The 122,391-nt window shown below is 30.7% G+C and overlaps 3 protein-coding genes and 1 long non-coding RNA gene across 5 annotated transcripts; 2 read left to right on the top strand and 2 right to left on the bottom strand.

Annotated features, from left to right (window-relative positions):
* Nucleotides 1-8,642: 8,642 nt before the first annotated feature.
* On the top strand, nt 8,643-44,905 carry LOC136973289 (ubiquitin-conjugating enzyme E2 J2). 2 transcript variants are annotated; one of them, XM_067268019.1, is made up of 8 exons: nt 8,643-8,724; nt 8,868-8,953; nt 17,904-18,024; nt 37,786-37,826; nt 43,559-43,752; nt 43,837-43,884; nt 44,006-44,086; nt 44,166-44,905. In XM_067268019.1, the coding sequence occupies exons 3-8, from the start codon at nt 17,909-17,911 to the stop codon at nt 44,370-44,372; spliced, it is 687 nt and encodes a 228-aa protein (XP_067124120.1). In that variant the 5' UTR covers nt 8,643-8,724; nt 8,868-8,953; nt 17,904-17,908; the 3' UTR covers nt 44,373-44,905. The 2 variants fall into 2 exon arrangements, with proteins under 2 accessions (XP_067124120.1, XP_067124127.1); XM_067268026.1 differs by having other exon boundaries at nt 8,655-8,765.
* A 7,313-nt stretch (nt 44,906-52,218) lies between these two features.
* LOC136972918 (uncharacterized) lies at nt 52,219-52,761 on the top strand. The gene is made up of 3 exons (XR_010880415.1): nt 52,219-52,304; nt 52,379-52,468; nt 52,633-52,761. It is a non-coding gene; the product is annotated as an uncharacterized lncRNA (long non-coding RNA).
* A 2,182-nt stretch (nt 52,762-54,943) lies between these two features.
* LOC136973088 (choline O-acetyltransferase-like) lies at nt 54,944-71,475 on the bottom strand. Its single transcript, XM_067267783.1, has 18 exons — nt 71,458-71,475; nt 71,204-71,395; nt 71,017-71,135; nt 70,899-70,952; nt 70,663-70,828; nt 70,409-70,583; nt 70,147-70,349; nt 68,810-68,910; nt 68,620-68,736; nt 68,430-68,552; nt 68,224-68,362; nt 67,849-67,908; nt 67,633-67,770; nt 67,347-67,561; nt 57,029-57,149; nt 56,394-56,462; nt 55,086-55,175; nt 54,944-55,018 (listed from the first exon to the last, which is right to left on the bottom strand). Exons 1-18 carry the CDS (start codon nt 71,473-71,475, stop codon nt 54,944-54,946), a joined length of 2,175 nt encoding a protein of 724 aa, XP_067123884.1.
* A 7,823-nt stretch (nt 71,476-79,298) lies between these two features.
* LOC136973283 (14-3-3 protein epsilon) lies at nt 79,299-110,298 on the bottom strand. The gene is made up of 5 exons (XM_067268005.1): nt 110,045-110,298; nt 88,803-89,002; nt 85,344-85,450; nt 82,122-82,465; nt 79,299-81,097 (listed from the first exon to the last, which is right to left on the bottom strand). The coding sequence occupies exons 1-5, from the start codon at nt 110,106-110,108 to the stop codon at nt 81,042-81,044; spliced, it is 771 nt and encodes a 256-aa protein (XP_067124106.1). The 5' UTR covers nt 110,109-110,298; the 3' UTR covers nt 79,299-81,041.
* Nucleotides 110,299-122,391: the final 12,093 nt, after the last annotated feature.

The raw sequence follows: 122,391 nt of genomic DNA, 5'->3' as shown, positions 1-122,391 counted from the left end.
ATCTATGATAGACTATTTAAAATTTGTTTTGTATACTAGTACATTCTATATATTAACAGGACTTATTATACTGGAAAACCATAAACATTATTTTAATAATCTATAGCCAAATTTTTGGAAAATTGGAGAGCGCAGAGAATGGGGAATACAGTTGAAGAAATAACAAATTTAAAAACAGAAATATGGTATTTACAGAAATGTAAAATAGAAGCCATAAAATTACCAACGTTGAGTTTGCCAGTAAGTATCAGCAAAAACTTACAACGACATGATATAGAAAAAATAAACAAATTGATAATAAAATCTAATATAAATTACAAAAAATACAAATTAAAGAAATTACGAAGAAAAAACAAAAGAAATAACGAAGAAACAAGAAGTGAAAATTCTGGCAACAGAACAAACACACAGAAACAAGAAGAGAAGGACTCTTGCGGTAAGTTTTTCTCAAATAAATATAACAAATTAGTTAAAAAAAATAGGTTATCCAACCGTAAAAGAAAAGAAGAATATGAAATAAAATTAATATTAAATATGACAGACGTAAAGATACCAGAACCTGTCAGAAGAACATTGAATCAAGGATTAGACTATAATGGACCGGAAACATTGAAAACTGAAGATATCGCAGTCTTTACAGAACATTTATTATAGAAGTTTTTAGAAGAGGAGAGAGAGCAAATAAGAACAGGTATACAAAATATAGTTAAAAATAAGAAATTAAATAAAAAAAACGAAAAATAAGATTAAAAATTTTAAGAGAAATTTAAATAATGTTAAATTGTTTTTAACACAAAATAATTTAGAAATACTTCAAGGAGATAAAACCAAACAAATAAATGGAAAAAGAAAAGAAAAATAAAGTCATTAAGGAATTAATCCAAGAAGGAAGTTATAAACAGCTCAACAAAGATCCAGTAAATGGTCTAATAAAATTGTTAGAAAAGGAATTAAAAAATTTAAAAATACAACAGCATGTAACAGAAGAAGATATCAACTATATAAAAAGAGAGGATAACAGAACACCGAAATTTAACATAAGGGTAAAAACACATAAAAATCCTATTAAATATAGACCTTTAATAGACGTTAAAAATTATGTATATTATAATTTAGAAAAATATTTAAAGGATAAATTAAATCTATTAGAAGTTTCTCAGTATAGTATAAAAAATGTGGATGACCTATTAAATAGATTAAAAAATATAACAATTAATGAAAATATGAAGTTGATATCACTCGATGTTGTAAACATGTATCCTAGCATAACAATAGAAGATATAGAAAATTCTTTAAGAAAAATAAATACACCAGAATGGATAATTAAATTGTGTTTAATTGTAATAAAAAATAACTATTTTCAGTTCGATAAGAAATTCTACACCCAAACAGAAGGAATACCTATGGGTACATGTATAGGTCCAAAATTGGCCGAAATAACAATGACAGAAATAGATGAAAAGATCAAAAATATAGAAGGTATCGAATTTTACAGCAGGTATGTGGATGATTGCCTAATAATTTTTGACAAAACGAAAACAAATGAAAATATAATTATAAATAAAACCAATAAGATGAAAGAGAATATTAAATTTGAACTAGAAAAAGAAAAACAGAATAGTATAAATTATTTATATATAACCATAGAAAGGAAAAATAATAGACTAATTTACAAGAAATATGTTAAACCAATACAAATACCCAAAATAATTAACTATAAATCTGTGATTCCGGTCAGTATGAAATATAATATATTTAAAATGTATATGACTAAAATAAGGCAAAGAACAAGCGAAATAGAAACACAAAAACAACAAGAAGAAGAAATAATTAAAATGTTTATTCTAAACGATTACCCAAAATGTATAATAAAAAAATGGATTGAGAAACTAGATAAGGACAAACAATCAAAATAAATAGATAAAGAGAAAAAATTTATTAAATTAAGATAGGTTCCAAAATTATTTGAAAGAATTAAAAATGTAATTAAAAATAGAATCAACTTAATACCGGAAAAAATAAATTCAACTAAAAAACAATTATGTTACAGAAAAGAAGAAAAATATGATATAACAGAGGAGAAAGGAATAGTATATTCATTTGATTGTACTGTAATTGCAATTCAAAGAAAACATATATAGGAGAAACTAAAAGAAAATTAAAAATAAGATTAAGTGAACATATCAGAACAATCAAAGGAAAATATGCAAATTCGGCAGTATCGGAACATTGTAATACAGAAGGTTGTGCAATAGATCTAAATACGGTAAAAATTAGAAAAAAGGAAAAAAATAATTTTAAAAGACAACTGTACAAGCATTTAAATATAATTAAGCAAACTAACAAAATGAATAACAACAATGGTAGAGAGATCCACCAATCATGGTTAAGCATTATAAAAAGGGGGGAGGAAGAAGTGTAAACGATGAGATGGGAATGTATTTGAAACAAAATTGCGTGGAACAAACAAACCAAAAGAAGAAGTGAATAAAAATAATAATTTAGATAATAACTCAATTTATTGTTTTAAACTGTTTTTAATGTAAAAGAATTAGGAATGCTTAGAATTGTATGATTGCTCTGGTCGTAAGTTTAAGTGGAAATGTAAAGAAGACCGGAAATACAGAAATTGTAAGAATTTTAAATATTTATTGTCGGGAAATGTTTGTATTCTTAATTAATTTTAGTAATAGTTGTATCGAAACAGGTTTTTTATTGTTGATTATTGTTAATTATAGAAAGTGTCGTTTAAAGGCCTGCTGAGGAGGAACGAACAGGTCCGAAACACATGTTTAAAGTATATGTGTTCAGGTGAACTAAATAAAGAACATTATTTTTGATCTGTATGACTAAATATCATTATACTGGATAACCATGGATGCAAAGTCCTGTTAATATATAGAATGTACTAGTATACAAAACAAATTTTAAATAGTGTTAGAAAGGACAAAAAGGCATAATAATTAATCTATGATGGAATTTTGGGATAGTTTTAATATAAAAAATTTTCTTTAATCGTCGGGGATCGGGTGATTTACCTCATTGGGACTGCGCAGTATATTATCCTCATTACTTTGGGTAGTAACAGTATTATTTTATTAAAAGTAACACAGTACAACTCGATTTAGAAGTTTCCATATTAGAAGTTTACCCTTTAAGATATTTTATTTTAAAAGTCCCAATTTTTTCTCGTAAGAGATATGTAAATTTTTCCCATATAAATGGCCCACCAGTGACCAAGCTGTTCCGTTTCCTGAACACTAACAGCCGATTGCAGAGACAAGAGCGAGATTGAGGCCGAAGTTTTAAACGCGAAAACGTGTACGTCGGACGTTCGGCTCCGCTTTCCTCTAAGCCTAGAAGTTTGACAATGGCGTTTGGAAAGTCAGTGTAATCATGCTCGACATTCCAAACGCCATTGTAAAACTTCTAGGCTTACAGGAAAGCGGCACTGAACGTCCGTCGTACACGTTTTCGCGTTTAAAACTTCGGCCTCAACCTCGCTGACATTTAGAGGCCGACGACGGTTTACAGATCGGGTAGACCGCGGTTCAGAAAAATTTCATTTCAGAGACGGCATTTCTCGCTTGCCACAATGTAGACAGCGATTAGAAACCTTTTCCTCTGAAAATGTTCCCTGTGTGATATATTCTCAACAGCAACATTGTGCTAAGAAAATAAAAAGTATACAGTAGAGCAGCGCTGTCCAACTTATCATAGCCCGCGGGCCATATTTTCTTCACCAAACATTTCGGGGACCAAGAAGGTTGATAAATGAAAAGTCAGTTTATGTTAATTAAAAAAATATTTTTATTTATACTAAAAAAAAACTTTAAAATATTCGTAATATATTAACGAGAACATTGTGGCCGTAATTTTCACATAGTAAAATAATTTTAATATTAATAATAATAATTTAGTAACATAAATTTATACATAGTAAAATGTACTCGCGGGCCGTAAAAATAATTTGGCGGGCCGTATGCGGCCCGCGGGCCGCCAGTTGGACAGCCCTGCAGTAGAGCATCGATTATCCGACTCAGTTGGGGACTGCGATTGGTCCGATAACTGAAAAAACGGATAACCGAAAAGTATGAAAAAATACATTATTAGTATAGTACAGGGATGGCGAACCTACGGCACGCGTGCCCAAAGTGGCACGTAAGAGAAATTATCTGGCACTTAATGTATCATATGATTTCTGTCTTTTTCAATCATCCTTTCTGTTTATCACTTGATAATCTTTTTTTTTCTATCAGATTTTCTACATTTATTTAAATTAAAGCGTATTCGTTTAATTTCCTTAAATATCATTATTCGAAGTCTAAGACATTGGCACGCATTAACATCTTTAAAGCTAAGTATGCTTACAATATGGCACGCGTACTCAAAAAGGTTCGCCATCCCTGGTATAGTATATTAGTATATCCATTGTAATTTGTATATTAGTACTGTATATCGCTACTTCGCATTGAATTTTCATCGATGTTAAGCCTAACAAAATTTTTTTAAAATAATAATCGTCGCTATTGTATCGTTAAAACTTAAGTACATTTGTCTCCAAGGAAAGAAAGGAAAAAGGGTGGATAGAGTAATTTATGCACTAATGAGATTCACCAGGGATAAACTATTTGACAGACTGCATAAGACAAGGGTAAATCGTTAAAAACAGATTGAAAATAATCATATTAAAAGTAAAAATATAGGCCTAAATAAAGATAGTATAGTTCAAGTCAACTGTGCATTGTGGCATGTTCCATCACAAAATACAATGTTTGCAAAGAAACAGATGACAACTGTCCAGCAGAAAACTGCCATTTCGGGTGTGAAAAGTATAATATGTACCTATAGTTACAGTTTGCAGTTACCCTAATTATCATATTAACTATACGATTTGCAAATATATTCATGTTGTATCAACTTATTCTAATATATCAGAAGTATCTTTGCAAGATCAGGTGCCTGATGATCCTGTTAGCCAGCAAGAGAGTGAATTATGTACATTTACTGCTGCTACATCCACCACAGCAAATCAGATACAAAAGAGAGGCTGCTTGGAAAATGGGATTTAGTAAAATATTGTTTGACAAGTGTAAATTTAGATGAAAATATTGCTATAAAAGTTGAGAGAGGTATAGATAGTATACTAAGTTTAATTAACAGCAGTGATGGTGGCAAAGACTTTGTACAGATACCTGAAACAAAAATATTACTCAACAGGTGCAGTTTAAGCCAACCAAACGTAAAAGAAAAACAGTTTCAAATTTAACTAAGCCAACTGAGTTAGAAAAGTCTTATATCAAGGCTCAACTTGATACTATTGATGGGCTATAAAAAAATCTGTTTAAATGATCATTTGCCATGTATATGCTTTGTATATTTGAATTTTTATTCATAAAGATCTTTGTGTGAAAAATGCTTGTTTCCTTTTACTCTTAAAATTTCTAACACACTACCCCTCTTGTTCTTCAATCTAATAACAACGATTTTTAAAAAAATGTTTGATATTGTTTTGGCGCCAATGTTGCAAAATAACAGTTAAGTAAATAAACTCCAGCACGAAAAGTTGGGAAAAAACACATCTGTTAATTAATAATTTAGTATGTATATTTTTATGCAGTCGTCAACCTCCTTTTTATTATTGCGGTGAAATAGGAAGAATGAGCAATTGTCATTGTATATGTTTTATATACTGTACTTAAATATTTTTAAATTCTAAGTTCCACCACCAGATGTCGCACAACGCAGCCCCCACGCTCAAGGTGTGTATGAGAAGGTCAGGACACGCTCCCGTGATTCTATGCCGCAGCGGCCGTGTTGGGGCATATCGATAGAGAACATCACACGTGGTTCCTGCGTGAGTCGACTATTATTACGTATATACATACTCAAAACGTTAAACAATGGGTTATTCTGTGGCACCTAATTGTAAAAGTAAGTCTACCGACCTTCGATTGTTTAGATTTCCTGCAGATAAGCAGAGGAAAGCGAAATGGGTGCAGAACTGCAGACGGGATAAGTGGCAGCCAACTGAACGTTCTAAACTATGTGAGGATAGTGTATATTATGTATTTTTCTATAGGTACTGTCTTTGAGATGTATACGTGAGCTCACATTAAATTATTTGTTGTTCAGTTTCATTTCGAAGAATCTCAGTTTGAACTGTTAATCTCAACTTTTCTGTCAGTGAGATTACATATTTTTGCCAAAGATATGAACAGTACTTTGAATGTAAAAAAACTGTATGAAAGCAAAAGCTCATTTATGCGTACTTCTGCTGACTTCAGAAAATGGTGTTTTATTATATTTGTATATTGTGTGTTTACAGAGAAAGAAGCTATATCTCAGATAAGCTCTGTTAAAAATATCGTCAAATTGTGTTTAATATTATCCTTTTTGATTAGATTTTATGTAATTAGGAAAATATGACGTTTAAGCCTTTGTAAAGTAAAAAATGTTCATTAATTAAACGTTAGCCCAGTATTTATTTTTTAATGCATTAATATTGTAATGGTAAATGCTTTAAATTAAAATTTTGGATAACTTATGTTATTGCATTACTTTACGAAGTGCTTATATATGTAATTGCATCAGTTTTAGCACCTATTTAATTAGTTTCATTCACGGCAGCAAATGATGTGGATGATTGTTTCTTTTAAACTATTTGATTGAAAAGTTGCATAAAATTGGGGTTGCATAATCATCCGAAATTATTATAATTTTGACCGGAAATCACTGGATTTATGCAATTTTAGTTTAATTAATGTCGTATAAAACTGACTGCTCGTACAAGTTTGCTTAAAACATGCGACCCAAAATACCACAAAATGGCGGCTTAAGAAGTAGGTCACGCGTGTCCTGATCTTCTTGTACAGACTTTGCTCACGCTGGTCGCGTTTCTTTATGCAGCTAGAGCAGGCCTGCCAACCCAAATTGCTTCGCGGGCCACTTTGATCACGCGTAACAACGCGTGATCAAAGTGGCCCGCGAAGCAATTTGGGTTGGCCACAATTTAGGCAAACATGCTTTTAAAAAAGTAAAACAAATACAAAATGAGTAAGATTTTATTGTTATACCAAGAGTTCGTACTCGCACTTGCGCATTATAACAATGACACAGGCAAATTTTCATTTATTTAATTGTTTTGGTATACATATAACGGCAAACAAAAGTTTTAATAAATATATAATATCGCTTAGCGGGCCACACAATTTAACGTGACGAGCCACATGCGGCCCGTGGGCCGCGGGTTGGCCAGGCCTGAGCTAGTGTAGCGAAATGACGTCACGAGCAATGTTGGCCAATTAGAAACCAGTTTCAGTGTGTTTGCTGTAAAGCGCTTCTCGAGCGCTGCATAAAGAAACGCGGAGGCTGTAACGCTCGTATCGCTTTGGTTCGATACTACTGTTATATCAATCCAGCCGTTAATCTGATAAACAACATGCTTTTTTTTAAATATTGGAATCCATTTTCGACATTCTCAATGATGCAGATGGCCAGACGGCAGCCTACTGCTCTGGGGAACCTGGAATCGAATCTGGACGGGTCAGAAAACTCCGGGAATTTTTCGGGAAATAATCCATCTGAATGTCGAAGCATGTCTTTCACCACTCGGCTATCCAATTGTAGATATGGCCGAATCCATAATGGGCTTACTAAAAACGACCCACTTAATGCCTACAGGACGGAAAGAGTTAAAAAAAAGTGTCACGACGATAAGCTGAAAGACTTACGAAACCGAAAAATGTCAATGAAAATCACCGTACGAATTTCCCGCTGTGGTTATCCACAATGAGTACTGTATCTTTTTATATGGCGTAAGGTGGGAACCAGTGCCGTAACTAGGGCGGTGCCCAGGCACAGGGCGTAAATCCTGAAGGGGCGTAGAAATGACCTGGACCAAGTTTTATATCATAGTTTTGGGGCGTAGTTACAGAAGCTCGCACCGGGCGCATAAAAGCCTAGTTACGACGCTGGTGGAAACCGGCCGAATTTTAGTACGATATTTGTAGATCTACAGTTTTGTTCGAGGGAATCATAAAACATATTTTGTTTCTATATAACAAATCAGATGATGCAGGCTACATTAATCAAATATCTAACAGATATCGTATAAGCCTAATTCGAGACGGCCGGATGGCCGAGCGGTTACGGTGGCAGCAGGGAACCAGGCCACCCGGCCGCCCCATTGTGGACCTAGCCGAACCCATAATGGGATTGCTAAAAAAAAAGCCCTCTTAGTGCCCACAGGGCAGAAAGAGTTTTTTTAAAAAAGCCAAATTCATTCTAATGTAGCGGAACTGCGTTATATAAATATTGATTATTGAAAGAAAAGTTATATCATTTTCATTTCTGTTCAAGAAGTTTTTTAAATTGGCCCGTTAAAAAACTTCTTAACCGAGCTCTATCATGCTTTAGAATCGTCATACTTCATTATGTCGGGGTTTCGGGATCGATTTAAGTTAGGGGTCGGTAGTAACGCCATTTTCCACTGCTTTCACCTCGAAAAAGGTAATGAACGGTGAGAAAGTCATTATTATTATCATCATCATTAAAACTATATAATTAGTCCATAAATTATTTTCGAATAAAAATAAATTATTAAAATTATTTCTAAAAAATAAATAATAAAAGTAAGAATTTTTTTCCCCTATAGAGGGTGTTGTACGCGACGAAATTGTAACTTTTCAGAACGAAGGATGAAAAGTTTAAAAAGCAAAACACGTAAGAAAATTCATTTTGAAGTTTCGTTGTGCTTATAAAAAGTAATTTGTAAATATCATTATTATATCGATAATTAGTTTTGAAGCTTTCAGTATCATAATTTGAAAGTTAAATTTGTTTACAATCATTTTACTTTCTTGCAGTCTAAGAAAATTCAAATAGAAAGTAGAAAATTAGAGCTGGCAGTTCTTTAATTATCTATTGTGGGAGTCACTTTAATTGAAAACAGGTAAGTGTGATAAAAATGCATTTTAATTCAGGAACAATGCAAATCAATTTATTTATATATACAAATCAGAATCATGCAAAGATTTTGATTTGTATATAAATAATCATATAATAATCATGTATAAACTCCAGGCATGCCTGGTGGGAAGTTAATTTGTTTTTGTACGAGGTGCAAACCACCTCGTGCAAAGGGTACAATTACACCTGTGAAAGAGATGGTTGGGATCTTACTAGAGCCATAGACCATACCCATAGGAGCAAAAAAGCCAAAGAAACCGTTCCTCTATGTGTGATCCTTTGCCAGGTACTTTTCTGTTAACAGAACGGCGGTCGTAATTGTAATTCGATGTGCAATGTCGTCGTCTTATTGATGTAACAGAAAAGTAAGGGAGTAAGAAAAGTCAAGTAGGTTTAATAAAACACAAAATAATTAAAACTTAAAAAAAAAATCAATGCTTTTGACAATGTTAAATGAAATTTGCAGCTTCATGCCGCTTGTGTAGTGTAGAGAATTCTATTTGTAAGTATTTCATTTGTTAATTTTTGTACTTTCTGTGTTTCTTGAAATGTACTTTACACATAATAAAATAGCCATTTCTTTACATGGTGCTGTATGAACAACTGGTGTCCTGTTAACAGAAAAGTAAAATGAAAACAACACCTTTCTTTCAAAAATTCCAGCAACAAACTTTAATCATATAAAAACGTTTTCAACTGATTTCATCTTCTTCAGTTAACCGAACAAAAAATAAAAAGAACAAACTAATAATTCAAATTTACAAAATCATGAGAGCGGAAAGAATTTTTGCAATTGCACAGACTATGCAAAAAACGATATACCGAAAAACGGTAATAAAAATGCAGATTCTTGACAAACTATATATAATATCCCATTCTTACGCTATCCAATGAACGATTTCCAGGCAGACGACAGCCCATCTGCATCTCTGTGCTTGATGCAATGGGACGTTAATTGTGCCCTATATATTTCTAATTTCTCCATGTGTCTAACGGCCTGTTTAGACCTAGTGGCTTTTATGATGGAAGCACTATCCCAGTGTACTGTGATCTCCTGTTGCTTAGCAAATGCTGCTAGGACTGTGCTATCAAGGGTCCTATTAACAGATTGTTTATGTTCTTTTAATCTCTGTTGTAAACTACGCAAGGTGACCCCAATGTACAAAAGCTCGATTACCGCATGGGATGATATCACACCACCGCAGTGTCTAATAAGAGCATTAGAATATGGTCCTATGTATGCTCCCAACCCAAAAATAAGTCTGGACACCATCATACATAATATTGAGCTACTTATCTCTGGTTTGAGTCACACTAACCAGGATTACATACGTTGGCAAACAAGGTTTTTGGCCGAAAGAGAGAAACAAGCTAGCACGGGCTCCGGACAATTTCAGAATTACATCAAGAAATCGAGAGAATGGCTCCAGAGGAATGAAGTGGTTCTTATGAAGGCCGATAAGACTAAGGATATTGTACTCATTAAACGGGATATGTATGTTCAGAAATTGCAGGAGTATATTACTAGCACGGAATGCGTTATTGCTTTGGACAAGTTGTTAGAGAAGTTGCACAATAGAGTTAAGAAGTTTGCCATGTCTCCGTTAGCACGCCTTTTGCATTTGGACAATATCATTATGAAGGCACCAAGACCACCAAAGATCTTTGTGTTTGGCAAGACACACAAACCAGGCTTTCAGATAAGACCTGTCGTGGAAAAGTGTAGTGCACCCACGTTCGCACTAGAAAAGCAGCTTGTCAAATTTATTCGGGATAAGACAGGATTACCCTTATTGCATCAAAGACTCCTTGCAACTTGTACAAAGGCTGGATGAAGTTATGCTTAAGGACAGGGAACACATGACGGTTATGGACTTTAAAGCCTTGTATCCCTTGATAAAACTTTCTCCGTGCTTCTGCGCCTTAAGGGACTTCTTATTTAACAACATCGTGAATTCATTCAAATACAACAGGCACATTTTGGAATTAGCTGATCTCATCTGTCATTCTTCCTAATTTGAATTTCAAGAGAAAACATACATGCAGGGAATGGGAGTCCCAATGGGAAGTCCCATATCAGCGATGCTCTGTGAATTGGTCCTACGAAACCTAGAATGCAATATATTACCTTCATTCCAAGAAGACATAGTTTTCTATACCAGATATGTTGATGACATATTCATCATATGGAATAATGATCGCAATACCCGTTGCTTTCTTAATACAATCAACAACAACTGTACGGACTCACCTTGGAGTTGGACCAGGAGAGTGACTTTAGGGTTAACTTCTTGGACTTGACGATCACCTGTAGAGACAGGGTGATACAGACGAATATCTTCAGGAAACTGGTATACCAACCTAGCATCATACCCAGAAACTCCGTAGATCCTGATCAATTTAAGTTAGCGGCTTTGCGAGCATGGGTAAAACGAGCTTACACACATTGCTCAAATATTTGCGACACATACAAGGAGTTGGAGTACGTAAGAAGCATAGCAACACAGTTTGGTTATCGGAGAAAGGTCGTAAACCAGCTAATTACGAGTATGCAGAGACATAAACAACAACCACACAGAAGTGAGCAGCGAAAAACAGTGGTCATGGACTATATTCTGTTTATTAACAAGATTATTAGGAAGGTGACCAAGGAAAGGAACCTACGCATAGTGTATAGACGCAACCCGACGGTATACTGTCTATTAAGGAATGATAAGAGGAAAGAGAAACCAAATGAACTAACAGGAGTGTACTCGATTCCAATCAGGGACCAGCGTTTTAAGTCCAATCTGGTGTACATTGGGGTCACCTTGCGTAGTTTACAACAGAGATTAAAAGAACATAAACAATCTGTTAATAGGACCCTTGATAGCACAGTCCTAGCAGCATTTGCTAAGCAACAGGAGATCACAGTACACTGGGATAGTGCTTCCATCATAAAAGCCACTAGGTCTAAACAGGCCGTTAGACACATGGAGAAATTAGAAATATATAGGGCACAATTAACGTCCCATTGCATCAACCACAGAGACGCAGATGGGCTGTCATCTGCCTGGAAATCGTTCATTGGATAGCGTAAGAATGGGATATTATATATAGTTTGTCAAGAATCTGCATTTTTATTACCGTTTTTCGGTATATCGTTTTTTGCATAGTCTGCGCAATTGCGAAAATTCTTTCTGTTCTCATGATTGTGTAAATTTGAATTATTTGTTTGTTCTTTTTCTTTTTTGTTTGGTTAACTGAAGACGACTGATGAAATCAGTTGAAAACGTTTTTATATGATTAAAGTTTGTTGCTGGAATTTTTGAAAGAAAGGTGTTGTTTTCATTTTATTATACCAGTTCCAGTAAGTTCGTTATTTTTATTTAACAGAAAAGTATCTTCAGAGTTCACATCTTACTGTCGTAGAGTATTATTTCTAAGTATTTCATTCTGTTTTCCTGTATCTAGCAACAATAAACAAGTAGTAAACATTACATACCAAATGAAAAATTGCATTATAAATGAAACTGCTTCGTATGCATCAATAGAGTATTTTCATTTAGTGATTTGAGCATTTTTGGGGTGTATCACACTCCCAATACTCAACATAAAAATTTTTTTTAAATTTTGGAATTAAATTCAAGTAGTAAGTAAAAATGACAATAAAGAGGTGTATTTGTGTTGATAACAATGAAGATATAACAAATGAAATGCTTTGACAGATCAATGATGACGATCCTCTCTCATCAATAGATGAGGAAAATAATCATTGGAAGAGTTTATAAAACAAAATCTGTATGTATGAATGCAAGTATAATACTTATAATGAACACACCATTATTATATGCAGAGCTTGCTGTAAAGATTGAAAAATTTATGACAATATATAAAAGTAAAAAATTTTTCTTATTTTTTAGAAATAAATAAATTTTCACTCTTTTGTTATCTGGTTTTTCTGTTTTATAAATAAATAAATCTTGATTAAAACAAGTTGTAATTAACTATTATAAAAATGAGAAAAAATTTTTAGATAAAAAATAAAGCATATATTCATGTAGAGTGAATGACATATACATCATGCAAAGTGTTTTTTCATATTTCATTTATTGTTTTGCTGAAAATTTTCATTTTTCATGAGATTTTTTTAGCTTAACAGATAGCCTAGGCCACATGTGCAAGAAATATTTCTATACATTACAGCTGTTTTGGGATAGTTACACACTCCACATCAGTGTACTTTTTTCACAAAGGGAAATTTGATGTCACTATCAAAAATGGTTTTTCTTCTTTTTTGTCAAATTTTCTGCATGCAGTATAGACATAACATAAGTAATATTTAAGGTATTGTTTTGTTCAACTTACCTTACAATAAAAAACAAACAAAACCTTTGTAATGTTAATATTTACATAAGATTTGTTTGTTTACATTAAAGATAAAAAAATAAACTATTATTTCTTATTGTTTCTGTTTTGTATTTTATTTGAAATGCCCTATTATGACATATAAAGCAAAACTAAACAGATAATTCTTTTGGGGCAATAAACTGTATAATCATGTGAGGGTGGTGCATATCCTTTTTACTTTAAATTTAATTCATAGGTGCATGTGACAGAGACATGATATACTTGTCACTTCACAAAAACAAATAGTGACTATGACATGTGACTTGCCAAATTTAAAATGCACAGATTCAGGGAAATATGACAAGTTTGTAAAACAAATTTGGAGATTGTTAGAATTTCTTCTATCACAAATGTCAGTGGTAATAAACAGGTAGACAAATCATTGTCTTTTTTGGATCAACATGTATTTATCATATTCATATGACAACCATAAACTCTGTTCAACTCTGTTCTTTTCCTTATCTTGGAGGCATTGATTGTGCTATGGCACACCTCGCATCATCTTTTAGCACACTGGTTGTAGAGCTCTGATATATGTGACCAAATGCAAAGGTAAAGCAAAAAAGAAACATTGAAAACACTTGAGCATAACATAAGAGATGCTTTCACAGAGAGAGTGAAAGGTGTCTTGGACCATAACAGATGGCTTTATGCAATGAGTGCATTTTTCACTGTGTGCACAGTTCAAACTTAGAATGCATTAAGTTAACTTCACATATTTATAATCTAACAAATTCCAAATTTTCGATCGGAATTAGAAGATAATGCATACATTGAATTCATTTTTTGTTTAAAATGCCCGATGATGGTATGAATGAAAGTGAATTATGGAAGTTATTGAAATTTGCACCTAAATCTTAATTTATTAGATCTATCTTTTGTGTACTGATAGGTAATATCAGGGTTATTTGGTTGATATTTATGTTGGCTTGGCTGATGAAATTATGACATAATAAAATAAAAACTTTTTGAAGAACTATATCTTATTTGTTATAATTGATAGAATTGAAACTAAGCAAATACTATTATTATTTTTAGTATTATTAAATTATTTTTTAACATTTTGGAAAATATGAATGAATGAATGAAGATCTTTGAGATATATTATTTTTACCTTAATTTTAAGTTTGTTCTGTAGTTAGGATTTCAAAACAATTAATTTAAGTCAGGTGAACTAATCTATCATTAAAGTTATGAATGTTATTTATTTTATTAAAAAAATTGTGTGTGTGTGTGTGTGTGTGTGTGTGTGTGTGTGTGTGTGTGTGTGTGTGTGTATATAATGACTCTGTTTTAATTAAAGTATTAAAAAATAAACATGAATTTTATTTTTGGATCAGCTTTAGTGATGAATTAAGCATTGCTATTTTTTAAATTTTTAACATATTTTAAGTTTTAGAATATTTTTATTGCATTATCTAATGAGTTTATTTGGTTTGATGATACAAGTTTTAATGAATGTTACTTTAAGATGTTTATCATAACTGATTTATATAAATAGGTCAAATTGTAGATGATTAAGTCTACAAAATCAGTCAGTTCTTAAAACAGGAAAAAGATTGTATAAATATAACAAGTATATACACAAATATTGTGATACTGTAGCAGGATCAAATCATACAAGGAGCCAAGTCACTTACCTTTTAATTGGTCAAACCAAAAGATGATGGTACTTTTTAAACAGTGAGTGACTTGGCTCCTTGTGTGATCTGATTTCGCTAGAGTATCGCAATATTTGTATATGTACTTGTTATATTTATATAGTATAAATAGGATCTTAATATTTATTGATGAGGAAAAAGATTATTTTTCTCCACAAATGCATTACTTGAAAATCCAAACAAACATTACACAATCCAATATACATAATAATTAGATACTGAATTGTAGAAATTTTAACAATGTTTTATGGTTTTTATTAAAAAAATATGTTATTCAGTATCAAAATGTAGAAAATTATATAAAAGATATAAGAAATCTAATAGTTGTAAAAAATAATACTGTATTTAAGAAGAATTTGAATTGCTTGTATCATAGTTGCATCATTTTTTTTTTCTTGTAGTTGTTGATGTTATGGACAATTTCCTCGTGTGCCCATGTTTGTTACACTTCAAATGTAATAATACCACAATATCTGAAAATAAAATAAAATAAATAAATAAATAATGACTGTTTTTGCTGAACAAAGTCATTATATTTAACTTTTGGAAATGGTGTAATGATTATTAATCTCTTGTTTTATAAGCTTTAAACATGAGGAATAATAATAATGCTATTGATACTGTAAAATAAAATAATTGTTACACATAAAAAAAACTAAAATTGTAAAGGTTTGAACTTACATTTTATAATTCTAGCTCCTAGCATCATATCCACTTGGCTATCACCATTCCAAAGAGAAATGAAACTTTCAAAGACATAAACTAAACACTCAATTTTCAGAGACTAGTTTTTTGGAAATGCTTGAAAAGTGGGTCCTATTATTTGGACCCACTCTATTAGCTGTTTGTGCTTAGGGCTACATTCTTACCAAGTTACATTCAAATCAGAAATCTGAACATCTGATCCTCTCCTTGTTAGTGAAACATATCAGGAGACTTCTTGGAACTGAGAACAATTAAGTTACATTAACATTATTATTATTAGAAACATTACATAAAAATTTTGATCTTTTGAATAAAAAAAATGTATGTATGTAATAGAAACTGTGTTTTATCATATTTTCATTAATTATTTTTAAATGAACCAAATTTTTTAGTTATTTGTGTGTTGTACAGAATACTAAACTTATATTATTGTCTTAGTTAAATATAATCAACAATAATTGCAATCTTTTCCTTATTTTTGTTGAATCTAATTAGAATATAAGTTACATTTAATTTTATATTATGAATAAGAGAAAGTGTACATTTCTAAAATCCTACTGTTTTAGTTAAAACAATTTTGTGGCTAACCAAAATAATTGAACAAAAAAAAGAAATACTTTATTCCTTTATCCATATTGCATGATGAAGTGCTTTTTTAGATAGACACTAGACTTTACGTCCATCTTTATTTTGATTTTTAGGTGCCGATATGCGTTTTGGACTCTTGCCCCCCTTGTGTTGGCTACAGAATTAGTTTTACAATATTATAAAATTGCAATAAAATTTGTTTTTAAAAAATGTATTTTTTTTGTTGTTTTTTTTTATCCAACTCATTGTATAAAACAAACATATATGGCAATTCTTGCTTCTTTACAAATACATTGAACATCTAAAAAACAGAGTTGACACTGGTATATACCGTATATTTCCGCAGATAAGACAATAGTTGAATCATAAAAAAAGGCCCCAAAATCCGGGGTCGTCTTATAGGACAGATACAAAAAAATAGATTGAAATTTATATAAATTAAAACCATTATAAAAAAAATGGACAAACCTTAATTATTTACTAGTAGAGAGTAGGGCATGTTCACAAAATGGAATAGCCCATACGACGTTTTTGTGAATAGTCAAGGTCATTACCCGAATGCCCAAATCAGTGCGAACGTTTGCAACAATAGCAAGGCAGAAAATAAAATTTGTTCATTTGAAAAATTATGAATAGGACATAATTCCGTATACGCTACACAGTATTATTATCCAGATGATGATTGCTGATCTAAACTAAATTCATAGGCCATTGATAGTTTGGGGGTCGTCTTATAGGACAGATATATGCTAAAACTATAAAACTTTGACGAAAATTTATACCTCATCTTATCTGAAGATTGTCTTATCTGCGGAAATATACGGTATGTACAATATTTTTGATTCTCAGTGTCAAAACGACACTACACTGGTATGAGCCACAACTCCACCTTTCATTTCCGTAAGTCTTTGGTTCAATGTATTTGTAAAGAAGCGAGAATGCCATATGTTTGTTTTATACAATGTGTTGGATAAATAAACAACAAAAAGGTACATTTGTTAAAAACAAATTTTATTGCAATTTTATAATATTGTGAAACTAATTCTGTAGCTGACAAAAGCCCAAAATGCATATCGGCACCTAAAAATCAAAGTAAAGCCTAGTGTCTATCGAAAAAAGCAATTCATTGTGCAATATGGAAAAAACATAATAGAAAACATGGTTTCAAATTAGAATCGAATACTTTATTCCTATTAATTGAGATAACTTTTAATGCTACTCCTATCAATACGTTATTTAAAATAATTTTTGTTTTGATTCTTTGTTGATAAAATTTGACTTATCTGCTTTTAATATTTATGTGGCTTTTTAAAATAAATTGGAACTGTCATCATCAATTTTAATTAATTTTTATAATAAATTTATATTCTTTAGCTATGAAATTTTTGATTATAATGCTTCATTATTTATAAATATATAACTTAATACTCTTGTTTTATAACAGTAAATGTAATTTAAAATGAATTTTTAAATTTTTACTAGGACAGTTTTTGATAACAATGCAATAATTATTTCTTTAAAATAATTAAAAAATATGAATACTATTTGGAGATATAATTTTTTTTTCTTTTTTCATTTTTAATCTTAAAGAAAAGATGAGTCGTAAAGGAAATATGGCTACCCGGCGTCTTCGGCAGGATTATTTAAGGATAATGCGTGATCCAGTGCCATATGTCACAGCTCATCCTCTGCCATCAAACATTCTTGATTGGTAAAATTATGAATATGCATTTTTAATTTAATTTTATTATGCATTTATGTGGAGCGTATCCTGTTGGTTATTACCAATGACCAGTGCTATGCTAGATCAAGACATAGCTACAAAAAAACTGTTACTATGATTATGTGCTGTTTATGTATGTTCTCTGTAACTGTATAAGTATTTAAGAATTTCATATGTGGTATGTGTTTAGTATGAGTGATTCTGTAGTGTCATATTTGTGCTGTTGTGAAGACCTAATGTTTCTAGACTTTTGTGTAGTCTGTTTGGTATCATAAAAGGATTACAACAGTTATGGCAAACCATGACTATGTAATGAATTCAAGGTATCCACATTGAAAGTTTAGAAAGTATTAGTTTTGTAAATTGTAAAAAGTATTTGATAGATTTCAAAACTTTGCATATGTAATATGAAAGAGTCCTAAACCTGTCATGAAAATTCTTACAGACCACTAATTTTGAATCTCAGAAAAATTATCATTAAATAAACAGCAGTAGATTTCCCATTAAACAAAATATTTGTTTCTGTTAAAATCACATTATTTTCTTTTCGCTTGTATAGAGTTTATTGTGTTAAATAAAGTAAAATTTGAAGCACTTTTTTTATTTTTTTATTATTCAATTTTTATCCACTTTCGGGAGAAAGGTTTGCCATTGCTGGATTACAATAGGATAAGTACCTTATTCATTCTTCATAGACACTTTATTTCATTAGCAAATATTCAGAACTTGCCTATGTTTTCAGTGTATGTATTTAGTATTTGATATAGCTAATATAATGTATGTGATTTTGTTTTGTTTGTTAATGAATGCGTTATCTGGTTGTTGTGATGGATTGTTTTGTTCATGATTAGAGCTCAGTCATCGTATGTTGTGTGTGTTGTTTTTACGACTGTTTATAGTGTGTATTTGTAGTATGGTTGCTGATTGTGTAATTGTTTGTTTGCATACTTTTGATATATTATGTTTCTATTTGATTATGTCACTGTAATTCAGTCTGTTTATGCTATGTTCATACTGCACCCTGATGTGATGTGTTATATAGTTTCATACTTGATTTGTTATTTTCTACAAATGATAACTGTGACTGTTGTCTTTTAAAATGTGCTTTCTATAATTTTTTTATTCATGATCTGGTCTTGTATGGTGATCATAAACCCTTCCATCTCCAAGGATGGATACATGAGCCAGCCCACAGTTTGACACAATTCTGTCAATGTAATTCTGGCTGAGTTTATTAGGATGCTTATTATGGAGTTTCTGAGCTGAAGACTGCCTGATAGTGAATATACATTTTGTATACTTTATTAGATTTATGTCAGCATTGTGTAGGATTAATAGTGCATTGTTTGAGACAATTATTGCTTGGTACAATTGTGTTGTTTCTTGTTTTTTCATAGAAAAGCTCTTGGAGTGTCTGTATTTGTTTGCAGTGAAGACTTAATATATCTGTGAGGTCTTATCCACCCTTTTTGTGAAGAAGAATAATCCTTTGTATGGATGACTTAGAGTGGTGGTTTTTTGTTTTGTTAATATTGTTTTCTTTAAATTTTATTTTTATTTTGTGTTTCCAATGCATAATTGCAAATGAATAAGTGAGTACTGGAATGGCATTGTGGTTGATTGTTTTAAATAAGTGTTTTGATTTGAGTTGTGTCCTTAGTGCGAAATTTAATCTGCTGTTAAATTTTTAGAAAGTCTTATTGAGTAAAAACTATTTCTAAAGATCAAGTAAGAATTCTGGTTTACAACAGGGATGGACAACCTTTCTCTATGTAAGGGCCACATTTAAAACTTTTGAGCTGACACGGGCCCTTACAGGAGAAAAAAAGAAAAAATGCAGGTTAATCACAATTATTTATTTATGGATTATAAATTAAGTGTACTTAATTTGACTTCTGGAACTGATGTGAATGTAATATATCCAAAATATTTGGTTGATTTGTCACTGCTAGTTTTAAATTAGTTTTAAACTGAGTCTGTTAGCCGATTTTTTTTGTTTTAACTTTATACTAAATTCATTTCAGAAAAAATCTGTTCCCAGACATAAGTTGTAGAAAATAATGATGGAGTTTTTGTGGAATACTTCCTTAAGGTGGAAAATTTATATATTTTTTAAATGTCACGCGAGCTGCACAAAATATGAATGCCCTGGGGTCTCGGAGTTGACCACCCCTGGTTGACAGGATTAATACTGATCAATGAATTAGAATACATTTTATATTTTTGCATTTCAGTTAAACATTTATAATAAATGAATGAAAAATACCATTTTTATTTAAAATAACTTTTATTTTCTTATTTTTTCTGTTTATATAAGCATCAATGTGATTATTTTGTGGTTAAGATCAGACAGAACCAGAGTAGACTTAATGAATCTCCCTGGAAAATTCCTCGTTTAATGTATACAGGTATCTCTCATACAGCATGCTTTGAAAATTGGGGATATACCACATACAACATGACCTTCCAGTTTTGACCTAACACGTTTTGGAAATCCTCTGTACAAAATTTCACAACTTTTAAGTGTAAACTTTATTATTTGATATATTTTTTTATTCAAGTAAGAATGTGTGTTGTCTCAAATTTGCCCATGGATTTTGGAATATTGAATTTTTCAAATTATTTTGTGCTTTTTGTCAGGTTTACTTTAATGAAAACTGGTTGGACAAGGAAGAAAAAAATTGCACTAACTTTCCTATCAACCAGGTGTCATCTTTGTTGCTTTTAGACTTTAGCCTTTAAAACTGTCACTGTGTTTTCTTTTTATAGATTAATCTTCATATTTAGTAAAGTTTATTTAAACATTTTTAGGTGTTATTAAACATTTTTTAACTGTAGATAAGCAGTCATTCTTAAAATGAACAAAATACGGCAGTATCTTGGTACTTGAACAATTCAGTATTCAAACACAAATTCTGGAAAAAGGTTGTCACTCGATACTCGACTGAACAAATGCAACCCACTAGAACAAATATTCGATTAACAACAAATTTTTATGGTAAAAATAAAAAAAAATTAAGGTGTTGCTGATATTTCTGATCAAGATCAACAAAAAAGCTGAGATGATGACAATACTTCATAAATAGAAAATGCCCTGGTGTAACTAAAATTAATATTAATGCTTAATACAGTACTTTTAATTGTGATTGTTAATTAATTTTTGATTGGAAATGAATTATCAATAGCTTTAATAAACATATTTCTCTTAGTAATGAAAAAGAATAGTATACTTTTGCTAACTTCTGAAGTGTAACTCCATGTTTTGCATTTGTCCTTTGTTTTGTATAGCATGGATTCACAAAACACAGCACTTTTGGAATGTAACTGCTGTGTTATACGAGGGACACCTGTATTTGTTTGTTTTGATGTAAGTATTGTGAAGTTGGATGTGTAAATTAGTACTATTCTCCAATTTCATTGTGTTTTCTAGCAATGTATTGAGTGTTATGAGTAAATCTACTTTGTATAGATATAATGTATGCAATAGCTATGAGTGGGATGAAATAGAATGTTTTCCTGTAATCTATGTACAGTACAGTACACTATCTGTAGATTTTAGTATTGTTCATGTACTTTTTATAGAATGACTGACTCTATGAGTAACTGTATCTTGTGGTTTCTACAATAGTCTTTGTTGTTCTATGAAAATGTTGTATTGATTCTATATGATGGTCTGTTTTGTTTGGGATGCATAAAGTATGTATTTTATAGAGTTTAGGAAAGCATGTAATCTGTATTGTGTAGAGTTCTGTTGTGTTTTTTATTTTATGCATGTGATGGTCTAAGAAATATTGGCATCTTATGGAGTGTTGATTGATTGTGTGAAATATTTAGTTGTTATTATTGTTATTATTATTATTATTATTTAAATTAAATTAAATTAATTTAATAAGTAAGATAAAAAAAATTATAAGATAATACAAAATAATTTTATTTCTAAAATTAAAATGTAATTTTATTAGCATGTTTTAAATACAATCTGTTGCAAAAAGTATTTAAACATTATATATGAAAATAAAGTAATTTAGTTTGAGCTCATTTCCCAAGAAAATAAAAATGTAATGGTCAAAAAAAAATGTACACCTTATTCATTGGGTTATTAAGTGTTAATCACTTTAATTTCAAATTAATAAACCAAACCATTTCTCCAAAAATGAATTTTTATGTAAAGCATTATTGGTAAAGTTTTTGAACATAGAAGAAGTTGGAAAAAAGTATTTGAACACTGTTCTAAATTTACAGATTTGAGCATTTTAACTTGAATGGAAGAAATCATTAGCTTTAAGAGGTGTGTTTTCATCATTTTCTAAGTAAACAGTGATATTTTATCTGTCCATGCTTAAACAATGACCCCAATCAAAAGAATTTAGTAATGATGTGAGAAAACAAAATATAAAGTTACTACAAGATGGAAAAAAACCAAATAAAAGTTGCAATGTTTGTTGATGTGTTAGGAATTGTAAATTACACTTGGAAAAACTTTAAAGGCACAAGACACACAAAAAATTGTATCAGAAGTGGTTTTCCTAAAAACCAGCAAGGATCAAAATCACCTATTGAAAAAAAATGTCTGAAACAATTAAATGCAGAATGGAAGAAAAATAAAACAAATTTTTGTGACAGAACAGTAAGAAATAGACTGAATGAAATGGGGTTTTCATTTGCAAAGCAAAACAGAATCTTTTCTGACCAAGAAATGAAAAAACAATTATTTAAAATAGTCAAGACAGTACAAAGATTAGACCATAAAGACTGGAAAAAGGTTATTTTTTTCAGATGAGAGTCATATGCATTCGGTGTGATTGTGATGTAGGAAAATTTATTTGGAGATGTCAGATGAGAAATTTAACAAAGACTGCCCGAATAGGAACACTAAGTTTCCAACAAGTTTAATGATTTGGGGATGCATGTCAGTTATTTGATCTGGAAATATATGTATTCGTGATGAGACTAATAGCAAAAGTGTATGAGGAAATTTAGAATCATTTCTGATTCCAACAATTGAAGATCATTTTGGTAATATTGACATTGTTTTTCAGGATGATAATGCTATCTATCATCAAACCAAATGAAATAACGAATTTTTAAACTCTTGCAATTAGCCTTAATTGAAAATTATGGAAAAAGTTAAAAATGCTGGTTGATGAAAAGGTACCAACTATTATATTAAAAGCCATTAAAATGTTCTAGAGTGAAATAAATTCAATGAATTAATTTTTACAGTGCCAAGGTGCATAAAAGATGTAATAAGATCAAGAGGAGGACCAACAAAATATTAACTTCTGTTATATTGCATGTGATTCTTTTATTATTATTATTGTTCAAGTTCTTTTTTGGGAAAATGGTTTGGTTTATTCATTTGAAATTAAAGTGGTTAACACTTAATAACCCAATGAATAAAATGTATCAATACATTTTTGTTTTGACCATTACATTTTTATTTTCTTGCAAAATGAGCTCAAAGTAAATGATTTTATTTTGTTATATAATGTTCAAATACTTTTTGCCAGGTGTTGTAGTTGTTTTTCCTCTATATTGTTGCTTTGGACTGTTAATAAATACAGTAGTCCCTAGTTATATCGCATTTGTCAGAGACAAAGAAAAAGCGTGATATTACTGAGTACGAAAAATTCTGGGCTTATACTAAACAGATTATAAATGCAATGAAATCTCTGTACTGCATTCTTTCATCAGCAAGTGTTTCTGATATAAAATAAGATTAAGTTTTACAATACTGAATTTTATTGGTGGTTATATTAAATGACGTTTACGTAAACATTGATACCACGAATGCTCATTTAGCATTATTGTTTATTTAACAGTGACATTTAAAGACAAATACTGTCTATATAAAAACAAAATATCAGTTGCTATTTTATTATACAGTACTATATTTCATAATAAATTGCTTATTAACAGTTTGTGTAATTTATATTTTTCAATAAAAATTATAAATATTAAATTTAGCAAGAGGTGGTGCCTAACGCCTAGCTCTAGTACCAAATTATCTTAAATTATTAATATTACTATAGCCATTTTCTAGCCCGATAATTCGGCAGTGGTTGGTCGATAATTGTAGGAATAAAATACCGTATTTCATTGCAAAAAGAAATTCAATGGCAATTGATATATTAAAATTTATTGATTCAAGTTCTTTTAAAATTTGGGGACCCAAAAAAATCTGTCCAAATCTGCGATATAATGAGGCATTACATAATGAGCAGCTAATTATATAAAATAATGATTTTTTTTCATACTATTAAAGTATCTTATGATAACTTACCAATATTTAAACTAGTAATATTCAACTGTTATATTTAGGAAGGAGTGATGTGACTAATCTCTTCATCTCTTGATATATTTTTAAAATAATGAATGAAAAGTGATTTAGAAATTATCTGAGTATATAAGTTTATTTATCAATGCAGCAATGAAAAATGGGTCTATCAGATATAAATCTGTTGGATGACCTAATTTGCTTTTTCTACCTGAGAGATGCATTTTGCTATGTGAATTAAATTACTCTGGTTTTCTAAGTTTTTTAAAATTTATTAAAAGCAGTTATAAAGCATAAAAATGGTTATAATGAAATTATAACTATTTTTTTAATGAAAATTTGAATAAAAAGAAACAAAATTGGAATATTTTAAGTGTAAAATTTCTATAATAAAATTATCTATATATTTTTGATGATTTTGTGATTTTATTTAATTTAAAATTAATGACATTTTAATTAATTGTTTGCAAAATACAGTGGGTGATCGGTTAACGAACAAATCAGATAATGAACACTTTCGTGGAAGACTTTTGTGATTGGACAACGAACACCTCACAAAACAAACATAAGAAGAAGCGACGTAAAATAATGAATACCAATTGATCTTCCCTCATCTTCGGGCAAAAATTCGAAACTTTTCGGAGTGTAGTAGACGTCGACATTGACACTCAACCCAGTATATACTGATCGGATAATATTCCTCTGAACTTTGAAACTCTCCCTTGTAATTCCAGCCTTTTATTTTTCTGACAGAAACAATTCTTTTATAGTATTCACGAGACTGTCGGATGTGCACTTGTTAAGTTTTGCATTGGTTTTTATTTTTGAAAGGTGAGAGTATAATAGCAAAGGTAGAGAGTGGGCAGAAGATGTTTGATGTTGCTGGGCAGTATGACTCGAACAGGTCTACAGTAGGCTGCAGTTCAATTTTATTTAAGAAAGATACAGTGTAATCAAGAAGACTCAATCAGCTAAACGAGTAACAAAAATCACATCTAAGAAATAAAGAACATTGAAGAGTTCATAATGGACCTGAAACAGATCTGACGACAGAAGAACGCCAAGAACTCTTGAATGAAAAACACCAAAAAACTCGGCGAGATATGTTTTCTTCTGAAAAAAAGGACTAATGCCAATATCTGCTCTTAAACATCTTTTGAAGAAGTGGGAGGATGTCAGAACGACGGCCTTAGAATGGCATCCAAACCAGGTTGAGGTTAATAGGCTGAGGGATGTCTACAATTACAATGCTATTAATTACGTCTGAAAAATCCTGAAGAAGAGAGAAAAGCAATCGACATTAGACAGATTCTTTAATCCCCACAAACGGAAAAAAACATGATTAACAAAAATGCAAGACTCTATATATATGTGTTTTTAAATTTTACATATAAATAAACGTAGTAAGAAAGTATATATTTTTTTATTTCTTGAGGTCTCCAGAACAAATTAATCAAATTCTCATAAAAACCTATGGTAAATTGATAATCAGTTAACGAACAATTCGGATAGCAAACAAAGTCTTGGAACAGATTATGTTTGTTAACCGATCACCCACTGTATAAGGAATTAGATGATTGTTTGATCAAATACATTTATAATCTAACTTTAAAGACAGTAAAATAATTTTAACTGATAATTATCAATACATAACTTTCCTAAATATATAGAAATAGTTCTCAGTTAATGTGTTTTCATCATTGTGCAGTTTATTAATTTGAGATATTTTCTGTATTACGAGCCTCCTCTTTGATACAATGCATGGAAGGTCACTAGCAGGTGTTGCTTGGAAAGTTTCCTAATCCATCCTTGTGCTGCAGTTTCTCAGTCTACCTTAGACTGGTCTTGAATCGGTGTCATAGCATTTATTTGATCTTTTGAAATAATTATTATTAACTGATTTTCTCTTCATTATAACACAAGTAGTATAGTTATAATCTTGGGCCCTATAAGTCTTAATATAGATTCTCAAACTTTGTCCATTTATTTTTTTCTAAAAACTTTCAATTGTTAAATATCTTTTATCATATTCTTTTTATACACTAAATAACTGTTTTTGTCTTTAAATTATGAATGGAAAACACAAAACAAAGACTTTTGACACAAGCAAACAAAAAAAAATGAAATATTTCTTTGATAATTAACTTTTTTAATTCCTGTTTTTTCTACCTGAGAGATGCATTTTGCTATGTGAATTAAATTACTCTGGTTTTCTAAGTTTTTTTTTAAATTTATTAAAAGCTGTTATAAAGCATAAAAATGGTTATAATATATACTTTATATGTTACCAGGAAGAATGATTGGTTTTATAGAATAATCTTTGACAGAGTACTTGGAAATTAAAGTGTTAAATGTTTTCTATTTCTTTTTCTTCTTGATCATCATTTTTCTCTTCTTTTATTTTACTTTCATTATCATGTTTGCCAATTATTTCCAAATATTTATTGTTTGTTCTTCATTTTCTGTTGTTTGGTCTATTACTTATACTGATCATACATATTGTTTTCTGCCATCTTGGCCATTTTAGTAAAATTTTCACTTTTGTGCTATTTATTGAAAATCATATTCTAGCTCTCTAGTTTATATATTAAAGAAATTTGTATATTATATTTTGAACTCGTGATTTGTTAGAAAATGTTCATTCTGCACTGATTATAAATTTAAATGAATACTATGACAAAAAATACAGAATAGTTTCAACAAATTTAAGAAACAGACTACATTAACAGAAGAAGGTGATATTTCCTTATTCAATCAATGGATGTTAATAAAGACAATTTAACCAAACACATGGAGGAATGGAATGAAAAAAACATCAATTTAGCTGAAAAATTGGTTAAATATTTAATGAGATGCACAGAAAGAATTTTCAGTTTCGAGAATAATTTGAAAGAATAATTCGTCTTTTTTTTTTTCCAGAAACTATGGCTTCTGTAGAAATATTTTTGGGCTGCAATTTGAAAAAATTGTAAACCTATAGATTCCCACTGTTGACCATTCGTCTGTCTTTCCTTAATCTTGAGAATGGAGTTAGACAGATGAAATCCGAGACCAGATATAGAAACCTTAGGGCCGGAGGCTCCTATTAACTATATACACAGTGTGGCAATTAAATTCCGGGACTGAAGCTATATCTCAGCAACCAGTAGCAACATCTGTTTAAATTTTATGTCATATGAAGTTTGGACATATATGAACATAACCTAAAACTTTTATTTAAATCGGTTGATATTTATCATTGTTTTTGATATTTTGTTTATCAGTTTATTTTGTTACATGTCGGAAAACAATAATGGAACAACGTGCTGTTATTAAATTTCACGCTAAACTTGGCACAAGTGCCACAGAAACGTTCAAAATGATGCAAAAAGTGTGTAGAAGTGAGTGTTTATCACGGTCAAAGACTTTTGAGTGGCACAAGCAATTTTTGGAAGGCAGACAATCACTGGAGGACGACAAACGTGTGGGAAGGCCAATAACAATTCGAACAGCAGATTCGATTCAAAAAGTGCAAGAATTTGTATCCAACGATCGCAATGCAACACTGAGAATGATGGAACAGGCATTAAACATTAACAAAGAGACAATACGACAAATTCTTAAAGAAGATCTGGGCAAAACAAAGGTTTGTGCTAAATTTGTTCTGCACACACTAACCAAAGAGCAAAAATTGATGAGACTAGAACATTCCAGAGAGATTGTACGAGCAGCGAATAACAGCTCAACCTTCCTCAAATCAATTGTTACTGATGACGAGACCTGGTGTTTTCAATATGACCCACAAACAAAACGACAAAGTGCCGAATGGAAGTCAAAATCATCACTTCAAGCCAAGAAAACACGAAAAGTTCCATCAAAAATCAAGACGATGTTCATTGTTTTCTTCGATAGCAAAGGCATCATCCACCGTGAGTTCGTCCCACAGGGTCAAACAGTTACTGTTGCTTTCTACTTGGGAGTTTTACAACGATTAATGAGAAGAATTCGTCGAATTCGACCAGAATATCGCAATTCTGATGACTGGTGTTTGTTACACGATAGTGCACCGAGTCACACATCATTGATTGTTCGTCAATTTTTGGCACGAAATCAAGTCTGTGTGTTGAATCATTCGCCGTATTCCCCCGATTTAGCACCATGTGACTTCTCTTTATTTCCAAAAATGAAGTTGAAAGGATGCATTTTTAATGATATTGAAACCATCCAAAGAGAGTCTACGCGCATATTAGAGGCAATACCGAAAATTGAGCTTGAGCAGGCATTTGTATCACTATTGAATCGCTGTAAAAAGTGTATTGAAGCAGGAGGAGAGTATTTTGAATAATTTAATAAAAGGATTTGAATAAAATTGTTTTGTTTCATTTTTATAGATCCAGTCCCGGAATATAATTGCCGCACTGTGTATGAATGCCTGATGCAAACCAGAAGTTACGTTATTTCAATTCAAAACTTCTCCTGAAAGCAGTTAATAGATGACCAGCACAACTCTATTGTTCAAGGAAAAATATGATGTACTGTACAGGGGCAAGACACTACTAATGATTTGAGATGGAAAGCATTTTAAATTAAATAAACTAAAAATTGCAGCCTAGCATTGTGATGATGTCACAATAAATAATTTCTTGTTACTTATAAATTCTCTGTAGTAATAAAGAGAAGCTGAGATTATATATTGAAACTATTATAAAAGCAATGCTAATTATATAGCAAAATTGTGACTTTTTCATTTTTGATTCTCACCCTGTGGACACTAAGAGAGTTTTTCCATACTCATTGTGGGTGACCAAATGGATGAGCAATTAAATTGTCGGACTATCTGTCATTCTAGAGCAGTGATTTTCAACTGGTGTGCCCCGAGAGGATCATAGGTGTTCCACGAAAATTTTCGAAGGTTATTAAATAAATTATTTTCGAAAGAAACCCAAAGAACAATAAGTGTACATGTCAAAATTAAAACTTCTTTAAATTGATTATACAAGTTTTTCATTGTTATAATAAATAAGCATATACAGAATGTAGTAAAAAATATATATTCACAATCAAAGTTATATATGAATAACACCGGGTTATTTTATTTAAAATGAAATTTTTTTAAAATTAAAAATGTATCTATAATTGTCCACATTTAGTTCAAATTATTTTAACTTAGAAATAGCATGACATTGGGCAGGTTTCTAAAGGCAATTATCATGCCACTTTTAAATGCAAATCAAGACTTAATTTGGTAACCTTGGGATTCCAATATTTTAGGCATTTTTTAAAAATTTTTTAAATTATAATTTATTTTAATTAGTATTTTTGTACCTTATTACTTGCCTCTAAATACTGTAAGCAGTTTAAACCAAAGGAAGTCATACTGACTGATCCCCGGTGTTTAAAAAATTTCCAAAAAGCCCATTATAAAATGGATTGCAATGAGATCTTTTATGAAAATGTTATGTTAATATACAATATGTAGGTAATGTGCCGGTTAATGACTACATTATAATTATTTTTTTAACTGACAGGAAATTTTTGAATTTGTATTGTTTTACACTTCTGTATTCTAAAGCTTATTTAACAATTACATATTGTGCACTGTGTTTCTTGGAGCACCCTAAAAGTTGGGGGTCCTGGGCCCAAGTCCTATTAGCCTGCCACTATCTGAGGGACTTGAGAATGAATCCAGATGGATGAAAAACTTTGGGAATTTTTTGGGGAGTGGTTCCTCCTGGATATATTAGGCCTCATCTCCCATCATCCAACCATTCCATTGTGGGCCAAGCCAAACCCAAAAAAGGCTTGATTTTGTACTTATCACTCGAAGCTTCCCATTCTTGTTTTGGCATTGAGAAGTTATGTGAATGATTATATCTGGCAAATATTGCTAATTTTATTTTCGTACTTGAAATATTTTTATATAAAGAAAAGATTAAATTAATTTGCTTCTTCTTCAATAAAAACAAAAATATTTTGACAGAAGGGAAAGAAAGAACCACTTATCTTAGCTATACTTTTTTGTAATAAAATAGTAACCTGGATCAGTTGGATTAATAATTGCTAATTAACCCAAGGCATTTTGATGAATAAGTAACTGACTGTGTGAAAAGAAGAGAAACCAGTGAACTAGACAGAACTTCATTGTTGTTCCTAATGGGTTACTTATAACAAAATGGTCACTTACACTGGTTCATTTACAACTCAAGATCATTCATGAAGTGTCAACATCATCGTAAGTGCAAATGCATGATAATAATAATCATTCAGTCTTAGATGATTTGAAAGTGTTTCCAGACAGTAGTACTTGTGCAATGATTGAGTTTTGACTCATCTTCCTTCGAATTGAACAAACAATGTGAATCAAAGGAATATCAAAAATGTAGATTGGATCCACAAACATGTGTAAAATGAAATGAAAATCTAAATTTCCTAGGAAGTATATGTAATTATTACTGTATTAATGCACTTTCACTTAACATACTGTTTTCAAAGAGCATATCTACTGTATTAATCTAGTACTATATATATTGTCTATATGTCACATTGCTGTATACCAATAAAACCAGACATATATTCATCAATTTTTAGAAATATTCAGAAAAATGCATGTATTTTTTTAGTTAATAATTTAATATATTTTTTTTAATAGTTCACAAATGACATTTTGAAATATATGAATTTATAATATTACTTTAATTGTCCTGAAAACATTTGTTATGTTTAAATTATAGAAATAAAAAGGGAAAGATAGCAGTTCCTAGCCCAAAGAAAAACGAAAATTCAAGTGCTATGGTGAGACCTATAATTATAAAAAGATCTGAAATTGCAAAAATTGCATGTTTTACAGCAGACTGTCATCAGAATAAAGAACATGAGCAGGATATTTCAATTATATCAACAAAATGTACGGAATTATGAAAGAATTTGAAACACTTCTGATTGGGATGATAGTAAAATTAAAATATTGATAATTTGGAATAAAAAACAATTAGATTATTGAAAGCAATGTTTGGAAGAACATGGAATTTTTGTGTATTTAAGACAATAGAACAGAAATATTTTGATATAATTGTTGAAGAGCTTATTGACATTTAAAAAAAAAAGAAAAAGCTATTATGAAGGAAAATTAATTGGAATAATTGGAGGCAGATGATCATAAAGAAAAGACAAAATAATTGGACAAATGTAATTGGTTTTTTTCTATATAAATGTTTATTATAATTTTGCATTATTATTGGATTTGATTTGATAAAAATATAAATTGATTTAAAATATTATATTTGGCAATATTGATGATAAATTTCATTTTTCAAATTCTTCAGATTTGCATTGTGAATGAATCTACAATAGAATTTCTGAATGAATGAATGAATTTAATACGTCAAAAGGTCTAAAGAGTTTGATTCAGAATGTTTAAAAGAAGTACCGAAATATCCAACCAAAATTAATCTTTAATCTAGTATTTCTCCGTTTGATGTACAACACTTATTCATATATTTGATTGAACTGTTTAAATAAATTAGCGTATAAAGTTGAATAAACATGTTGCATTAAATGAAGAGTGGTTTCTAAATGATATATTTATATCTTTTAATATTTTTTTCTAATATAAAGTGACAATTCAAAAACTAATTGCATCTTTATTACAATAAGAGTTAGAAAAGATTATGAAGATTTGATTTAAAAATCTTGCATGTTTGCAATTTTATAAAGATATTTTATACAAAACATAGCCACATCAAATGCTGTAATTATGTAAATAGAAAACAATTAAGAAAATAAAAGTTATTTTAAATAAAAATGATACTTTCCATTCATTTATTATAAGTATTTCAACTGAAAAAGTATCGTAATTCATTGATCAGTATTAATCCTACAAATCATAATTTTTACTTGGACTTAAGAAATGAGAAATAATTCCGTCTATTTAGTTTTAATATAAATATTTGTAAAATTTCTTTCACCTTTACAGTTAAAAACAAATTACTAGTAATATGTTTTATTCTGTGTATTTATAAAAACCACTAATATTTTATATTATGTAGAGTATATTAAAATAATTTCAAACATGTAGATAATATTTTGATAGATATACATGAATATTAAGAAAAAACTTAAATTATTGAATTTGAATAATTTTAATTTATAACAGATATAGATTAAAAATATTTATAAATTGTTTTACATATATATACAGTGGAATCTGGTTATTATAAACATGGATAATGTTAACAATCCACTATTGTTATGTTAATCAGTTGGTCTCAAAACACTACATAAAATTAGTTAAAAATTATTTGCCTATTATAGTCAAACTTCGGCTATTGTTATCAATTGTGATAATTACCTGTAAGGACACACCATTAGAATTCTTAAGCAGCGGTCACACCTAGCGATTTCTAGTCGTGCAGGCAACCGAAACTTCAACGATTGTGAGTTGTGTGCATCTTGTCATGGTCATGTTGTTCGTTGGCATTGCAACTCAGAAACGTGGTCTTATAATAAACCAATACAATTACAGTAGCTTGTTTCTGACTACTTTTTTGAGTTTACCGACAGTTTATGTTATACTTCAGAGTATTTATGGAATTTTAGCCACTTATTAAAATGGCAAGCACTTCCTTTTCTGCAATGAAAAAAGGTGATCATTTCATTAGGGTTAGTGAGAATACGTGCTGGGTTAAAACTTGGCGAAATGAAAATCAACAGACTAAACAAACATGCTTCCACCAACTGATGAATGAATTAAGGCTTTCAGATGCTGATTGGGTTGGGTTATTGGGGATATATCTGTATGGATGTGAATACTTTCCAAAACATTTTAAGGAGGATAACCCCCATAACAGCTAAAGAAGATACACATCTTCAAAGTTCTATTTCATCCCAAAAACGTCTTTTGTTGACACTTCGTTATTTTCAATGTTGCCACTGTATGATGTGGCACAAAGACATTTACTGATTGAATGCATGTTTGCAATTGGCATGAGCAGAACAAACTTTGTTTCTAGTTGCGGTTGCCTGCACGACTAGAAATCGCTAGGTGTGACCACTGCTTAAGAATTCTAATGGTTGCAGTCGTGCCGGTTTTCGAAGGGGGTTTACTAGTTAATGAGAACAGCCTGCGCAGCTGGAAATCGCAAAGTGTGACCACGGCTTTGGTAAATTCTTACTAAATAGACCTTTTCTTCTAAACTTACTTTTAACAAAGTGTACCTTTTATCTTTTACGTACTAAGAGCATAACAAGAATTCTTAGAAAATACATGTACTTGAAGATGATTACTTGAAGTGTACCTTTGGGAATGATCATTACTGTTGAGATTTCTCTGGTTTAAGTTTATGATCTGTTGAGTTAAAAACAGTTGTTTATAGGAAATGTAGTATATATATAAATATGTAATGTAGTAAGTGTACAGTTTGACACATAAATTGTACACATTCATACAGTAATTGTAATAAGTTGCTGTTCAGTAATGAAAATTTTTTATCCTCTGTTGAATCTTGTCAGCTGGTCATTGTTATCAAAAGTTACAAGTCTCAAAGTAATCATGATAAGTAGATTCCACTGTATTTGGTTATTTAAATTTGGAAAATCTAAAAATTAAAAGGATAAAAATGACTAAAGGTCTCAGTTGGTCTCAAAACACTACATAAAATCATACAATTATATACAGATATCAATTATATACAGATGTGTATATAAATTTTTAAAAAGTACGAAGTCTGTTCTTGACAGTAAAATAGACGATTTCTTTCAAAACTTAAATCTTAAAAAAACGGCAAAAATATTTTGAAAATTTAAACAGATGTAATAATAGGTTAAAATAGATGCCAAGAGTTAATGTAAAAATGAAAGCTGAATAACAATATGAAAGATATTTACAATTCTTGCCAAATATATTGAACACTGGGAATATTTTTAAAGCTGAAAGCATTGTTACTGTTAAATCTGTTAACAAATAAATTTAATAACAACTTTAAAAATGCCTTTAAAAGAAATATATTACCTGGCTTTTTCAATAAATAATGATTAACCAACTATATATTAAAATTAAATCAAAATATGTGTTATTTAAATTTTACTTTTCTTTTTTAAGAATACCATAATTCAAACTAAAGATTTCATAAATTTAAATTATTTAATTTCAAAAGGTTATTAATTGTTAAATAATCTCTTAATGAGAAAGAATTTGTTGTTAATGGAAACGTTGTATATTTAAATTAATAAACTAAACCAAGCCATTTATTTATGTATTATGTGTTGAACTAGTTGCAAGGGGGTATATAACAATCAATGTTTTTCTTCTTTTTAACATTCAATTGGTAGTATAAAATTAAATTTTTAACTTATTTTGTGTATCATAAATTATACACAAAAATAACATTAGCAAAGAGTAATGTTTATTACTTAAGATTATTAGGGGAGACCAGGGCAACTTCGGCATATGGGGCAAGTTCGTCAATCGCATTTTTTTAGAAACAAAATAAAAGGAGACTCTCTTTAGAGGTTAGGCAGTTGAGTTTTATTGGTGGCTTGTTGAGTTGAGTGGGGTGTTTGTATTTTTCTCCAACAAGCGCAGTTGAATTAACAAGTAAATTGTCATTTTCATTCAATTTCATGTAATATTTTGCTTCCATTTATATGGAATTGGCATGTTTTGTTATAATTCCATAATAACGAAAGTTGCTTTTCCTGTTAGAAGGATAAAACATTAACTTATTTACGTGACCAGATCATGGCTTAGTACCCTATTCTTCAGGGTTCCACTTAATGTTTCTAAATCGTCACTATTGGGGCATCTTCGGCAGCGTTGCCTATCTTAAACAATTTGCTGTTAAGCATATTTCATTTCTACTGTTTATTTGAGTTCACTAATTCATTTTACTTTATATTGCTTTTAACTTGCATTATAATGTTTTCATTTATTATCTGTTTCATTATTTTCGTAATTAATTTTTTTTTACATTTTCTTTACTTAAATATGCCTTTGATCTTGTATTTCGTTGTTATAATATTAAATACATCTTTGGAAGAGTATTTCTTTGTTTTAATAGTGAATTCCAACGTATACATTGTTAATAACACAAATTTATATACCTCCCTGTCTTGATCCATTACTGTTGCCGAAGTTGCCCCTGGTATGGGGGCAACTTTGGCAATCGCTATCTCTTTTTAAAGTTGTTATCATTATAATTATTTTTATTTCCAAACTGATTTTAACCAGTTCTATGGTAAGGTTACATTCTGGTAGACAATAAACAATGCTTTTATTTCAGTTTACAGCAGTATTTATTACACAAAATTTAATTTATTCTTAACATGCCGAAGTTGCCCCGGTCTCCCCTATATCTGGAGAAAAAATTATACAATTTTAAAATGAAGGTGGAACTCCTTTGAAAATTCAATTCATATACAGTAAACTCCCGATTATCCGTGTGCGTATTATCCGGTTTGCGGATTATCCATGCATGAATTTAATTTAAAAAAAAATAATTATGTGTGTGTGTATTTTTTAAATAGTTGCTCACTTTCATGTTTACACATCCTATAAGTGTGCACATGTTTGTATTTAGATGTTTAAATCATTAAAAGATTCATGCAAACTCTTAATAATAATGAGCATTAAACATGTTAAAATAATTGTCCTCCTTAGAAATATATAATATGTTGTATTTTAGAAATAAATACTGTAATTATAGTTCGGATTATCCGTGTTTTTTGATTATTCGTGCCACCTCTCCCCACCATTAGCCCAGATAATCGGGAGTTTACTGTAGTTCCTTGTTTGAACTGCAATCTTTGAGGTAGGATAAATCATTATTCTCTCTAACTTCTAGGTCTTTACATTTGCAAAGTAAATGGGAAGCAGAAATTGGCTCATGATAAAAGCCACAATTACTGTTTATGTTTATAATCTTCATATAATTTGATTCGATCATCACATAAAATTATTTAATCATAGATGCATGTAAAATCTTTTCATTTCATTTAAATTAATAAATAGATTGTTAAATTCCAAAAATTTATTATTATTTTAACATAAAGGAATTCTCTAAAGTAGAAATGATTATATTTATTTTATCATTGGTGACTACTGTATTTTTAATATTATGCATTAGTGAAATTATATGCAGTGGGTTATCGGTTAACAAACGCAATCTGTTCCAAAACTGTTTGTTAAACGATTATCAATTTACCATAGGTTTTTATGGGGATTTGATTAATTTGTTCTGGAGACCCCAAAAAATAAAAAATATATACTTTCTTACTATGTTTATTTATATGTAATAATAAAAATATATATATATACACAGTCTTGCATTTTTATTAGTCATGTTTTTTCCATTTGTGGGGGTTAAAGAATCTGTCTAATGTTGATTGCTTTTCTCTCTTTCAGGATTTTTCAGAAGTAATTAATAGCATTGTAATTGTAGAGATTGCCTATTAACCTCACCTTGGTTTGGATGCCATTCTAAGACCGTCGTTCTGACATCCTCCCACTTCTTCAAAAGGTCTTTAATACTATTGCAGATGTCAGCATTAATTCTCTTTTTCAGAAGAAAACATATCTCGACAAGTTTCTTGGTGTTCTTCTGTCATCAGATCAGTTTGAAGTTCCATTATGAGCTCTTCAATGTTCTTTATTTTTCAGATGTGACTTTTGTTACTTCTTTAGCTGCTTGAGTCTTCTTGATTATACTGTATTTTTCTTAGATGAGATTGAACTGCGGTAAACCTGTTCAAGCCTTACTGCCCAGCAACATCAGATATCTTCTGCCCACTCTCTACTTTTGCTATTATACTCTATTCTCACCTTTCAAAAATAAAAACCCACGCAAAACTTAACGAGTACCCACACAACAGTCTCGTGAATACTATAAAAGAATTGTTTCTGTCAGAAAAATAAAAGGCTGGAATTACAAGGGAGAGTTTCAAAGTTCGAAGGAATACTATTCGATCAGTATATACCGAGTTGAGCATCGATGTCGACATCTCCCGTGCTCCGAAAAGTTTCGAATTGTTGCCTGAAGACAAGGGAAGACCAATCAGTATTCATTATTTTACGTCGCTGCTTCTTATGTTTGTTTTGTGAGGTGTTCATTATCCAAACATAAAAATCTTTCACGAAAGTGTTCGTTAACTGATCACCCACTGTATAAGTATTCAAATGATATATTATGTGGGATTTATATAAGAGTTCTACTACAGCTGTTTTCAAAATAAAATTGAAAACAGCTGTATGTATGATTTAATGAATTAATATCTTAAATTGAAAGCATAACACTACATGTAAATAAGAATTTATTAAGATTACATAAATTAAGTAAATATCAATATATACAATTAAATTCAATAAAGTAAATAATTTGCAGATAGTTATAAAATGATATTACTTGGTTTGTATGATTACTTGAGGTTATAACTTAATAATAATAATACTATCTACATGAACTATTATTATTATTATTAAATTTTAATTTTTTATATTTAAGGCATTTTGTTGTCAGAGGACCAGAAGGAACACCTTATGAGGGTAAGAAAGTTTTTAAAGTTAAAAGGATTTATTTAGTTTTTTAAAATTTTAATTAAGAAATTATAATTTATTTAAATTAACTTTTTAAACTTAATTTTTTTATTTCCTAATAATGCAAATTAATAACTTAATAGAGTAAAATAGGTGTTACCATTACTAGTTATTAAAACAATTTAAATAAATCATTGATAAAAATAACAGTTCCAGAAATTCAGTTCTGTTGTAGAGACTCCTTTTACTTTCCTGGCTTGTTATGTATATAAAATGGAAAAGTATTGGAATCATGTCAAATTTGACTTTTCAGATGTTTAAGATTCCCTGAACCCAAAAAAGCGGGAAAGTTCATGCGTTTGTGTGTGGGGCATCTATTTTGTTTAATATCTCAGGTTGGGGTGATGGTTAAGAAACAAAATTTGGCATGGTAGCTTGTGTATAAGGGGCATTGATGTTAAATTTTGGTAGTTAAAGGCCTAGGGGATGTGGAGATAGAGGAGGTAGTGTTTTATCTGAAGTGTGGTCAACTTAATAAAGGTTTTTTTTTTTTTTACTGTTTATTAGCAATTACGATTTTTTTTATAAAACTCATCCTTATCCTCAAAATTAATCATCTAGCCATTTTATAATAATTAATAATATAAAAAATTTATAAAATAAAATCTTGTAACAGATGTGGCACACACAATTTTAATTTTGTGCTAATGTGCCTTGTATTTTTTGTCAGGAAGTTATACAACTTGTTGCTGGATTTTTTTAAAATTCCATCATAATTTGTTTTTTAAGACACTTTTTGTCATATTAATTAATTAAGGTGTAAATCTGTGATTACAGTCCTTAACCAATTGATAAATTATCTTGATACATGCATTTTTTTTTCTGAGTGTAAAATATTTATGGTTTTTATTACAAATGTATAGTAAAAGTAAAAAAACATTCAATATTTTAACTTGGTTTTATTTATTAAATATAAATTAGATTACAGTAATTATAAATATTAAAGTTTTAATATCCATTCTGAGATAACAGTTTGTATTTGTAATTATACTTTATATTCTCTTTAAACAATCATGACATAACTTTTTGCTTTAGATAGTATTGAAAGAATTCATTCAAAAAGAGTACAACTTATTGTGCATTGCTTTGTCCAAATTACGAGCACTGCACAAAAAAGTAACATGTTCCTGAGTGATCAGAGTTTGGCACCTTTACAACAGAGCAACATTTTTTAATAAATGGTCTAATTATGAGGCAGGTTTATGTAAAATGTCTGGTAATCTGTCGACATAAACTGAAGTAATTTTACCAAGTCTTTGTGTTTCTCTGCTGACACTTTTAGTGGTTTTGAATACAAGCATGTTGGTGAACTTGTAGAAGATGAAAATGCATACTCTTTGTGTTTTTTGTTGACAGTTGCAGGTGTTCTGAAGTGTACATAGCAACTCTTCCAAGACAAAGAGATGTTAAAATGATTGTTGCTCCATAATTCTCAAAAAGATGTAATCAGTATGATGGATAACATTTAGTCTATTTGCATTGTGCCTATTGCATTCTGGAAATAAAATCGTCGGGAACATAAAGTGGCATCTGTAAGAAGTGCTCTATCATTGAATGTACACTAACAACTTCCATTAATTTGTGTTCCTATTCCAAATAAAGATCTTTTTCTGCACCAGGGAACTTAGCACTCTGTTTCAGTTCTAGTAGGAACAGCCATCAAAAATTAGTGTAACATGATCTACCGTACTTTGACAGGTATTCAATGTAATGAACTATACATGAGACAAAGGCATTGTACCTGGCTCATGTATGGTTCATCATTAAAAAAAAAAGGATTTATGACATTCAGTCAAGTTCTTTCCTATTCATTTCTTTAAATAATTCTTTAACAGGGTTCCTTAATAATTCCATTACAGCATTGTTATGCTGAAATGAAATAGAAACAATTCATTTTTAAAATGTTGCCACAAAGTACAGAATTGTCTAGAATGTTAGTGTAAATCATAGCACCAACATGATATGGTTTACCGAACAGTGGGGACCTTTTTTTAAAATTTGAATTATTCGAAAGCAATCCAAAATTAAGGAATACTTTTATTTCCAATTGCTTTTGCATAATCCAAATTTCAAAAAATAAATAAAAGTAGGTATGTAAATGTAAGTTTTAAAAATTTGCATGAATTCTAAAAATATCTAAAATGTATGTAATAATACCTTACCCATTTCATAAAAAGAGTTTGTTGTGCATTGTGCATGTACTGTACTTACAAAATTGTTGGTAGCATATTTGAATACAACATTAAACATTGTAAAGAAATACCATTCAAAAATTCTCATATCAACAAGGATTTTCAATGGGGATCTTTGTATCACGTTAAGCCAAACAGCTTGTAAACACAATGTGGCAATATAATTATATGGTATCTATACTTAAGTTTATAATTATGAAAACAAAAGAAATGTCTATATTGATCTTAAAATTATATTAATTAAAAAAAATTATAATAGTTATTGAGCAATGGAGCAAAATTGTACATTTATCATCTTTAAGGAAAATACATTATTTTTCTCTTCTTTCTATAATAATAATAATCTGTAATTGCTCTGGTAAGCCATATAAAATCATTATGAGCTGCAGTTTTCCCACTACCATATGTTAGTAGTGTTAGTAAGTTTCTTATTACATGCATACAGTTTATTAAAGAACTTTAAGAAAAAAAAATCCAGCAATGAGTTGCATAACTTTCCTGGTGAAGCCAGGGTAGTTTGCAAAATTCTGTAGGCTTTATCTCCCTTTGGAAAAAAATTTCTAGCACAAAATCTAAATTTACTAGATGCATATTTTTATTTAATTTTTTTTTTCATTTCAGCTAGTAATTTTTTAAAATAAAATTGTGTGGCACCATCAGTTATGTTATTTTATTAAAAATTAAATTATTATTATTATTATTATTATTATTATTGTTATAAAAAGCTTAATTTGAAATGTTACTATAAACTATTAAAAAAATTGTAAATGCTAATAACAAGTAAAATTTTCATTTGAGATAAGACACATGACCCCTTCTGTCTCTAATCACCAAAATTTAATAGGATCAATGCCTGTGTATACAAAGTTACCATGTCAAATTTCATTTCTTAATCTTTACCTCATCTTGAGATATTAAATGAAATAGACACCTACACATACATACATACATACATACATACATACATACATACATAACATACAACACACACCCACAGAATTTTTTTCGTTTTTTTTTTTTTTACTTTTTTGGTTTAGGTCTCAAAATGTCAAGATTTGCAAAAACCAAGAGGTATACTCATATATTGTATGTACTGGATAAATAGAATATGATAAAAAGAATACAATATATTCATCCTACGGCAGAGAAAACCAAACCTACAGCAATTTTTGGATGCGATCAATGATAACCTCTACGGATTGTTCCTACAATTAGACCAGGAGAGCGAAACTACCATAAATTTTTTGGACATTCCCATTGCTTGCAAACATAGAGAAATTTGGACCAAATGTATACAGAAAACCATGTTTTCATTTTAATTCCACATAAATCTGTCGATCCTCTTCACATCAAATTGGCAGCCTTTAGATCCTGGATAAGAAGAGCTTATATGCATTGTACAAGCATAAATGACATAGTAACAGAACTAAATTACATCTTAAGGATTGCAGAACAACAAGGATACCCAAGGTAAATGATAGAGAACTTAATCACAACCTTTCAAGCAACAAAACATCAGCATACCTCACAGGACCGAAAACATAAGGATGGTTTTAAATTATATCCCATTTTTAAGGGAAATACATAAGAAGGTAGCCAAGGCTAATAATCTTCAAATAGTATATCGACGGTTTTCAGAATTTTAAGGAACAATAAAAAAACAATATAACTGTAATTCGGCCATGGGAATCTACTCTATCCCATTAAATGACCAATGTTTTGAATCTAAACTAGTCTATGTGGGTGCCATGATGCGCAACTTACAACGACGACTCAAGGAACATAAATATATAATTGATAAGAAGCTCGATAACACCATGCTATCAGCTTATGCATGGCAACAGGACATTCATGGCCAATAGGAGCAAGCATCAATTATCAAACCAACAAATATACACACAATGAAATATCTTGAAAGATTGGAGATGACAAAAGAACCGGTTACATCAACCATAGAGACGCAAACACATTGGCTACCGCATGGCAGTCTTTTTATGAAGATTAATTTTTATTGAGAGATGTTTATTTTTTGTTTATTTTATTTTTGTAATTATTTATTTTATTGTCCACATCTATATTTTCAGTTATTTATTTATGCATTTATTTCAAAATTCTCACTTTTATTTTATTTTTAATTTACGTTCTATTTTATGGTAACCGAAGAAGATTGGTTAAAACAATCAAAAACATTTTTATTTTAGTAACTTTTATTTGCTGGATTGTTAAAGGTGGGTTTTTTTATTGAAACCAAGAGGGTCAAATTCATCACAATTAGTTTTCTATGTATGCATAAGGCTTCCTGAAGCATTTAAATCAATGATTGATTGCCTAAAGTTTCCAGGCCCACTACCTGCATTATTTGTAACTCTAAAGTCAATAGCTAACAAGCTATTGACTTTAGAGTTACAAATACGTAACAAGCTAGGAAAGTAAAATGTAAACTTTTTTATTTTAAACTTAAAGAATTCTTTTCTGAAGAGTTAACTCATTTAATATATCATAGAATACAAAACAAATATTTAAAGAATTTAGATATATTTGTTTTAACATATTTAAATGAATATATTTTTTGAATCTTGGAAGAAAACAATGCATTTCTGGAATTATAGGAATAATTACAGATCATTCTGACTGTATCTATTTCAAAAATTTAGTTGTGGTCTTTTAATTATATATTTTTTCTGAAGAGTAAAGTAATACTCTTCAGAAAATAGTTGTAGCATTTATTTAAATTGCAAATAATCCATTTCTGTTGTTAATTACTTATTCTTCAACTAAAAGTTAAATTAGCGAGGTTGAGGCCGAAGTTTTAAACGTGAAAATGTGTACGTCGGACGTTCGGCATCGCTTTCCTGTAAGCCTAGAAGCTTGACGGTGGTGTTTGGAAAGTCGGTGGAATCATGCTCAACATCCAAACTCCATTGTCAAACTTCTAGACTTACAGGAAAGCGGCGCCAAACGTCCGACGTACACGTTTTCGCATTTACAACTTCGGCCTCAACCTCACTATTATCCTAATATTATGTTATGAAAATTTGTTGAATTTGTTGTTTTCGGTCCAATGAGGTATGCTGATGTTTTGTTGCTTGAAGGGTTGTGATTAATTTCTCTATCATTTCCCTCGGGTATCCTTGTCGTTCTGCAATCCTTAAGATGTTATTTAGTTCTGTTACTATGTCATTTATGCTTGTACAATGCATATAAGCTCTTCTTATCCAGGATCTAAAGGCTGCCAATTTGATGTGAAGAGGATCGACATTTTGTGTAGAAGTTAAATTAAAAGAAAGTAATGTATCAATGTAGTTTAATTTTAAGTTTTGAAAAAATTAAATTTTTTTTATAAGATCCAACACGAAACAAAAGTTATGTGAATAAAATCATAAAATAACTAAATAGTTAATTGTATGTGATTTATTTGTTAAATTTGGATGAGAAATTATTTATTTGCTTTATGACAACTGGATTGTGAAAAAAAATTTTTGTATTTAGGTGGTTTTTATCATGGGAAATTAGTATTTCCCAGTGAATTTCCTTTCAAGCCACCCAGTATTTACATGATTACACCAAATGGTCGGTTCAAGTGTAATACAAGGCTATGTTTAAGCATTAGTGACTTCCATCCAGACACCTGGAATCCTGCCTGGTCTGTTTCAACAATTTTAACTGGCTTATTAAGTTTTATGGTATTTTCTATTTTGTTCTATATTTTCCTATATTTAATACAATTTTTAATAATTGACTAATTCAAACATAATTGTATTAAATAGGTTGAAAAAAATCCTACATTAGGAAGTATAGAGACATCAGATTTTGAAGTAAGATGAATTGTTTTTCTATAAAATTAATTTGTATGTTAAACATTTCACTTTTTAAAAATTCATTTTTAAGGATACTTGAAATTTATATTATTAATCATTTAACTGTTTTTTTTTTTAGAAAAGACAATTGGCTCTTCAAAGTTTAGATTTTAATTTAAAAGATCCAACTTTCTGCGAGATGTTTCCGGAAGTAGTTGAGGTATGCTTATATTATTATATTAAAACTTAACATGAAAAATGCAATAATATAGATAAAACTTTGACAATTTTTTCTCTAGGAAATAAAGACTAGTGCTGAAAGATTAATGAGGAGAAATGGTTTTGTGAATCGTTTAGAAAATGATTTGGACCAGAACAATCCAGACCAAATATATCAGGAACAGGCACCTGCAGCAATGGGCAGCACCCTTACAAACATCTTTGTGATCATGGGTTTTGCTGTTTTTGCTTACGTTGTAAAATATGTTTTGAGCATCGTCAAATGACATATAACTATCAGTGCCTTGACAAGATTTTTCTCTTCTTTTCATTTTAATTTGATATCGAACAAATTAAAACACCCTTTTTATTTTATGGAACTGTTTTTTGCCACTGGACTCTTAACTAAACCAGGTACTTAGTTTAATCATTTGAAACGCTTCGTCTTTAAAAATTAATATCCAGAAAGAAACTTTTTATAAAAATTTGAACTTCATATTTCCACAGACAAATCTATTCAGATTATGGAAATTTATTTAATTTTTTCAAATTTTAATTATTTCATAAAGATATAAAAATTGAAGTTTGAAAAGCAGAGTGACATGCTATTATTATTATTTTTTAACTATTAATATAAATTTATATATATATATGTATAGAGTGACCGTGTATTGGAAAATATCAGCCAATTATAAGTGAATTTATGTAAATGAGAGGAATGTAAAATTTTGTACAGTTTCAATAATTGTTATATAAGTTGGACATGCATTAGTTACATGTACAAATAACGAAAATAAAGCACATATACAGTGGGGAATAATCTGTTTTAATATTGTACTAATAGGTTAAATATTTTTTTAAATATCTAGTAAATACTTGGCATTTTAAATGATATTAGTTTTGTTAATTCATTATTAGTTTCATATCGTTATTACTTTATTTATTTATTTTCTTTTATATTAGTAGTACTAGATAGCAAACTTTTTCGAGTTTGCGTGCCATGTAGTTAGCATAATTATCTTTTGAAATGTATGTCAAGTTTTAGATTTTGAATAACAATATTTAAAGAAATGAAGCATATATGCTTTAATTAGAATAAATGTAAAGGAGCTGATTGAAAAAAGACACAATAAGCCGAAATTGTATGATGTGTTACGTGCCTGATGATTTCTCCCATGTGCCACAGGTTTGCCCCTCCCGTCCTAGATGATTGCCTAGACCAGGAGTGGGCAACCCTTGACATGCATGCTAACTGTGGCATGTCAGTGACTTTTTCGGCTTGCAACCCGTAATGCCTCTTAAAAAATGCATATCCGATGTCTTCACCGAGTTTTAAGGTCCACATAGTTTGGACTATTATTTTGACCAATTCTATTTTTTTTCCCCCCCAAGAAATGACTAAACCATCATCTGAAGCAGTGGTGGACAACCTATCATCCCCGCTATATGTTTAATCTGATCAGTGGACATTTTTAAAATACATTTAGTAAACAGTCTGTAAAATAATATACAATAAGTATTATTATAAGTTTTTATTATATACCAGTTCTTTCTGTGTTTTCCAATTTATTATTTTACTTATTTGTGTGTGTAAACCACCTCTTCAATCATGTTCAATCAACTGATCTCCAGCCAACTATAAATCATAAAAACCTAGAAAACTTGGTTCCTGTATATGCACTTTCACATTTTATTTCGTCCACCATCACTTAAATAGGTTATCCAGCCTTGATCTAGAGTCTAGGTGATAGCTTAGTCAGTTTTTTGGGGTTGGTCAAAATAATAATCTAAACATGGTGAACCATAATGGAGCCCCAGACCTTACATTTTAATAGAATACAATTTTATTCAGTAGAGCAATACTAAATAAAACTGCAATAAATAAACGCTATCAACTGTTTTAGTAATAAGAAAATAAACTGATCAGATTTTAATGAAGCTACTAGGGACACCCATTGCTCTGTTTCCACCACCATTCTTTTCACATTACTAAGATAAAAATACGATGGCCACAGTTTAACAAATTTCAAAAATTATACAATTTTATTTTTATTAATTGCCGACTGCCTGATTACGTTGTATGATGTGTGCCATCGACCAGAAGTATCACGATGTCAAAATTTTAAATACAACCTCATCTCTATTAACAATAACAAGTAATGAACGGTAACAGTTGCTTGTGTACATATTTGCATATGCGCTCTTTTAAAAAGAACTGGATTCTTCGAAATACGGGACATTCTTTCCGGAAATCCTAAAATAAGAGAGATTTCGCATCTAGACCAGGGATGAGCAACACGCGGCCCGTTAAACATGTTTATGCGGCCCGCCAAGCATTTCTAAAATTGAATTTATTTTATCGACTTTCTCCCATCAATATATTGTTATAAAATTAATTATAATAAAAGGGTAGTACGTACTAAACCGAAACAATTTTTTGTGACGAGTTACTCACTTGTCGGCGACTTGTTCAAACATGCAATACGAACGCGCCGCGTCTGCGCATTTTTTGTGACGAGATACACACTTGTCGGCGACTTGTTTAAACATGCAATACGAACGCGCCGCGTCTGTGCTTGTTTGTGTTTGCTTCTGTCACACAATCAGTCAGACTGGTAAGCTGTTAACTAGCAATTTTAGCAATTCTTGTGTTTCTTGAAAGGCGTGAGTGCAATATTATTGTCAAAAAGGTAATATTAGAGTTTTTTTTATTCAAAATTAAGTTTTCCTACAAATTTTTTTAACTTTCAAATTTTTAATCCATAATAGCATGTCGGAAAAGCAAACAAAAAAAACGGAAGGTTGCGGATGAGCACTGGCATTTCCAAGAAAAGTGGAAATTTGATTATTTTTTCACTTTCGTCAAAGATAAAGCTGTATGCTTAATATGCTCAGAGACTGTGTCGACATTAAAAAAATATAACATAAAAAGGCATTACGATACAAAACATGAACAACAATATAAAAACTTAACAGGACAACTCCGGATAGATAAGTTTAATCAAATGGAGAAAAACTTGGGAAACCAACAGGCTATTTTTAAAAATCAAGCTATTTTACCAAATACGGCAGTAAAGGCTAGTTTTGTTGTCAGTGAAAATTGCTAGCAAAAAAATGAAACCCTTTGCGGATGGAGAGATGATAAAAGAATGTCTGACTGCTGTTGCAGAAATAGCATTTCCTGATAAAATAAATATTATTTCAAACATTAGTTTATCAAGATTCACCATTGCAAGAAGAATTGAAGACTTGTCCGAGAACATAGTAACAACGCTTCGTGAACGCATTGCAAAATTCGAATACTGTTCTTTGGCACTTGATGAGAGTTGCGATATTAGCGATACAGCACAACTGGCTATATTTTTACGTGGTATTGACACCAAATTTAATATTACCGAAGAATTGTGTTCACTGATTCCAATGCAAGGGACTACAACCGGCAAAGACCTGTACGATGAACTAAAGTCTGTGTTGGAAAATTTTTCAATTTCATTAGAAAAGATTATTGGTATATCGACAGATGGAGCACGAGCAATGTCAAGCATGGAGGTAGGAGTATCGGGAAGGCTATTTCAAGACATTAAGAAGGTCACAGGAAGGGAAATATTCGTTAACCACTGCATAATTCACCAGGAAAATTTGTGCGCGAAAAGATTGAGTTTGCCAAATGTCACAGTACCAATAATTAAACTAATCAATTTTATAAAGTCGCGCGCGTTAAATCACCGTGAATTTAAAGAATTCCTGAAAGATTTAGAAACTGAATATGGCGACGTGGTTTTTAATACCGAAGTACGTTGGCTTAGTAGAGGTGCAATGCTAAAAAGAGTATACAACTTAAAAAGCGAAATACAATTGTTCTTGGATATGAAGGGATATGCCTTTCCTCATTTTGGTAATAAAGAATGGATGTGCGATTTTGGGTTTCTTATCGACATGACTCAGCATCTCAATGATCTTAATGTGGAACTTCAAGGCAAAGGACAGTTTATTCACAATTTGTATGATAAAATTCAGGGCTTTGAGCGCAAATTAAAATTGTGGAAACAGCATCTTTTGCAGAATAATGTGTCTCACTTTCCACATTTAGAAAAAGAAAACGTTACTACTACTCAAAAATACGCACAATATATAGACATTTTAATTAACGAATTTCAATTACGATTCCAAATGTTCAAAGCTGAGAAGACAGCGGTTTCCATGAAAATGTTTTCCTCGCCATTTAATATCGATGTGGATACGTTCTCGAAGACTTTCAAATGGAAGTGATTGACATGCAGAATAATACCGATTTAAAAAATGTATTTTTCTCAGTAAACATCGAAAATTTTTATAAATCTTATGTGAGCCCTGAGAAATTTCCGCTTTTGACGAAAAATGCAAAGCAAATGATGTCTCTGTTCGGAAGTACGTATGTTTGCGAACAATTATTTTCAACCATGAAATTAATCAAAAATGACCACCGACCAAGACTGAGTGATGCACGATTAGAAAGCTGCGTACGTGTAGGCTACCTCATCAATTCCGGCTGATATTGATCAGCTTGTATCGAAAAAACAGTGCCAAATTTCTCATTAAAAATTTCAAGTAAATTCGTTTTTCTGTTCTTTTCTTGTTTGTTTTTATTTTGCATTAAAATTTGTATATGAAATTTTTACTTTTTTTAAATTTTATATTTCTTTATTGTAATGTTTATTATAAATAAAGTTTTGTAAATTATTAATAAGTGTTACTTTATGTGCGGCCCGCCAAAAAATTTTAAAATTTAAATTGGCCCGTTGATTAAAAAGGTTGCTCACCCCTGATCTAGACAAAAACGGCGTCAGGACAATGGAATGGGATCAAAATACAAGTGTGTGTAGGTCTTGTGTCTATCTTCGTCTACGTCTCCCTTCCTCAGATCGACATGATCTTATCACCGGAAGTCGACCGCAACGTCTTTTAATATTATCGTACCATTCTCTTATTTTGGGATAAAGAGAAATTAGTAGTTGAATCTCGCTCTATGGTCAACGTTTTTATAAAATGTGTGCATATATAAGACGTATATACAGTGTACATACGCTGAAAACGTAGTTAAACAAATGAATAGACCAAGAGAGATAATAGAAATTCCACTGTATAATAAGTGTATGCGCGACTATGTTTTTCTATGACAGTTGAAAATTTGATAGCGTGACTAATTTATTAAGTTTTAACGCAATCTATAATTATCGATCTCCATTGATCGATAATTACAGATTGCGTTAAAACTTAATATCAAAATCATTAAAATTATTTAAAGCGTCGTCGTAAATTTAGCTGACTTGTTTTTTTATTTTTATTTTTTGCGCTATTCGTATAATTTAGAATGATTTTAATGTTATAAAGAAATGTAGAAGGCCGAGTGGTTAATGTGCCAGCTTATCCCTCTGAGGGACCCAAGATCATGGAATTTATCAGGGGCCGAATATATCGGGACAGATGGCCCACGATAAATTCCTTGGGTTCGGCCAGGCCATAAATGGGCGGCCGGATGGTGAGGGATGGAGTTTGACATATCTGAAACAGACCGCATATGAAAAGTTTATGGGGTCTCCGCCCAAATTTGATTTTAAGTCCCGGTGTTGTAACTCGGCAGGTCAATGGATTCGCAGACACAAGTACTAGGACGAAAGGGCCTTGAAATGGGACATAAAAAATAATCAGTATTATACTGTGTTTTCATTTTCAATTTTTAAATGGTGTTGCCGTAAAGGCCAATTCCGTAACGTTTTTGGTTAAAGTTAAAAATTAACCAAGCATTTCTATAGTATTTGTTTTTTTCGGGAAAAAATAAAATCTTACGTAATGAAAATATGATGCTCTAGAGTTCCCAGTGCAGCAGGATGACGTCTTTACCATGTCTACTCTCCAATCAGCAATTATTGTACTTATAAAATTAAACATAACTTAAACCTAATTGTCTATTCATAAAAATTTCACTATTAATTCATCAATTTATCAATGCTTCGAGGACTGAAATTACTAATAATTTTCTAGGGAATCTTAATAAGTCAGATTAAGAGTTTTACGTCGTCTCATAAGCGCTGATACAAATAGCGATTGATCGGGAATCGATTGCTCAGATTGCTTTCTTATACGTCATTGTATAATTAGCTATAAAAGAAAAGAACACGAGAAGCACTTTAAGAATTTCTGTTCATTAACGCGACAACGTTGTTATAGAAAACATGGAACTTTTACCTTGGAATTATATAGACCGAATCTTCTTTCGTTTTATATACACCGAAGACGATAATACTTGCTTAGATTGTTTATTGGCACCAGTATACGAAGTGTCAAAAATATTTGGGATTAATTGCTTCTGTCATTGCTATTCTGGAAATCAATCGAAGATATGGAAGATCTTGAAGAAAGCTTATACTTTATTTTGGTCTACGCTACACTGCGTGGCTTTTATAGGCGCTGTTTTGATACTATTTCTACCTGAAGAGTATACTTATTGTTTTTGCGGCGGGGTCGTCTCTATGTTTGGTCAGGATTCTCTCTTCATTAAAGTCTATATCGTATTATATTTTGGGTGGATAGTCTTGCTAACCTTTTTGCTTGTCAGAGATGAGAAACGCATGCAAATTTTTAGCTGTCAACAGATCACTTTCCAGGAAAAATTAACAATTGAGCGCTATCGTTTCTTGTTTACGGTAACGTACACAGAAGGCTTTATAAGTTTAGTAGGGATTTTTATCGTATTATTATTGCGCAGAGGTTACTTTTTCATTAAAGAAACTTCAGACGAAAATACCGCTATATTATGCTCAATTCTCATTACTGTACAGTACGCTTATGCCATTGGTATTATCTGTTATTTTTTGTATGTTTTCGGCATGATCACTAACGTTATTTCTATAAGAGCAAAAACATTATTAGAAGATATAAAAGTTAGAGAAACACAACGGAGCTGTAGCGAGAACTTTCTTCGCGACGTATTTGATAGACATAAATACATCTGCGGTAGTGTTTATTCATTTAACATTTTAATGGAGGACATTATATTTTTTTCTTACTTTTACATCGTATCGGATTTATGCATCATGCTTTATATTTTAGTTTTTAATAAAGCGAGTAAAGAAACCACGGCCATGCTATCGTTGTCTATGTTATGTATGATGATGGGTGTCATCTGGGTGTTGAAAGACGCAGCAGTGATGTCTTCACACGTACGTATAAATTAAATCTTTAAAGTTTTTTATTCGATCATTAGAAGTATTATTATTAATTAATTCTAAATAATGCCACGAAACATTAATTAGGATATATTATTTTCATTTTGGACACACCATTTTGGGAACTAAGAGGGTCTTTCTTTAGTTCATCGTGGGTTCGGCAACCGCCAATGGAAATTTTATGAAGTTTTTAGTTCGGATTTTCTAAGCGGTAGGCAGGCTGACGCTTTTATCGCTTCGGCCATAATTAATATATTGATGAGTTTCTTTGCGTGAAGGATTACGTCACGATAAACTAGACCTAAGTCCGATATCCCGTGCTTTATATCACTCCTTAGTACAATTAATGAGGCTGATCGAAAATATTAGTTTGGAGTGGGTATGTGCGACGTATTGTGGATCATTTCGGAAGGATGGGATGGTAATTGAAAAGTATAAAAATAGCGTTATGTATTACGGACACCCCATATACTGATTTTTAAAAACCCTAATAATTATTTAACTATAACTAAAACATAAAAAGGATTTAATAAAGTCTATGTTTTATTACAACATCGTCACAATGCTCTCAATTTTAACAGTCTTGCCCGTGTACTGTACAACATACTTTTCCTGCTAACAATGGAGTCATACCGGTCATTGTCTAACTTGGTTCGGGAGAAAATTTTTGAATTGAAATAACGTGACTTCCGGTTAAAACAGAAAGTTCGCATATAATTAATCCCTAAGCTTTCCATATCTGATCTAGACTTTCATCTGTCTAACATGCCAATGGAGCTCAGTTAACGTTAACGGCGTGATTGTGCAGTGTGCCCGCTAGTATTTACATACAGTAAATAAACACAGAATTATCTGTTTATTTTAAATGTTTTCAGAACCGTTTCTAATGTTTAGATGAACATTTTAATTATTAAACTATAAAAAAATAATTTAATCGTTTTACAGATACAGGCAATTGGTATCAGAATGAATACTTTTTGGTATTTCAAGCTAAGATTGAGAGAGAGGATGAAAGTAAGATTATCTATCTATCTATCTTAAAATAATTTAATCTCTGTTCATTTATTATTTATTTCATTTTATTGCAGCTGTTTTGCTTTCTGAAAAGGCTTAGTTTCTTACCTGTAGGAATTAAATTTTATGATATTAGTGTACTTACTAAATACATCGCTATCACGGTATGTACTTAGAATATACATTTTTAGTTATTAATTTGTTTCGATTTTTAGCTGCATTTAAAAATTAATATAAAATACGTAATACGACAATAATACGACGTAATACGTAATAATACGACAGTAATACGTAATACGACAATAATGTAATGTCTTATTTTTTGTAGCTGTCTAGGAATCTTTTATCGTTTTACTTAACACTTCTGAAGATACACGAAATTAGATACGGGAGAAAATGCCAGAATAGCATGAAACTGGAGATAGAAGGAGAAGTCATTTTCCATATTAAAAGCAATAATAGGCCTATTATAATTTAATATTTTTATTTCTATTAATTTTTCAATATACTCTATAATATAGAATTCGATAAATTACTATTTTTATTTTATTATAAATACATAGCCTAAATAATTACTATATTTTAAATTTTAGTAAAGTAAACACACAATTTTGAATTTTAATTTATGCATTGTATAATAATAATAATAATAAAATATTACTAATACCTGTTTGATTATTTACTTTTATCCTATTCAAAGTTAATTCTTATTTCGTATCAGTATAGATTTAAATCTAGTTTTGGGAAGGAGTCGCCAGGAATAATATAATTATTCTCTATTATTTACATTGTAATGAACTTGTGTAATAAAATGTAAAAAGTTTAAAAACTCAAAATTGATTAAGTATATATTAATAGAGATTATTTATAAATATTCTTTACTGCTTTTTTTATTATAAACTCTTTTTGTTCTGTGGGCACTAAGAGGGCCCTTTTAGCAAACCGTTATGGGTTTGATTTGATTTATTCATATACGGGTGTTAGTTGCGCTGGCCATTTCGCCCCGTGTATACCATGCGAAAATTACCGTACCAAGATCTATAAACACAAGATCTAGACACGATACTGTGATGCATCGCAACAGTCGCCATATTGGGTCCTTTGAGGTTGTTTGTACGGTGTTTCTAGAGTGAATTGGTTATTTTTTTCGATTTTAATTAGTTAAATTTCTCGTTATCTATTTTTTTTAAAATAGTTTGGTATCCAGCACCGAAAACGAAACAAATTCGGTTCGTTTTCCGCTGACAGATCCAAGAGAGTGATGATTTAACGGTTAATACAAGTAATGATTTATTAACGACTATATACAGATAAGCCAGATTTATTGGAATTGAATAATAATAAATTTTCATCGTAAATAATTGAAGAAATGCCTTAAAGATTTTTTGTCCCAAGGTGACATTTTATTGTTTGATGATATACTCAACTTTTATAATGTACATTAAGAATAAACATGCTCTGTTACGTTTTAGAAGCGTTTTTAACAATGTTTTTGGTACATTAAACATTACTTTTTTAGATTTAAAAAAATACTTATCATAGGAACCACATAATATTATCATAAGAAATATTCACTAATCAATTATTTTTAAAAACATTTATATTAATTAAATTATTATTAATCATTGTGAAGATTTCTGCTGAAAACCGAACAAATTAATAATTAATCCGGACCACGAATTTAAAAACCGGCCTGGTGGCAACACTAGATATGTCACATGTGATTATTGTATTGTATTTCCGCTTTCCACGGTGGCAAAAGTTAAAAATTTTCAACTTTTACCTAGTACTTTTACCAGTACCTATATAGGCCTAACAATCAAAAACATTCTATTTATTACTACATTCTTGAGAGTAATGTCATTTCATTTTTCATTTCCGCCATTTTGTTTCCACATACAAAAGAATAATGTTCTCTATTTGTTAACTTCATAACCGTTTAGTCCAGGAATGGAGAACTTATGACAGGCGTGCTCAAAGCTCCTATGGCACGTCAGAAAAAATATCTGTCACTCAATATATCACACGATTTCTTTTACTTCTTACTTTCTTACTTTAAAAAAATGATCTTAATTTAAGTTTTTATTATGGTTCACCTCAACATATCATCATCCTTTTCTCAATCAGCTATTTTAAAGTTATGTTAATTAAAGTATACGCACTTCATTTCTTTAAAAATAAATGTTTTTAGTCTAAAACTTCGCGCGAATAAATTATTTGAGAGAATTATGCCTGCTACATAACACGCGAACTCAAAAAGGTCCACCATCCCTGGTCCAGTCCAACAGTCTAGGAAATTCCGACGGAACATAACGGTACCATTTCACACTCGAAATAGGAGGACCTTCTTATCAAGTCCATTGTGGGTTCGGAAAGGCTCGCAGTAGGCCACTGGATGGTGAGGAACAGGACCCGACATATCTATGACCTACAGTCTAAGAAAAGTACCTGGTACGGGTCTCACCGAGCTGTAAGCTGATACCCTAACATAATTACTGTTATTTTTAAAACTTTACTTGTTACTAAATTGATTGATTAAAACATTTCAAATTTTAGTTCTATATTCTTCAGTGATTAATAAATATGTTGAAAATCGACTCTCAATATTTTTCATCTCCATGGTTTGACGAAGTCTTGTTCTAGCATCTTTTAACTTTTTTCTCTTTTGCTAAAGATATTACTGCAGATAAGCAAGATTCAATTGCTCCGATCATCTAAAAATAAAATATGTTTAATAATAAAAGTATCGCACTATATTCAACTATTAAAATTTTTTCTTACCTTAAACATAAAGTTTCTGTCGATATAAAAGAATTCACCAACGGATAATCCAATAGGCTTTTTCCCGAATCTTTTTATGAAATTTAGAATCTAAAAAAAAAAAAAAACTTAAATTTAACTTAAAGCAATTAAAATCATCCAATAGGACAATTTAATTAGAATAACGTATATTTTAGACTTTTTAATATTAATTAAAATATTATGTTCAACCCATCTTCCCCACCCCTGTATCGGCCTCTGGTCTACATTTTTGTATTACCACTGTAGGCGGTCGTTGTTGAACATGTTCTCTAATAAAAGAAAGCTCACTTCTTACATCAGTTTCAGCAATTGTGCCTTTATCATTTGCAGTCAGAAATTATTTGTATGTTATGCTAAATCGTCTTAAATTGATCCCTTTGGATATTTTAGCGCTTATGCATGCACTCGAATAATGAAATATTTTTTTTTGTTCCTAGAAAGATTTTTAAATGAACACCCTTTATATGATTACTTTATTGCTCACAACTACTGTGAGATATTTAATTACCTGTTCATATTTGTAGAACAAATAACTTTCTAGTTCAAATTTTACACATGCTTGAAATCTCACATGAAAATTGAAGCTAACTTTAACGAGCAATTATTTATTGTGACATAATCACAATGCCGGACTGCAATTTTTAATTATATTGCTAATTTATTCGATTTAAAATATGTTGTTCTCCATCTAAAATTAGTAGTGTCTTGCCCCTGTACATCACACTTTTCCTGATAACAGTAGTTATATCAAGTCATTTATGTAACTCCATTCAAAGGAAAACTATTGAATTGAATTCACACGACATCCAGTCGATACCAGAAATTCGTATATATATATAAAATATATATATATATATATATATAAAATCTTGCTATTATTTTTCTTTTCTTACTATAGCTTAAGGATAACAATGTTGAAACAATCATCTTTAATGTGAATTAATTGTTTTTGGCCACGAAGTGAATCAACTTTGTTTTTCTGGATTTTCCCTCGTTGCATTTTAACTTATAACATTTTGTTTTATCGTTGTACATTTATTTCATCAGATAAGCGTATCTTGTCTAATTTATAATGGCTAATAATTCTTTAAATTATTTAAAAAATCATGAAAAATCCCAAAAAACAAATCCAAAATTATTCTTCAGTAACGATGATAAATTTCTGCTTAAAGATAGAATCATACAAGAAATTTTTTGCATTTATATAAAACAACATATATATATAATATACCTTTTTATTTAGCATTTAGGTAAAATTATACTTTTTTTGTACAATTTCACACTTACTTTAAGTTGTTCTTTTACTGTCAAATTACGTAATAAATATAGTTCTATTTCGTTAAAATTTCCGTAAATCTGTTCAAAGAAATGACATAAAAATATATAAATTAACCTTAAAAACTGGAATAATGCAGTAATGGAAATGAATTTACCTGAGACGTGAAAAGACACAAAATATAACTTGTAACCGTACTTGCAGTTAAATTTAAAAAGGATTGAAATAACAATCGTATTTTGTGAAAAATATGTAAATCGTCAAACAAAACTCCACCGAGATAAAAACAAGCTGAATAAACCGAGTAAATATAAAATGCAGAAGTCAAATATCGGAAATTATTGTTGAAATTATCAATAAAATACAAAAGTTCCGAATGCTTATCAATCAACATATTAAAATTAAACTTTACATTTCTAAGATCTTTTTTTAATTCCACAAAATCCCTGGAGAGCTGATCGAATCTTTTATATATAATCCATCCAATAGTAAAAATTTGCAAAACGATAAGAATTATCGTCAAAAGACCATAACACACAATAAAAGCGAAATGATAATAACAAAAGAAAATCTCACCAATCAATTCCGTGTTTTGTTTCATAAAAAAATATAAATTTATTTCAGAAATTATTTTTAATGCTATTACTAATCCAACTATAGTAACGAATATTATGTTCATTAATATTTCTAAATTTTTAAGTCGAATGGATTCCTCGTCGTAAGAACTTATTGTGCCAGTAAAACGGAATTTTCTTCTGGAAGTTGTGCTGTAAATAAACGAAAAGAAAAATGTATTCATACTAATAGCAGATAAAGCGAATTCCGAATTTTGAGAAAAGGACTTAAAAACTTTCTTGCAAATTGCATCGCCATAAAATGTGTAGGATATAAGTAAACAGAATGTTGTCCATAAATATATTTCAATAAGAGTTAAACAAAATTTATTAAGAAAAAGCAAAATCTTTGGCTTATTTCGAGGATTTCCATCGCAATTACAATCGCGAATTACATTCAGACCAAAAGTCTTGGCAACTGAAAGAAGTGGCTTCATATGGCAAGTAGGACAAGAATTATTTAGACATTCACCCATTTTTAAATTTGAATGGCTAAAGAAAAACAAAATGTAGCCAATTAATATAAAGTTTTAATAAATGTATTAATATTCGATATTATTTAAAATTTCGAAAGTTATATATAAATAAAGGAAATTCTTCAACAAAGTATATATTTAAAATTCGCCAAGAAAAATATTTTCCAAATAAGAAATTACAGAAAGTTATCTCAAGCAGTTTTGCATATTTGAAATTCCAAAATAAAATTCATTTTCTACATTTCCGGAATGAATTCTTTTCATACAAGTAGATGATTCCAATAGGAAAAGGAAATCCTAAAAAAAAAACACAAAAATATTTTATTAAAATTAATAATTAAAATAGTCATTTATTTATTTTTGTCTTAATAAAAACCACATATATAAAACGAAAACGTGGACAATTTAAATATCAACCGACACAAGAAGTAAACGTTTCAAACTCATCAAACTGGAACGTCAAAGCGAAGTTAGAACCCTTTAACGATCTTATAATTGTTTTATTATTTCTACAATTAAATTTATAATTACACTTACAAATTATATTAAAATAAAGGCTTATTATAAAGTTAATTTTAAAAATTTGGTTAGAAAGTAAGCAATAAAAGGTTCCGAGATCGGTGTTAACCGTTTTAGTATCATCGAACCGGTTTTATATACATAACTAAATATTTTAACACTCGCTGCATAATTTTCCTAATATAATTTTAACAAAATGTTCACGGTGCCTACTTAGGATTAAGATATTCTATTTAACACCTATTGACTAGACCTAGCCTAATCCTAATTTTAACAAAAATAGACAATATGCTAAATTTTATCCTATAAATCCGAATATTAAAGGACCTGTCAGAGGCCGTGAATAAAACCGGTAAACTAGTTGGTATATAAAACCGTGAATAATTTAAATAAATGGCAATTCCCCATAAGATCCGGGAGACGTTCTGCCAAGGAGGAGGTCTTAACACATCGTCCGTGTGTTGTGTCTCCTTATCCTATCAATCCGTTCATCCGAATATTAAAGAAAAAATAATCCGTTAAATCAATAGAAATAATTTCGTCTAAAATATATTTGGCTTCGAGAAAATTCAAAGCGTAAAATAAATAAAACTTGCCAGGAGGATAATTTCGAAATAAACTGGATAAAACGAACACACAATTATTTGCTGCTACTATATATGGCAATTTATACATACCGAAATCGATCGGATTCTTTCATATATTGATGAAATTCTTCAGCATATTTGATTTACTAAAATAGTAAACAATGCAGAATAGACAAATATGAATAAAATAATAACAACTGTTTGAGGAACAAATATTTTATGGATGATCCGTGATTTAATGTCATATTTCTAAAGATATGACTTAAGTTTCCATTTATATTTTGGACTTTGGAATTAATTAAAACAGAGTCGATTGATGCACCGGGGACTCTACTACTAATAGCTCTAAGGTTACAAAAGTGGCGTAATAAATATTTTTGACATTTCGAGCGCTGTAATCGCTTTGCGGTGAAAGTTTTGCTCGAGATAATCCAGAATAAGAAATAAACATTTGAAATTCATTCAAAAAAATGAAATTTTATCATTTTTAACTCAGATATTACATTGTACTTTTTAAAGGACTCTTCTTAAATACTATTTTAATTCGATTTTGAACATGATTTATTCATAAATGTCGTGAACATTAATGAATACTAAAGTGTAAAATCATTTTAATAGAATTTAATTAGACCTTATATTTCCTTGTTTATATAATTTATATAGGGAAAGGTGGGGCAGGATGAGGACTTTAAGGTCTGAAAAGTCGTAAGATGGCAACCACTTTAATGAAAACAATAATTTATTTTATTCTCAGCAACTACAACATTTGGTAATCTATATATATAAAAACGAATGTACAGTATGTCTGTCTGTGTGTGTGTGTGTTTGTCTTTCATGCATTACCACACCATTTATCCGATTGCCATGAAACTTTGGGAAGTTGTTTAATACATTCCCGCGAAGGTTTGTGGCATATGTGAAGATCGCCATTTCCCCCCTTTCAAAAATATATTTATATATGGATTAAGGCTTTTATGTCCAACAGATGGCGCTAACTTCCGACGACCTAAGTTTGCTTTTCTGTGAGGCATTATGCTTTTCTGTGAAAATGGACCTAAGCAGATCATTTTCTACCTATCTATATAAATAAAATACAACGTTTGTTTGTTCCTGCCGATTCCTTTGAAATTTTAACACAACGTTGCATTCGAATATGCACGTGTTTTTATATAATATACATGTCGAAATTCCCCCTACGGGGGGAGATGGACGGGATTAAGGCTTACCGTGAAGAACTCCGCTTCTATTTATACTATTTTACATGCGGTTTTTTGCGTTTTTAATTGCGTTTTAATAGGTGACGTCAACAGAATATACACTAAAAAAGGGATTTTTCGATATTCCCCAGCGGGGAAAGGGACAGGATTAAGGCTTACCGTGAAGAACTCGGCTTCTATTTATACTATTTTACATGCGGTTTTTTGCGTTTTTAATTGCGTTTTAATAGGTGACGTCAACAGAATATACACTAAAAAAGGGATTTTTCGATATTCCCCAGCGGGAAAAGGGACAGGATTAAGGCTGACCGTGAAGAACTCGGCTTCTATTTATACTATTTTATGTGCGGTTTTTTGCGTTTTTAATTGCGTTTTAATAGGTGACGTCAACAGAATATACACTAAAAAGGGATTTTTTGAAATTCCCCCCATGGGGGAAGTGTTACACATTTATAATAGATACATTTTGAGCCACAACAACGCGTGGTCGGGTCAGCTAGTTATTCATAAGATATTATTGATTAGTCCTTAAATACATACTTAGTTAAATAAATTATTGTTTTTTTTTACATATTTCACCTTCCATAGATCTCGTAACAATTTGCCCCACCCTGTTAGCAACTAGCCCCGAACCGGGGTAAGTTGTTACTTTCTGACTTTAGGTATTGTATTATTAATTATAAAAAAATCTTACACAAAACAACCCCAAAAACTGTCTTTATAGCAAAGTTAGATATATTACTAAATTTTAATCTCTCTATACTTAGGCTAGAATTACGTTTTCTTAACAAATTATGACGTTGATTAAAAAAACGGAACTTGTAGCCCCGCTCTCCCCTACAAGAAGGGCAAATTAAAATGGTTAAACTGTCGTTCCCATTTATCACAATGGCTACATTTAGCCCAACTCTCTGTAGATACAGTGTATAACCCTTCACAATATAGGCATTCTGTGTCGTTTGTCTTTTGTTTCTTGTTAGGCCTACCCTTGCTGATGCTTGTAACTTTTGATTTTGCGGAATTTCTTTCGGTAAACAAAGACTGTTTTCCTGGGGGTGCCGAAACTGCTGTTTATTGTTTCTGTTGTTCCATCAGCTGCTGCTTGTACGGTGTACTCAAAGGTTTCATGAAAGCCACATCCAATGGTTGCAAGCGATGTGTGCAGTGAGGAGGGAAACATAATAATATAACGCCATGATCTCGAGCATAGTCAATGAGCTTAGTGTTTTTTGAGTGCGTAGAATGTCTATCTAAGAGCAAAAGGACAGGACTTTCTTTTAAGGCTCGTGAAAGCTTTACAAATCGTTTAAACCACGAAATGAAAATGTCACCTTGCATCCACCCACTTGGATGACACTCTGCCCAAGTCCCAGGTGCGGCACCATTCAGCAATTCTTGCTTCATGCGAAGTCGAGGGTAAACAGACATTGGCGGTAGATCCAGCAGCATTGAAGCAAACTTCAACTGTTACTGTCTGCCTCCTTTCATCAAAAGTTAAGGCACCTACTTGCCGTCTCCCCTTTACGATACAATCCTTCCTTTGGACTTGGGCACGCACGAAATTCCCGTTTCATCGCAGTTGTATATGCGTTCTGGAGTTAATTTATATTTATCAACTACAGATGATAACAGCTCAAAGAACGCTGTAATCGCCACCTTATTAAACCCAACAGCACGAGCTGCTGACGTTGCTTCCGGAATTTTCAACGATAGGTTAGAATTTCGCTTCATGAAACCCCGGAACCATTCAATTCCAGCTTTACGTCGTTCATTGTCAAACTTCCGCTGTTTTCCATTTCGCTCTGCTAGTTGATAAACGAGCTTTCTGAGATCCAAGCTGCTTAAACCAAACAATCGAGATTCCATAGACTTCAAATATGACGGCCGGATGGCCGAGCGGTAAAGGTGGCAGCCTACCGCTCTGGGGGACCCGGGATCGAATCCGAACGGGTCGAATAATCCCCAGGAATTTTTCGGGGGGTGGTCCGTTCGGATATGTCGGGCCCCGTCCCTCACCACCCGGTCGCCCCATTGTGGGCCTGGCCGAACTCATAATGGGCCTACTAAAAAAAGGCCCTCTTAGTGCCCACAGGGCGGAAAGAGTTAAAAAAAAACAAAAAAAAAAGACTTCAAATATTCCACCAGCTCTGCCTCCTCTTCAGGAGTGAAAACTGGGTTAAAACCACCCAAGATTCCCCTTAGAGGACGTGATGTTTCTCCAGACTTGCCCTTTTACCTGTGTATTTTAACTTTTCTTCCTAGTGTACTCTGAGGCACATTAAAAATAGTAGCGGCTCTCCTGTAGCCCATTTCACCCTTCAAAACACTTTCCACAGCATTTTGCATCGACAGCTTTGACCAGCTATGTCTATTAGATTTCCTCACGTAGTTGCGAATCATTTTTCTAAAACAAAAATACTGTATGGAGAAACAGTTAAAAGACGTCGAGTAGCCTACGATATATTAACTAGAAGACCCATTTATTAATGTATAAATGGAATATTAACGATAAATATATCAAAGCAAAAGTGCAATGAATATTAATCATAAAATACATGGAAGCTCCGAGAAAAAATTAATGAATTATTTTCCGAATGAACAAATATAAAAGCTTGAACTTACTCGTATTTACTTTACCAGACGATACTGTCACTTCGCGCATGCTCAGTTTCTTCGCTATTTTGTAAGCAGACGATATTTTTTTGGTGAAAAAAATTTTTATTTCGATTGTTATCTCACATTTTATTTCTTGTTAAGATAGTATTTAAATTTAAAAAATGTTTTCATAAATAAAATAAAAAGAGATTTTTAAATAATGTTTTCACACGCGGTCTCATCGATATCGAAAATTAGCGCGCCTCAAATTTTCTTGATTGTTTAAATATTTTCTGAATTGTTTCTTAAGTAACACGTGTAACAATAGGAATTTAATAAATTAAAATTTGTAATAATTGTTTATTTTAAATAAATAAATTGTGATTCAATTTTGTTTTTAAATTTTTCTATCATTTTTTTGAGATGACGCCTCAAAAATCAGATAATTTATAATTTCTTTATAATTTTTAAAAACATTTACATATATAAAATTTAATTTTTTAGACCAAAACGAAGTATATAATTTGTACAAAATTATATTCCGATTTATTTAAATGGAGAATATTCTCTAGCAAAAACAATGTATAAATCGTATGAAAAATGTGCGCCTCTATAAAAATAAAGCATAGGTATAAAGTTTCAATATTCTAAATATATATTTTAAAACGTTTATATTCTCCTCTCGAAATATAATAAAGTAATACAGTATATACTGTATAAATTTATTACAGTTAGATATGATTTAAAAGTGGAATATTTCATTTTCTATAAAAAGATCATTTTTAAAATTATTATTTTATATATTCGAAAAGGTGATATAGATCAATACAGCATCATCAACCTTTACATTTCCGGTAAAAAGACGAAAAAATAGCAGAAAAACTAACGTTTTCGAATCTCACATCGAGATCTTCTTCAGGTTCGTTACTAGAATGTAATGGAATTCGAACTATTCTGCTATTTTTTCGTCTTTTTACCGGAAATGTAAAGGTTGATGATGCTGTATTGAACATTATGTGTACCGGTACTGACAGGTGAAGGTTGTTTTCAGGTGATATAGAATTACCAATGACAACGAATTTAAAACTAGTCCACTGCACTATATTGCGGTGCCTCTAGCCAGCAGCAGAATTCGTGACCAACCTTGGGCAAGATGGCATCTTGCCCCAACGTGTACTTTTCACACTGACTGCAAACACGGGTCAGCTTTATTTCAAAACTAAACAATTTCAGTCTTAAAGGTTACTTCGAATACCATAATATCTTCATCTAAAAGGTAATGTAAAAGTTCACAATACAGTAATACTTATTTTGTAGAAACTTTGTAGCAGGAGTAAAATTAGATGAAGTATTGCTGAAACATAGAAAACTGTTTTCCTTCCAAACAAAGAGAGCGATTCGGACGTTCTCTCGTCTCGTGATCCCTTTTGAAGTTGACATTTAGTTCCCCAAATAACAGCTAGATGACAGCACGTTAACCACGAATAAACAGACGTCCTAGTCTTACCCCATGGCCCCATCTTGCACCACCTTCCCCTATATCAGTGGCGTGCCGTGACATTTGATGACAGGGAAGCTGTGTTTCTGTAAGAAGCCGACTTCCAGGGGCAATCAGTTAAATGCGCGTCAGTGATGGTCTAGGGCAGCGGTTCTTAACCTTTTTATACTCGCCGCCCACCAAATATTTCATAATTTTTTTGTGACCCCCATTTTTTAATAATAATTTATATTTGATAATTTGATAATTTATCTATAATAAATTGATTTTTTTATTATTGCTTTATTTTTTATATAATAAATGTAAATCATAACTTTATTATTTCATTATCTATTTAAATAACATGAAAACTCATTAATTTTTAACAGAAAATAAAATAAGAAACATGTCGATAAATCGATCCAATGTCGATGCTAAAACTAAACTAAAACTAAAACGCCCACTTGTGGTAAGGATTTTGCATAAATTTTGCAAAAATATTTAAATTTTCAAAGCCTACTATTTTTCCTAATTATTTTTAAAATTCCAAGCATTAATAGTTTCTTAAAATTGCTTTGGAATAAAAGAAGTAAATACTGCGGTGTAAGTAGCATATTTACATTTATTTCTTCTGTACTAACAAAGTTGTATGTAGGAAGAAATACAAAATAAATAAATAAAAACTAAATAGGAAAACTTTATCTTTCTTATTTCACTTTTCGATACGATATTCGGATTATACATCAATTTTCTTTTTATTATATTCTGAAGGAAATTTTGCATAATTTGGCGGCCCCCGGCAAACTTTTTATGGACCCCCAGGGGCCGCGGTTCCCTGTTAAGAATCACTGGTCTAGGGTCCATTCGTATTCATTTGTTCGATAAGCCAGTAAAAACTGTAGACTTCTCTAAATGTATTTTTAATATCACAATTACATTCTGAATCGCTAGCCACGATATAAGGGCTAAAATTAAAAATAAATTATAAAAACTTACTCGGTGAAATAAAATGTGCGGTGGATATACATACCTGGTACAATGTATTGTTCGATTGTATTAATATACTTTTAAAGAAAATTATAATTAAAATATAGCTTTGTAAAGAAACGTACATAAAAATAACATAAAATAGTCATTACTTTTTAAATCTTAAAACAATCCACTTAGTCAAATATCTTGATACGAGTAGCTAATGGATGGAACTAGTGCCGGTCCAGGTAGGTGTGTAGTGAGTGTGTGCGTGCCAAATCCCGAGGGTGCCGATACCGGTCAATGTCAAATGCCTCTTTTGTCGCATCACTAGTATATCTCAAAGGACGCCACAGGGCTGTTGTAAATTTTAAACGTTTCTCACCGTAGCTGTAAAAATCTAACTATGTTAAACTTAATAGTCATTCGTTTTCTAACTAATTCGTTTTAATACCAGGTGTACACGGAAATCAGTTTCCCACTGTACTGAGCGAGTGATTGGTTCTGTTAAGCTTTTGTTGAAGTAAAATTCTGGCTCTTTCAACAGGGTTTTATTTATGTCCCCATTCCCTAATCTCTTAATTATTTAGTCACTTCTTAAGTAGAAATAAGTCGAAACCAGTTACTTTGTACCTGAATATCTGTAGTCTTGGGAAAACAGTGGAAAGACAAATTTTTATGACAACGGATATATAAATCGTAAATTTAAGGAAAATAAATTCTAGAGTTTTTTTTTGTACCATTGTATGTACTGTACGTCTCATTCATTAAATTTGGTTGTAAATGATGCTGCCAAAGTAACAGTTAATTTTTAACACTGTACTAGAATTGTACACGTTTTTTCTGCATCCCCTTACAGATGAGACATACTAAATCGTAATATCACCGGTTTAACATCGAAATCCGTAAGTAATATAAGATGGGAGAGCGGAATAAACGCAGAATAAATATATCAAATATTTTAATGGAGTTTTTTTAAACTCCTGTCAACTATACAGAACTATCATAAAAACGTGCCAGTAAACTCCTATCGGTTGGGTTGTTATAAATCTAGTCTAGGGTGGGCAACCCTTTTTATAACATGGGCCAGAATAAATTTTACGTTTTTTTCCGCGCCGTAGTAGTTAATTGACGCCTTCTTGTGACTCGTAATTTTTTTAGTCTGCAAATATGAAATAAATATATAAAAAGTTAATTACTGCATTTATTTCTCTTATCGTTTTCGAAAATTACAAAGAATTGGAAAAATAACTATTAATTAGTTATTTTTCCAATTTAATAATCTATTAAAGATCTCGCGGGCCGGATAGAAACTTTTCGCCAGCCGTAGCTGGCCCGCGGGTTGCCCGCCGTTGATCTAGTCTGCTCGTGATTCACATAATCGAGCGAGGGTGGCCGAATATCTAGCAGGCGGCTAACAGCCCACAACCGCTCCGGGATATAAAGTCGCGTACTCTTTACGCGTGTGTCGCTTCTACCAGCTAAACCGTGACGTTTGTGCTATGTAAAGCGCATGCGCCAATGCCTATAATCTGGCTGCTTGGAAGTTGACAGGCAGGCGGATAACAGCCCACAACCGCTCCGGGATATAAAGCTGTACTCTTTACGAGTGTGTCGCTTCTACCAGCTAAACCGGGTGAGGTTGGTGCACTGTAAACCGCATGTGCTAATGCCTATATAATCTGGCTGATTGGAGACTGACCCGGTTTCGACATTCCTTCCGCCACCGAATTATTCGAATATACAATAGCAATCTTATCGTTTTTTTTTCACATGTAGTATAGAAATTTGTAAAAGATACATAATGCAGTTATAATAAAATATTAATTTTAATTAATTCAAAGTACGTTAAAATATGAAAATTTATATTTTATAAAATTCAAGGGAAGGTCATTGGAAGGTGGAATCGGCGCTTCCATCGCTTCCAATGACGGCACGCCACTGCCCTATATACAGTATATATATAAACATTGAAATAGGTGTCAGTAAGCTATCAATAATTCTTCATCCATATGCTACTTTTGATGATGCAGAATATCTTATAAACTATCCAAAATGTAGATTTAATGTGAACGTCATAAGAAATGTAACTTCACATGTCAAAGATACAAAACTGTATGACATTCAAAATGCTATTTCTCACAGTACCGAATTGAGTAAAATTGTATATTTTATATAGTAGTAAAATCAATAAATTATTTAAAAAAATTAAGTTTGCCTATATTTGAATTAATAAAGCTTTTTCATTTTGAAAAAAATTGTTTCATTTCGTTTTGTATTAAAATTTGTTTTATAAATTATTAAAAGTCATTTATACACGAATTCTTTTATCAATGAAATTTTGAAATCAAGCAATGTTTTCAAATTTATCGAAGAAATTTAGCCTATAAAGCACCCGTTTCTACTGCACTTCTCGTTAATTTGCTAAAAACGAAAATAAAAATAAATAATTCTTTTAGTACATTAATTTTTTACTTATGATATGATTATAAGTAAAATAAATTATATACTTTGGCAAAGCTTCATTTTTCGAATGATCACATAAAGCTTTCATTTCTAAGAGACTTAGTCTCAAACTTTTGGCGAAATTTTCTGAATTTGTCGATTTATTTTTAAAACTTGATATGCAGAAAGTGAGACAGTCTTTCTCGTGATTGTAAGTGCAACAGTAACCGTCTGCAACAACAGGTCCATATCCGCATATAATGTCGTAATTATTATGAAACTGTAAAGAAAATTCTTCAAAGTTATCGACTAAAAATATAGAATGAGAAATTAGAAGAAAGTATTTGATACTCGATGGACACGTAATCGGTAATTCATAAAATCCTTATAAAAATCTTCTCCGAACAGAGTCGGTTCGGATAATCCTTTAAGTGCTGCAATTCGTTTGAGGCACATCAGATGATTATCGGGTCCTTCTCCATTCAGCGTCTACGTAAAAAATAGTGTTTGAATTTTTCGTGCTGTTATAATTGTAAATTGTTGACGGACATGCTGCTTGAAACTCACGTGAGTGAAAATCTCCGTTTGTTTATCTACTGCTTTCCGAAACTTCTGAAATTTTGTAACCTATAAAAGAAATATGTTGGTATAGACATAATAAAAAGTTATGGTTAATGTTACCTTAGGTTCCAAGATGGCGACTCGTCTCTGATTCTAGCAAGGAAACAGTGGGGACGCATGTTTTTCTAAACCTAAATTATTCTAACCTAAACCTAATAATTATTAGCAACCAAATTATTAGAATAGGTTAGGTTTAGGAAAACGTGCGTCCAATATTTCCTTGCTGGAATCAGAGACGAGCCGCCATCTTGGAACCTAAGGTAACATTAACCAAAGCTAAACACGAATTAATTATATTCGGGTTATTGTTTGAGATCATACCCAATTTACAGAAGAATCAAGTAAATGTTTAGCAAACTCCAGAACTTCTTCACTGCACGATCGAATGTTGCCCACGCGTCCATATCTGAATTTTCTCAAACCTCCACTAGCAAAAGATGATGCCAATTTTTGATACATTCTAAAACGAATAGAGTTTTAATATTCCTTAAGTGTTAAACATTCCTGTAGAATTTAATAGATCGAACCTATAATATGCCAACTGCATACTCAATTGAATGAAAATATCAGTATTAATATTCTGCTTCTTAATGAATTCTTTACCGAATTCGGTAAATTTCATAATGTATAAATCTGTCCCCTCAAACATTCTGAAAATTATAGAAGATAAGTAAATATGTTTGATTTTCTTGGTATTAAAAGAATAAAATTTCTTACAAATCAACCACGAATGATGTTTTTCTGATACTTTCTTTTATTGACTCTTGTAATTCCCATTCAATTCTTTCAAATTTTAACTGATCCTCAGACTTTCTTTGTGGAAATTCGAGCGATCTATATTTGTTTAAAAGAATTCTTTGTTGTTATTTTATCAAAAAAAGGTAAAATATAAACAAATGCAATCTACAGAAAATGTAAAAATTCTCCACAAAATCGTAAAACAGCGATTCCTTCGGATACAGAATTTTCCATGCAAATACCGTTGATACCATTCTTGGTCACAATAAACTACAAAAAAAAAAAAAAAAAAAAAAATGTAATTGTCAACAAATGTATACTGGATATATAAAAGATGTAGCAGGAAGAGCTAATATGTTGGCAAGAATTTATTATTGAATTACTAGTAACATAAAATTCTGTGTATAATTACGTAGCAGTTCGATAACGATGTTTTATTTTGCAAAGTGTGTCTTAAGAAAAGACATTTATTTAGAATATTCATAAGAAATTATTCGCGCAACGTCTGGAATAAGGAAAACGGTGTGGTACTAGTCATTCGGAATTCTAATCTACAGTCGATTGGAATCTGGATTAAAACATAAGTATATCAAACATCGCGAAGCCCGATATGTGTATAGAAACGTAACCAAACGATAGCCTTAAATAATCGGGCTATAACTCCGCTAATTCAATAATTAATACTCACCGCGTAAGATTATATCTAAATTTAAATACATCTGGAAGCGAAGGCTTGCTCGGGTTCCGGAGTGGAGCAACTGGCAAGCGGAGGTTTAAGACCCGCTCCGGATCAGTTCTTTTCTTCCAGATGATTCTAAATTATTTATTAAATTATTAAAATTATAATTATTAATTTAGTTAAGCCATAGCGCCTAACGTTTACCTCTAGTAGCGAATTACTTAGTATTAATCATTAAATTAGAAGAGTTGTAATCCGATTATTTAAGGCGGTCATTTGATTATGTTTCTGGATTAGAACTTCAGAGTTTTTCTTGTATGATTTGGTCTAGATATGCCAAGTCATTCCTTTCACTAAGTCAATTGCATCGTGAGAGCCGTGAAAACACCTCACAGGTAGACGAAAAGAGTAGTGATCTGCGGAGAGGATTTAATTGGATTGATGATAGGAGGCAACGTAATATTTGGGCATTCCGCTAAGGAGAATGCTTCCGGAGTTTCCTATGAAAAATTAGTCCCTATTTAGGTGTTAGACATCTGAAATAAATCCGGAAATTTGCACACGGTCATCCCGCTGATGAAGCGCAAACCCTATCTAATTTATAGGATCGACACATATATCACATTGTGGAATTATAGACTTGCGCCTTGTCTATTGATATCTATTTTGCCTAAAGTATAAAGCAAAGCTAATGGATTTCAGAATTTTTATAACTACTGTAATGAAAATTACTTCAAAATATATTAATAAATGTTAAATTATATGATATATTGATTGAAGAAATTTATATTCTGTAGATAGTATTTGTCAAATTCTGTAAAATTTACCTGGATAAAATTATCAAACCATCTATTCGCACTGGAATGTCCTATTCTATTTCCATGAAGAATGTGATGAGCCATTTTTTCCAGACGAACATCCGAAAATGTTTTAGATTCCATTTCGTTCCTCGCCATCTTTACCGAATCGTCCATACAAATAACGAATAAACAAGTTTCGATAATACCGAGTGATCGCTTATTGGTTGCGTCTGAAAATATATTAATATATTAACTGTACGAATGTAATCATATAAACATTTTGACTTACTTTCCATTAAAATTTTTCTAGTTTTTGCCCACATTCTTCGATTATCTGCAGTCAAAATCCCAATCCATTTGTAGTTGAATCTAAGCTTGCTCTCTTTTTCTATGTCTTTCAGCTTTTCGGCTATGGCATTCTCACTGGGAATTGATAATAAGTCTGGAAGCGTCAGCGTAAAAAACTAAAAAGATGCATTGTCACGTAATTTAAATATAGATGCAAGATTTAAGTAAATCTTTCGAAAGACTTATTTTACTGACTTGATTATTACAAGCCACAACAATATGTCTGCTAGTTTTGTTAAAAATCTGTTCATCTATATCCTCTCCCGGTCTTCTATATACAGAAAATAAACGTTGATAGGGGACCATGGATAGACGATGCCCTTTTACTAATCCCGTTGACGTATCTCTCATTACTTCGCCACTAAAATATTTAATAATTTAGTTACTATTAATTTATTATTTTCTCTCGAGCATCTTGAAAATTTATTAACCTTTCAACCTTCTGTTTGAACATGAGAGAGAAGATTATGAACTTGGCGATATAGCTGCAAGTGAAAATAATATTGTCGAGAAAAATATAATATAATTTAGTCTATGTTTAGATATTACTTAAATCTGTCGTCTTCATTTCTAAATTCTCGTCTCGGTAGCAAAAAGAAAGGACTAGAATACACCGGTAAGGGTACAGGATTCTTTAAATATTTTTCCTCTAGCCAAATACTAGTTACCTATATAATTTAGTAGATCTGTTAATTATGTATTAACTTATATATATTATGTAAAACAAAGATTTTACATAATTATCATCATTTTCGGCATATTCTTTTAAATATAGCTGTAATCGTTCTCCTTCCCCTCCCGGTTTTTCGAATTCCTTAACAGATTTTTCGGCCCGTAGATATTGATCGTCGTTAACAACAGCCTTTATCCCTTGCAAGAATCTCTGCATGGTGATTGAAAGCTCTGGAACGGGTGGTTTTGGTAGATTCTATAAAGAAATATCTTTTAATTAGTTGAAATTTGCCGAAACTTATGTATTATATAAAATACCTTTTCATTATATTCCATTTTCTTTTTCTTTAATTCTTGTATTTAAGTATTTCTTAAAATTATAGTATTTTGAAATTTTATTGCGAATTTGTCATTGTTTAATAAAAAATATTTGTTTAGTAAGAATGGGATAATTTTTTTTTTAAATCAAAATTATTAAAACATTACAAATGAGGTAATATATTCCTGAATATAGAGAATATACGATAAAATTTTGTGACTTCTTCGCTACAGTTTCTAGCGATTGTGGGCAGTGGCTAAGAGATACGTATAAACTGATATTTTTAAAATATATGAAGCATTTTCCGCAACAAATTAGCATAATTATATATATATCCTAATACTGTATTATATAAAAATGCAGTCTACATTCATCAGTACTTATTTATTTAATATATTTTTTATAACATTTAAAAGTTTAAATTTGTACGGATAAGTCAGTGGAACGTTATAGCTTCATGGGCGCCAAACAAATTTGAATTAGGAGACTCCGTGTACAGTGTTGGCTTCATTCTTCTTCGGGGAAAATATTTTCTTATAAAAGATTGGTTTGAAGCCCCTTGTTGGTGGAGGTCCCAGGCAATTTCCCTTTTTACTCATAAGATAACGCGCCACTGGAGCTATGGCGATTTCAAGGAAAAGATCGGGATAAAGTTTTCACAGACTGCATTTCTAGTATGTTAATTATGATATTTATAATAATGCAAATTAATTAATACTTTTTAATTAATTTAAGTAGGAGTTGTAAACTAGGAGCCGTGTGGTCATGGGTGGTAAACACATCATCTTATCACTCTGAGAATCAGGGACAGGAATCCCCAGGAATGTTTTTATTGGCTTCACCCTCCAGCTACCTCAGTTGTGGGCTTTGACAACCCATAATGAGTGTTATTAAATTATTTTAATTTTAAGAGGTTTACCCTCGAAATTTTATGTAATTAATTATTATTATATCACCTTGTAGACAGTATATTAATGACACTAACAATAGTTTAGATATGTACTGTATTGTATATTGTACATATAAAAAATAACATACACCTAAATTATAATTCTAAATTTTGATTTATGTAGCATTATAGAATATTTTATTTTTGAATATTTAGAGAAATTATTTGTAGATTTATACTTATTTTAACTTTAATTGAATTAAGAGGACCCACATTTAAGATTTATTTTAGCATTTCTAAATTCTGTGACGTATATCGTTTATTCAAGCAATATTATCAGATTATTTCAAACAATTAGGCTGCACTTGGCTGCCAAAATACAAAAAACAAAAATTTAACAAAACTGTTTCATTTTGAAATCAATAGTTTTGCAACATAAAATCTGAGAAATGAAATACTTTCATGTGAATAAATGCAATGACCGGGAGGACATTAACATATAAAAATATAAAAATTAGAAGAAACAATAAACGTCTTCACATTGCATCCTTATCATACACCTCGGGAACACAGCTATTTTTTATGATTGTGCCATCATCCTGGATTTTTTTTAACGTGTTTTACATATTGAGGTGGGATGAATAGCCTTTGATAAAAGGTCGATTTCACCGAAAAGACAGTTGCATCTCTGAAGTGTGTAAAAAGAACGTAATCTGAAGACGTTTGTTGTTTTAATTTTTATATATGAAATATTTTTATTTGTAAGAATTACAATCCAAAATTGAATTCTTGTACAAAATTTATGAGAGGTGATGTCTAGTTCCTTTTTTATTTTAAGCAAAATGATTGATTAATTGTATTTTTTCACATTTCATTTTTGTCTCTTTCCTACTAAGATGGCCTTTTAAATCATATTCATCGTAAGTTTGTCCAGGCCCACCATAAGGGCGACTGGGTGATGAGGAGCAAAGTCCGATATATCTGGGCGAGGCAACCCATGAAAAATTCCCAAGTTGTTCACCTGGATTTGATCCCGGATCTCCCAAAGCGCTAACCCAGTGGTTTTCAACCGGGGTGTCGCGGTACACTAGGGTGGTTTAACATTATAGTGATGTCGTGAAATATAGCGTTATCATAACATCTCATACGCGTGTTATTAAAGTACGAAAAGCGCAATAACTCTACATTTATAAAGGAGTAGGAATGCCGCAAGAAAAAAAAAATACCAAGTCAAAACTGCCACTATTAGAAAAAGATTGAAAAACATCGCCTTAACTACTTCGGCCATACAACCATCGATTAATGTTCCTGTGAACTTTTTCGTATTTTGTAGAAATTTTTACGATTGTTTACACAAACTTTTTCAGGTTTTTGCATCTTCAGATAACGATATACCGTAATTGTATTAATTTAAAACTTTTGAGAAATTGTAATAAAATATATAAACATAAATTACATTCTCATACTATCTCCCAAGCCCTCGACCTTTAATCACCAAAATTTAATGGCATCAATCCCTCTAACACACAAATCTCCCGAGAAATTTCACAAATTTTCGACAAAAAGCACAGCAGTTATTAGGCTTAAAATGAATGAAGAAAATCTTGGTTCCCCATAGAGTCCGAGCGCAAGTTACTCGCGCGCCGCCCTGGTGGCAAATATTTACATAACATATAAGAGTTCGCTAAAGAATGCATATGCGTTATATCTGAGACATTTCGAAAACCGTACCTAGTTCAGTAAATCGCTTATTGTTTTTTAATTTGTATTTGAGTTATAATATTAAAAATGGGTAAATCAAATGTAAATTGTTGTGTTTGGACGTTCTAATACACTAGCAAACACGCAACATGTAACGCCGAAAGTTTCATTTTATTGTTTTCTGGCAGGTCTACACCTTAAACAGAAGCGCCAAATTTGGATAAATTTTGCTAAAAGACAAAAGGAAGAAATACAAAATTTATTGTTAATTTTTAAAAAATTGACACGAATAATTTTATAAAAATATCCTTGTAAATTTAGTAAAAACGGATCACAGTGGCTACCCTCTAAATCAGCACGGATATGCAGTATGCATTTTATAGATGGGGAAAAAAGTGAAGATCCAAGATGTCCAAATTATAATCCAACAATCTATCCTGAAAAAAGAAGCAATGAAGAAAATTGTCGACACGAACAGTCAATGAAGAGATATAAACACCTAATGAACAGAAGGAATATTTTATTTGAAGAAGCAGGAAGACACCTTTGATGTACCAATTGAAAACAATTTTTTAGACCCTAAACAAAAACGTGATTTTGGAACTCAAACAGAGGTTACAAACGAACGGTTTGGAGACTTAAAAATTTTTTATTTGCATGACTAGTAACAATGTTTCTGAAACTCAAGTTTCCCATATTAAAATGATTTCAAAAGAATGTGGAGAAAATCATAGGTCATGTCATTTTAGTGGTGTAGCAAATTTTCATGATGATCAATCTTTAAAAGATCTAATATCAGTAGGATTCGATGTTTTCAATTTACTTTTAGACACGCTCCCAAACAGTCCTGTAAGAATTTATGAATTGTCTTGGGAAAATAAGTTACTAATTTTTCTAATGAAGTTAAAGTTGGGTTTGTGCTATTCAGCATTAGGTGCATTGTTTGGAATTCATAGAACCACCATTAAAACATAGTTTTTACAAATTTTAGGAATTATTTTTGTTGCAACACAAGATTGGATTATTTGGCTAACAAAATTATCTATTAAGGCTACATTACCTCAATCATTTAAAGAAAATTATCCTGAAACAAGAGTAATCATCGATTGTACAGAAATTAAAACTTAGAAGCCATCATCAGTTCAACATCAAATTCAGTTTTATTCCTACTATAAATCTGCTTGTACTGTAAAATATTTAATTGGAATTGCCCCATCAGGACATAACTTTTCTTTCTAGTGGGTATGGAGGAAGAAGTACAGATTCGTTTATAATAAATGATTGTGATATTCTACAAAAACTGGAGGAGGGAGATATTGTTATAGCTGATAGAGGGTTTCCTCAAATTAAATTGGGTGTCGAAAATAAAAATTCTATTTTAATTATGCCTCCTTTTTCAAAACCAAATCAAAATCAGTTTAGTGCTAATGAAATGGACGAAACATACAAAATTGCTCGCGTAAGAATTCACGTTGAGAGAACCATTGGTAGAATTAAAATTTTTGAAATATTGAACTGTAGATTACCCATTTCACTTCTTCCATATGTAGATAAAATAATGTTTGTTTGTGCAGTATTAGTAAATCTGCAGCCACCAATTATGAGTGAAATTTTTTTTATTGTGAAAACACTGAAACTTAATACTATTTACAATTGCAGGTAAATAATAATTAAAGTAGAACATTTGCATCGTCTCTAATAGTGAATAAATGAACGTCTCATTTTTTTCCACTAAGTATTACATTTTGTACAGTACATCATTATAGATAAATAAATAAGAAAATTGAATATTTGTTACATATAAAGCTAATTGGATTTGTGTATAATATATGCTATTTTCTTTTAAATAAAGTTTAGAACTTTTAAACTCTAAATATTTTACAAATATCTCATTTGTCTCGAAATCAACAATTTTTTAAAAAATCTTTACACGTGTAAGGGCGTTTAATTTCGAGTAAGCTAAACTAAAACTAAAAGCTAAATTAAAAAACAATAAGCGATTTACTGAACTAGGTACGGTTTTCGAAATGTCTCAGATATAACGCATATGCACTCTTTAGCGAACTCCTATGTGTTATGTAAATATTTGCCACTAGGGCGGCGCGCGAGTAACTTGCGCTCGGACTCTATACACACTAGCGCTAATACATAAAAAGATCCCAAACTTTTTTTTTATAGCATTTCTCGACGTTTCAAGGTTCAGAGTCCAAAATATGCAAAATTTTGGTGGGACATTTTTCGACCGACCGCATAACTTATGTTATATATAACAAAGCTGAGAAAGTAATAATTATATTTTTAAGTGAGAATGAAGAAGAGATTTAAAATACACTTATGTACTGTACACACTGGTTTAATTAAAAAATCTCTTAGCCAACTTTCAAATTAAATAACTGTGGTCTGATAAGTCCATTGGAGTAATAGCAAATTAGTAGCTATTAAGAATATTAATTATGAAACAAGGCAAAAAAATAAATAATAATAGAATAATATAAAAATTTATTTTGTTAGGTAATTTGGATCAGTGGCGCATTATATCGATAGCTTCATGGGCGCCCAAGCAAATTTGAAGTAAGGGGCCTCATGCACAGTGTTGACTTCATTTTTCTTCAAAGAAATTTTTTTGGGAAAAAATGTTTTCTTATAAAAGATTGGTTTGAAATTCCCTGTTGGTGAAGCCCGGTCAATTGCCCTTAAGATAACGCGCAATAAGTTACTACGGTATTTTCTTTTGTATGTTAACTTTCTCCTCCCTGAGAGCAAAGATATACTTTTCGTGCCCACCACCTCTGGGCCACATTCACTACAGAAACGATTGTATGGTGAAAATTGAAACCCCGACTTATCCAAATCAGGCTATCCTTGAAAATTTCTTAAAAGTATATTTCATGTCTAGTTTTGTTCTCTTTTTTTCATTTTGTTAAAACACCAAAAATACAAACCCCCACCCGAAGTAAATACTAATTTGGTATTATATTTACCTCGGGACATGTAACTATACGAATTGAACCATTAATAGTACCTTTATTCAAGTCGTTATGAGTTCGGCCAGGCGCAAAATGAGGTAACGGTGGTGAGGGACGATCTCTGAAGATAAACGTAATGGATGGTGGAAACAGGACTACCTGAAAGGACAAGCCCGAAAACTCGGACAATTACATGGCTGTAGGACACGCAATTGCACGAGACTAGTTGACGGTACCCAATATCAAGCTGCAACTCGGATCGAAAAACTCCGGGAATGTTTCGTCCAGTTATGTCGGGACGCGTCCCATTATGGGTCTGGCCGAATTCATAATGGGTTTGCTGAAAAAATCCTCTTAATGCCGCAAAGTGGAGTTAAAAAGTAATCACAATACATATTTTATTTAACAACTGGATGGCCGAGTGGTTGTCAGCCTACCATTCTGAAGGATACGGAAACGAATTGAAAAATACCGAGATTTTTGGGGATGGTTCATCCTCACTCGTTGTGGGCTGAAAAAAAGGCTCAGTCATTAAAGATTTATTAAAAGCATCATAGACATATCGAAATGATTCAATATGTCTATATCATCATTCGGAGAGCCTCAAAACAGTCACAAACTTACTACTTTAAAGGTTTCTAATAGCAATTACTCTAATACAGGGGCGTCAAGACGTCGCCAGGCCCCCGTCCATCGATTGTCCGAGATGGACAGCTGGTATCTCGGATAATACTGATGGCCACAATCGTTTCGGATTAAAAATTATACGAAATAAATCTTTTGTTTACCTTTTAGGTTAAAAATGGTGTATCTTATTCTCAGCTTAAGGCGAGTATTATCTGATCTTCGCCTTAAATTATTGAGCAGCTGAAGCCTTTAAGAATGCTGACTGATATAGACCGTCAAAAAAATCCGTCGTGGAATTCTGTTGTTGTTGTTATAATTGATTTTTGCATTAGCTTTCGGAGCTTGCTTCTATAAAAATTGATCAGCCAAGTCAGTCTTCGCGACATTTCAATTTAACTAATAAAAATGTTCAAATTTGCCTAAATTTATGTACTGTACTAATTAGCGTAGGACATTCCGTAGCGCTAAATCAATTTTAGAATTATGCGCGTTTTCTGTTAATACTTTGAAGTTCGTCTAGAAAAAAAAGTTAATCTGCATTAAGAGTACGGAACTAAAAATATTTTTTGAAATATCTATTTCGTTCTACGTTCGGAATTATAAAACTATATCCTTACTCATTCATGTTTGTTGTGAAAAATTTAAGCTTTTCTAGGCTTCGTTCCAACATATATTGTAATTTAAATACTTGTCACATTATAATCGTGCTTCTGTCTGGATTAATGCTTCCTGATATTGCCTAGGGGCGGCTAATTGTACACACTTATCACACCTTATAAGTGATGAAAATGAATTAGATTAAGTTGGGAAAAAATTATACAATTTATTATATAATTCTGTACAATTAGCCAGCCCTAGACTACATCTAGAATTGTCAAATTTTCTTAGTGCTCAAGATCAACAGCAACTATGTAAAACCTTTAGTTCATTTTTCGTTAATTTTTTTCCCAAAACTTTATATTAAAGTACAAAGTATGCATTTTTATGTAAATTATTCCAAACAAAAAGTAATTACCAGTAATATTTTCAATATCCTATATTTAAATCACAAGATCTCTCAACTGGATTTTATATATTTACTGTTAAAAGTATTTCAGTGTTATTCAAAACTTCTACTCTTAATAAATATAAACTTGTAGGTAGATAAATTATTAGTTTTATTATTAATATAGTTTATAATCTACGATTGAAATATTTCCAGTTTTATATCATATTGGCACAAATTAATATTAACACAGGAATTATGTAAATTCATATTTACCAATAGAATCAAGAGATTTTTGCTGGTTAATCTGAGATTTACCAAGTTATTGTATTTGGAAACAAGTTCCATTTATCTTCATTAGATTTTATTTTCAAACAAAAGAATGCATGGAAGTGTATAAAAATTTAATTTACGTGTTTGGCTACTTGGCATAAGAGGTACCTTAACATTTGCTTGCACTTAACAGTGCAACAATTTAGAGGCTATTTCAATTGCTGACTTTCAAATAGCAAAAGTATTCTTAATTATTACACATCAAAATCATTTTAAAAAAAAGTGTGTCTTATTTAAAAATCAGAAGAGATTCATAGGGACAATTACTTTTAATGGAAAGATTGTATAGAGAGACTATCCTTTTTATCAAATATCAAAAAACTTAAGACACAAGCTGAATGACTACAGAAAACATTTTATTTCCATAAGAATGATACACAGCATATCTGAGCTACAGTGCACCACATAGGTGTGACCAACTTTGTATTGATTATTAATGCTGTGCACGTTACCATTTAACTGCACTTTCAGATTATACATCACAAAATTTTTTCCATATGAACAAGATTTGAATTTCTATTCAAATACAGACTACAGATTAACCTACAAAGAACCTCATAATTAAGATGTATTGCTTCACTTAAATGTTTGAAAATACTGAAAGCCCTGTCTGATATTTATTTCACTTTGTGCACACAACATTGAATTTTAATAAAAGATTAAAGTATCAGAAAAACTTTGAAAACTATTTCTTTAGTTCAATAATTATACAAATACACAAAACAGATGAAGGTATTCATGTTTCAAAATTAGAAAGACAAAACAATTTTTAAGTGCTAATCTTAAAATATTTGTGTGAAGAAAAAAAAATCACATCACACTGGAATGATTTTATGATATTTCACGAATGAAAAAAAGAAATGCATTTCACGACGAGCTATTATGTGGAATGAAGAAAACTGGAAGAATTTCATATTAAATGTTCATATGTAAATCTAACTTACATATTGTATCTGCTAATACATTATCAAATTTATAATTATTAAAATTTACATTCATGACAATGTTCCCAAATCTACTGGCACTTCCTTTTCATTCCTTTTAATGAATGACGAAAATACACACCAAAATGTTGAGAAAATGTTAGGCACTATTAAATTAAAAATTCACAGTTAAGCTTAACATGTATTTAAAAAAAATAAACTGCAGATGAAAATTATTTAGACAAAGTTTTGCTTAAAGTTCTTTCAATCTTCAGTTATATAAAATTACCCTAGATGCTAAAAACAGACTAAGATTTCCAAAAGTGTATAGAAATAGCTGTCGAGATTCCCACAAGTAATGCAGTCTTGTATTCAAATTGTACTTCCTCTTAAACCAAAATTTCAAATAAATTTCATCCCTGAGCAGAGTGCTTCTAATATAAAGTAATTTATGGTAGAAGAGGGAGAAAACAGGAACATTAAAATACATTTATACATAATAAACATAGAAATAATTTTGGTCCTTGGATGGTTAACAATTAATGAAATAAATATATTTAAGATTATTCAATAATTTTGTTAGAAAACCAAACTACCTAATACTAATCCAACTTTGCAATATGTATCAAGACAATTTTGCTCTAAAAATGTTCTAATCATGGTTTCAAGCTATTAGCCACTATCTGTTGTTACTGATCGTGACGTGACTACAGCAGCAGCAAGCAATTCACACAAATCAAATGTTACCTTTTGTTATTTTTTTTATCATATGCAAAGACTGAAGATAAATCGTACAAGAAATAACCTTGTATGATGACAACTAGGAACATTCACAAGGCCTACAACAAAACACACAACATGAGTGAAACTGTAAGAAAATGGTATTAATTTTGTAAATGGCTGCTTGGCAAAGGTGCAATGGATTCTAAAAGGATACAGATCTAGTATTAGCAGTAGCACAAAACACTCATATTGTAACTAGGCAAGCGGTCTAGTGTACAATCACAAAAAATGTGCCCACTTGCATATAGCATATTCACAGGGAGATTTGGGGGTGAGCAAAGGAAACAAAATACCCTACATGGCAACATATGCAAATACAAACAGTCTGCATTTCACACCAACAAATTAGTACAGATCTTGTTTAATCCTGAGATGTTTATGAAACATCTTGATCTTCAACATCTTGCAACTGTTCCTTTTGTTCTCCTTCACCTAAAAACAAAAATGTCATATTTATGTCAAATTTATTTTTAAATCAACTCTTTTAAATTAAAGTTCACATTTTTAGAGAGATCAATTTTATTGTTTAAAAAAAATGTCAATGCTTAAATATAGAACTTCAAATTTGAAAACTAACAGAAAAACTTTAATATTTTTTGCTAAATAGAATATACATTAGCTTTTACCTAAAAACTATAATTATTCATGTGATATTTGAGTCAGTCCAATACTTCAAAATGTATTATAAATATAATTCCTTATAATGTAATCACAAACTGTACAGAATACTGGAGACAAACAGTAAATTTTCTTTTGATTCTAGATCTCAAGTTTCTCAATCAACCATAACTTAAATGAATAAATGCATTAAAAGTATAATAAATTTTAAATAATTTCAATGTCGAAAATTCCACAATAAAATCAATATATATATATATATATATATAATATAAAGCATTTTCTTCTTTATAATAAAATTTTTTCAAGTGATATCATAACAAATACAAAACAAAATATTAAAATTTGAACAAAAATATTCTAATAATGTTCACCTTCTTATAATAAAGACAAATATATTTGCATGTAGCAGAATTCACATATGCAATTTTCAACATTGTTTTATTATATTAGTATTCTGTAAATATTAAATATAAGACCTAAGTATATTCTAGAATAGATATTTTTCATCTGATATTCCAAGTTTATGCATTCAAACTCATTTTCTTATTTGAATATTTAGAGTATATTTTTCTACATATAAATTTGATTTTATTGAAGAAATGCTACATTTGTTGAACATGCAGCAGCAAACAGCACTGCAATAATAAATTAACTGTGCCATAAATTTATTAAAAGTTGCTATAGTAGTATTACTATTTTTTATTGTTTAAAGCTATTTTTTCAGAATTATACTGTTATTTAGTAAATAAATAAATACAAACGACATTTTGTAACTAGACTTTAGACTAAGATTAAAATTGAACGGCATACATATTATTTACAGAAAAATTATTACCATCATGTTGCATGTCTGAAGTCCAAAGTGTTAAGTTATCTCTTAGCAATTGCATGATAAGAGTGGAATCCTTATAACTTTCTTCACTAAGCGTGTCAAGTTCTGCAATGGCATCATCAAAGGCAGCTTTTGCCAAACGACAAGCACGATCTGGAGAATTCAGTATCTCATAATAGAAGACAGAAAAATTCAGAGCCAGACCCAACCTAATAGGATGAGTTGGTGGTAACTCAGTCATGGCTATATCACTGGCAGCTTTATATGCTCCTAGACTGTTTTCAGCAGCTTCTTTGCGATCATTACCTGTAGCAAATTCAGCTAAGTAACGATGATAATCTCCTTTCCTAAAAGAAAAAAATTTTAATACGGAAAATTTTATACTGCTAAATTTATTATAAGAAATAAGCTCAAAAATGACAATACAGTATCAGCAATGTACAATCTTTAGTTTAACTTACTGACTACAGTAATATTATGCACAATATCAAAGACTTTCAGATATTGAAAATACTCATTAATTATGGATTTTCTATTGCTGAGAGATTTTAAATCACTGCACAATTTTTTGAAAAAAATTTATCCAAGTTATGTGAAGTCTGAGTTAATAGGGATTTAAAGTATTTGTAAAAAGCTTAATTAATTAATTAATGTGCTCAAACTTATAAGATAAACAAAACAGATAAAATTAGCAAAATTAGTTTATCTGATATAAATTTCTGAAACCAGCACTTAAAAAATTAAAACACTGATTACAATATTTAAATATTCCAAAAAGAGGAAAAATAAAAACTAAAATGATAAAGATAATTAGGATTATTTTAAACCATTAGCTTAGTCAAGTTAAAGGTGTCTTTAGCAAAAAGAAATTGAAAAAATATTAAATGAATGAATTTCTGGAAAAAAGAGCACACCAAACTTTTTAATTTATTTTTCTTACTAGTATGTTTGCTTTACATTCAGTTATTTTCATCTAAATTCTAATGCTTATCTCATTTTCTATTTATAGTTTTCGCTAATATATATTTTGTCTTCAATCTCAGTATTACTGCTACTGATTAATCTCATACATATCTATATATTTTTTTAATTAATAGTTTTAATACGCTTAGTCACTAAAATTTTCAATTGAATCACTCGCATGCACACATGCTGTTTCAAATTTCTGTTATAAACTTATAAGACAAATACGTTAAGAAAAATGTTTTTCAAATAAAGCCTTTATTAAAAAGATACATTTAAAAATCAGATTCATCTTAAAATTTTACACTTTATTTTTTGTATTTGTATTTGAAAGCAATGTTCTTTTTATAAAAAATGTGTAATACTTCTTGAGCATTTGTTTCACTTCACATCCTGATCCTCTACAAAAGCTGCTCAAATATGGACCAACTCTATGCAAACACTATCTGCAAAACATGTTCTGGTGCACTCACTAAAAATGCCTGGTGTATTAAATGTCTTTTGCCAATTTAGGCAAGAGTATCTTTTTACTTTATGATATAAGCTCCCCACATCTGTACATTTTATTTTTTTGTGCCTGCTACATGATGGTAATAATTTACTTAAAGTAAAAACTTACTGTATTCACTTAAATATTTTGTTTTAATAAAAATAAAAAATTATGATGAAAAAACTAAGCATACTTTTTAATCTTTTCACTTGCAGCAAATGATTTTACTGAAGTTTAAATGTCTAACTCCATAATAAAGGCTTTATTTGGAAAATATTACTGAACATTTTTATCTAGTTTTTCTTAAGGAATCTGTTACATAAGTTTGTAACAAGAATTCCAAAACACTTGCATAAACATTTCTAGAATAAGCATTTCCTTATTATATACTTATTTACATGAAGTCTGAGTGAAAAGTAATGAGACTAAATTTTTTATAGTGCATTATGACATTTATTTACATAACAGTCAATTGCATAATTCTTCATGAACATTTGGTGCAAGTTTTAACCTTGTGTCAACATAACAGGTATTATTGAAGATTTATTGTGTATATGTTTCACAATAAATAATATGATGGCTACAAAAGAATGGAGAAAAGTATCAAACAATGCTATCTGGTGAAATTTTATATGAACTTGAAAAAAAGTACAACTGAAACTGATACATTAAAATCTGCATATGGTGATGAAGTTCTGTCATGTACTCCAGTACTTCATTAGCATTAAATGTTTTCAGAAGGCTGAGAACTGGTAAAGGATGGGTCAAGATCAGAATATCCTTCAACTTTGGGTGATATGTGTGGACTATCATTGAACATATGAGATTAAATGACAATTAGAAGTCAAAGGTCATCATTTTGAAACCACTGAGAACATCCAAAAAGCTGTAACAGACTCAGTTTGATGAAAATGACTTCCAAGGATGCTATGAGGCATGGAAAAAGATGGATTAAGTGCGTTATATATGAAGGGGCTTACTTTGAACGATATTAGCATTAAAATGTAACAATTTCAAATAATTCATTTATAGTAAAATTAGTTTCACTACTATTCAATCAGACATTGTATAATATATGTATTTAAGTATATACAGTTGAATTTCTACATAAATTTTAAATCAAAAGGACATACTTTATATTATTACTTTTGTCTAGGAAAAGTCATTTTACAGAAAATACTCATCTTAATTAATAATTTAATAATGTATAATGCTCTGATTACATTTATCAAAACATTTCAGTGATTCAAACTACAGTAGAGCGTCGATAAGTGGAATGGCCGGAAAGTGGAACGATTTTCAGTCAGACTGTGTCGTGCTGAATCGAATGTTTTTGATACTAAATTTACTTCTAAAGTATAATTTTCATGTTTTTTATATTCTTTAATATATTTATTTTGTTTGTACAAAATGAAGAAATAATTTTTAACGATACGATAGCCTCGATGATTATTATAAAAATTTTCGTTAGGCTTAAAATCGACGAAAATTCAACACGAAGCGACACGCAACGGAGAAAAATTTGAACATCGGACAGGTTAATGTATTTTTTCGTACAAAGTCAGAAACTGGAACAAATCATTAACTGGAAGGACCCCAGTCCCCAATTGGTTCCACTTATCGATGCTCTACTGTATTGTATGAGGTATAATTTTGTAAAAGTTATTTTCATGTTTATCTAACAACTATATTTATTTACTGAATTAATGGTCAAAAATTTTAAATTTATTACTGATTAAAATTTTAGTAATTTTGAATAAAAGATTTCTTACATTTTATAATAGAATACTTTCGATTCTCCAGTAGTAGCAGTCGGTATAAGATGTTTTCCCAGAACATCCAAAATATCCTGGCAAATCTCTCTCAATTCTCCTTCCACCTATTAAAAAAATCAACTGAATATCATTTTAAAAATAGTCAATTAAGACTTTTATAATAAGCAATGCTACAAGGAATTATATAAAAGAATTTTACTAGCTGAATTCAGCACCAACTCAATAGATAGGGACAATGAGGCAACTGTGTCAAGCAGCAAAAAGAGGAATCGAAAATGTTCAAAAGGTAGGAGAAAAATTAATAAGCTGAATACAATAAAGTCTGGTGAATGCCCTTTTCATATAATAGTACCGGTGCTGGAAGTACTCTAATGCAACCACTCTGGTATGGGCAGCAAAAATATTCCTATTAATTATATTGAATTTGGGAACTTTTCTGGTATAAACTTCATTTTGATAAATATTTCATGCATTGTCATTACAATGTTTAAATAATTAATATTATACACTTAGATCTTTATGAAGTTGTTACTACTGTAATTCATAAAATTACTTTATAAAATTAATGTGTCTATTTCCATAGACCTTTATTTTAATTTTAGTCCATCCAAAAATATGGAAAGAGAATTTTTAAAGTTTTTAAAGCAAATATCATACCTTAAGACAAACAAAAGAAAGATCAGTGATTTGATTGCCATTTGGAATGACAAGCATGTCATTTTGACAGTGTTTGAGAAAATTATAACAAGTATATAAAATGATGATATTCAAAATCTGTTCCTTGGCTTTTCTTAAGCCAAGGAACAGATCCATAGTATACTTATAATTTATAATAAAACTTTCATTTTCTATGTTTTTAAAATTAATTTTTTGAACATTATTTTGCAACAAAGAACTACTGATATTCAGAAAAATATATAAAGATTATAATTTAAAAATTAGTCTATATTTTCTTCTATATAAAAGTCATTTCTACTGTGAATTACTATAGTAATTATCTCACTAAAGTTACACAGACTGAAAATTAGAAAATGACCATTCTATTGTACCTCCCACGTGAGAGACGATCTTTTCTAGCAGGCTAAGATATAATCAATATCAATGTTTATTTTTGATTTCTAGTTCTCACAATAATTGATATTCTATCCACTAATTTTAATACAATAGAGCATTAAAAACATCTGTTACTACCAGGTTCATTTGATTAAAATTATTACATTTTAAGCTATCATGTGGCTGTGACTAACACATACACATAACAACAAAATTTATTTCATTTAGCAGTTTCTCTGTAAGCTATTTTATTTTTGTCTCAAATATAATTGTATATGACCAAAGCTATAGTAAAATATTAGTTTTATTCTAATAAAATACATTAAAATATAAGGATGGGATGTATAGTTTTCTTTGATGAAAAGTGTAGGAGCATAAGTCTCTCTTGAAAAGTTTGAAAACACTTTTCTAAAGTAGGGTAGATGTACCAGTTTTGGCCAGTGTACCAGTTCTGGCCAGAAAACAAATTTAACTTAAAAATATAATCACCACACATTCAAATCTGTCCAATGAAACAAACTTTTATTAACAAACTTTTATTGTTAACTGTTCACACAGTTAACAATAAAAGTTTGTTTCATTTGTGATTATATTTTTAAGTTAAATTTGTTTTTTGGCCAGAACTGGTACTGCACTGGCCAAAACTGGTACATCTACCCTAATTGTTTAAAAGTTTCAAAGAAATTTTTAAAATTTTAAAATATTTTGAAGAATTAATATAATTTTTAAAAAATGGTTACATAAATCCATATTTAAAACATTTTCTTTGATGTCAATCTAAAATTTCAATTTTAGAGAAATCTATTAAAATTAATGATTTATTTTTTAAAACAAAAATTATATTTTTAAAATTATTTACTGCATTTTATTTTTATAATACAGGAGCTACAATCTTTTTCTTCTAAGTCTGTTCATATGAACTGGAAAAAATCTGGGACTAGATATGAAAAATATAGGCAAAGATTACAATGATTTTTATTTCTGAGTAACAACAGACAAATAAAGGTAAAATTTATAACTTTTTTCAAAAGAATATCAAAAATTGGAGTTAAATTTTGTGGTAATCAATACCAAAATTTCCTTTCACTGTTCATTGGACAGTGATGTTTAAATTTTGATTTTATATATTTCTTTTTAACAGTTTGTTTGTAAAGGTAAAATAGAAAGTTTACATGGGGAGGGGTAATTTCTGGCAGAGATTTGTAAAAATTTAACGAACTCCTTTAAATATGTCTTTGTAAAAATTATTTGCAGAAAGATCCAATAATTCTAGTTGATCTTTCATCAAAAGTTTATATATCAAATATTGATTTGATTATAAAACTTATAAGTGAAAACAGTAAAAGCTACATGGGATGGATATGATTTGGGAGTAATATTTGGTACACATGTCATAGGTTGAAGACAATTGTTATAATGTATCTTAAAGCAATCACCATTTCAAACTAGAGAATTTTTTTTTGTTTAGCACTAAAAATTTTATAGCTTAATTATTTTTATGTCTCATAGATTAATCAGTGTAGGATTATCAATAATTGATTGATTTGAGTAAAAAGTTTTTAGATTGTAATAGTAATAATAAGAAATTATATAAATTACAAATTGTTTCAGATTTACTCTTTGCAACAAAAAATATTGGAATAGAAGTCTTCTCATCTCATTGACTGGTTATTTTAATTTCCAACATTTTCATCTATTATTACTATTTTATTAAGTTGTATTTTAGTTTCTTCTAGAAATTCAAAAATTTTGTAGATTTTAATTTAAAGATAGATTTTAAGTTTCATTTTCTTAAACTTTTAATGATTTTTGATTCTAGATTAAAATTTAAACTGATTCAAATTAAACAGTTTCCTTGCAGCTAATAACAAATTATCAAATGAACATTAAGTTTATTTGAAACAAAACAGATTTACAATAGAATTAGATTATGCATTTCAATAAAATTTATCTAAATCAATTATACTATAAAATCATTTTAAAATGTTCATAAAGAAGTTATATTGTATTAACAATCACTTGCAAAATTTTTATCAATATCTTCCAACATATTAATGTTTCACCTGACACTTATGTTTAAATGTCTTGATTTATTTTCTTAACCCTGTTATAAAATAGTAAGAAATAAAATTTTTTAAACAGTATTTATATTTAGTTGCAAAAATACAATTCAAAATTTTTACAAAAGCTACTTTGTTATTAAAAAATATGTATATTCCCTGAAATATTCTTTTCAAATTTAACTTACAAAATTTGCAATATTCAGAATACTCATTCCACAATGTTGGACAAATTATTAAAAATTTTACTATTACAATAAATTATACAAAATTTAAATTTAATTTTAAAAAATACTATATTAAGTTTAATGGAAATTTTTTAATTTCCTGTTGATATTGTTACCTGTAACCTATACTGCCTGATCATTTCTAGCCTGTTTTCAGATCCTTTGTTTTCTTCCTTTTGCTCAATACTGCTAATAATTCTCCATGAAGCTCTCCGGGCTCCAATTACATTCTTATAAGCCACAGATAATAAATTTCTCTCTTCAACAGTTAGTTCTACATCCAACGATGCCACTTTCTTCATTGCTTCTACCATTTCTATAAAATTATAAAATTAGTGATTATATTTTTTTTTACATATACCATCTTTTGCTAAATAGATAAAAAGTAAGAACTTTTTGATCGTACTATTCAATAAGAATAATGATGTATCTTTTAAATTCAAAGTAGGCATATTAAAAAAAAAAAAACACAAGAAAATATTCTTAGAAAAAGAGAAAATAGATTGGGGCATTGGATATAAGTTTATGTAACTAAGGAGGCAGTGGCTCAAAAAGATTTGGGAATCATTCGTGTAATGTGTGTACAATACACACTTTTCTGAAATAAACACCACCTATCAACAAGTTCAGCTGATGAGATTACAATCTACTACTATGTCATCATACCTTGTACAACTATTTAGTCACACTTTTGTCATACAACTGAATGAGTATGAGGAGGAAAGATAAAGGCTGGACTTGCTAATATATGCCTTAAGAGAAAAGGGAAGTATGGGAGAAGTGGGATTGGAAGAGGAAGGAAAGAGGAGTTTCTGTGTGATTGCTGGGAACTGTATATAAGAGCATAAAACATAACTTATACACAGAAAGTCCACGTGGTTTAGTAATGATGGCAGATGCTAGGTGAACCCACCAGATACTAATTTTACAGCAAACTTTTTAAATTTCCTATAAATGTCTTTATCTATATATATAAAAACAAATGTATGTGTCTGTCCTTCATGCATTACCACACCATTTATCCAATTGCCATGAAACTTCGGGAAGTTGTTTAATACATTCCCGCGAAGGTTTCTGGCATATGTGAAGACCACTATTTCCCCCCTTTCAAAAATATATTTATATATGGATTAAGGCTTTTATGTCTAACAGATGGCGCTAACTTCCGACGACCTAAGTTTGCTTTTCTGTGAGAATGGACTAAAGCAGATAATTTTCTATCTATCTATATAAATAAAATATAACGTTCGTTTGTTCCTACCGATTCCTTTGAAATTTTGACACAACGTTGCATTCAAATACGCACGTGTTTTTATATAATATACATGTCGAAATTCCCCCCACTGGGGGGAGATGAACAGGATTAAGGCTTACCGTGAAGAACTCTGCTTCTATTATACTACTTTACATGCAGTTTTTTGCATTTTTGATTGCATTTTAATAGGTTACATCAACAGAATATACACTAAAAAGGGATTTTTCGATATTCCCTTGCGGGGGAGAGGGACAGGATTAAGGCTTACTGTGAAGAACTTGGCTTCTATTATACTATTTTAGATGCATTTTTGATTGCGTTTTAATAGGGTACGTCAAGAGAATGTACACTAAGAAGGGATTTTTTGAAATTCTCCCACAAAGGAAGTGTTATACATTTGTAATAGATACATTTTGAGCCACAACGTGTGGCCAGGTCAGCTAGTTGTCAATAAAGTTGTTGAGGCACAAGGCTGGGTTAGTCCATTCTTCTTAATTTTTTTCATACAATTGAACATATGAAAAAAAATTGGCTAGTGTCATTAGCTTTAGACATTGTTTTCACAAGGAATGTACCATACCTCCCACATTGGTCAAAGGCAGCAGTTGCATCTTGAGCATAGTGGGACATTGGCTAAAATAGAGATATCAATCAAAGCCTTCAAAGCTTTGAATTTTTTTGGAATTTTAGGCTTTGAAGCTTTGGGAAAAAATGAGCCAAAGTTACAATATAATTCAAACAACTATTACAATTAATAATCAAACAATAGTAAAAGTAAACTTCAAAGCAGAAGAAATTAAAATGACAATGTTGACATGCAAACATAGTGAAAATGTAGAGAAACTTTGATTAAAACTATCAAACCTACATCAATTGATAGTGAAAGATTTTCCTCAATTTGTGGTAACATTAAAAAAAAAAAAGTTAAGATTTGATTCTCTCCTAGTCTTTTTAACACTTTAATATACAGGTAACCGCCGTATAACATGGGCGTTACATTCCAAAAAATTGCCGTGTTATACGAAACACAGAACTAATACGAGAAGGGGGGGTTAGGTTCCAAAAATTAAAAAACATGCTATTATATTTTCATAATTAAGATAAATATCTCTATTAAAATTTTCTTAAGTGATACATATTAATATAAATTATACAATGTTTTCTTCGTCATCACTAAGCACTATTAACTGAGGGCATTTTCTTTTTGGCATGTTATCCTTATCCTCTGAGCATTTTTCTGTATTATCTTCAGATACATGCTTTACCTTTTGCAAAAAGTATGTAATTTTAGATTGCTTGCTTTTAGTTAAAAGATCTTTATAAATTTCCTTATATGGTGCTAAGCACTTATAAAGAATAAAGCAAGTATGGAATAAGGGAAAAACATCTGGCAACATCAAAAGCAGAAGCTTCAAGATCTGGCAACATTGAAACAAGTTTCGAGAAGGACCATGTGTATCGACAGAAGGCGAGAAAAGAAAATTTGCATACTTAAGTACTAACAGTTCACAAAAATAATAATTTTCATGAACTACTAGTACTTAAGTATGTAAAAATTTATTAAATTTCATGTTGTACGAGGGTTTTATCTAATTCTTGAACTGTGTCAGTGTGAATTCGTGCTATAAAAGTGCCATGTTATACGGGGGTTACCTGTACTTAACTTTTTATTTGAAAAAATACCAAATCTGTTTAATAATCAAACAACTGAAATTCTAAACTAAATTCGAATAAAGCTTGTTTCTAAAATTTCTAGTCTGTATTTATGAATTTATTCATTTCTAGTAACAAGTAAAACGGCAAAGCTGTATTTGGGACAAGACTATGTCTCGGAGACTCACTACTAAGTGGAATCACCTTGACGCTCAAGCGGGTCTCGTTCTCATTCTCCAATCTTCTTGGTATCGCTTGTTTTGAGCGCAATCGTTCAAACTTCGCCGACCATGACCACGAGGTCGTCCACCATGCATTTTCAGTGAAATTAACCCATCCAGGTATACCCTATCCAATGTCTAAATTTCTCTTCATTGCATGATGACCAGGGTTGAATTTTTGTCAATGCGTAATGAAAATTTCCAGTTTTTGAAAAAAATAATCGTGGCTATTGTATCGTCCAAAACTATTTTTTTTATTTTGCACAAACAATATACAGTTTAACCTGATTATAACATCATTGGATGTAACGACAACCCTAATATAACATCTTTAGTGGTGTGGCTAAAATCTGTACATGGCATGTCCTACCTTGTCCGTGATGTCCACGTTGACCTCAACCAGGTGTTCTGCATCTTTTGTTCTGCCGGTAAAAATTAGCTGAGAAACTGATAATTTACTTAATTTGTATCAACTACACGATATTTACAATAGTGTCGAGATATAATATAAATCCAAGATCGGCACGGCTGTCAAATAAAAAGGTTAACTAAATGAAGTAAAAAGTTCTCTCTCCTCGTTAGAGTTTAGGAGCAAAGTGAGATCAAAGGGCGAAGGTCACACAGTGGCACCCTCTGCCCTACACATCAAATTTTTATTGGTCCCACGATTTTACTATACTAGATAATGTTAAAAAAAAAAACCCACTTGTAATGAGATAAAACCATTTTATCATCTTATCATCATATTTGAAGCACTCCCAAATTTACAAAATTAGATTACAAATTTTATTTAACATAGAAGATACTATGTGTTCAGTCCTAAGGTCAGAGTTCACTTCTTAGAATGACTGTGGGTGGTACACTCCCCACCTGACTTCGGTGGGGTGAGGTGCCTGTTTTGCCTGTTTGTAGAAGAGGGTTGCCAGTTTGTATTTTATTTTGACTCGGTTCTCGGTCCCCTGACTACCTACAAGTTTGGATTTTTTTATGCGCAAATGATTTGGGCACCTAATACTCTTACCTATAATCATGCTTTTGAAATGACCATATGTATAAAAGTTCCAATGTGAAGTTTACCTGTCAGCAAATTTCTAAAGGTAAATTTTTCAATAATTTTTTTACATTTATCATCTTTTACACCTGCCATTTTTAAAAGTTAAATGAACGATTTTTCAAAAAAATAAAAATTGGACTCTAATAAGCAATGCACATGGAACAAAATCTACATGTTCAATTTTTTTTGTTATATGTACAAGAATTGAAAGTTATTCTGGATTTTTAGTTTACATACCCATACAATTTTGAAAATTTAATTATCTTATAAAGCTTTGATTAAAAGAACAAACTAGAATATATTAATTTCCTTTCACAAGACAGAATACTTCTTGTGCTTACATCTGATATGCAGACTATAAAGATCTTGGTATAAGCAAAGCAACAATTTAGTATTGGTATCAATTAAACAGTTCATGATTGAAGTTTAGTTCATTGTGAAAAAAATGAATAAATTTAGTCCAAATAAAGTAAGAAACAATCAAAATAATGCAACTAGTTTCTTTTATTACAAAAAAAAAAAGAAATTTCATAAGTAATATTTAATAAATTTTTCTAAATATAAACAAATACTATATTTTGATTAAACTTAAAGCTGGGTATCGACATGAATGATTTCACCAAACCAGCACAAAAATCACATGACTTCCACATAATTGCCATCAACAACATAATTTGTACTTCATTTGTATGTTTTCTGATGGGAAGGAGAATAAATCAAAAATGGAGGATAACAATGCAATCATCTTAGCGACGTAGTGGTGGATACACCGCTGTATGTCGCTAAGTTTTCTTATTTATCCAAAACCACTGAACACTCTTAGTTCATCACAGATTCACATTTGACCAACAGGCTGGCCATGTGGAGTTTTCCAGGTTTTCTTCTTGTGTGTAATACCTAAATATGAACAATTTTCCCATAGAAAGTCCTCCCAGGAGACATCACCTTAACAGACTGTCTATTTGTTATATTACCTTATCCATTAATCAAGATCCTTCATTGATGTTTTGAAACAAACAACATTCTTATGAACCAATTTTACAGCAGAGTCAACTTGTTTTAACAAATACTTAGATATTTTACATTGTTAATTAATAAGCTGATCAATTTCAAATTTAGGTCTGCAAGATATTTTGTCATGACTACAAGTGCCAATTCTCTGCATTAAATACTTCAATGGTCTAATTTCAAACTACTGGTTAGGTCTCCACATTCCAACTGTAAGAACCCACAATACATCTTGCTTCTTCATCCCGTATTTTTGCCCCCCTCTCTAACAGATATTTTTTTTTACCATATAGCATCTCATATACAGCCTGTGGAACCATACCTATATCGCGATTTGAATTTAAAAAAAAAATAAGTGTAAATTATTTTGTGTTACACATAATGTAACTTTTGTTTTGCTATGTTTTTAATTTTTAGTATATCTTTTATAATTTATTATTTTATTGGGAATCTATCTTTCTTCTTATCTGGGGTGGAATACAATCGTCTTCTGACATTTCCAATTGTACTAAATAAATAAATAATTTAGCCTGTCATATTCTACTAGATCAGCAGTTCCCAACCAGTGGTCCGCAAGAGCTAAAATATGGTCCACGAAAGATTTAAAACTTTTATTCATTTTAAATTATTATTCCCACATTGATACAAACTGAATTTAATTTTTACTAAAAATGTTGTGTTTTCTATTATAATAGTACTGTTAAAGCATGTTACTCTCAAGTTTAACAATGTTAAAAGTTTTGGTTAAAGTTTATTTTTAGATTAACACAGTTTATTTTTCTCAAATCTTGTCCCTGCTAACAACAATGAAATCAAAGTAATCCCTGGTCAAAAAAAGGTTGGGAACTGCTGTTCTAGATGAATGACAGCCTTTCTTTTGCTTTTCATGAATGTCTTTTTCTCTCCTATCAGTGATTGGAATAATGCATACTGTAATGTCATCACTCTGCTGAGTCAACTAGTGTGACTAATAAATTATACTGTGTTCTAATAGTTTTGAGTTGTCAGTATTTGAGATCTTTTTGTTGATATGAAATTCATAATTACAATAGTTATTATTATTACGTGTTTCATAATTTATTGTAAAATTTCACTTTCATTATTAAAATGTTTGATATAACAATACATGTAGATACAACAATTTTACTTCTAAATAAAGAAGTAGGATAATATTAGTAGGTAATTTACTATCTTAAAATATATATCAGACTTTTCTAGCAACTAATAAGCTGGATTGTGATCTGTGGATTTTTCATTGAACAACCCTAATCTACAATCTATACAATATTAAGAAAATTGTATTAAGTCATACAAAGTTTATTAAAAGTTAATGAATAGTATATATAAATAAAAACTTAAAAATTTCATAAACTTTTAACTTTAAACATGCCTCTATCATCAGCAATAAAATCACTGTTGCATCATTTGCAATCTTTGTGTATATCTGCAGTCAACATATCCTACATATGAATAAATATAAGAGAAATTATCAAGAATTACCCTAACATAAAGTGACCAGATATGTTAGGTTGAAATGCGGGACACTTCTGTGTTGTGGGAACTAAAAACAGGGCATGACAAATTTAGCACAAACTTGTCATGCATATTATCTATATATATATAAGCCATTGATGGTGCTGTTTGTATATCTGTCACGGTATGCCTAGAACAGCCACTAGGGGCGACCCTAGATATTATTCAAATTAACAATAAATTCAGTATATTATTATTGCAATAGGAGTTTATTATTGAATTATTGATATGAATTTATTATTTATACGACGGAATGACATCGTTGCTGCTAGAATGCCCAATAGGGGGCATGCCAGGCTCCTAGTAGTCAAAGAAAACGACAACTTTGTGCTCTTGGCGACTTGCGAACATTTTGAAAATGTTACATGACCAAATACGGGACACTTTCTGGGACAGTGTTCAATGCGAGACTAACAACCCAAATCCGGGACCGTCCTGCACAATCCGGAACGTCTGGTCACCTTACCCTAACAAGAAAATTTGCTGTCTTGACATAATTAGGTTACTTACATTTGTTATGACTTATCATAGATTAAATGGATAATTATAACAGATTTGTTCATTACTGTATTTTTAATAACATTTTGTATTAATAACATGAAGAAAATTATGTATTAATTTTTGAAATGAAATTGTTTTTAGTTTATAAATATTAGGTGTAAAAACTTTGGATTTACTGACACATTCTGTTGACATTTCAGACAACCAATAATTAAATATATCAATCAATAGCTAATATTTTTAAAGATATGAAAAAAATAAATTTTTAATGAATCATTTAAAGGGCTATATTCAAAACTAAGCTCTGAGAAAAAATAAATGTTTAATAAAAAATAACAGTGTCATTAAGATGTATTTAATTAGAAAATACTATTAATCAAAGTTTTATATGGAAAGAGACATAGGGTAGATGTACCAGTTTTGGCCAGTGTAGTACCAGTTCTGGCCAGAAAACAAAATTTAACTTAAAAATATAATCACAAATGAAACAAACTTTTATTGTTAACTGTGTGAACAGTTAACAATAAAAGTTTGTTTCATTGGACAGATTTGAATATGTGGTGATTATATTTGAGTTAAATTTGTTTTCTGGCCAAAACTGGTACATCTACCCTACATTGCAGTTATAATATTCAAATACAGGTATACCTCGAGTTACGTCGTTCCTGATTATACGTCGTATATTATTAGAATATGTACATTTACAGTAAATGTTAATATAATCATCATAAATCCTAGAGAACGAAACATGAAAACATCTGTGTTTCTGTGTTGTCGTCTTATTTAGCGGTCTTTAAGTGCTCATTATTGGCGTTTAGTTATGATGTAAGTCAAAACTACAACTTACGTCGTAACTACACAAGTAACTTCGACTTACATTGCCTCTCCTGGAACCAATTACCGACGTAAGACGAGGTATACCTGTAGTGAACTCTGGCTAATCTAAAGTAATTATTGCAAGTTTATAATAGCAAAAATTTCAGTTTTGTGGGAACTCCCAGTTATATGAAAAATGTAAAAATAATGACAACTATGCCAAGGATATAGTATTTTATGCATTTTATATGTTCTTAGATAAAAGCTACACCTGTAATAACATATTCTACAATGTTTATTTTTTAAATTTTAAAATCAATTTTAGAAAAGAATGTGTATTTTATCAATCTGTCTATTTTTTGTTTTGTGGAGTTAATTGACTTAGCAAATGAAAATAATTAATATCACTAATTCACATTCAAAAAACTTATCATCATACATTGTTTATTAGAGGATTTTTGAAAAAAGAATAATAAAGGTTCTGTTACCATTACAACTATTATTATTAGACTTAAAAACTAATATTGAAACCACCAACATAAATAATGTCAGACATATTTAAGTACGCACTGTTCTTAAGTTTTTATAATAACCATATTTAACAGGTGAAATGAATTTCAACAGGTCCATCATCTCTCTCTTCTTTTTTCTTGTCATAGTTCTCCCTGTAGGATATAACAAAGGCTGGTCTACATTTTCCAGAACTATCAGTCTATCTGTACAGACTTTTTAATATTAATGGCACTGAAGTCTGCATCTTCTATAAAATCCTATTTGAATTTTATGACATGGAGGTTTGACCTTTATAATTTTATCCAATGCATTTTAAGCCAATTTACTGTAACCATTCACTTTCTATTAGTGACAATTTTCTAATGGCTTTGTCAAGATCCTGATGAGTTATTTGAACCACAAGAAATGGTGCTTTCTTTTTACTACTTCAATTATATCATAACAATTGTCTGGTGAAATTTTTTTGGTTACATTTTGAAATAAAATGAATGTAGCATAAATGAAAAGGTAAATAGTGGGTTTGGCACTTAATGTGTTAAGCATTTTTTAATTTTATTTTTTATGACAGGATAACAATAAAAAGTTTACTATTAGCTAATATATATTGTTGCATAAAAAAGATTACATAACTAAATGACAAAATTTTTTTAGTGTTTTAACTGCATTATTGAATCAATTTACTTAAGAGTTTGGAGTTAATCTTGTTGGCTTCTGAAATAAATTAATTATTTCATAGCTAAAAATTTTTGTCATTTATAATTAGGTTTAACACCACTAAAGAAAATTTATTTTAAATGTAAAAAGTTAAGCAACAATCAAGTGCCTTGGCACTAAAATTTAAAAAAATACATATTCAAAATGTGAAGTTAATCACTTTGGCCTCTAATGATATCAAATAAAGCAGAAAGTAAAAAGATCTACAAACAAAAGCATGCATTAAGAATTTTTTACATTGTATTTAGTACATATATACTATCTGCTATTATAAGGCTAATAAATTAGATACATATCATCAGATAGTGGCATAACTGTCAAATTGATTGATTGCCAAAACATGCTTCAACTAAACTGATTTGTAAAGTCATGGCAGTGGGCGTATTCAAAATCTCAGCATCAATCTAGTGAGATGCTGCCGGAAGTGATGGAATTGCTGGCATTTTCTAGAGAACTTAAAAGCTGACTGCCGGGAATTTCGTCAGAGAAAAACAATAAAAATGGCAAATGATATGGACTTCCACATTACGTTAAATTTATTTTTGAACTTATTTAATGAGAACAACTTAATAAAAAATGAATATTTTGAAAAGAGAAATAAGGATGTAGATTTTTTAAATTTTCATAGGCGTTTTAAATAATTAAATCAATCCTAAGATTACACTTTAATAATTAAAACAAATTATGTAATGTCTTACATAAATATACTAGTATATTAAAATATTCTATTAATGTACTAACCGAATTTTAATTTATTCAGAGTTTATTTATCAACAGATAAATTAAACTCAAAATTGTCATTGCAAAATAAGCTCTTATGAGCCTCAAGGCAGCTGCCATCTTGTTTGCTGGCGTATCGAACACTGAAAAAGACGCTTGCAGTTTGCTGGAAGCACATTGGCAGCAACTGAAAGTTATCTGAGATTTTGAATAGAGGTGATGAGGGGCTGCACGCTGAGATTTTGAATACACCCAGTGACTTCATACCAAGTGAATAAGTCACTAACTATATATACAGGAATCAGAGTTGCCAATTTTCAGGGGTTGATTTCTCTGCCTCACAAATGCTTGAAGTAATTCCGAATATATCATTTGAAAGACAATTGTTTTCTTAGGTAGTGTGCAAAATTTCAGATTTTTCTATAAAGAGGTTGCCAAAATATAAGGAACTAAAAAGTGCAAAAAAAGATGTTTCAAAGTGCCAGATGAAGAAAAAGAAGAAAAAGATATTTCTTCTTTTTCTTCATCCGGCACTGCAGATGCCCTAGAGAAAAACTACTGAGTCTAAAAAGCTCAAATTTTAAACTTATGCCTCTCTTATCAATGAGGTGCTGGTGAAACTTTGGGTTGATAGGTCAAACTCCCATGTTTGGTCCCCATAGATATATTTCACTTTTATCACTTAAGTTTTTGCTTTTAAGGATAAAATTGCATCAAAACAAATAACTTTTTATTCAAAATGTTATCCATAATAACAAAAGCTCAAATTGATGAAAATTAAAACTTTATAACAATTTTACTAAATGGTATATGTAAAGCATTTTGTCAGCAGCCATCACCAAGCATTAATTGAACTGTACATCATCTTAGGTCTTGATATAACAACACAAATCATTAACCAAAAAACAATTGATATTCAAATAAAACCATCTGCGATGTAAAAACTTGGGCCAATAAAAAACTATGACAATTTAGATGACAGTCAAATTTTTTCCTTAAGAGTTTTTCTTTGGTAAAGATAAGCTTGGTGCTTCAAAGCAAAATGTAGGAAACAATAATAAAAATCTTGGGGTACAGCATTGAAGCATGAAGCTTACTTTTACCAAAGAAAAATTAAGAAAAAGAAATTTAACTGTCATCTAAATTGTCAAATTTTTACATATCGCATGTTTTTGTTTGGATATCTATTTACTTGCCTTATAACAGCCTGATGATAATTTGACAATTTCTTTGGAAACTTTAATGTATCAGATTGGTTATTATTTATACATATATAGGGTAATGCACCAGTAGTCTATTGTTTAAAGCTAAACAGCTTTAAACAGGGACAGTTTTAGACTTTGATATTTATTACAATGTGTAGTAATGCAAAAAACAAAATTTGCATATGAAAATAGTTTGTTCTATACTCGTCATGGAGAAAAAACTATTTTATTTATTACACCTCTGTGCAAAAATTATTATTTAATCAAGGGACTGTTACATAGTAGTCAACCAGTGAGTCACATGATTGTTTATGGCAATCTATAATTGGGTTTTCCTTCATCAAAAGCCTCACAGATGCAACTATAAAAGAATAAGTGAGCTTAATAATAGATATGTTTTAGAAAATATGCACTTGAAATATGAAGCCCTCCTTTCCTCTAAAGACCTGACAATGACTCACTATGTGGTCAACTACCAGAAGGAATGTTGAACAATAATTTTTTCCATCACCATGAATGAGGCAATTATTCTTACATATCATTGAAAATGGTGTTGTCTTATGATTATTCCTGTGAAGACAGCTTGCTTAAATCTGCTCTGTGGACTAATTGCACATGAATTTTGGCTTACATGGTCAACTATAGAAATAGTTGGCAATAGAAGCTCCCACCCTATATAATTATATTTATGACAAAATGCATAGTGCATATAATTTAGATTCATCGTGTTTTAAAAAATCTATAATTTCTTTTGTTTTTGGCTAAACATTAGAAAAAAAGAAAAAAAAACATTTGGTTTGGATTAGTAAGATTATTATACAATTAAGTTTGCATAAATTACAAAAAACATGTTTGAAATGTTTAAAAATACTATTGTAAAAAATATGATCTTGTTGAAGCTTTTAAACATTTTTATTGGAAATTCTTGACAAAACTCACTAACAAAGTATCACAATTATTTCAAAACCAAGATATGTTAATTGATGCATTTTCCTTCCCTCAAACTTAATGTATTTATTACTTTGTTTACAATTTAGAATATTGTTTCTCAGAAGACCACCTGAAAACCATTTACTATCTGTTAATTATTTTATTGTACCCTTTCTATAGATACAGGGTATCTTACCTGCTAAAACAGTTCATAATCATCAGTGTTTGTCTCTATTTGTCACTTAAAATAAGTTTTTTTATATCTGCATTCCCAGCCAAAATCACAAAATGAAACAACTAACTTATGCCAAGGACTTTTTTTTATAAAACATTATGAATTAAACTCGTAGGTATTTTATTTTATTTTAAATGATTTTTGTATTTAAATTTCATTATTTTTTCAACATTGAAGAAATTTATCAATATTTGTCAACATTACTACATCATAATTTATGAAAATTACTAATTAATGAAATTCTTGTTGATAAAACATCAATGATCAGTGCATTCCTATTATAATTGTTAGCTTAAATGGGTTTCACTTATTAGAATCACCAGTTAATGAAATCAACTCTCTTTACAATAAAAATCAATTGTCCAAACCATTTAAGTACCATACTGGGTAAAGCCTAGCAAGCAATACAATTTCCACCTTATCAGTTTTTTTACATTCAATCTTATCATTTCTGATACACCTGACTTGTGTGTTTAAGAGTTCAGTTTTTCTGATTCCTAAAGTTTCCATAAATAATAACTCTAGCTCCCAATTTCGCTTATTTTAATATAGAAATCTCCAGTAATTGTTAGAAACATTTAATAAGATATCCTATCAAGAATTGCTAATTGTTGACATCAAGATTATTAATATATATATATATATATATAAAGATTAAGTCAATAACTAATTTATTTAAAACTCAGAATATGCTTTAAAAAAAATTCCAAATTACTGTTTGTTTGCCATTTCACTCAAAGCCAAATTACTTCTGCTAAAATATGGGCACAGACATTTTATCATATATATGAGCAAAAAATATAGGTATCCAATTTTTGTCAGCTGCAATTAAAAACAAAGTACAATTTTTATCAGTTTGATTTAGGAATGACCCATGACTGTTTTGCCATACTTAGGCAAGAATGACTCTCAACCATCAGACTAACAGCTTGGGGAGAATGTACATCATCTTGTAAAATCATACTTTGGAAAAGGACGTAATTGTTGACTGACAATTTCTTCACATTGCTGAAGTTAGTAAATCCACTCACAAAAGACCATCCTTGTGCACACTGTAAACAAAAGCAGGTGTGATTTGCCACCATCACAAAAAGACAAGGTTGATCTACATTCCACAAAGTTCCAGAAATATGGCAATTACATGTGACTGTTGCACACTGATCAATGCAACCCTCAGAAGATTATATTACATTGATTCTTCCAAGAAAATGAAACTTGAACTGTGTTTATTCTTCTAAAAAACTCAACAAAGTTTAGTGTTGACATAGTGATGCCTCTATTCAGTGAAAGCTTTTTCCAGAAGATGACCTGTACATGCTTGATTTTGCACCATTAATGCATGGATAATGTACAAAGAGGGAATAGGAGCAAAAATTATGAGAAAGGACTTCATTCTTCAGCTATCTGAATAACTGCGGGAAGAGTAAAAAAGGTAAACAGCTTGCAGGCCAGCAGCTGTTTACTGGTGTCAGTACATTGTAATTGACAACAGAAGCAGCACAAAAAAACATTGTTATCAATGTGAATGCAAAAACAAAATCAGTGCATGTGTGTTGTGTGTATGAAATGTATGTGGAACATGCACAGGAAGCATCAAAAAGCAAGTTACTTGTGAGAGTTGCCACAATGAACAAGAAATAGTAAGTTTACTGTTAATTGTAATTTATCTAATTAGTTTTGATGGGTAAATTAATCAACTTTCCAAGTTTTATAAATGTTGATGGTCATGGCTTTTCTCAGATTTTAAATGGAATAAGATTTTTGATTTTGAATAAAATAAGAACTGAAAACTGCATTTTCATACATGGTCATAAGGACCCATAATGGTATAATTCCTGGTCCCAGTGTTAACAGAATCATGAGAATCAGTACTTCTGCTTTATTGAATTAGAAAAAAAAAATAATAATAATAATGCTGCTAACAGTTGTTTGCTTTTCCAAATAAGGAAAGTTTAATATAACAATGTGAAGCTCAACTTGCCAACTTCCTCTTCAAAAACAGAACAGACTCTTATAATACAGTAGACTGTCATCTCAACATCAGAAAAATGGGATTGTCTAGAAGTCAATTCCACTCATAATCTGTAGGTTAAATTAGTACAATATATGTATGTTGAAGAACAAAGAGGGAGTGGGTATAGTCAGAGTCTCTTTTAAGAAATCATTGATGCTATTTTATGGAGATTTTAAATAACCTTTTGATCTTCTGTAATCAATTCTGATTTGTGCTTTTTTTTTGTATGAAAAATGCCAAGAAAGGATTTAAGCATCATTGAAGAAGAAAAGCTTTTAAAGAAGTCTGATAATCAAAATTTAGCCAAAGTGATTCAATTGTAAAATTCAGCCTTTAATTTCCAACAACTTTACATCTGCTTTGTTTAACAATTCAAATTGAAATACACCGATTGAAAGCAAAAATGTAGGTTACAAAAGAAAATACAATAGAAAGAATAGTAATGTTAGCATGCCCTTCTGTAGTAGTTTACTCAACTTCAAAACAAGCATCTATGGTAAATGTTTTTTTTACAATTATAGTATCTAAATGTCCCATTCACACATGCTATATTACTGAAAAAAGCTTAAGAAAAGTCTTAAAGTGGAAATTTAGTGAGCCTAATTCTAAAATGAATCAATGATGATTCTCAAAAAGAAAAGGAAAACAGCAATAAACAATTGGTTGAAAACTATTCACTGGAAATTTTGGAATTCTACAAAAATAAAGATATTTGGACAAAGCCAGTTTGTATTATCAAAAGTTGCCAGACAAAATACTTGCTTTTAAGGCTAAAATGAATTATACTGGAAAGAAGAGAAAATATTATGTAATACTCTTATAACATGATGAGTACAGATACTGTATTTTTGTGGACTAACTGGCATGCTGGTTAAACTGCAACTAAAAAATAAAATCTGAAAAAAATTGATTTCCCCAACATATTTCTAACAAGTAAAAAATCACATATAATTATTTTTACATAAACTAATCATATTACTTGAAATTGTGAACTACTTTTGAGGTTAGGAAAAATTAGTGTTGCATCATTGTTGAAACATACTTAAGTGTTCTGTTGACTTCTGCTTTAAAATTTAAAAGCAGAAGTCGACAGAACTCAAGTATGTTTCAACAATGATGCAACAGAATTTTAGTTTATTACTATAGAGATAAGCTAGTTTAAGTTCTCCATAATAGATGATTATTCATTCACTGTTGCAAATGAATATCAAAGCTTTTGCATCATTAAAATAATCAGATTGATACAATTTACAAATATATGCCCTACCATAATAAACACCAGAAGGTCAAAACTATTGATAATATTGATTTTATAACTAACCATACAGGCATTTTGAATCATATTATAATTCAAAATGCCTGCATGGTTAGTTATGTAGTTTTTCCAATAAATATATTATTTTTAAATAACTGCAATGCAAACTTATAATTACAGTAGAGCACTGATTATCCGAAACAATTTGGGACTGGGGTTGTTTGGATAATCAATTTTTCAGATAACTGATTATGTACGAAAAAATTTATTAACCTATCACATGTTGACATTCGTTCAAATCCTGGCATGTCCTTAAGTACCCTCTCATGGTCATACCAGTGCTGCCAGCTAAAACACGCACACCAAACAAAATTATTATTGGAGTAGCCCAGCATTTCTCAAAGTGGGCGATAATGCCCCCTTGTGGGCGGCGAGTTAATCTAGGGGGCGCTGGAGGCAGGGTACTGAACGGTGATCAAAGGTAAAAGTTCCCTTTCCTCTGTCAAACGGATAAGAGGAAACATTGCATTTAATGGTTTCCAGATGTCGAGAACAATGTACGGTAAGGGCACAAAGTGTGAGATTCATAGAAAAGTTTTCCTAAGAATATTTCCAATCCTTTCTCACACGGGGGGTGTTGGGTATAACTTTATGGAACAAAGGGGTCGGTGGATCGAAAAAGTTTGAGAATCACTGGAGTAGCCCAAGACATAGCCAAATATTGCAGCGCCACAGCACTAGCAGAAATTTAAATTTGCTAACTGGAACGCTTTCAGTTAACTGATGTTTTGGTTGATCAATATTCGGATAATCAATGCTCTACTGTATATATAAACAGATATAATCTTTCTCAACTTCTGAATGTCATTGTATATGATAAAGAAGCAAATTAAAAGGTAGAAGTATTTCTTTAGTAGTAGTTGTGAAATCTGTAAGTATGCATAGTCAAACTGATGTTTAAATAATTTTTTAATAGAAATGATTTAGGGTATATTTCTTGTCGGTAAAGGCTTACAAACAAGTTTTTAAATAATAATCTCAAATTTAACCAGATTATAATTTGTACATTTAATTTCTATAATCCTAAAATTGATGAGAACACATCTAAGAAATTGGAACTTATGGTTTGAATAACTGTAATGGTTTGAATTATTAAACTGAATAAGCTTAAAGAATACAAGCAATTTATTTATTGTGACATCGCCACAATGCCTGGCTGCAATTTTTATTCATATTTTTAATTTATTTAATTTAAAATATATGCTCTCCAGCTCAAATTAATACTGTAGTTTCTTGCCCCTGTACATCATACTTTTTCATTAGCAATGGAGTCCTGTCAGTCATTTATTAACTTCTTCAGGAAAAAAGTTTTGAATTGAAATACTTTGACTTCCGATTTGCATCAAAGTTCAAATATAGTTAATATAGTTATAGTTATATAGTTAAGGATTCCATTATCTGATCTCAGAATTCATCTAAATTCATTCTCGAGATTAAGGAAAGACAGACTGACAAACAATGGACGACAGTGGGAATTTATAGGTTACAATTCTTTCAAATTGCAGCCCAAAAATTATTTTTGTCAAATTAATTTAAAAATGATGCCTTAATTTTTTTTGGTTAAATATTTGCATCTTCTCGTGCATTTGATATTTCTTATTTTTGCTGTATTAAAACTGTTTTATGAATCTTATTGTGTGATGATTTTAAATCTTTGAATAATTAGAATTTTTTTTAAGGAGCAAACATAATACCAATTCAGTCTTTCTTCCATGTTCATTAACTTCAAAATACTTAATAAGAAATAATGTCTAGATAATTATTTTAATGAAATGAACACAAACACACATGCACACACAAAATTAAATAATTAATTAGAAAACAATTCATTTACTTTTCATATCTTAAACATGAACAATTAAATTATTTTATCCAACTATAAATTATGATAATAAATCTCACTTTAATTTTTATTATAATAATAAAAACCATACTATATACTATTTTGCATAATTAAAAATTTTAGAATTACCATTGTGGAGTCAAAATAATTTTTTTTCTTTATTACATTATGCAAATTCCAGATAATTTCAGTACAGTACAATCTCAGTAATCCACACATTCACCAGTACAACACATTAAAGAATCTGACACTAGAAAAGTCTCGGGTATTACCATCACTGCTACCAATTCCAATTAAATTTCGTGGGAATCCAGCAACTTGGCAACATTTCTGGTAACAGCAGTGCACTTGGATGGCAAAATGCAATTGAAAATTATTTTAAAAGGAATGAAAATTAATTTGAGAAATCTAAAATACAGTAACATGTATCTATAAATGTTTTCGGGTACTTTTCTGTTAACGGGATGCCAGCCCGTTGCTGTACATATTGTACAGCAACGGGTAAGATTCAAATTCTGAATGAGGGGTTTTGCACCACTCCCAGAATTCTTGACCCATTACAAGATAGCTATTCACCTCCAAAGATCAATCAGTTTTTTTAACATGCATCAACATGCTGCCTACTCTGCAAAGCATGTAGACGTGTGCTTTGGTGCTTGCTATTGCTTGCACCTCAGCACTCATAACCCCATAAAACTATATAACATTAAGTACTCCACAAACAATCAAGTGGGCTACTCGAAGCCAGCATAATTACTAGGGCTAAATAGTTAAACGTGATAGTCTTAGCAGAGTGATGCAGATGATGGTATTGCACATTGGATTAAAGTTACAACTGGCATCCTGTTAACAGAAAAAGAATCTGTTTTTGAATAATACAATGTATTAATGTCACACAAATAAGCAAATGTTTTCTTTCTTAAAGATTACACCATTGAATTTACCTTACTTCCAATAATCCAACAATCTAACACTGTTCTGGTCTCATATATATTGAATTACTAAGATTATACAGTTCTCAGAAATCTCAATTGCTAAATGTGTATACTTTATATAGCAATTCTTCTCAGAAGTTTTTTAGTTCAAGAAGACTTTTGGACTTTTGAGGTTTGTTCAATAATCAAGTGGTTAGTAGCCATTTAATACTAAATGGTTTAGTGCATAAAAAGTATCTGGGACTAATATAGTTGAGCATGCAATGCAGCAAGCTCAACTATATTAGTCCCAACATCTTCACGTAGTACTGCATACAGTGGCAGATACAAGGAGAGGGCAACAGGGACACAAGTCATTGCAATCAATACCAAAAAAACAAAGAAATTAAAATTTGTTTAAACTTCAAAATGTTTTTAAAAATATTTGATAGCAAATATGATATAATCATCAATACAATCATTGCACACCCGTTAATAAAAAAGATATTTATTAAGTATTCAAACATTTTTAATTTTTTATGTAATTCTCCTTTGGGTACTTCTGGATCCACTACTGACTGACTAATGCTGTAAGAAATACTGAACTAATTAACTCAGCTAAAAACAATCCTGTTTGAACATGTTTATTTGGTTAGTGACAGTAAGAGAAGCAGTTACTTAACCAGGAAAAGTAGAACTGAATGGATTTACTGAACTAAATAATTTCACTGAACTGCTTGACTAAATTTACTGTCTGCAGATGGTAACTACATTATTTGCCACTTGATTAAATTACTGGATGTGTTTGAACAAGCGTTTAAGCTTATCTGAATTTTGTACAATTTGTCACAATCTATCTGAAGATTGTGACAATTTACAGCAATTTTAAGATATACTGATGTCTAAATATTATCTAGCTTTTCATTTGAAAAATGACATAATTCATAATACTGAAACATTTTATACTCAAAATTCAGGTTTAATAATTTACATCTTCAAAGAAAGTAAATTGATCAGAGAAAGCAAAATTAAAATATTCTTATGAAAAGAACTAAACTGATAACTTAAGACATAATTTTCTTATTATTAAAAACTGTTATAAGATATATTATAAAATAACTTATTTGAATAATTCAATATAATACAGCTACATTATTTTCAAATTTTATTTAATATGATGCAATTTATCATTTTTAACAGTTTTATTTTCGACAAAATCTCAATAAGAGACACGTTTCAACATTTTTTAAAAATAAATATCAAATTTACAAAAATAGAATTACAAATTCACAAAATTGTTTTCAATCTTTAATTTATAGATAATTTCTTGATAAATTATACACAGGAAATTTTCTGTAATGAATGCTTAAATTTGATAACTTTGTGATCAAGTATTTATTAATCAAATCATATGACAATTCTCATATACCAGAAATTTTAATGTCTTATCCATTTTAACTAAAATATGTATCATATGTTGTAAATATGTGAAATTTATTTCACAAGAAATAATAATTTTGAAATGTTGCAAATACAATCTTAACTATATATTAAAATTTATACAAATTTGAAATAATCCTTAAATTTCCTTGATTTTTGAATAAGATTACAAAGTAAATTTTATATGGTAACCTTTAAAAAAAAAAAAAAAAAAACTAATAGTAACTGAAAGAATTTCTTAACATGATGCAACACTATATTGTTTTACTTTCAAACTTTCAGCAATACCAATTTTATTTTTAAACAATATTTATATAGTAGTTGACTTAAATAATTATTAGTTAAGTATAAAATCTATTCAAAAAAATAATAATAATTTTTTCCATTGAAGTCTTATTAGTTTTAGAATATTAAGACTAATCCATTAAAAAAAAAAAAACTAAAACAGCATTATATTTCATAGTATAACCAGTAAAAAATTTGGCACTTGTGCAGTTTAGGGAATATAGCAATTTGAAAAGGTTTTCTTCCATAAAATTAAGCAATTGCAGACTAACTCGACTCGAACATTTCCAAAAACACGTATAATTTTTCCGAACAATCCGTATAAAACATGCAATAAACAAAAAATTGCAGGAATACTTATAACGTTCGAAAACGCCACCGCTCGAGCTCGTTTTTGCTGCGGAGTCCCGCAATTTTTCATTTAGAGCACATTTTATACGGATCGTTCGCAATAATTACACGTGTTTTAGAAACGTCCTAGTCAAGTCAGTCTAGAATCACTTAATTTTACGGAGGAATACCTTTCAAACCGCCCTACCCCCTAAACTGCAGGAGTGCCAAAAATTTAACTATTTGTGATTTTGTGACTAAACTTTAGTAAAACCTACACGAAAAAAATCAGTCTAACACCTTTTAATAATTAAAAAAATTGAATTTAATACTTTTACTCTTTTTAAAAATAATAATCCTTTCATTTTTGCATTGTATGTAAGGGAATCACAATTATATTAAATTTTAACACACAGTATGTATATGTATATGTATGTGTACTGTACATATCACATGCAATGATTTTGCAAAATCAATAACAAATACTATTGTAATTCATAAATATACAATTCTGTTAAAATAATATTTACCTAACACTAAGTGTGTAAAGTTATTTTATGACGTAGACGTATTAAAACACAAGCAACTTTTACATTTGATCTTCGCTTAATTATAGAATTTTCCCGTAAGAAAATTCACATAACTCGACATAAAGAAGAATTTGACCTCTGTCGATTTATGCGTCGTTAAGCCTAACGTTAAAACATTAAATGCGGTAAATTCTTCGAGATCTGTAGAAATTACCGTAAATGCGCGAATAATTGATCGTATTTACAATATTTCGTTGGTTTATATAACAAATGAGAGTTTGTTAGAGTAAAATTTAGAAAAAAAAACAAAACGAAACCGTTAGGCTTACCATCGTAACGTTCGGCCTGTTCGGCCAACTTTGCCTTGTAAACGTTATCTTCTCTTTCGGCCATTGTCTATATATAATGCACTTTCGTGATATCGTTTCACTAAAATATATGTACACTCCGTACGTTTTCAGTATTAGTTCGAATGAAAAATCAGGTTATCGCCTACCCGCCCGTTAAAATGGCCGCATTCCTCTTCGACTCTAACGAACGAACAACGCCCGCTCACATAACAGCGGAAACTGGTAAATAGTTCACGGGTGGGACTTTGACGTCATCGCGATATATGTATCATTCCGCGTTTATTCGGGAAGATTTCTTTCGTACGGGAATCTTTCGAGTATTTTAATACGTTAAACTATTCGATGTATCCATTTAATATTATTAAACTTTGGTTTGTCTATTACAGTTATGATTTTATTATTTTATCTATATTACGATCATTCTGAGAATGAAATTTATGTACTATAAAACAATGAACGATTGGCTTGCTTTGTAAAATCCATCGTTAAAACAAAACAAAACAAAAAATTGTAACCGTTTAATGGTCTGACGTCATTTAATTCCTATGAAAGCAATCTTTCAGAACTGAACATTAATTTTCCTGAGCAGGATATAGGATCAGTGATCACTTCTTCCGTTTCCGAACTGTCCATAATTGTATAGGAAAGTCTAATTTTTATTTTAAGCTCAATTATTGACTTCTGAATAAGGAAAAATTATAAATAATATTTTCTACTTTTTTGTTTTACATTATAATTATTTATGTGATGATCATATATGTATAGAATATATATATATATACAAAACGATATAGTTTTGATACTACATACGAGATTTCTTTACAAATCCAAGGAATATGGAAAAGTTGCAAAAGTTAATCCAAGGTTCTACGAAAGAAATTGAAAAAATCTTAAAATTGAAACAATTCATTTACTTTTCTTATTTTGAAAACACTAAAACAGTTTTCTTAAGATGTTTATTACCATTCAACAGCCTATGTTATGGCCGAATGATGATGGGGTTTTACACATATCCTAGCCAGACTATACACGAAAAATTTCGAAGGATACGAACTAGATTCAAAACAATCTGACATCATTCAGAACTGCAAGTTCCTTAGAACGGTTGGTCTATCTTAGCTACATCGGGCGTTTCTAGCTGTTCATTAAATCATATTAAAGTATAAGAAAAACAAAATAACAATAATATAACAAACATTTTATACTCTAACAATTCCAAAACAAAATTTAAAAAGTTTGTATTTGAAAATCTTTATTTTTTCTTTTGTAAATTACTATTTTATTGAGTTCCATGAATTTAGTCTATTTTTTTTTTCAAGAATTTTTTCAAGGGGGAAAATTATTGAATTCTATGATCAAAATTTTATCGCTTGATTATTTTTAAAAACTCTTTCTGCACTTATAGTAGTAATTGTTGCCGGATTTTCTTTTTACTTTTGTCTTTGTAAGCACTAAGACTGCTCTGTGGCCCAAAATAGAGTCAGTTGGGTGGTGAGGGATGAGGCCGACATATCCCGTGGAAAGACCGCCCATTAAACTCCCTGGGATTGCTCGCTTGGATTCGATTTCGATTCCTCAGAGCGGTGAGCGGACGCCTTAACGGGATCGGCCATCAGACCGTCAAATTGGTGGAATTAGAAGTGGATTGGACGGATGGGATAAGTCAGCGCAACACGTGAGCGATCTATCAAGAAGAGATTAGGAAACTTTCTACGGTAAACTGGCCCCAATTAGACACTTAAAGAAAACCAGGAAATTTTACGTGGCCAGCCTGTTGGCTTTTTTATTTTTTTAACTCTATCTGTCCTGTGGGACTAAGAGGTTCTATTTTAGCAAGCCCGTTATGGGTTCGGCCAGGCCCACATTGGGGCGGGAAGTGGTGAGGGACGGAGCCAGACAAATCTGGTCGGACCACCATCTAAAAAATTCCTGGGGCTTTTACGACCCATCATGATTCGATTCCTGATCCCCTAGACGGCCTAGAGCTGTAGGCTGACACCTTGACCGCCCCGCCATCCGGCCATCCAGCCTGTTGGTTAGACGTCAACCCGCGACCAAGTACCAGTGTTAAGTGATTTTATCCACTCGGCCGCTGGTGGGAACAATTAGAAGTATATTAACAGTCTGGACGTAGAAGCAATTCAGATGGTGAGTGATACGTTTTATAAGAACCATCAAAGGATCCGGATCTGTGTTCAGAATAGATTCTATCTCGTCTTTCACGATAGTCTCTTTTTTTTTAACCATAAGTTTTTTAATGCATAGGCTATGCCATGGGCGTCGCCAGAGGGGGGCAGAGGGGCAGTTGCCCCTCTCTAGACCTGCGAAAAAAATTATTTAGATGCTGTCATTTATTGCCCGATTTATAATTTCCGCGCGAAAAACCCAAGAAGATTATGTTTTAATTAAAATAATCTTCTTAAGCTTCTTAAAATTTATGAATAGTTTTTATTTTACCTACATACAATTCATATCCTCTATCAATTTATATCATCTTGCCCCCCCTGGCCCATTGGCTGGCGACGCCCTTGGGCTATGCAGTGAGTGATAACTAAACATTAGAAACAAAACAGAACAAATATTGTGATTTTAAATTAATATTAAAATATTCTGGAGTGTTTTGACTTATGTCTTTGGTATTAATAAGGTAAAGTAAATATTCATAATGAATCTCATATGCTAACCTGTAGTTCTCGGCAACCTGATGGCCGAGACGGTTCAGACATGAGTCAACTGTTTTGGGGACAGGAGATCGAATTCGAGTGAACAACTCCCTAAAAATTTTTTATGGTCGATTAGTCCAGGATATATCGGGCCTTTGTTGGTAGAGCCCGACATACCCTGGACTGATCGGCTATGGATTCGGCTATGCTCACAAAGGGGTCTGGCCACCCCCTTTGTGAGCATAGCCGAATCCATGATGGGCATGAAAAAGTCTATCTTATTGACCTAGAGTAAAAATAATTAAAAATTAAAATACAAAAATCTTTAGTTGTTAAAGCTTGCTTTCATTTCTGATTTTAAAAATAAATAATTTTGATGCTTTTATTGCAAATTAAAATTAGCAAAAACATTTTTCTTTGCTAATTTTGTATTACCACAGGCGTCACTTGATTTAAGTACGAGTCGAAAAAATCCCCAGGAATTTTTCGGGGGGTGGTCCGTCCGGATATGTCGGGCCTTGTCTCTCACCACTCGTCCTCCCCATTGTGAGCTTGGCCGAACACGTAATGGGCTTGCAAAAAGAGGACGTCTTAGTGCCCACGGGGCGAAAAGAGTTTAAAAAAAAATAACTTGATTTAAGTAGTCTATTTCATTAAAAAAATGAATTTAGTTATGTATAAACAAAATCTATTAGATAGAGTCTGATAGACGATATGACATCTGTGTCTTTGAGAACCAATACTTGAAACTTATGGAAACCGCATAATTTATCGTTATTAATTCGTATCGGAGAGTTTTCGTTTACTCCACCCTGTAGGCTCTAAGAGGACTTTTCGTAGACCATTACGATTCGGCACAAGACTGGTTTTGTATCTTCCATCCATGCTGATCAATTCTATTGCAGATCTGTTCTGCTTAAATATCATGGGCATTATGGCGAAATCGAAAATCGATTCCGGAGATAATGCCCATAATGCGTTAACTGCTATGCATCAAAGTAATAACGAATTATAGAAAAATAATTTGGTTCCGTTGTATCGACCGAAACATTCATTTTTTTTAAAATGTCAGTGGAATGGTATTTCGGTCAGTTGCAAGACTGATATCATCAAACCTTTTTTCTATTTTTTTTAAAAATAATGTTCTTTTGTAAGATACAGTGGAAATTCGATTATCCGAATTTCATAGGTCAGGAGTCTTTCGGATAATCCAGAAACTCGTTTGTTTTTGTTTTGGGTTCATCAAGCACGTACATTTAAAGTTTTATTAAGTATATATATCTTAATGCAATTACTGTATTTGAAAGTAAATTAATTTACTCAAAATCTAACATAATGTTGCATCAGTGGCGTGCCGTCATTGGAAGCGATAGAAGCGCCGCTTCCACCTTCCAATGGCTTTCCCTCGTATTTTATAAAATATAAATTTTCATATTTTAAAGTACTTTGAATTAATTAAAATTAATATTTTATTATAACTGCATTATGTATCTTTTACAAATTTCTATACTACATGTGAAAAAAAAAACGATAAGATTGCTATTGTATATTCGAATAATTCGGTGGCGGAAGGAATGTCGAAACCGGGTCAGTTTCTAATCAACCAGATTATATAGGCATTAACACACGCGGTTTACAGAGCACCAACGTCACGGTTTAGCTGGTAGAAGCGACACACGCGTAAAGAGTACGCGACTTTATATCCCGGAGCGGTTGTGGGCTGTTAGCCGCCTGCTAGATATTCGGCTCGCCCGATTATGCGAATCACGAGCAGACTAGATCAACGGCGGACAACCCCCGGCCCGCGGGCCAGCTACGGCTGGCGAAAAGTCTCTATCCGGCCCACGAGATCTTTAATAGTTATTTTTCCAATTCTTTGTAATTTTCGAAAACGATAAGAGAAATAAATGTAGTAATTATCTTTTTATTTATTTATTTCATATTTGCAGACTAAAAAAATTACGAGTCACAAGAAGGCGTCAATTGACTACTACGGCCCGCGGAAATAACGTAAAATTTATTCTGGCCCACGTTATAAAAAAGGTTGCTCACCCTAGACTAGATTTATAACTTAAATCAACCGATAGGAGTTTACTGGCATGTTTTTATGATAGTTCTGTATAGTTGACAGGAGTTTTAAAAAAAATCCATTAAAACATTTGATATATTTATTCCGCGTCTATTCTGCTCTCCCGTCTTATATTACTTACGGATTTCAATGTTAAACCGGTGATATTACGATTATAGTATGTCCCATCTGTATGGGAATGCAGAAAAAACGTGTACAATTCTTGTATAATGTTAAAAAATTAACTGTTACTTTGGCAGCATCATTTACAACCAAATTTAATGAATGAGACGTACAAGGTACAAAAAAAGCTCTAGAATTTATTTTCTTTAAATTTACGATTTATATATCCGTTGTCATAAAAATTTGTCTTTCCACTTTTTTCCCGAGACTACAGATATTCGAGTACAAAGTAACTGGTTTCGACTTATTTCTACTAAGAAGTAGTTAAATAATTAAGAGATTAGGGAATGGGAACATAAATAAAACCCTACCGAAAGAGCCAGAATTTTACTTAAACAAAAGCTCAACCGAACCAATCACTAGCTCAGTACAGTGGGGAACTGATTTCCGTGTACACCTGGTATTAAAACGAATTAGTTAGAAAACAAATGACTATTAACTTTAACATATTTAGATTTTTACAGCTATGGTGAGAAACGTTTAAAAGTTACAACAGCCCTGTGGCGTCCTTTGAGATATACTAATGACGCGACAAAAGACGCATTTGACATTGACCGGTATTGGTCGGCACCCTCGGAATTTGGCAACCTGGTGCATGCACGCGCCGCACACCTACCAGGACCAGTAGCGTAGCGAGGGGGGTGCAAGGGGGTGTATCATGCTCCGGGCGCCACTCGCAGAGGGGTGCCCAAACGGTCTCCAAGACAAACTATATGTTTCTGGAAGGGGGAGGGGGGCGCCAATAAAGTGTCGTGCCTCGGGCGCCAGTTATGTTCGCTACGCCACTGACCAGGACGTCTCTGATTCCATTCATTAGCCACTCGTAGGGAGCTATTTCACTAAGTGGACTGTTTTAAGATTTAAAAAGTAAAGAATATTTTGTTATTTTTATGTACGTTTTTTCACAAAGTTATATTTAATTATAAGTTTCTCTAAAAGTTTATTCATACAATTGAAGAATTTTTTGTATTAGGTATGTATATTCATCACATATTTTGTTTTACCAAGTAAGTTTTTTTTTATAATTTTAATTTAGCCCTTATATCGTGGCTAGTGATTCAAAAATTTATTTTAAAAAAGTTTTGGCTCGAGACCGTATAATGAAAAAGAAAACATTATTAAAAGAGAAAGACCAATGCCTAAATTAAATATAAATAGATCAACAAAAAAATTCCGACATTTTGACGATAAAATTTATGCCGAATGACGATTCTTTCGTAGAAGTGAAGCAATTTGGAAATCGAGGCGGAATAGAATTTAACATTGATAGACAATATAAAATAAATATTGAAAATTATAACAAGATAATTACGATTAATAAATGTTATATGTTTTTTCTCAAAGCAAGAATTGGCATTTAGAGGGCGTAGAGAATTTATTAAATCTAATAAGAAAGTTCAATATAATTACCTCTGTTATTTATTAAGTACGTCGGATAATCTATTAAAAATACATTTAAAGAAGTATACGGTTTTTACTGGCTTATCGAACAAACGAATACGAACGGGCCCTGATGCGCAATTAATTGATTGCCCCTGTAAGTCGGCTTCTTACACAAACACAGCTTCCCTATCATCAAATGTCACGGCACGCCACTGTGTTGCATATTGACAGATGACGTAGTAATTTCCAGTTACGTGGAGAGTTTGGTCTCTGTGGCAGCGGAGGTCTCAGACTATACAAAAGGCGGGCACAACCTATAAAAATGAGCATCATACATTATGCAATAAGCTTCAAACTATTCAAACATCACAGGATTAGCGCTCCCACAAAGTGGCACTAGTTGCAATCGTTGCTAACTTGGCTGCTTTGCTCAGTATACGACGAAGATGGAAAACATTGTCCCAGGCAACTTCGTCCTATGTTGACCAATAGTATATATCGAATCGAGTTACAATCGTTCATTAGTTTCTTTTATATTTGCAGAATAGGCTATAAGTCATGAACTTTCTGGTCGTGAATTTTATTGATAATGGAATTTGGGTCCTCTTGGAAAGTAGGAAAAGAACAACACAGACGAAAAGGTAGCACTGCCCCAAGTGCTCAATGTACGGGCGCCCTTGCTTTGTGGTATGCAGCGTTGTACATGTACAATGCTGTACGTTCTACTATTATTTATTTATTTTTGTTTTAACCGTTTCGGATAATCGAGTTTCTATTGTATATAAAAACCACTACAATATAATTTTTGCTATTATAGCAATCTTAGTATTACTGACACTATAAACATAGATTGTTATTTTTTACACTATTAAATAAATTAAATATATTTTCACAAGTTAAAAATATCAGAAAAATCATCATGGTATGTTTTATAACATTTACCAGTTAAAAATTTTTAAATTTTAAATTAAATGAATATTTTAAAATTAAGTTATTTTTTGCGTTCAAGCTCTTCCATCTAAATAAAACGATAAATAAATTCCACGCATAAACGTAGTTGTGGCAGTAAAAGCATTAGCCTGCCGCATTGGAGACTAATCTGGATAAGCAACTCCAGGAATTCATGAGCGATCTGTTCCACATACATCGGTCCTTGTTTCTCAACAACCGGTTGTCTTTATTTTGGCCTGACGAACTTAAAACGGATATGATAAGATACCCTCTTAGTGCTCACAGAGAAAAACGAATAAAGTACAAAAAAGTTAATATTCAAAAATGAACAACATTTAATTTACAGAATAAAATTTGGCATTCATTCCGTTAGAACAGAACAGTTCCTCTTTTGGAACAGTTTTTTGAAGTTATGTCGTGACTTGCCTGATTGTTCGATGGTCACGGCGGCGAAAGTCCATTTCACTAATTATACTATACACATACTATATTTGTTATTCTTTGTAGTTATTACTTAAAAATTCTTCTATAATATTTATTTATTAATCGATTAACCTAATAAATTATCATGTTATTTAACACTATCTTGGAAACTGTTTATAAATATTAGATTTATAAATATTCAATGAATTTTTATCTGCCTAGAAATATGTATAGTAATAAATACCTTCAATATATGCCGAGCGATGATGAATGCCCGAGACAGCAAAATGCTCTCCCGTTCTTGAAGACGATTTTTGATGGTCTTCAAGAAGCGTAATTCCCTATGCCAGTCGATACCATTGTAATTCAGGCCTGTCCGAAATGAAAAAAATAGTAAGAATTAAAAAAAACTCAATTTTTTCGAATAGTTTATGAATAAATTTGTAAATAACAAGAATTTTTTAATGCGATACTATTAGGCTACATACATCTGTTTAAACAAGCGATTCTTTAACATTTACAGCTAATTATACACAAAGATAATTGTTCGATAGAAACTAAATACAATACTTAAATAAACGTTTCTTTACTCATTTACGTATGTCGTTACATGTGGTTATTTTAAATTTTAATACAGCGAGTCTATAAATAAAATCATAGCATAAAAAATTTATTGTTGATTTTTCCGATAATTTACCTGGAAATTAGATATCAATGCGCATAAATTGCTAATGACAATTTCCGATTTCATTCTGTTAGATCTTTAAGCTCTGTTGGAAGGAAATTATTTATGTAGAAATCGTGCAATCACGCATGATTCTGAATCGTGCGTAACTGCAGTCATGAATATTTGACGCATAGTTCCATTCTATTATTTGATTTATATTTGATTACCGAGAAATATTTCGGTTTATACTATAACAATGGACTGAGCAATTGACTGATTGGAGAACGCGAGACACTAACATATTAAGAATGTAGGATCACAGTTTTTCTCATTATGAATATTCTAACTGGCAATGGGATGGCAGGAATAACTGAAAAACGGAGAATGATACCTTGTAGACCCACCTATAGTAAATTACGTGGATCTTCACGATAGTAAGCTGATATTTTATACGGACACCGGCAGGATGAATGAAGTATCTGGGCCTGGCCAAACCTTAATGGACTTGGAAAAGGCCCTCTTAATACTCATAGGACGGAAAGCGTCCAGGAAAAATTATATATATATATATGATATAGTATTTATGGCCTTTGGTTGACATTAAATACGGTACTGTACATACCGAATTTGTAGATAATTTTTTTTTTTTTTTTTTTAATTTGCTCTGATTTCACACTTACTGCAAACACATTATTGTAGGTTAGCTAATTCAACATTATCCGCAATAATGTACATATATATTATTACATATAATGTCATCACAAAATTAGTTTAAAATAGATTAGAAATGAATATAAAATTTAAAAGCTATGAAAATACTCTAAACAAAAAGTCTTTTTATGTTATTTATTAATGCATAATAAAACATTTATATCTGTATGTCTAACATACACTACAAAAATTCATAACTTCTAGTCGCCAGAAGTTTTCTGAATTTTCTTCACGTGTCTAATACCTAAACAGGGGTAGTTTTTCATTATTATCTTCTGGGAGGCATCTACCTTGGCAAAGCGAATTCATGCTGCGTTACCTTATTCCATCAAACAAGCAATGGTGGAACTACAATGGCACAAAGTGGTTCGGCAGGGTCCTGAGCCAACACGGGCTCGAATGTGTCAAGCAAAAGCCTACAACCCATGATCAAAACAAGCCTTTTGTTTTGATCATGGGTCAGGTGACTGAGAACTTGACTGAGAAAAAGAATCACATGATTCTTTTTCTTAGTCAAGGGCTAGAGGCTTTTTTGGGGATACAAGTTCCATCCTTTCCGTTAATGTAAGGTTGGAGGGAAGGGGCCGCATTATAATTTCGAACTACGGTCCGAAATGAAGTTATTTCGCCTGTGTACACAAGACAATATTAAGAATTAAAACATGTAAAACAAATAGTTGTTGTAAAAGTTTAGTAAAAATAGATATTAAAAAAAGTTTACAAATTTTGTACGAGTAATAACAACGAAAATAAACATAAAATTACGGTAAAAATGTTAAACCTTGTTGGAACCACACTGTTAACTTTCTACTAAAATGTCTGATAACTGCATTGCAATTTCACCAAACAAATGCTAGACTTACAAAGCCAAATTTTATTTAAACATATTTTTGGCATATTCAAAATTCCAAGCAATATGTATTTCGGACCTCAGTAAAACCTTTATCCAGTTATCTTTTTGACTCTTTTATGCCTATTTAAAATGCTATTTTAACAATGCTTTACTATACATTATGCTAAAACAACCAAAGACAATTTTCATCACTGTTTTTGTTTTTATCTGGTAACACTAATGCCTTTTTATAAAAATGTTAAAATTAATATCAGTTATAGTAATTTTATAACTGAATTTTGTATTTTGATTTCTTAATAAATTCAAAAATGAAAATATTTATTGAAAAATATTATTTAAGACCAAATATATAATAATATAAATATATAAAAATAATATCTTAACGTGTAAAGTTTCTGCTATTAGCGTGTGGGCTTTAGCCTCCTACTTCATTTTGTTTTTGATTTTCTCAACTTTATTACATATTTACAAGCGCACTTAACGATAATAACTATAAAATAACTCATATGTTTTCTATTCATTTGATTATTATATCTATTTAACTTAGAGATAACAATAGTGAACTTTGTTTTTATTTAACTTTTACTATTTAACTGCATTTATATTCATTTAATATTTACATATTTCTTTATTCCCTTTACAAGTATACTTTATTTAGTATACTCAACGGAAATCAAATGTTATGTTTATATATTTATATTATACAAACATTCTTTTTATTGATTTAGTGGTGAAATATTATATTTTTCACGTACTGTACTGTACAAGAGGCAAACACCCACTCTATATGAACTGTACAATGGTATATTAGAGTTCATCAATATAAAATACGAATGCAATATTTATATTTATTAAAACATAAAAAAAAAATCAGATTACTTTTTATATAAGAGCTCGATAATAATTGACGAATAGATTTTGAAAGTTGCCTATTAACAAAATTATTAGAAGTTAATTTTACTGTTAAATTGAAATAATAAAGATATAAGTATAAAGTTTCAATGATTTGCACTAGAAAAAGAAACGAAAACATGGAGATTTTTCAAAATAAACTTCTTTAATCGAAACAACTTTCCAATTCCTTTTTGAATTTTATAAAAGCGAATAAAAAGTTTTATCATTTTTGTTTTTTCACTTGTCTTTGGAGAAGATACTATTTCCATGTGCATCAACTAATTTGATTCATTAATTTGTTTTGTATCTGTCTAGATATTATCCTATTTTATTATATAGGCTATATTTTTAACATGATACGATGTAGAAAATGATTATATGTACTGTACTGTACAGTACATGATTACAAAACAACACCTAAACGAACATATTGACTTTCTCTAGAACCAAAGACGAATTAAATGAGACGAAAAAATATTTAAAAAGTTTATCTTGCTGTTAATGTTGCAAGCTCAATTTAATGATATGTCGGTAATCAATGTAGTGTAGGACTAATAAATAATATATAACTTCAAAAATGCCAGCGGTAATTATCGACTTGATAAAACTGAACGAGAGTTCTTTCTTAAAACTCCGCTTAAATTTTACATTGTTTATAAATTTACAGATTTTAAAAGTATGCTTTAAATTTCTTATGTTCTATTAGTATTTAGATTTTTTGTATTCGTGTGATAGTTTTATTCTATCACAAATTTTTATAATAAACATTTTCAAATAATGCTAATGACAGTCTTTCTAATTATCTGTATTATAATCTATTGCAATAAAGGGTTATATTACCTATGGTTCCAAAATGGCGGCTCGTCTCCGATTTCAGCAAATAGAAGAAAGTAAACAGTGGGGATGCAGGTTCTAACCCAGTGGTTCTTAACTTGGGTTCGACCGAACCCCTGGGGTTCGGCGAGTCAGTCTCAGGGGTTCGGCGGAGGTCAACCACCTGACGTCATCGTGACGTAGAAACCGTATTGGTTTCGAAAACTAATGCTACATAACATGTGTTCTATCGGGAAATATGCCTATATTTCCCAATAGAACACCTATTATATCTATGTTTTGAATTTGAAAAATTATATTTTATTTTTCCAATTAAAAGGGGTTTGGTGAATGCTTATATGAAACTGATGGGGTTCGGTACCTCCAGCAAGGTTAAGAACCACTGTTCTAACCTAACCTATTCTAATAAATTACCATAATTATTACCAACAAAATTATTAGAGTAGGTTAGGTTAGGTTAGAACGTGCGTCCCCACTGTTTCCTTTCTTCTATTTGCTGGAATCGGAGATGAGTCGCCATTTTGGAACCATAGGTAACATTAACCGCAATAAATAATATTATATCTTTTAACTTTACATTATTTCAGTGATTTTTTTATTTTTTGTTCTAGAATAAAGAATATTTATTTAGTTAAACTGAAATTCAGTTTATGCATATCTACATCGAGATAAAGCGAGTATTTCGTCAACAAAAAC

The sequence above is a fragment of the Centruroides vittatus genome, unplaced genomic scaffold (assembly GCF_030686945.1).
Source record: "Centruroides vittatus isolate TY-2023 unplaced genomic scaffold, ASM3068694v2 contig_1074, whole genome shotgun sequence".
NCBI classification, from domain to species: Eukaryota; Metazoa; Arthropoda; class Arachnida; order Scorpiones; family Buthidae; genus Centruroides; species Centruroides vittatus.
The sequence above is the reverse complement of the archived record's forward strand: the minus strand, read 5'-3'. Positions and strand labels throughout refer to the sequence as shown.

What these genes read in the sequence shown, in the direction of transcription:
- LOC136973289 (XM_067268019.1), top strand. Translation starts at nt 17,909, where the DNA reads ATGAGTCGTAAAGGAAATATGGCTACCCGGCGTCTTCGGCAGGATTAT. An exon ending in CTGGCTTATTAAGTTTTATG is followed by an intron (nt 43,753 to 43,836) that starts GTATTTTCTATT and finishes TGTATTAAATAG; the next exon opens with GTTGAAAAAAATCCTACATT. An exon ending in TGTTTCCGGAAGTAGTTGAG is followed by an intron (nt 44,087 to 44,165) that starts GTATGCTTATAT and finishes TTTTTTCTCTAG; the next exon opens with GAAATAAAGACTAGTGCTGA.
- LOC136973088 (XM_067267783.1), bottom strand. An exon ending in GGAGAATTTTTACATTTTCT is followed by an intron (nt 68,737 to 68,809) that starts GTAGATTGCATT and finishes AAACAAATATAG; the next exon opens with ATCGCTCGAATTTCCACAAA. An exon ending in CAGTAAAAGAACAACTTAAA is followed by an intron (nt 55,176 to 56,393) that starts GTAAGTGTGAAA and finishes TTTTTTTTTTAG; the next exon opens with ATTCTAAATTTCATAAAAAG.
- LOC136973283 (XM_067268005.1), bottom strand. Translation starts at nt 110,108, where the DNA reads ATGGCCGAAAGAGAAGATAACGTTTACAAGGCAAAGTTGGCCGAACAG. An exon ending in TCAGGCAGTATAGGTTACAG is followed by an intron (nt 85,451 to 88,802) that starts GTAACAATATCA and finishes TTTTTTTAATAG; the next exon opens with GTGGAAGGAGAATTGAGAGA. An exon ending in TTCAGACATGCAACATGATG is followed by an intron (nt 81,098 to 82,121) that starts GTAATAATTTTT and finishes TTTTGTTTTTAG; the next exon opens with GTGAAGGAGAACAAAAGGAA.